The sequence below is a fragment of the Falco peregrinus genome, chromosome 12, assembly GCF_023634155.1.
Source record: "Falco peregrinus isolate bFalPer1 chromosome 12, bFalPer1.pri, whole genome shotgun sequence".
In the NCBI taxonomy this organism is placed as follows: domain Eukaryota; kingdom Metazoa; phylum Chordata; class Aves; order Falconiformes; family Falconidae; genus Falco; species Falco peregrinus.
Window position 1 is genome coordinate 29,807,275 of NC_073732.1, and position 135,272 is coordinate 29,942,546.

The 135,272-nt window shown below is 39.8% G+C and overlaps 4 protein-coding genes and 1 long non-coding RNA gene across 9 annotated transcripts; 3 read left to right on the top strand and 2 right to left on the bottom strand.

The window, feature by feature from the left end:
- Nucleotides 1-875: 875 nt before the first annotated feature.
- LOC114011153 (uncharacterized) lies at nt 876-7,237 on the bottom strand. 5 transcript variants are annotated; one of them, XR_008749344.1, is made up of 3 exons: nt 5,427-6,336; nt 4,573-4,724; nt 876-1,577 (listed from the first exon to the last, which is right to left on the bottom strand). It is a non-coding gene; the product is annotated as an uncharacterized LOC114011153 (long non-coding RNA). The 5 variants fall into 5 exon arrangements; XR_008749345.1 differs by lacking the exon at nt 876-1,577 and adding an exon at nt 7,108-7,237 and having other exon boundaries at nt 3,282-4,724; nt 5,427-5,497; XR_008749346.1 differs by lacking the exon at nt 876-1,577 and adding an exon at nt 6,871-7,010 and having other exon boundaries at nt 3,282-4,724; nt 5,427-5,497.
- WWTR1 (WW domain containing transcription regulator 1) lies at nt 6,353-84,227 on the top strand. Its single transcript, XM_055816895.1, has 6 exons — nt 6,353-7,202; nt 50,903-51,039; nt 67,702-67,901; nt 78,604-78,737; nt 79,281-79,393; nt 80,473-84,227. The coding sequence occupies exons 1-6, from the start codon at nt 6,811-6,813 to the stop codon at nt 80,655-80,657; spliced, it is 1,161 nt and encodes a 386-aa protein (XP_055672870.1). The 5' UTR covers nt 6,353-6,810; the 3' UTR covers nt 80,658-84,227.
- Nucleotides 84,228-90,586: 6,359 nt separating this feature from the next.
- TM4SF4 (transmembrane 4 L six family member 4) lies at nt 90,587-96,210 on the bottom strand. The gene is made up of 5 exons (XM_005233743.3): nt 95,779-96,210; nt 95,430-95,519; nt 93,064-93,197; nt 91,100-91,289; nt 90,587-90,807 (listed from the first exon to the last, which is right to left on the bottom strand). Exons 1-5 carry the CDS (start codon nt 95,950-95,952, stop codon nt 90,790-90,792), a joined length of 606 nt encoding a protein of 201 aa, XP_005233800.1. The 5' UTR covers nt 95,953-96,210; the 3' UTR covers nt 90,587-90,789.
- A 24,812-nt stretch (nt 96,211-121,022) lies between these two features.
- Nucleotides 121,023-134,489, top strand: LOC101912029 (transmembrane 4 L6 family member 1). Its single transcript, XM_055817143.1, has 7 exons — nt 121,023-123,627; nt 125,025-125,083; nt 126,863-126,934; nt 131,134-131,223; nt 131,313-131,461; nt 132,815-132,995; nt 133,918-134,489. Exons 1-7 carry the CDS (start codon nt 123,513-123,515, stop codon nt 133,930-133,932), a joined length of 681 nt encoding a protein of 226 aa, XP_055673118.1. The 5' UTR covers nt 121,023-123,512; the 3' UTR covers nt 133,933-134,489.
- On the top strand, nt 127,263-130,000 carry LOC129785376 (transmembrane 4 L6 family member 1-like). The gene has a single exon (XM_055817144.1). The coding sequence runs from the start codon at nt 129,211-129,213 to the stop codon at nt 129,463-129,465; it is 255 nt and encodes an 84-aa protein (XP_055673119.1). The 5' UTR covers nt 127,263-129,210; the 3' UTR covers nt 129,466-130,000.
- Nucleotides 134,490-135,272: the final 783 nt, after the last annotated feature.

Below are 135,272 nucleotides of genomic sequence, written 5' to 3' on the forward strand. Positions count from 1 at the left end.
TCTGTGATCGTAGATCTACTTTAAGATAACAGAAAATTTTCTTTTTAGGTTAGGTTTGTCTTTAGCAGAAGCCCTAAGTAAGGCCTAATTTTAGAGAAATCCCTCAGTACTTACGTTATTACTGAAACAAAACCTGTTGTAAATGCTTTTGTTCTGCATTTCAGAAATTGGTTAGTAATTTCACATGGGTGGCCTTTAAAATCACCATTGTCTATGCTTTTCTGCATCCTAATCTATCTTCCAATTTCCAATCTAAGAACTCCCCAGTTTCCCAAATACTTCCCTGTCCTCGCTGGGGATTGCAGGTTCGGATTTTGCTGACAGACCGGTACTGGTCTGAAGGGGAAAGCATGAGTGTGCCTTACCCATGTCAGTCACTGGGCAGCCACCTTGGCACGTAGCGCAGGCAAGGTTGGCTAACTTTGCATGAACCCAGACCAAGCACAGTGTTCAGATGTTCCCTTCTGCCAGCTGAGCCCTCTGGTTACAGCAGCGTCCAGGGAGCAGATGGCTGCAAAGCAGCGTGAGGGATGAGTGCAACTGGAACTGCTCCAAGCATATCTGAAGCAAAATAGTCGGTGCTTTGAGAACTGAGAATTCAAGCCCCAACAAAGCTAACGTGGAATCTTTTGAGCAACTTTGTTAGGTAAAAAAGGTGAGACTTCATTGTTTGTCTTGATTTAGTAATTATTAGAGGTTGTGTCAGTTCTTAAAAAAGGTTTTCTTTGGCGATCTTTGCTGCTTCATATGATCTGAATGCTGAGGGAATTTCCTCCTAACTGCGGCTAATCTAGGGATGTGTTACAAAATCTCTTATCGCAAAGCAGTCTAGCATACAGTCTCATAGCAGATGAAGTCAAGAATTCACAAGAAAACAAGATGCATGCCTTTTATAAATCAGTCAACAAATATCCCTAACAAGGATGCATGCATTTTGAGTACTTTTCATGTAGGTTGTTTTTATCATACAAAGTTTTCTTACTCATCAAAAAGAGTAAGTTCTATAAGCACGCCTTTTAATTTTTTAATACCTTGCTGCACCAGGTCCAGTTTTTCAGGTCTTCCTCATAAAAATCATGAAACCAAGAGAAGAAAAGCAGTGCTGTGTCTTCCACTCTTCCCAGGTATTGCCATTAGAAAAAAATGTGCCGTTTTATCTCTGTCAGACTACATCTTCACATCATGGTCTCTCAGCTAAAGGATGGAGATGTTTGCTTACTTCTGCCCACCTGAAGAACAAAGGTTCTCAGTGGTCTGCATGCCAGCACCTGCACCCTGGCTTGTCCCCATGCAGCTACACAAAAAGGGACGTGGATGAGGAAAGGTACTTTTTTTTTTCTGCTTCGCTAGGTTTTTCTTCTGTCATGTTCCATGGCAGCACCACATCTTAAGTGACTGGTTTTAGACTGGTCAGCTTTTAACATCTCCTAGAACAACTTGCCTCTTATCCCTGCTAGTTCTCCCACAAAGGTTAAAAGTTAGTATCAAGGATGATTTTCCAGGCAAAAAGAAAACACAGGATGAAAACAGGGAATACTGATCATGAATGTTCTTGTCACTTGGGGAAATAGAGGATCCTGCAATTCAAAAATACACAGAACAAGTCACATGGGCCTTATCTTCTGCAGAGAAGGGAAAAGGTGAAATACATAGCACTGAGCAACAAGTACAACCAACAACGTGTGATCAAGCTGCATTAAGAAATATATGACGCTGCCTTCTCAGGTGTTTCAATATATATACACACACTTAATATATATACACAATATAAAACACACCAGTGACAACTGGTATGTTTTACACTAACAGCAGCAGCAGGATGTTGGAATAATTAGGCTGTGTTTCAAATTGCCCTGCTGAGCTCGAGCAAGTCCTATACCCTCTGTATGAGACACAGGAAATTCAAACTGGAAGACTCACCTAAAATATTAAATCTGATTGTAATTAGACTATTAGCTTTGTTTCCTAGCAAAATCTGTCAGAGAACCATCTCTGTGTACATGCAGCTTTTATTAACAAAAAAGAAAACTGTATCTTACTGTATCTTTCTGCAAGTTAAATTAGTTATGCTAGGAAAAGTACTTTTCATGCTGGTATGAGTCTCAGCACTGTTCTGCACTACCCTGTTGCTAAAGTTTGCAAAGATATTCCGGAATGCTTTTTCTTCTGCAGCTACTCCTTTAATTTAGTCTTGTTAGCTGGGTAATTATTCTGGTATTGTCAGCAGTGTTCACACAGGGAGCCTACCAACATAACTATTCCAGAACAACTCTTGCCAGTAAGATCACACTGTGTTAAGCAATTTCTTTTTTGCTTTTTGCAATTCTGGACTTTTATCCTGAAGCACCAGAGCAGATCAGATCCCAGTTTATTTTCATATCTATTTTAGGACTTATTTACCCCACCGAATTTGGCCAAAAATCATATTTCAAATCTGTCTTGAGTAACTGAAAGTCTTAAAAGACTAGTTGTTTTTCTGTCCTGTAAGCATTACCACCACGTTCACGAAGGTGAATTTGTCTCCTAATTAATTTATGTGCATAATACATCAGCAAGCCTCATTTTCATCAGCATTAAGCTACCTGGAACAAACTGATTATGGTGTGCCTGGGTTTTTTGTTCCACTGTCTTCTTGGGAGGGGTAATCTCAGTAAAGAAGCTGAAACAAGTGGCTGTACTGTAGTGGCTTCTGATGCGGCTTCAGCTGTTTGCAAACCAGACACTGCAGCTTTTCCCAAATCACTGTTGCAAACTGTTTAAGTGTAATCTGACTTTGTATTGACGTGGATGAGCAGTGTTTGTATGTCCCATTCCGCTGGCTTTGCTGGAAGGGGAATAACCTCTGAGACACAAACATTGGTGCAATTTTTTTGGTTAGCACAGCTGTTTGTGAAATGAATGTCTGAGCAGTCATCTACTATAGATGTTCACATAGCTTTCTTGCCAGTAAAATTACATCAACTTATAAAACAACATGAACTCCGCTGACAGCAGTTGTGGGGTTTTTTTGGGGGTTTTTTTGCTAGCAGACTGTGTCCATGTTAGAGGTTTTGCTGGCTTGGAGATGTTGGCTGCAGAGGTATGTTTACACAGCTATTTTGGTGAAACTTTGTAATACGCACCAGGTCTTTGTATTAAATAAAACATATCACCATTGTCTCCAGGATATGCTTTGCGTGCATTCTGAGGTGCCAACCAGAGTGTAAAAGCTCTTAGCTACCTGAGTAACAAATAGCTGTAAAATGCACACAGGTAAAAACAGAATCTTAGGCATTGACCCCTTTGTTAAAAACCAATACGTTTACTGAAGTATACCTTCTCAGAAGTCTCTTGAAAATCAGATTAACACAGAACAATTAGCAAGATCATAACATACAAAAAAGTCTTATCAGATAATACCCAGTTGCCACAAGTGCAAATAAAACTTACTAATTTGTGTTACAGACTCTATTTTTTTAAGTGTAAATGTGTATGATGCACATGTATACCTTTCGATAATGAAACTTCATGTAACATGTTTACCATTGCATCATATTCTTTGTCCTCCATTATTTGTTTTAGAGGAATAGAAGCTTTCTTTTTATGTATGGCTTTTTTTCACTGAAGTATATGCAAGCAACTAGATGTAGTTAATGAGTGCTTAAAGTCTCTTTGCATAGTGCATACCCAAACAGAAATTGTGCGTGCTTTTACTGGTCTATACTGTGTAATTGTTACTCAGTTACTCAGAAGGCATGAGATTTTTCCAGGGAATCTAAAACGTTTTATTTTATAACAGATATCACACATGCATCTTCATCTATGTAGCCTCTCTCAGAAAAAAATTAATGTATGCAGGGCTTTGATACAAAGCAATGGATGCTTTAAAAATCACAACCAGTGGTACTGTGTCTTTAAACCATTAGATGCTCATTATCTAAGGGTACATTTGAAAGTGAGCTTATTTCTTCCGATCTGTTTGCTCAGCTTCCACTGAAGTATAGACTGATTTTGCTGCTAGAAAATGTATGACAAAGAGGGATACTCAAAGTACTGTACTTTTGTAAATCCTTCAGCTGAAAGAAAAAAAAAAAAAGTCTGCACTATTAGAAAACATTTGAATAGCAGGTGAAATTGAGATAATGTTATTGTCTTGTTTTTTATAACGTATGATCTTGTAATTAGTAGAAAGAAGTAATGATAAGGAGGCTTTCTATGTCACATTTGTGGTTGTTTCCTTTATCACTTAATCCAATCCCATTGTGATGGAAGTGTCATTGTCTTCTGAGGGCTTGAACACACCAAATAGTTTTCTGTAAAAGCTGGTGGTCATATCCTATTTTTGTATGCAAAGAAGGAAGTTTCTATTTTCTAAACAAAGAATAATAACAACAATACTATGAAAATTTATTCTCACAGTGTTAATCACTTTCAGATTGGTGGGGAAAGATGCTTAAGCTTACACCAAGTGGTACAATAGCAGCTAATTATATTACTCGGTAGAAAGTGCAGCTGAAATGCTAACATCTTGCTGAAGAAGACAGTTCTAGCTGTAATAAATACTACTTAAGTTTAGAACCAATGTGCACTTACTTATGAGATGCCACACTGTCTCATGGAAGTGGTCAAATTAATGTATATGGCACCATGAGTGAAATTATCAGAACGTTCCCTTGAATAGGCACGTCATCAGGAAAGGAATGTAATAGGTAGATGGGTGTGTCTTTACCCAAGGATGCGGAGGCCTGGAGGAAGCAAAAAAGCCCTTGTAAAGGCTGTATCAAAAATCCCTCATGCTCACATCATTATCTGTACAATGACCACGTGTGTGTGCATGCACACACACAATCATCTAACACCCAAAGGTTTTAAGCAAGGAAATTTTAGAACAAAATGATATCCAATATCTGCATAACCCTGGAGCAGGTGCTGCAATTAGCACAGCTGTGTGAACTATTAAAAATGTTAGCAAGTGAGCCAGTAAGGAAGCAGTAGAAGAACAGTACAAAAGGATGTAATGGAAAATTCTTAGGGAAGGGAAGCATAAACAAGTCTCCGGAGCACTGGTTTCCTGACCAGAAATATAGCAGATGTGGCAAAAAACCCCCACAAACCAACAAAAAAACTCAAGGAGATCTGCCTAGCCAATGGAAACATGAACAGGAAATGTAAGGAAAAATAAATGACAGGGAATGTTTGTTAAAACAAGGAAACGAGGAAATGCACAAGCAAGATTTGTTCCATAGAGCTAGCTGATCCTTGTCCAGTATTCATGTAGAGGCTTGAACTGTCAATCTCAGAATCTACATTACCATCATTAGATGTAACACCGATCAAGGGGAAAAGGTTGTTCAAGAGTTGGGTCCAAGTTCCAAGCTGAAGAAGCTAAATGAAGTTCAGAGTAGTCCATGCTTCTTAAGAAGGAAGTTCAGAAAAAGAGTACTTACCTAAGACTTTTCTAATGTAGATTCTGATTACTGAGGAGGATGTGTTCTTATCAATCAGCATAGCCTGGAGTCTGTCCAAAATGCAGAAAATGAAGAAATGCATTACTAAGATAAAGTGGTGTGTTTGTATAGACCATGTGTGATGTCTGTATGTGTGCAGTCATAAAAACACCATATGCTTCCTATCGCAAAACCAACACTAAAGCTGGAAAGTGAAGAATATTATCTTTTATAGGTGCAGCTACTGAAATTAAGCAAATTCTGGTCACATCACCGTTCAAAAGTTGTTCTAACTGCACCAAAAAAAGAGAGGCAAGATTTAAAAGAACTGTATATATTACATTCGCTTTATGGAAAGCCTCAGGAATGCATTTTGATGACAGCTCTGTCTTCCAGGACAGACTAGCAAGAGGACAAGTGACTGGGAATGCGTGGTCAGGATAGATCCACGAAGCATCACAGCTGCATTTGAAATACCACCTCCGGCTAGTGAGTTGGGAAGCTTTCTGATACACCTCTGCGCGGAGTTCGCCCCTGTCAACCAAGGGCTAACCCTGGCCCTGCCCCGCAGCGCGGCGCGGCCCCCCGCCTGCACCCCCGCTGTCACCGCTCCGCGGCGGAGCTCGTACGCCAGCTAACTCGGGAGTCGCGTTCGCTTCCAGCAGCTGGTATCACCCGCGAGCTTCCTGCACAGTGGTGTTACAGCAGAGCCAGTCAGGCTGGCAGAAATGAGGTTACATCAGGAGAGAAAACGCTCCCCGTTCCCCTGGGCACTGAATCAGCGCTGCGCGGCGGGAGGGTGCAGCCGCTCCGCCTGCTGCCGGCCGGGCCGGGGCAGCGGCGCCCGCCGCAAAACCACGGGGGCGGGCGGCGGCCAGCGGGGCCGTCGCATTCATCCGGAACGCTCCGCCCGGCCCCCACTAACTTCGTGCGGGACGCGGAGAGCGGCGGCCTGGGCGGCGGGGTGGGAGGACAGGCCCCGGCAGGCTCTGAAGGACGCCCCGGCCCGCGGCGGCCGCAAGCACCCGAAGCTTCCGCGGCAGTTGCATAACGGCCGGCGGGCGGGCGGGCCGGGGGCCGGGCGGGAGGGGCCGGCGCGTCCCCTCGTCCCGCCGCGGCCCGGCCTGGGGGAGGGCGCCGCGCTGCCCGAGGGGCTGACCCGCCCGCCCCTCTGCCGGCCGCCTGGGACACCGACGCTGCCGGCGGGGGCGCAGAGGCACTCCCCGCGCCGCCGCGCCGCCCGCCCGCTCCGGCAGAGCGGCGCCGCGCCCAGAGAGCCGCCCGGCCGGCTCCGAAGGGCACGTCCTCGGCGGCGGCCTGTGCCGGGGCCGGCCTCGACGACTGCCTGCCCCCCGGGCCGCCCGCGCCCGCTGCCGAGTGGAAAATGAACCCCGCTCCCGCGCCTCCGCCGCCGGGGCAGCAAGTGATCCACGTCACGCAGGACCTGGACACGGAGCTGGAGGCGCTTTTCAACGCGGTGATGAACCCCAAGCCCAGCTCCTGGAGGAAGAAGATCCTGCCCGAGTCCTTCTTCAAGGAGCCGGACTCGGGCTCGCACTCGCGGCAGTCGAGCACGGACTCGGGCGGCCCCCCGCCGCGGCCCCCCGCCGCGCAGCACGTCCGCTCCCACTCCTCGCCCGCCTCGCTCGTGGGCTCGGTTGCGGCGCAGCAGCACGCGCACCTCCGCCAGCGCTCCTACGACGTGACGGACGAGCTGCCGCTGCCGCCCGGCTGGGAGATGGCGCTCACGCACACGGGACAGCGGTACTTCCTCAAGTGAGTGCGGCGGCGCTGGGGAGCGCGGCTGGAGCGGCTGCGCTCGGCGGTGGCCGCGGCCCCGGGGCGAGCGGGCGCGGGGTCTTGGGCCGGAGGGCGGTTGCCGCGGCCTGGGCCGCGCCGGGGAGGGCTGTCGGCCAAGTGTCGCGCCGGGCGGCCACGGCTGGCGTAGAGGAGCGCGGGGTTGGTGGCCGGGCCGGCCGCGAGCTGCGCTGTGAGGCGAGGGCGACGGGGAGCCCGGGGCGGGCGGCAGCGCCGTGAGGCGAGGGCGCTGACGCGCTCCAAGCTTGCGGTGGCTGTCAGAGCCCGGGGAGGGAACTCGCCGCCTCACCGGCGGGCAGGGGCAGACGAGCGGGGCGCGGCGGCCGGCCGGCGAGGGCCGCAGGGCTGCTTCCAGAATCGGGGGTAGAAGCCCTGCCTGTCGGCTGTCTGTTCCTTGTTTCCCTCTTGGCCACACGTCCGAGAAACTAACTTTTAAAAAGTAAGTTTAATAGCAGTCGTTCCAGGGCGTTTTCTACACTGAGGGAAAATAGGACGCTGTGTGTCTTGCAACCCGTTGGAAGCAAAATAGGCCGTGGATGGGGGGGAAATGTGTAACCCGGGCCACCGGCTCTCCGATGTTCCTGTCGTAGGCGCCTTTTCACAGCCGGGCCGTGCTGCTGCAGTACAAGTGGTGTGGGTTATATTTATAGCATCCATATCTTTAGGGACTTGGGAGTAGGCTTCCTTATTTTGGTGACAGGTTTTTGAGAAGTGTGGTAACATAACTGCCTATCCCTTCTAGTCAATAATTTTGGTCAGGGTGTTTTATTTATGACATTCAGAATTTGATTCAAAGCAGTTTAATAAGCCTGAAAATAGGTGAAAATTGTAACATGTGGTAAGGCCACGGTGCCTTATTTTGGTCGGTTCTGTATCTCTGCTCCAGGTTCACTGCAAATCAAGTGGCACTATTAGCCCGGTAGATACACAGTGGCAGAATGTTTATGAATGAAAGAAAACATTTATTGATGAAGCATCTGCCTAAGGATATTGAGGCAGTTAAACTGCTAGGGCTACAGGAGATCATTTAATTGTGTACCCCACAGCCTTCTCAGTCAGAAGAGCAGTGTCTCGAGTTCATACTCTGTGTGCATGTGTGTGTACTCAGCTATGATAAATGGCATATAGACAATGCATGAAGGGAAAGATAGAGGATGTTAGCTGTTTAGAAAAACTAATAAATGCATAATTTCCACGATTCTACAGTGACTTCTTTGCATTGTGTCTTTGGAATCTACAAAGGAGTAATCAAGAGCCCAGCCTTTGAATTACTCAGCACATGGATGTTCTGCCAGTTGTCACACTCTGAGCTACTAGGAAAGCACGAAAACGTGTTTTGGGTTTTTTTGCCATTCTGTATGTTACTGTATCAGTTTATAATGCTGAGTGGACATGTACCAGAGTCCAAACTGAGGAGTTTTTCATTAATTTGATTTATCACTTGAATGAGAAGATCTTGTTGCTCTGCACTTTGCATGTGTGTTTCTCAGTAGAACAGGGCAGAGAAGAAGCAGCTGACTAGTAGGAGCACAGTAAGAGATAATTTTAAAATAAATACTTTACACACATTCTTGCTAGGGCTCGGCCAGCAGGTGCTTTCAGGTAGCTCTGGCTAAAAATTGCGTAACGTAATCTTTGTCTGCTGTTTGGGTTTTGACTAATACCAAAATGAGCTCATGTGGTTTCACCTTCCTGTCACACATATCTGACATAGAGGCAGAGTTTTCCAAGTTGATGGAATCTTGTTACTTAGGCAAAAAAATGCCACTCCTTTATTGAAAAGAAGTATGGATAAACCCCCAAAGTGACATCAGTGTTTTTCCAAATCCTGTCAACAGTAATAGTCTGATTATCAACATCCTTTTTTAATATAAAATAAATTTTTCACTATGTAATTTGTTACCTATGTTAGTCTTTATTTTATTTCCCCAGTTCTATTTATCCAACAGAACTTTTCTCAATTCTGTGAAAAATAATTGAAATAATGTATTTCTCTATATCTATAGCGTATTTCTTTACAGCTCGATGCTTTGGGGAGTAACAGCTATAAAATGATCACATGTAAAATATTACAATTCATAAGTGTTGTAATGCTTTTCAGGTGAAAATAGAATTGTCTGCAGAAATTTTAAGAGCACTTACGGAAGCAGCATTTAAAACTATGTGCAATAATAAATATAGGGTTCAAGTCCGATGATATGCTTGAAAATCACTATTTGGCTAAACCAGGCTTACAAGCTTACATTTTCCTGTATTTGAGGCAAAAAAAACCCCACCACACCCCCCTCCCTTCCCCTTCCAGCTTAATGAGAAATACTTGTTCATAGTTATTAGCAAAAAAACCCCCAAGAAATTGAGAAGCAAATTAAGAGTAAATAGCCAAATGGGGTCCTGTTAAAGCCTTTATTATCTCTTGAAGTTTGCAATACAATTTGTTGTATTTAAACATATTGTCAAGAATTATTAAGCAGAAGTAGTGGTGCAGTTTCAGTGAACAGTGAGCTAACCTTGTTGACAGGGAACCAGCTATAACTTGAAGCAGTTGCACTCCCTGCATGTCAGTTCCTGCAGAAATTTTCTGGCTGTGACTGGAAGAAACACAAGTACCCTTGGGGACCACTCCACCCTGTAATTAAATACCAAACTGCAGAAGTGGGGGATGGAAAACAGACTAACTAATGAACACAACAGCAGTGTTATCTGAAGCATTTTTCTGTGTGTGCGTGTGTGGAAAAAAATTTAAGTGTGATTTATTTCTGATAAAAAGGGTTTCTGGAGAGACAGGCAATCTGCTTTGCGTAGCTCTTATGTAGGTAAGTGGGAATATCAATTGTGTATTGATCCACATGCTGAGCTGTGTACACATGTTCTGTAAGAAGAATTTTTCAAGTACTACTTTCCACTGATTTGTTTTTAGGTGGTACAGCCTCATATTTCAAATGAAGACTAAGGTTTTAATGTTTTCTCAGTGTGTGTACGGTGCTGCTTGGTCAGACTCTTTGATTTAATTCCAGAAGTAAACTGATTATAGAGAGTTTGGGGTTTGCATGGAACAGATTTGTGAGACTGTTGCCTCTGTTGTCTTTATCACACTGGTTTTTAAAGCGTTACAGTGAACATTTGCCATACCAGCACATATTTGCCAGTAAATCCTGCTCAAGGGGAAAGGCGGCAAATTGCTTTCGATATTTGATTTACTCAACATGTTCAAATTTTTTCCTACTGGTTCCTGTTGGTGGAGAAGCTTGATCTAAGACATGATCAGTTTTATATTGCTAAGCATGTTCAGCAGGACAACAGGAGAAGAAAAGCAATGTAAATACTATGAATAAACTTTTTCTGAGAATGGCAAACCAAATAATACTAATACAGTTGAGGTACTCAAATGACTTCCAAATATAGCCTTTCCCTGAAAGCCATTTGTGTTAATTCTATAGTGATTGTTATTATTTTATATTGATGTTGTGCTTGGTGCTGTACAATGTTAATAACAGAGATACTTTTCTGCCTCAGGCATGTAGTTACACAACTAGGGATGGGGAGGAGGTGGACAATGCATGAGAAAGTTACTCTGTCCTGATAAAAATGTGGAAAACACTAACACCTTTTGCAGTATTCCTCAGTTATGACTGCAGTTACTCATGAACATGATGCATGTCCTGTAAGGTGGGGCTTACATTGATGTAGCTTTCTTTGGTCCTTGTGGAAAAACGGTGCAAAGCAAGAGGCCGTGCATCCTTGCTGTTCCTTGCTGGTTTTGGTGTCATGTGTTAGAAAGAGACATTTGAGGAAGCGTATAGCTTTTGGAAGCATTTAATCCACACCTGAAGGGATTTGTTTTGTTCCCTGTCTCTGGTGGTTGTTCATGTGGGACTTAAGTGCCTGAACTGCTCCCCTCACCAGTGTCCCTTTATGAAAAATAAGTTATAATGTGAGAAACAGTACTGAGATGTGTAATTATGATGATTTTTCTCTGAAATTAGTGAGTGTATTAAATAGTTCCAAACATAGGGAAACTGTGATATAATGCCAAAATTTAATCGATTGGAGTTCAACTATAACTCACCTTTGTAACTCTTCTTAGAGATGCTTGGGATGTTCTGAGGTTGGAATTTACACATCAGGGCTAAATTTGCAAGCTGTGATTATAAATTCTATTAATCATTAGGGGTCTGTCTGGTTGCTGCTTTAATTGGAGTCTAGTTCAAATGCTGTTTTAATGATGATGTTATAAATCCAGAGAACTTCCTTAACTTTTGTGCAAATGAGAGTTGGTTTTTTTATCTTCCTAGTTTCTGGAATCAACATGATGTGAATGGTGTAATTTTATCTTCTTGATTCTGAGATTGTGCCAGATCTCTTTTGGGCAAAACTTGACTGATTGGGCTTTGTCTGAGGGACCTGTAGTGTAATCAAATAGGTGAGGGGGTCAGCATGTGAACTTCCGAGACATATGCAGTTAGGTAATTTAATTCCTGCAAATAAAAATATTTTATTTGTAGGAAAAAAAAATAGGAAGAATAATTTTAGGATTGAAAGTAAACTGTTATATTTCCTTGATTTCTGTAACCTCTGGTAATATGTACAAGTAAGAAAAAAAAATGGAATTTCGAAGTTGTCTCTCCAAACAGAGAGTTAGTTCAGTTTGCTAGTTAGTTTATTGCCAGTATCAGGCCTTGATAGAATTTTTGTGTATTTGTGGACAGAATTAAGAATCTCAGAAACTGACCTTACATGTTGCTCAGTTATTTCAGTACAGAAACTTGTCTAAATTTGGAATAAGGAGGTTATCTATATAAACTTGATTATGGTCCCAAAATTCGGTGTGAGTTTTTGAAGTATAGTAGCAACAATAGAATTTATAATCACAAGAGTCTTTAATAAGTTTTATTAAAGAACTGTCGATACTGAAGGTTACTTTTGGGACATACTAATAAAAGGCACAGACACTAGGTTATCTATATTCTTGCGGTTATTTACTTTGTAGGCTGTTCTGCTTTGTTGCATGCCTATGACTGTGGTCGGAACTTGCATTTCAGTCACCACAGCTTTATAAGTTTCTCAGTTTATTATGTAGGTACAGAATGCCAACCGTATTTCAGATACATCTGTATAAGCTTAATTTAATTACTGTTTTTGACAAATATATTCAATAAACAACAAACTTTGTAATGTAATGCTAATTCTTTCATAATAATCTGCATACAAAGTTAAATTTTTTTTTTTTTTTTAATACTACATGCAGGAAATGCTGTTTCCTGGTAGTTTTGGGGTACCTTTGATTTATAATAATGTTTTCTTATCAATATGTGCTAATAAATAATGAGCAAGTTCTCATGATTGTATTTAGCTTGATATAAACATGTAACTTGATAGGAATGTTCAGACAGAGCAAACAATGAAGTTCATGTAATCACTGGAAAGCCTACACTGATTGTTTTTGAAGATGTTTGTTAATTTTGTATTTTAGATGGCTTTTCTGCAAGTGCAATTAAACAGAGTATATGTACTGCCTAAGAAGATTACATATGGTTAGCTTTTAAGTACAGCTGTGCAGTTTTCCCATTTATTTATTTTTATTTCTTTTTCTGATTGTAAAGGTTTAATAGATTAACTTCCCTATTTAGTACTACATTAGAAGTAGTGAATTGAACTACAACCAGACGTTAATGGTCTCCACTGTCACGGGGGGAGGGAGGGGAATTTGACTATAGTAATGTTATTTCTTTGTGCTTCTGTCAATGCAAAGGAGTACATGGAAGTAAAATAATGAGAAATAAAAGGCAATTAAAATGGAATGCAAAATGAATGGACAATAAATGTGATCACACTTGGATAGGTTTCAGTACTGTAAGTTACAAAGTTGATAGTGAAAGAGATGTAATTATTTTTTTCCCTTACAGTGGATTGTCTGGCTGAACTGTTTCGTGGGTTAAAATTTATGTCTTTGAAGTTCAGTTGCTTTTAATTGACGATACTTGCTAACCTATTTTTCAGGAGAAGTGGGACAGAACCATTTTTATTTTTTGGTGTTGCTGATTAAGCCAAAATTAATGTTTTGTATATGAAAAAGGTTTTGCCTATATTCTATGTTGTGTATCTTTAACTTAGTAAGGACTTATAATCATGTCTTTGGTAAAACTTACACAGCTTTGAATATAGACAACATCTTCATTCATAGCAGAATGGAGCTTATGACCTGCTGTATGCTTTTAATTTTCACTGACTTTCTACTGAATTTGGTGAACTGAATGTCCTTCCATTTAACAGGAGGTTTCAAGCTCTGTCATACAACATCTGATCCCGTGATCAAATTTTTAATTGGAAAACTTGTCTCAGGACATTATATGTGCCATACGTGTTAGATTATCTGTTCTTTGTGTTTCTCTGTAGCTTACATTTTAATAATTGTCAGACTATGATAATTACTTATCCACTTTGTATTTCTTAATATGGAAGTTAAGAGCAAGTTTATGCATTCATTTTCTGAACAATAGTTTACAAATAATATCTTCAGATTGATTTCCACAGAATCACGGAATGGTTTAGATCAGAAGAAGCCTTTAAAGCCTATCTAGGTGAACCCCCCAGCTGTGGGCAGGAACACCTTCCACTCAAGCAGATTGCCTGGAGCCCCATCCAGCCTGGCCTGGAACACTTCCAAGGATGGGACATCTACAACCTGGGCAACCTGTTCCAGTGTTCTAAAACTTCATGCTTTGAAACTAAATGCTGAAATACCAGGTGGCCTAGTAGTTTATGGAAAGAGCTTTGTCATTGAATACACTGATTTTTAAAAATCAGAATGTCAGAAATATTTTTAATTTAGCATTATAATGGACCACATTTTGGTTCATGGGTTTAAAATTTTGGTTTTGGATTAACACACCTATTTTTAGAAGTAACTGCATTTGTTGCCAAGGGCACTTGAATGTGTTAAGCATGCAGATTTACTTAAAACAGCAGCAGCCTTGTAGGAGAAATCCAGTGATATGTTAAAACCTATTTCTAGGGTCTTTGAATGGTCCTGTTCAGAGCTGGGTCACATCTTACTGACTGAGTGGTGTCTATTTTGGATCTTGACTGAAGAGAGCAGAATGTGGTGTTTTGTTATTGTATTGTAGACTGATGCTGCAGGCACAAGAGGGATTGTGCCTATTGACACTGGGTGTAAATGAGCTGTTTAACGAGGGCTGCTTTGAGTGCTAGTAGTAAGATCTGTCAGGCTTAAGCTTACAATTTACAGTGATTGAAACAAAGTTATTCATAAGTTTATTTAACTTTGTGGAAATTAAGGTTTTTCCTCCCATTGACAATTGTAAATATTTGGAATAGATTACTTCAAAATCGGACAGATTCACTGGAGGAGATTTTAACCTGGATAGACAAGGAACTTTTAATATAAATTTGTAAAGCATAGCTGAAAAGAAAAATAAAGATAATTTCTGAGTTGATGGTAGAGTCCCTCTTAAAAATCCATCAAGGGTCTATGAGCTACTTTTTTTCTTCTGGATTTGTAGTAAGAATGGCTACAGAGTTTCTGTTGAAACATATTAATTAGTCATTTTCTGGTCCAAGACGGTGTCTTTTCATGATCAACAGACTGTTTTCTCAGAATCTAAAATCATGTCATCTGTGGTCCTTAATAAAATTTGGGGGTTAATATGGTGCTTAAAATGTGGTGCTTATTAAAATCTGAGGATGAAAGCTGATCTGGAACAAAACTGCTTTGAGGACACATTTGATTTACAGGATGTGATCCAGTTCCCTCTCTCATTGGATTTTCTGAGTTAGGATACAAGCTATGTTTTTTACTTACATGTGAAGTATCAGTGAAGAAAGCTTTTAAGCAAGACTACACTTGACCCTAGAAGTGTTACCAGGAAGGATTTCCTTTGAGGAAATATATAAGAAACTTAATATAGAGGGCTGTCTGGACACAAAAATTGCACTACGTTTAGGTGTATGTGCTTATAAATGGTTTAAGGAAATCAATGACAATGCTGTTATAGGCACTACTGTGTGATATAAAATGTGATATATTGGACTGATGTACACTTCTAAGCTAATAAATGATTAATGTGCATGCAGAATTGCATTGGTTTAATGAAATCTGTCTGCAGTTAATACTTTAGTCATAGTGTTAAACCTAAAGTTCAGGAGTATTTGTGCATTAATGGATGATAACCATTGTGCATCCATCTCATGGTATGAACTGAAAATACAATTGCTTTATGCATTAATCATTACAAAAGAGTATCAGTTAGCATATTTTTAGAAGGTTTTGTATAGAATAGATACAGGCATTACGAATGCTACCATGAAAACCGGATAGTTTTTTCTGGAACCATCTGAAAGGGTATTTGCTTTACTAATGGTTTGGGTTGCTCAAAGAAAGAAAAATGAACGTAGCTTTATTTTTGTAATTTTTGTGAGCTGCTGTAGTCAACATCTAAAAGATGGTCTGCCTGACCATCTTCACTCCATAATTGGTAAATGACATTATGCAGAGCTATCTGCTCCTTAAATTGGTGAATGTGTCCAACTTTGAACAGGTTTGACAATGTAGGATCTGTAAAATCTGACCTTTCCAGATTTTTTCCAGATTTTTACTATTTGCTCATTAATCATGTTGGAAGAGTCAGTGGCCAGGCTTTGATTTGTTTCCTGTTGGGATGCTTGGGATGAAGTTGAAAATTGTTTTTACCCATAATTCCGTCTCTGTTATTAAGGAGGTTATTACAGGACAAGAGCTTCTTTGTAACAGCATGTTTAGTGCTCTGGGGTCTAGCGTGACTAGCAGATACAAATTGTATGGAAGCAATTAAATCCAAAGGAAATGTCATGTGGACTGAATTTCAACATACAAACTTGTTGGCATTTCCCCCCTTCATTTTAGTGAGAGCAAGAGAGAAGTGGGTGGGGTGTGGATGGGTTTTTTTTTTTTTAGTTTGGGATTTGTTTGATATTGATTAAATCAAAGCCCATTAGAGTGAATGCTAATGCCTGTGACTGTTGCATGAACTCTTCAAGAATGTAGAACTTGGGAACATTGCGCTGTACTGCAGTATTCCTTACTTATGAGTATTTTTAAGGCACATGTGACTGAAGCTACAGTGAAGAGACAGATACATGCTTGCTTAGAGAACTGAACAGAATGTATTGTGTTGAAACTGAAATAATGAGTGTCACTACAGATCACTGCAATATAAGGGGAGGTGTGAAGGAGGCGTTATCGACCTTGCACTTATTACCATGGGGCTAATAGGATGCATGTAGGCAGTTACAGTGTAAGCACAGCAGTAGTAGAGCTTGTAGGTCCAGACACAGCTTTTCTTGCATACTCTCAGCCCATACTGTAACAACATCTGCTGGACCCTCACTATTTTCTTGGTCAGAATGCTCCTTTTTGTTCATTGGGTGTGTATCTGTCCCTAATCCTTTTTGGGTTCAATATTCTGACAGTCTTTCAGGCTTGTGAATGGAAGGACACTTCCATGGTACATTTGAGTTTTTCCCTGTACCACAAGTAATCGTTTTTTTACTGCCTGTGATCAGTTTTCCTAATCTGTCTACTGTTGGTGGTTTTATTAAATGTTTTATGTTCTTATTTTTCAATGACTGATTGGTGAGAAATAACGTAAGCATCACAAAATGAAGTAAGTCTTCTGTCAAGAAGTTCTTAAAGGTTGTATTGAAGTGTATTGTGTTTCTGAAAGCAAAAATTGTATTTGAACTGTGAGTCTGAAATTCAATGTGGGTTTTGGTTTTTGTGTTCGTTTTTTTGGTTTTTTTTTTTTGTTTTTTTAAAGAAGCTCTCAAAACTTCTTGATTGACATGTTTTTCTTAGGCTTCACCTTCGCTGTGAAGCCCCTAAATACAGCAGCATCAGAGAAGGAAGTATGAGTCATTAGGAAGCAGACCTAGGTTGAAGGAAACAGTAGTGCGGTTCCTGTTGTGCTGCAGTGTGACTCTTAGGATATTGTGTAATCTCTGTGCCTTCATTTGTGGTATGTAGAACTGGAAGAATATGTTTTCCCACTTTCTAGTAGCTCACGTGAAATAGTGTGTTAAAGATTGAGATACTAGCACAAAACTCAGAAAGGGCATACACATTAAGAACTAATGTGTCTGTTCTTGTCCATGAAAAGCTTCTGTGTAGCACATAGCATACAGGAATAAACACTAAATATTTGCTAGGTGGAAGTTGCAATGTTAAGCTTACCTCCTTTTTCACTGTTAGTATTCTATGTGGTTACAAAGATTGCGTTCTCATGGGGTGGCTCAGACTTTAACCACCAGAATATTGTAGTGAAGTCATTGGTGATTCTTGACTGTTCCACCAGCAGCAGTTCAAAACTGCTGGAGAGCAGCCCTAAAGAACAGGTTGCTCTTTAATACCCTTATCCTGCAGGCTTGTTTACAAAATGTATCTACAGCAACACCCCAAACACAATTTGAAAAACAACATTTTTCATAGGAGCAGACTTCACAGATGTAAGAGGACACCTTGCCCAGCTGGAGTTTGTTAGATTTACAGACCATATTTTCAAAGATCTCTTTGCCTCATAAATTGTTTGCTGGATGTGACTTTGGAGTCTCCTTTTTTAAAAAGCAAGAAAGAAAAAGAACAAACTTTTATGTCATTTGTTTGCCTAAGCAGCCTTTTGTACACATTAAGGTAGAAATGTGAATGTTGTTTTCAGAATTTTCTCAAAATCCAGTGTTTTCAAAAGCTTCAGGAGTAAAAGTAATTACCACTTGAGAGAGGCTTTGGATTATTTGCTTAATTAGACAGTTTGGAGAAAAGTAGCTTTTCTAATGTTAACATCCATTCTGTGTGATTTCCACCCCACCCACCCCCCAGCGACGTGGGAAATTAACACTGTGTGGATGCACTTCTTTGCAGCCTGTTGCCAGTGCTGTTATTCACCGAGGTTAGATATCTGGGGACTCGGACAAAGCAGACTTTGCATCAGTAAATAACTACAGCCTGCACCGTGTGGTCATCACTATACAGCTTTGTGGGGACTGTAGTAAAAGGTCAACATTTTTGATCTTACAAGAGCACAGCTTAGTGTGGGAGTTCTTCACAAAAGGTGGTTTTTTATTTCACATTTGCTTTTGACACTACATTTTCTTAGTCATGTTTGCAATTTTATTCATTCTACTGCATATATTTAAACAAATGTGAATGCTCTTGCTTTGAGAGGTTAGAAAAAATATTTTTTTTTACAATGTATATGGCTTAATTATGTAGGCGCATGTCAAAAAAGAGGATTTGATGTGATGTGAAAATTGTGGACCAGATTTTAATGTGGAATAAATGTGTGTATATGTAATCTATAACTCTTCTAACTGACATGGCAGCCTTGCTAGCAGGAGGGGTGTAGTGGTGCTGCAAGTGATTCTCACCATCCCTTCATACTGCAGAGGATACACCTACTATAATTTTTTGATAGCTATTCCTTTAAATGAAGAATTTCCCAGTCATGGGATGATCATTTTACAGATGCTGCCACCACATTCTCTCAGCCCTGACATCACCCAAATGGTAGATCATAGTTTTAGACAAAAGTAATTTTTATTAGAGGTAGCAGAGTGTTCTGCTTCTTTATTCACATTCAATATTTGGGATTTTGATTTTTATGTACTACTGGAAGGCTTTATGGCAGTGGGGAATCAATGAAATTATGCCACTGCAAGTGAGTGGACAAGGTAAAATTGAATAGGGTGAAAGACTTCTAGTTAGACTATTTAAAATTACTGAAAGTGGGACATTAAATGGTTGGTATTTAGGAGAAATTTAGTGCTGAATCTTTAGCAAAAGCTTAGACAAGTCGGTAAAAGTATGTATATGGTAAAAGATACTTTGTCAAAGCTAAGAAAGATCCTGGCTTGAGATTTGTGACATTCTCAGGATTAAAAACCCATCCTTTCAAAATTCTGCCAGACTTGAAAGCAGAGAAGTGTTGAATTGGTCAGGCAGTAGCTGAAGATCACAGCACGCAATGGTGCTCAGCGTGCAGTCATGTTGTAGAGATGCTTCTGACTGCAGTGTAAAAGTTCAGCTACCTGCTTCTGTCTCTCGGGTCCCACAATGGCAAAGGTCTGGTCGGTCGGGCAGCCTGGCTGCCTGTGCCCTGTATGCAGGGGTCCCAGAATGAGAGGGCACAGTGCTGTGCAGGTGCCTGAGCTGATGGTGGCAGTGGGGCCTGTGTCAGGACTCTTCTGGTGTGTTGCAGTTTGTGCTTGGACAGTAAGTCAGTGAGAATATGTCTTTCAATGGAAGTTCAATTGAAAGAATTCCATCTCTCATCTTTCCCAAACAGAAAAGAGAGTCCCAGAACTTGAAATTTGGAATTGATGGGTTTGTTATTCTCTTGTGTCCTTACCCAAGAAGGTCTGTACGACCCGTGCCTCAAACCAAGCAGTTCCTGAATGACATGGAAAACACTAGTGACTCAGTTGTGGGATTGTGTTCGAACAGTTCCCTTCTGCACTCTGAACGGAATGGCTTGCCTCTTAGTAGTAGCCAGTGACTGTGATTTGCATTTTGGTCCCCTCTCCAAGCAGGGAGAAGACAGCATGAAAGTCAGAAATGCCCCTAGAGAATTTGCATTCCTCATTATAGTCTTTTGGTTCCCTAACAAAAGGCTGACATGATCTAGGACAGGAGACGCCACCCACAATGCATTTTACGCATTGCTTTGTCACTGGCTTGCAGGAAGTTTCTTTTGCAATCTGTGGCATTTTCTGTCTGTGTAAATGGTTTATCATGGTTACAGATCATGTGGAAATTTTTCTCCATTAGCTACAGAGGATTTATAAGTGTATTTCTTATCTTTTTTTTTAACAGTCCAAATATCGTTCCAAACTTTTATTTAAATTTCTTACTATCTGATATTGCCAGTATTCCTTACTTATCCAAGTGAGGCTCCCAACATCCTAACATGGATGGTTTTCTAATTTAGATTGTTCTTAATGTTCTGAGAGGTGTCAAACTCTCCATACCTTCTGTAGGCAAATTTGTTTTAAATGCTTAACACTTACCAAGGTAAGGCAGAAGTTTACTTTTCAAGGGTTTTCCCTTTGGAATTTCTGTTTTTAGTAGTGAAAGTAATGATTATTTTTTCCTGTAGACAGTTGAAGTAAGTGGATCTGTGTACTGACGTGTTCTGTAGCTGTCCCAGTGTGGAGACCTCTTAGCTAGGACTTTCACCAGATGTGCTTGGCTTTTGATGTTAATTAAAATAATCCTGTTGATGTGATGAGTAAGCTGATATTGTTCACTGATGTGTCCCTTTGTCCCACACAGCCACAGCATATTGGTAGGTAACTCCTTTTCAACAATGACTAGAATGCAGGGCTTTCTCCCCCGCCCCCCCCACTGGATTCTATCTTGTTATGAGAAAAAATAATTCTCTTATGCATGCTGTAATAGTTCCTGCCTCAAAATTTGACTTTTATGGGGTTTCTTATTCCTCAGGTTTCCAGTGGAGGTTTGTTGTTTTGGTGGTTTTTTTTTCCTCAGAAATGGAATGCAAACACAGAAAGTATGCACAAAAGCAACAAGTATACAAGTGACAAATGCATAGTTTAGTCTTTGGAGTATCTCTCTGTGAGAACAGCATTCTTATTTTAGGACGTGCAAAATACTTGATACGATGGAACTTTTAAAATTAATATAGTTATTTTAGGCTATTGAAAAGGGACTTTCAAAAATGCTTGGTAATTTTCCTAAATTTATTAAGTAAATAAATATCTTGTTAAGTGGTACACTGTTGGAAAACATGCTCTTAATTCTACCAGTTTTTGCTTTAAATAGAGTTAATTATTTTGAACTTCTTAGAATGTAAGGTAAAGCATAAAGAAAGAATAAAAACAGAAGGAGAAGGAGCTAAAATATGTGTAGAAGTTTTAAGTTTCAGGTTCCAGAGCAACTATCAGTCTACTGCTGATAAGTAGTGTACGGAGTGTGGGCTCCTGCCAGCCATGTCTTGAAACAGTACAGGAATGTAGAGGGGTTTATAGCTGACGATAGACTTGGAGCATGCATCTCCTTGGAAGTGCATTTGCAGGTTTTATGGGGCCAATCATCATGCTGCTGTTGGGTGAAGAAAAAATTTAAATTCTCAAAATATAGGCTGCTGTATTACTTTAATGAAAAATAATAAGAAGCAAAATGTTTCAGTAGCTAGTTACTCTGAGTAACTTGAATTGCTGGCTCCAAGATAAAATAGTCCACACTGTGACCATGTACGTATCTTAATGCTTCAAATGCTGTGTTATAAAATTACTGAACTGTAAGTGCTTTTTAGTTTAAATTCCTTTGACTAGAAAGACAACTGCTTTTGAAACAGAAATAATGAAGATGAAAAAAGCATGTAAATAGTCCATCTTTCAAATTAGCACTGTATCGTCAGAAATGATGATGTACAGCTGCATGTTGTGTTTTGGGTTTTTTTTGGGAGAGAGATTCCACCAGGCACTGAAGGCAGTGCTAGGACAAGAAGAGATTTAAAGCTGACTTTACATTAATGAGATGGAAAATATCATGCAACTTTGAGTAGTTGGGGCCCTTATAGCTTCCCCCCAAAAAGAAAGTTTAGACCAAAAGTTTGCAAAAGTGTTGGGAGATAAGTTTTTTCATGTAAGAAAATTACAGGAGAGTTTTGTCAACATTGTTTGTTTGTGAGAATATTTAAAAAACCCTCGCATTCTTGAGAATGGGAAATCTGAGTTATTGACACTGTAACAATTTTGGAAAAATTTTTTTGCCATGGGACAATGTAAATTTTGGTTTACAGTGACTATTTTGTAGAAATGTAATATGTAGTAGGAATCTAGTCCAGTCCCCTTCTATTAGAGACAGCTCTTTCATATAATCCACTTTAAATGCCTTAAAAATTTCTTAAGGTTTTTTGACCCTGCTCTTCTGTTAACACAGTTGCAGAAACCTCTCTGATAAGCAGGAATCTTGGTTTAATATCCTGCCTTTTTATGGTGTTTAATGAATGTTGTTATGTGTGTGTTAACGAGAACATTACAATAGGAATATATTTTTTTAGGCTTCTATATCCATTTGTCTACTGTAATTCAGCATACAACTTCACAAATAACTGTGCAATTCTAGTCCATAAATTGTGAAGAAGAGGATAGCTCTTGGTGTTAACCATACCAATACTTACCCAAATCTATGGGGAAACGTTATTTTAGGCAGTTGTCTGCAGTGACTGATTAACATTATTATGTTTATGGTTTTTTCCATGGTAGGCTTGCTCTGAGGACAGAGACATGATCAAACTTTGATTCCTTAAATTCTGTTTAATTGTATCAACAGCTAGGTCTACCATCTCTTGCCAATTATTTAATGGAGACAGTCTTGCCAAGACATTCCATTGCCAAATGCTCGGATGAAGTTTCGTGCTGCTGTGGCAGGTCTGTGTTTTGTGTTGCAGCATGGAAATGTAAGAACAGTCTATGGCACCAGAAGTGGTTTCAGGTGCTGTGTGTTCCAGAAGGCAACTTTTGCATGCTCTCCAATTGTACTAGATAAAAGGAGTAATCCTATTAATGTCTGATGATCTGCTTTTTAAAAAATGACTCATTTAAGAGACTTGCTAGATTATTACATGGAGGCTCGTGTGTTGATTTTCTTGTCAAATAATTGCAAAAATTTAGGCATTGTAATTAATTGCAATATTTGGTGCAGTACATCTATAGTCAAAATACTTCTCGATACATCTGTTAAATTTTGAGGCTTTGACATGCTGTTTTTTAGCAATAATCATAGATCTTGTAACAGGGTCATAAGTTAAAAGGTGAAAGAGAAGAATAAGCTTGCATATAAGATAAATGAGGATGCAATTAAGACACAGAAGCACTCTCAGTTTCCATTTTCTGGTAACTTTTCCTGTAGATACAAACATATGTTTGCATTTATTTGAGTAGCTTTGGGGTATTGTCTGGTTTGCTTTACTAAAAGTATGCATTTTGCTGAGGATATTGTCTCATGAACATTTCCTTTTTCTGTCAGGATGGCCTCTACTAGAACAATATTTTCAGTAGTCTTTTTTTTTTTTTTTTAATCTTGGAGAAACAAATGTCTGATTCCTTTTTCTAGAAAACAGGAAACTGTAAAGAAGGCAGACTGAAAAAGAAATGCATACTATTACTTCACTTTGTAAAGGTATAAAGCAAGTCGGAAGTAACTCTTTGTTAGATACTGAGGGGATATTACTGTTTTACTGTTTATCTTGTATTACTTGAACCTCATGTGAAGAACAACTTAAGATGAACTTGTTAAATAACAAAAAACCCCACCTAACAACAACAACAACAAAAACACCTATGGAGCTGGAAACCTCAAATTAAAGCAGCTTCAGCACAACATAATGTATTTTGAAAACGTCCAGTCTGCACCTTGTGACAGGTAACACAGCTCACAAATGTTCAGTACTGTTGCTGCACTGTGGATGATACTGATTCTGTCTATAACAAAGTGCTTTTCAAAGCAAGAGAAAAGACCAAATGGGGACATTTGAGTTGAAAGTTTTCTGGCCTGTATGAGTTTGAGATTTTTTTTTTTTTTTTTTGGACAGGGAATTACATGATTAATGGATAAAATGTTGCAGTTTATTTTAGTAGACTAAAATACCCTGCATATTAATAATGATATTACTAAGTATGGCTGTTTTTGCTATAGAAATAATTACTCCTAAAGCAGATTCTTCTCAAGATTTCTGTACAGATCTGTTATTCTGGGCTTTCTGTATGCTGGAAACACCCACAGACAGAATGACTGCATGCTGAAAGACAAGTGGAGTATTAAAAAACCACATACCACAGTAACTACTGCAGTAGGATGATGGTTTGAAGTATATGTAATCCCCAGCAATAACTACGTGATGAGGTGTTGATGCTTTGGTGTACCACTGGTACTAGTCTTGTACTTGCTTACCTTGCTGTGCATAATCTGGTCCTGCATTCTAGTACCTTTGCTACTATTCTTTTTCCATGGGGGAAGTGATCTTTACTGATGCAGTGTAAGTTGGCGAAAAATTACCCACTTACTACAAGCATTGTTAAAGATAAGGCCTTCATGTTTTAATACCTATGACAGTGGAAGGAAGCTTAGAAATCTAACTAGAATGCATCCCAAGAAAAAGAAAAGGCGTTAAAAAAATTTTTGTTATTCTCTTGCTTTCAGCCTCTGACAGATAAGAGATGTACTCCCTAAAAACTAATGAAATAACTGTATTGAAAATACGTGAAGTTTGGTTTTCTCTTCTGCAGATAAATGAAATTGTGGGAGGATTATCTTGGCTGTATTTAAAGAGCACTTGCAAAGTGCAGAACCATCAGAAATTAATTTGACCCTGTGTAGCTGAAGTCTCTGCCTTGGAGGTAATGCTGGGAGAAACTGTAGATTTACATCCAAATGATGAGCAGGGCCACTTGATTCACAGCCTTTGTAGATTTGTTGCACAAAACAATTTGAAAATATTTGATAGTATATAAGTGCCAACAATCTGCTTGATTGGTATCGGCTCAACTCTCAGGCATCTTGACCCCAAGATCCAAAATTGCTTTTAGGCTTTTGATTGCATAACGCAGATTTTCTCATAGTAAATAAATGTGGCTATTTCGAAGTGGTATTTTTTTCTTGATGACTGTACTAGGAACAGCAGGGAAGAAAAAAGGTTTAACTGAAGTCCTCTTGGGGCCATATAGAAAGAGCATACCACTGCAAAAATTCCACCTGATACAAACATGACACTTGTCCTGACTTTGTGCATGTCAGTGTTGCAGCTTGCTTTTTTAGATAGCATTTGAGATACCAGCAGGAGGGAAATACTTGCTAGTTGGTCAGTGTCCAGCCTTTCAACAAAAAAGCGAAGTTGCAAAGACTGCTTTTGGTGTTTTACCTTAGGGTCTTTGAGACAGAGCTATGCCAGTCTTTAAAATGTTAATTGATACATGTAATTTGACATAAACCACAGCTTAAAAAAAAAAAAAGAAAAAGTTAACAATTGCGAGATTGCAGCTTACAAATGACTCGTTCCCTTGAGTCCTTTGAATGAGTATTCCTTTGAAAGTGTAATTCCAGATGGGATATGGAAGAGTCTTGACCTGCCAGATCATATCTGCTAGACCTAAATAAATCCTGCAAACTCTTCCTTTATACTGAAATTTCATTTTAAAAAAATATTTTATTTCAAGTTAAGATCCTAGTGAGAGCACCTCAGTGTAAAGCATTTAAATATAGGTATTTCAAAATAAAGATAAAAAACTTACTGATTTGGCTTAATTCTAAGACAACTTGGATTTTACAGGGCAAAGTTTTGCTTTGTGAATATTAAAGAAACACAATGCAACTGTATGTAGATTTGTTGTATGGTGAGTTGCTTTGAAAGGAAGATCTACGCATGAGTTTTATTCCAAAAGAGGGCTTTTATGAAAAAAGTGCCTGTGTGTTTTAGTGTAGGCAATAGAAGTACCATTTTTCAGTATCTGATAGATACAAAGACTTTTGTCTTTAATTCATGTGTTGCAATTAAAAAAAAAAAGGTGAGTTGTAATGAAGCTTTAATAGCAAACATTTTAAATAAACTTAAGGAGTTGACGACAAGACTGTTTTAATATATTTTGTAATGGATTGTTAGTCCAATGTGGAAAAATTCCAAATACATTTTAGGATATTGGTTTCCAGTGGTTGAAATGGGACTGAGATCTAGCTGATCAGTGTTCCATTCCAGTTCATCCCTGCATGATGATTGAATACGTTTGGTCTCTATTTCCATACATTTTTTTCTTGGTAAGCCAGGAAATTTTTATACTAACTGGGGTCTGGAGATAGTTGAATGTGGCTGAGTCCCAGAGGTATTTAATTGGAAAGAGCTAGGTGAGTGGAATATTATTTATTGTTATAACAGACTTACAGGATCTTTGTAGAACTGTGACTGAAATGGGTGTGTATGATCCATTCTTTTTCTTTTGTAATTTTGAGAACCACCTTTAACAGATCCATTTTTTTTTTGTATTGCATGTCATCATGGTGAGATCAAAATAGCAGCTTTTTTTGTTGATGTGACAGTTGTAGTTGGTGTAATGACTAGACTGTATTGTAGTCCTTAATCCGTTAGCTTTATTAAGCTAATTCTACCTTCATTTAATGCTTATCTGCTTAAAATAGTCTAAAGCAAGGTGATGATCATTTTAAACATAAGCAAGATGTACACGCTTGTTCTCCAGTTCACACACAGCTGGTTTGGCCTTTCTTTTCTGTGTGAGGTCAAACCTCAGCTATCAGGGCTAATTATACCACAAAAAGGACTACAAATTTAGATCCAGAGTTGATAAATTACATACCTTCTGACATGATCATACGCATGTGAAGCCCAGGTTCTTCTTGCTGTAGAATAATACCGTTGTTCTAAAAATCTTCAGAATACTCTTCTTGAGGTTAGTAAAAGATGGAACTGCTAAGATACAAATAATTTCTTTTTCTGTGTCAGTGAGAAAGATTTATCCATGAAGAATATTTTAGTTTAAATGCCTTAAATGAGAGCGAGTGAAAGAAGATATCTTTTTAAAGACATCTATCCACTTATAAAAATTACTACTTGTGACCTGAATACTTTACACTACAGAGTGTTTGAATAGTTTACTCATTTCTGGCTAATATTTGTAGGAGGGCTGATTCTCAGGCCTCATTAAATGCATCTCTACTGAAATACAACGTGGTGTTTTGTAATTCTTGCAGTGTTAGAGGCTGTGCTAGTGATGTAAATGAATACAAATCCTGTAAAGACTTTTCCTGAAGAGTGAGAATGTGAGAGATTTCTCATTTGAAACACTTCTTACATTTTTACAATACCTTATGTGTATCTTTACAAGAAAATTCTGAAGAGCTCGCTAAACTTGAAACCTAGAAGATTTTTGTTGGATTGCTCATGAATGCAGTATTTAGCTATTAAACTTTTTGTTTAACTCATCTGTTGATCTTATTGTTAGGAGTCACATTACTGTTAACTAGTAGTGTTCTTTAGTGAAAGAACTGTTACTGAAGACTTAGGAAACATTTATTGAAAACTGAAAAATAATAGCCATCCTTTTAAGACTATGTAATCTAGCAGTGCACTCTCAGTGTTTGTTTAGCTATTGAGAATTGCAATATGTCTTCAGAGCTGCAGCTCCAAGTGCACTTTGAGAAGGTAGAAGCGTTAGTTCCCCAGAAGAAGAAAGTACCATCTTGGATATGCTCTGCTTTATCTTGCTGCAGATGACCACTTCTTACTTGTCCTGAGGTCAGTGGATGTTTTGTCATTCACTTAAGTAGAAATATGAAAGGCAAGTTCGGTAGAATAACCATGTCTAGATTATGTCTTTAACAAAAATATTAGGCGTTTGTTTAGTGGGTTAATTAGAGTTGTTGGATTTGGCTCTCACTAAGCAAAATACTGGCAGAAGTCAGTTGTAGTGTTGAAATAAAGTCTACAATATCTGGCACCTGAGAGGAGACAGCTGAACCCTGTCTGGAGGGATTTCTGCTTTGTAGAAGGATGGAAGAGGGAGTGTTAAGTATTCATCAGAAGTTGTTCATATAGCTGCTTGCAGACAGACAAAAGTAAGCCAGTGTTATATAATATAGGGGTTAATTGATTTCCATGACTGCTGGGGAATACTCTTCAGCTCTTGCTCTGGGGAAAGTTTTTTTTGTTGCAGGAGTTTGGCCTGGCTCCTCCTCTCCTTCCCCCTTTCTGCTGATGCCAGGTGGGGCTGTGGAAGTGAGTTTAGTCTTGATGAATTGAACAGGCATATGTTAGTATGTATGGCACAGTCTTGTTCTTAGGTACACCACAGTCACCAGAAAGAAAGGGACCTCTGTTGTACAAGATGCAGAGAGAACATCATGTGTTGTGACAGCTATGTCCCTTAGGAATATCTGTGAAAGTCACCTGTTCTGGTAATAACCATTATTTCTCTGACCACAGAGCTGTAAGTGCATGGTTGGACTGAAATTCAAAGTGTATTTCTTTCTGTGAAAGATGCCATTCTCTTGCTGGGGTTTTGTAGTTGGATGCCTCTTCCAGAATCAGCCCTTGAAGCTGATGAACCTCAGCAGGGCATATGGAGATTCCTGTCCGCTTAGTGCTTCGTGCTCTGTAGATTTAGCAAGCTAACCACCTGCTGTGAAATACAGCAGTAAATGAGTTATGCAGTCATGGCCATGTAGAACTCATTGAAAGTTAATTTTCCTTGCTGCAAGGTGTAGAGAATAACTCTTCCTGATCTTTAGCTGATTACACTGTGAAGGTGCTTGCTGGCCTTTTTTACAGGCTGGATGGCTAGCAACTCACCACTTCAGGAACAGAAGCTAGACATGCATTCTACATGAAAAAAGATCGAGGGACTTGAAAGGTGTATAGCTTGCAAGCAGTTTAGTGCCTCAACAATTACGACTTCTCAACCCATCTTTCCCCCGTCCTCCTTTGTCATGCATGTTTATAGTAGCCATGCCCATAAACCTAATTTTCTTTTATATGAAATGTGCTGCTTTATTAGGTCCGGTTTTTATTTCCCTGTGCAATCTTCATTTTGACAGCTGAAGCTGGTTTTAGTCATGCTCTTGCATATGATTTCACTGGCTTGTTGACTCATTCACTACACAGGTTGAAAAGTTCACAGTTAATAAACATGTAACTGCTTTACTAGTGCTTTACTTCATCTCCTTTTGTGTGTTCTCATACTGTACTTATAGCACACTACTGAACTTGTTCTGAAGACAGAAATACTATCTTCTCATTGGAGTTTCTGTGGTGCCCTTTGGTGAGCTGTGCCAGTCTTATGATAGCCTTGTAAACTTTTTGGTCTGTTCAGCCCTTTTCCTACGTATGAGAAATTGCCTGTGAAACAATGATTGGATCTGTAGTTTTCCTCCAGCTTTGAGGTTCCAAATATGTCTCTAGTACAATAAAAAAGGAATTAATAATCTGGCTGTCCAATTTGTGGGTGCAGTCAGGCAACTGTGTACTTAAATGTTACCTTAAATTAGGAATTTTTAATTGTGAGTGACAAAACTGTCTTGGAAATTACAGGTACAAAATGGTGAGTCTTTCAAAGCCAAGCACTGTAACTGTGTGACCTCCAGAATGTTCATTAAGTCTAGGGGTTCCCAGAAGAAACTGTTACATGTAATGTTCATTTCACGTTGAATGTGAAAAAAAAGTCTGGTTTGGGTTGTTTTTTCTTTATATGTTCAGCTTTGGTAGAAAAACACGCATTTGTCTAGTTTGAAGATGTCCCTCAGAAACAATTTGGAGTGGGGGTTTTGTCTGTGTCTAGTATGTTCATACTTTCGGAGTACTGTTGCAGTGTTTCCAGAGTATACAGAAAAGTTTTGGGGGGCAATAATCATGCAGAAATATTAAGCTGTTACTTGTAGCAGGTTATTGTTGACCTTCATGTCTTATGAATCTGGAAGGTCCAGAGAAGACTGATGGCTTCACGCTTGCCCTGGATCAGGAGTTTGTGGCAGCAGAAAGCAATTAGTTGCCATGAGGAAAAAAACGAGCAATTATGGTTCCTCTCCTGTGCTTGCCTGTATTTATGTGCTTTATGTCAACAAGTAAGTACATAAGATTGTATTATATGATGCAGTCTGTCTAACGGGAGTTAGCCTAAGTACTGACTTCAATGGAAATAACAGCACAATAATGTTCTCGGTAGTGGAAGATACTGTGACACTGGAAAATAAAAAAGAAGCATGTATGGCCAGTTGAACCCAGAAGATGAGTGGAACAAGAGTAGATTGTAAAGTGAAGTGTTGAAAACTTTTTTTCCCCTCCTTGTTGGTGGTGTAGTTGGCAGTCGCCTGCAGGCTGCCCCTCAAGTTACTTATTTTCTGCCTGTTGTTCAACAAGAGAGCTGCTCTTCTGTTAGGTTGTCATTCCTGCTGCTGGTTTCACTAATGGAGGTAATGGCCAGACGTTGAAGTGGCCTCCTGCTCCTCTTGGTCTGGTATGACCCCTGATGCAGAGGCTGGTTGATGAGACAAAGAAATAGCTCCATTTGATTCCCTGCCCTACCTTCATTATATACAAGAACAAAGATGACTTAACAAAGCTGTCTGTGTGAAGGACAGTAATGTCAGTGCCCTCTGACTTCAGTGTTGTAGTTGTGGCTTTAGGGGCACATAGCTGATGTGTACATCTGGTCACAATTCAGTTGTACCCACAGAAAAAAGACACTGTGATTTTGTTTTGGCTGATAGAAGCTGAACTGAAAACAAAAATGCAGGATTATTGCTCTTACCTCAGTCAGGTAATTGTAAATTATGGAAGTGTCAACATATGGTTAAATTTTACCAGATAAATTTTTAAATAGGACTGTTTTATTCCTGTCCTGTGAACTCAGTATGCCAATCAAACATCACAAATCTTCATTAAGATGACAGAGCTCCTTGCAGGTCATTCTTCTGTAAGATTTTTTTTTTATATATAAGAATGTCCATTCTTACAAAGTTTCTTTTGCCTTCTAGTAGTTTGTTTTTGGTCAAGGGTTTATTTTAATTTACTATTTAATTGAATTTGGATATTCCAAATTCTTGGCCTTTCTTTTAAAGACCATAAAGGACTTTAAGGCTTTAAACTCAATAAAATATAGTCTATCAATATTTACAATGTGAAATTGTACGGGAGGGCAACAAAGGTGGTAGGAGTAGAAGGCATGACTTCTGGGGAGCATCTAAGGTACTAGGTTTGTGCAGCCTGAAGATGAGGAGACTGAGGGGTGATCTCATTGCTATCCTCAGCTTCCTCATGTGTCGGGAGCAGAGAGGGAGGTGCGGATCCATTCTCCCTTGTGTCTGGTGATAGGACACAAGGGGGTGGCTTAAAGCTGTGTCAGGGGAGGTTCAGACTGGGTACTAGGAAAAAGCTCTTCACTGAGATAGTGTTCATACACTGGAATAAGCTTCCCAGGGAAGCAGTCATGGCCCCACGACCCTTGTTGTTCAAGAAGCATTTGGGCGACTCTCAGATACCTGGTTTAACTTTTAGGTTGCCCTGTGTGGAGTCAAGAGTTGGACTTGATGATCCCCATAGGTTCATTCCAACTCAAGATATTCTACGTTTCTATGAAATAATTCTGCATTTATTTAATAAGAAGTCCAACTAAAATACAGGGAGACTGTTTTCCAGGTAAGAAGCTGATCTAAAATACTTAATTCCTGCTAGATTTCAAAGACCAGAATTTAGATACCAGATTTAAAATGGTTTATTAGAAAATTTTACAGCATTCTGTGACACTGCCTTTTACATGTTTTTCCAATCAGCGTCAGCACTTCTCATAGCTATGGTGCAGCATTCTGATATTTAAAAAAGTCACATCTTTTCTGAGGATAGCAAGCCTCTTCCTCTTCCCCTCACCCTAAAATCATATTTGTTAGCCAGGTTTAATGCATAGGTTAAACATTACCTAATCAGTTGCTCTCTTCTTCATTACTAAATAAGTTCAGGGTCTGCATCTAAACTGCTAATAATGTGGTTAATACGTGCTGCTTCAATGTAACTTGAATTATTCCTTTTAAATATATGTTTATTCCTTTTAAATACAGCATAGTATATTTCTTTGAAACGTACGCAACTTCTCATACTTGTACCAGTAATCCTCAAAAAAGCATGCACTTTTACTTCTAATTGAACAGTGCACCCTGTTGCAAATATGTGACATGCACCTATGTTGTTACAAGTCTGATGTTTTTATACATTATTCTCAGCTTAAGGGAAGTGTTGCTTGTCCACATTTGTACTTAAATTTTAAAAAGGCATATTTCCTTTCAAATGGACTAAGTTTGACTGGTGTATTACTACAGTGTCAGAATTGACAACAATTCCTTATGTTCAGCTAAGTATTTTTTGAAATTCTGGCCTCAGTTTAAAGTTCTCAAATTACGTACAGTGAGCACCAATGTAAAACTGTCACACTTTCTCAACTGAGGTCAACTGTCAGCTACCAGACATTGTTTCTTTATTTTGGAAAGGTTTTGTTTGAGCAAAGGCTTGGTCTTTTAACCAGATCCTGCTTTTCATCTGTTTTTCATGGCAAATGATCGCATTTCCCAACCATTTGCAAACAGTGACTGTCTGGCAGGATTTCCTGGGTACACAGTAGTTCGAGATTGTAGAAGGCCAACTTTCTGAACTCTAGCGATTAGAATGGTTATTTGTATTGCCTTTTCTTCCATGGGAACTAATCAGCTTATCATATGGAAGGTAGAAATAGGGTCCAAGAAAAATTCATATGCTAGCTAATCACCTCTACCATGAATAATGAAGAAAAAAAAATATGATTGAAATAGGACACCTCCTGACCTTTGTGTACTAAAACTTTCTGAAGGACTCTAACCAGAGTTTTGGGAGTGAAAGCTTTTTAAGAAGCTCCTTAAAAAGTTATTTATAACCTGATCCCATTTTTGTCTAGTGGAGTGAGATACTGGGGACCTCACAGCACAAAACCCATGAGTTGTGTGAGCAGAAGGCAGTGGATAACCAGTGATGACTGTGAAAAGAACTATATTTTATTAAACCTTTTTTTTAATATATTGTAAGGTGGCCTTCAAAATCAAAAGCAAGGTGATAATAAAAACATGTAAACTCACGGATGCTATAAGAAATTTGACCAGTTTTAATTTGCTTCCTGTGAGTGAATTCACTGGAAGAAGTGCTGGGATTTTTCTTGTGTGTGCATATACCTCATAAGAGATTGAACCCTTTGAAATTTTCCAGTGTTCTGAGGGAGCCCTCTAAATGATTTACATGGAATACTAGAGAAGGTGTTACTGAGAGACAGGTTTTTGTAATGATTTTCATAGAGTCCATGAGATGTTTCTTCAGGTCCTGAGAGTGTTTTGAATATGAGGAATCCTAATGGATTTTTTCTTAATCCGAGGGAAAAGAGCTATGCTCCATTTTCTTTAGCATACATCACTTGATTTTGGTTGCTTGCTTTCCTTTTCCTCACCTTATGAGGACTTACAAAGAGGGCAATATTATGTTCTACCTTCTGTCTGTTAAAAATTATGTTTGTCCTGAATTGTCTTTTGTCCTTACTGTATTCTCAGTAGTGATAAAAATGGTCCAAATAGAAGTAGTAAGATGAAGTCCTGATCCATTCCAAGTTTACGGGTGTCTCTGTATTAGTTTAAATGAAGCAGATTTTCTCCCATTGAATTTATTTTACAGAGGAAACGTCAAAGGCATCCTAATACCCTCTTTCTCTACCCATATCATCCAGACTCTTAACTTTTTTCCACTTTCTGATAGAGATCTAAAAGTTTTGGGTTTGTAGGGTTGGGGTTGGGAGTGGGGCAAGCTGGTTAGTTGGTTGTTTTTCAACTATGTATGGAACCTCCACCCATTTGGCTATGATTGTCTGCAAGAATGTCATCTGTATGTAGTTACTACTCACTAGCGGGCTAGTTGGTGCAGGCACAAGTGCGGGAGAGCAGTTTTCTCAAACCTTGTGAAAATGCTTGGGCAACTCTGTCCAGTAACCATGTGTCCATCTCCTTACATACATATTGCACATTATAAGAGAAATTTAGAAGTGTTTGTGTATCTTCAGACACATAAGTCTGAAAGAATGCTTCTTACTCTATGCCATATAACACTGAAAGGAGAGCAGGGACCAAAAACTGGAGTTTGGTGGTTAGATAAGCAGTGTGAAGCACAGATTCTTATCCCTTTAAGGGATTCCGTACTCCTTGCAGAAGCATCGCTCCCAGTGAAATCAATATAAGATTTGCTTCCACTGGCAGCAAATGATCTTTTAATGCAACTGTGAGTTGCTCTTTTTTCAGTGTGTGCTTCTTTCATTAAATAAATCTGCAAAATAAGTGTGGTGCGTTGCATCGCTGGCAAGTTAATAAAATTTCAGCATTTACAGTGAACAGTCACAAAGTTGTTCCTGACAATTTTCCAGTGACAAAAAATACATTGTAAAACACTGAGAGATTTGAGGGACTTGAAATTTAAAATAATTCTGGCTACCTCAGAGCTGCTATTGTGGTGGATAAATATACATCCAAAGTAATTTTATTCACCTGAATAGTTAAATTTGTGATACAACGAATGAAGCTTTGTTTTTAAACATGATTTTTGCAGAAAATGCTTTTGCTGAAGTGACTTTGGCAAGCTAGTTAGTATTATTGACAAGATGTAAATTTTGACCTGAAGAATTAAGGATTTGGGGCTTTGAGGATAAACAAAAAATATATTTTAGTATTTAGTTTGGCTATGCATGTTTGTTGTGCTGTAGCCATTGTCATTCATATTAAAATACAAAGATTTCTGCCTGTAAAGTTCAGAGAGCAGAAGCTATTTTTGGCTTTTTTTGGAGCTTAGTAAATGTACTGACCTGAAAACTGAGGTTGTGAGAGTGATCTCTGAATTAGAGTTGCAGTACCAGGAACTGCTTTGCACAAATGTGCGTATTTTGAGCCAGAGTGCTTGGCTTGCAGTGAAGGAGAATCGGCTGTTTGGGAAATATATTGCTCAAGGCGATTCACGTTATTGTTTGGAAACTCTGACCAAGCAGAACTGGAAAAAGACAGCTTGTCATAGGAAAAAGAACAACTACTGTGCGTTTGTGGAAAGAAATTCTAGAGGCTGTGGTAACACCATTCTGTTTTCTTTTTACAAAATGCTGGTCCCTGTATCTTATCAAAACCAGAAGGTAGGTAGGATTGCAGATATGTCTACTTTTGGAGTAGAAAATAATTTATTTCTGCAGCAAAAACCTTTTAAAAAAAAGTGTTTGCATATATTGCAGTGATCTGAAGCTCTTGACAGTTATTCTTCAAATTACAAAGAGAAACACAAACAGAGATTTAAATTTGTCTTATGATAATGAGTTCAACCCTATTAATTCTCTGATCAAAAGGGCACTGGTACTAGAAAAATACCCCATTTTTTTATGCACATGTACAATGTACAATACTCTGGAGACATTAATGGTGATTTTTCTGTCAGACTCAGAAAGCAAAACACGAAATAAAAATATAGACTGCAGAAGAGAATTCTGGGACCATATTCTTCAGCGTCATACATATCTCTGCCTCTGGCCGGTGCAGTGGGATGCAACTTTAAAAGAGAATTTTTCTATAACTTTCTAGGGATTTTATGTCCTGTTTTGTTCTGGGTTGCTTGTCTGTCCTACTCTCTGTTCTTGCCTGGGGAAGATTTTTATTATTTCCCTGTAAGGGGATTCTGCTTAGTTGAAAGGTGTGTGTGTTGGTCTTGTTTGTTCATTTATTTTTACTGGAATGCAGAATGTGTGACAATAATATCAGCTTGTCTAGAAATGACAGCTTGGTAGTAAAACAATATGTATTAGATTTGTCTGCTGCTCCCTTTCTTGTTACAAGACAGCATAATTTTATATTTTATGTATGTAAACCCTGATTGTTCATAAATATGGGCACTGTTGACATGGCATTTATATTAGTAAATAGAGGCATTCACAACAAAACCTGATTATAGCCCCCTAGCTCAGCTGAGGGACAGTTAATTTTATTTTTCATTCTGTAACCTATTTAAGAATTTCTGTAACTTCATGAATCTGAAAATGTCTTGTGCCTCTCACAAAGGAATACTTTGTCTTCAGATTATTACATTTCCCCCCCCAAATAAAATAAAAGTGGTTTTAATAGAATCATTAATATGCCTCGTTAAATGAGTACTAGAGGCACTCATCCAGTAAACAAATGCATTAATGCAGTTATTTATTGTATACATTAAAAAATCCCATAAGAATTCTCTATACAATAGTTTCATTTAGTACCTTTTTTTCCTTTCAAGAATTGGGATTTCATCCAAATTCTAAAGGTTAAGTTATCAATAGAACTCAAAGGGTGTTTTGTTTCCATTTGTATAACTAGTTTAATGTTTTTTGAGTCCTCAGTGTATACCAACAATGGAATCAGTCAGTTACAGGGAAGCTTAGCAGGACATTCTTAAAGTTCTCTTCACAGTAGCAAATAGTGCTGAAACTAATTCAGCAAAAGGGCAACCGTTTTTACCAAGGAAGTTATTTTAATTAGTACTTAGGATAATAAATATTCAAATACTTCTGCAATGTTCCAGCTTCAAGATTTAGAAATTTTGATGAACATGCAGTAGGAGAACAAAGTCTGTGGTTCAATCACTTTAATAATTACATTGTGTCTCCTTGTTACAGCTTCATGAAATTTTCATGAAACATTATCGGCATTTGAAAAAAGCAAGTGCCATGAATTTTATTAGCTAAACCTGCAGGTTGAAATACTGTAGATGGTCACTTGAACCTACTACAGTAATGAATAGTTGAGCTATTGAATGTTAGTGATTAATTTCTGGGCTTCCAAGGGAGAAGTGATTGAGAGATACTGGGTTTTATGTTTGTCCGCTTCTAGTGATATAATGAGTGATAAAATCTTATTCCTTCCAGCTGCTGAACAGTGTAAATGACATCAATAGCATGCAGCTTTAAGCTCTTGCACCTCATAAATATTTTCTCTTCATATGTATATACTGTGCACATGACCTTTTGCAAAATATTACTAACATTTTGCTTTTGAGTAAGGCAAACTTTTTTGCTTTCCTGACTAGCAGTGAATAATGTCAGCAGATAATTAAAATGCTGAAGCTAGAAAATAGTGTTAAGCAGCTGTTCTGGCTGCCTACCACCAGTTGTTTCAAGGATATCAATAGGGGCCACCCACAGTGCTTTGCAGCAGCTGTAAGCGTGGACTAGCAACACTCTTGACTGCCAGTGAGTGCTTTGAGAGTGCCCTAAGAATAGGCAAATATCTTCCATTTAAAAGAGGAAAGCTGTAAAAGTTCTTCATACTAAAAATGAAGTAAAGCATGTGTTTGTCTATTTTTGGTATAAAATGAAAATATCACTGTAGATTTCCATTCATCTTTCCCATTCTTCCCGCGTCTGTCAGGAATCACTAGACCACAACTGAGTATGAAATAGACTGAAGCTAACCCAGCCATCACACAATTTAAGCAGTTCTGGCTGCAGGGCACTGCTGCAAGGAGTGGCCTGGCCCTGCCTTTGTATTTCCAACCCTTTTTCTTGGTTTTGTTAGCAGTCATGGGGCTGGCAGGGTCAGTCAGATCATTCTGTTAATATAACTGAAATAGTCAGCAAGGTTTATTTCTATAGGTTCAACAAGTTGACCAGCATTCATTCATTTCACCTTGCCACCACATGGCTCTCGGAACTGACACAAAGGAGGTGATGAGAGTGCCATGCCTGGTAGACCACCCCTTTCTGCAGTGCTGTGGCCATGAAACCAGAGGGATACTGTTAGCCAAGTGTAGGCTACCTGCTTATGTTTGTTTTTTTTTAATGTAATCTGCCGAGAAGGGATTGTGACCTTAAAACTGCCTTATGTGTTATTTGTAATTTAGAACCACAGAAAAATAGAACAGACTTTAAATCTATATGTTGTTTTATTTGCAACAGCCCAAGTGTCCCAGAGGCTTGGAAACGTCAAGGAGCATCAATATGTTAGTCAAGTCACCTGTGCTAAATAGCAGGAAACACACTGTAACTATCTGACTCTCCTACCTCAAAGTATTGTGCCATGAAAGGAGAATCTTAACCTATTTGTCAAGTTTACCAGCACTCTGTACCATATGCCTGCAGTGTGACCCTGGATGCAGGCCAGTGCCAGACAGATACTCTGTGTCTGTACTTAGCCAGTCATAATACACCAGTAGTCTTAACTCATCCTGTCTAGGTTCTTGTGTAGTACCATCACTGTGTTTTTTTAAAAAGAACTTGTTCTTTCTCACATATCTTCTTAGAGGAGATGATACTCATCTAAAAATAAATCCACATTCCACTTGTGTATATGGGAGAGAAGGTAAAAGCATTCTCCTTTGAGTACCTCAAAGAGAACCAGACCTATCTACTTTTCATCATATGATGTTGGAAAATGTCAGACTAATGGAGAAATGCTTGTTCTGCACATAGTATTCACTTTTCATGTGGTTGTTTCAGGTGATAAAGCTGCAAGAGAAGGATGTGATAAATGTTGTCTGTGGGGAATGCCATTTTTACCCAGTATTTGCTGAAAATATTTTTGTAAATTACTGTATCTGTACAAGATAGCCTAAAGAAAGGCTCTACTTTATCTTGTGTTCATCTGTTTTAGTGCTCGCTTTATGAAAATGGATTTTTGTCTCCATTTAACTGCATGAAAGGGTGTATGTGTTTGAAAGAAAGAACCCCCCACCAACCTACACTAATTCGGCCCCCCACTCTGTGATTTCTGAATAAGCCAGGCACAGTGATAGCTGAAGTCACCGGAGGCTGTGCTTTGAACACAAGAGCGATACCTGTTTTGTGAGGTGAGGGCTTAGATGTTTCAATGTGCTACCTGAAATTACTGGGTACTTCAAAATATGTTGAACTCCTGATCTGTAAAATGGGGAGAGCCTTGCAAAACTGAATGGAAATCTCTGAAGTTGCACTGTGATGATTTACTTGTTATTTTTCAAAGATAGGTTATTACATCTGTCATGAACTGGAGTTTCAGAATTTTGCAGTAAATACAGGATGAAGCTGCGTGCTACATAAAGAAAATGCATAATAGCACATCGGTGACTTCACCTTTGAATAGTCAAATACACTTAGTAGGTAAAGCAGGCCCTCTCTGGAAAAATAGTATGTGAGTATATAATTAACAACAGTATCACAATATACAACCATGAGAGGACCAAAAGAAGCTAATACAGAGTGTTTTATTTTGGTTCATTGTATTAAACTTTTCACATTCCTTTTTGTGTGTGTGTAATGTAAACATAAGCTGAAAGAAAAGACTAAGACAACTGCAAACCTAATGAAATTGATGCTTTGTCTGCACAGTCTGGCATGTAAACTGTCTATGTCAATCAAGATTTTTCTCCAAACATGTTCTGTGTGGGCTCATGCCAGACTGAAGCTCATTGTCTTTAACAGGATGTGATTCAGATCATAATTTAACTCAGTCCCATTTCCACTTAAGTTTGCCTTTTAGCAGAGCTGTAAAGTGACATGCCATAAAAATTGGGCTGTTGTACTGAATTTATTGTATGAACTCCAAGCTTTATGTTTTTAAGAGAAGAAACAAGACAGTCTCTTACATGTTGGGAAGATAGTTCCCATGTTGTGAGGACTGTTGCAGTCTACTTAATGAGTTATCAAATGCATGAGTGGGTCCATGATATTAGGACATGGTACTGTAGTTTCTATAAAGCCTTTTCATGTTGTGATGAGGAGCAGAACTTGGTTCTTGACATTTTCCAGTCCATGGTGAGAGAAGGGGTAAAGAAGCATGGCAAAGGAAGAGGAATCCAACTGTTTGCTACAGACGGAACAGTGTATTCTCATCCAGGTACTGAACTGTGTTCTGCCCTTCTTTTGTGTGTATAATGACCATGGAGAAGACAGAATAGACTTTTTCCAAAGAAATATAGATTATTTTTATAGTATCAATTACAATAAATTCAAGGTCAGGCTGAACGGACTGTGGGCAACATCATGTGCTTGAAGAGGTCCCCACTCACTGCAGAGTGGTTGAACTAGATTGTCTTTTAAAAGGTCCCTTTCAACCCAAACCATTTTGTGATTCTATATCCAATACTAAAGGTTCATCTTATAAAACTAAAGCTACTTGAGATTGAGAATTAATTACCCCATCAGTATTTTCTTAAAAATTAAAGAGTGCTTAATGGAGGATTCTTACAAAGAAGCATTCACAAATTCCCTTTTAATTTCCAAGGAAGCACATAGTATATGTACAGTTTTATTACTGATATGATCCAAAATGTTTCTTACTTTTTAAAATGAGCAGTTAATTCTTCCTCCTTTCAGTATGAGAAAGATGACGGCAATAAGTGAAGTGTGTCCCCAGGTCTGTAGAACCAACGGTTGTTAGTATGAGGTGACCTTGGTAAGACGAGGGGCAGGGACAGTGCTGAGGGTGACAGGCGGCGTATGGTCTGGTGAGGAAGAATTTTGCTAGCTGTTGTGGCACCCCCCAGGCAGTCCTCCCACCAGTTCCAACAGCTGCCATAAGCTGCTGTAAAATATCGCTTACTTATAGAACTTCCTTAATCCTCTTCACCCCCTTCAGAGATTCCTGGCCCAACCCTTGATCAAACTAACCACCTTAAGACAAGGCATTCATGGTGGTATTATAGCAGGCCCGCTGCTGCGATCCTTAGGGAGCTGTTGGTGTTTCTGTAGTGAACAGTGGGTTTGGAGGTTTCTAAACACACTGATAATGTAACTGCTGTTGGTAAGCATTTAAAAATACTGATTTGTGAGTTAATTTTTTACCCCAAACAATATTTTAATTTTTCTGTTAACAGTGCGTCTCACCCTTTTCCTTTTGAAGCTTCCTAGGAACAGACTAGGCCTGGAAAGCATTTTGAAGTGTGTGAGGGAAATAAGATCAAAAGTTTTCATAAGGAAAAAAAATATACTTCCATATGCACAGTAATTTTTTTTCATCCTAATTGTTACATGGGACTCAGTATTTGTGTACTTTTTTTTTCCATTTACCTTGGAGGGTTAAAGTCGTACTTCTGAAAGTCACTTCATATGTGTTTTTGGGGGTGAATTGGAATCCTGTAACTTAATGTTTTTTTCATAAATTAAGACTGTACTAAGTAGATTTTATTTCTTCAAATTCTGGTGATGGTTTCTGAATTCCCTGTTTAATGACAAAGGATATTAGTTCTTTGATATTTGCTTCAGTGCTTATTATTCACTTGCATGATGTCAAAATCCAGTATAGTGAAAGACCTTTATGCTATTATTTTTTTTAGCACAGTACGATAAGTATATTGTGTATATATACACATAAATTCCATTAATTTCTGTGGGAATTGGACATGTGCACATAGGGTAATTGTTTCTAAAGCTAAAAATAATTTCCATTTGATTCATGTCTTAAGTTTTGCTCACCTGTGACTGCAAGACATGAAGGCCACAAAGAACAGAGCTAAGATTTTTAAGTTGTTGATGATACTAGCCTTTTACCAATTAACAAGATTGTGAGGCTAGTGAAGCAGTTCTCAAGAAATACATTTAAAAAAATCATGACTTCATACTCCAGCTAATTAATTTAACATTTGAAAATCTCAAAGTACTATGTAGTTTTAACCGGTAGAATGAGTAGATCGGCTTTTCAAAATGTTGATCCCTGATTCTGTCTACATTACTGTGAGAAATGACTGAGTTAATTTGGGTACCTTTACACTTTCTTTTTTATTACTATGTAACTCCACCTGGCAAGGAGTAACTGAAGTGAAAAAATCGCATGGCTAAAAACAAATTTCACTTGAACTGTAGGTTGAAAACAAACTTTTAAAGTATGTTTAACAGCACCATATTTAGAAAAAAAGGCTCTAAAATTTACACTGCATGAAGCCTGGAAGAAGTATTTTTTGAAATACTCAACATTTAGTAAAACCCAGGGAGCAGAAAGAAAATTTATTGTAAATCGCTTTTATGTCAAAACAGTTTTGGAACTAGAAACGTACTTATGTATCTGATGTTCTCTAACAGTAAGTGAAAACCAAACGAGACTCTTCCAAACTCATTATCTGTGAACAACCTGGATCAACTGTTCCCCAGCTCGCTCAAATACAACAACGGTTGTGAAAAGCTACCCAGAGTTTATAGTCAAAGAAAAAGGATCTTCATTCTCACCACTGAGAATACAAGAGATGCTGCTTTTTTTTAACCTTTTTGAAGTAAATTATCAGGAAGCTGAGATTTTTGTTTGTTTGTTTATTTCTGCTTCTTGGTAAGTCTGTTTCCTTTCCCTCCAGTCTACTGCACAGCTCACCAAACTCCCTCATCTGTTTGACTGTTTCCCTTTTAGTAGGCAGGATCTTTAAAACAATCTGCACTAAATGCCATCTAAAGCTGATTTGGTGCAGTTGTGAAGTCAAACCCTAGTGAAAGGGACTAGAGTGTGAAATAAGTTTAAAAGTAGAGCAAAGGAGAAAACATTTAAGAACATTTAAGAATTCTGAGGGAACTCACAAGGCAGAGCCGTAGAGAATGTAAAACCAGTGACCTGTTTGCAGATGCAGCTGATGTGGTAAAAGATACTGTTGTATAAAAGGTACTGGGAAGGATAAAAGCAAGCTACTCTATTTGAATACTCTTCCATAGGAGAGGAAATGAGGGACTGTCTTAGTGGTGGGTTGCTGTCTACCTTCCGGGAGTTGACAAGTTTTTTTAGAGATATATGAACCATGGCTGATGAGTACAGTAAACAATTGGCATTTATTGTTTGGTGCAAGTGAAGGTGTGGCTAGTAGGTACCGCTGTAATTAATGAGTATGATAATGCACGTTACTTCTCAGTTGGTGTATGCAAGATGAAGTCTTGATTTGCTCTTGATACTATTAATTTTTTTTAATGTGAATGTACCATATGAATCTTTTCCCAGACCATCAGTTGTTGAATATTTGAATTAGACTGAAGTTTTTAAATAAATTTAATTTATAAAATAATTGGAAATAGTTTACTCTTGATTCCTTTTTACACAGAAACAGGTTTATGTGAATTCAGGAGTAAATAAAAATGCAGTTCTATTTAGCAATTGCCTGTTGTGTTGTGAGGTTAGTCCTCTAAGCTCCTTTTGGGCAACAAGCAAGTGCCTGAAGGTATGAGGGGTTGCAGTATACTGAACAGGCCATGGCTCGTCTTGTAAAGGAAACAACAGTAATGGTAATAGTACAGGTTTCTTTCATCTCTGCTGTAAGTCACCCTATTAGATTATAAAAGATAGTTGCTGAAAAGTAGGTGAGGGGACTTCGTGTGTGTAAAGGGTAGCAAATGCAACTGCTTGAGCTTACAGTTACCTCCTTATACAGGGTTCTTTCTAACCCACTTGACTTTGTGAACCTGGATTATAGTGCAGCTCCACAAAACTGTAGCACAGCTGAAGGGTGGAAGCAGCAAATGGCATTGGAAGTGCGGGGATGACTCTCCAGGGATAGCGAGCTCTGCAGTCAGAATAGCTGTTGGGGAGGAAGTGGCATGCAGGTCTCTGCTGAAGGTCTTTATCTCTGGAAAGCTGATATTTTATCTACCCCAGTGTGACAGCCCGCAGGGAAATGTGTGAAGAGTTCCTGCCTTGACCAGTTACTCACTGTAATTTTTGTAGCAGCCCTTAATTTGTGCTAAGTTGATCCATTTTATTAATAATTATTAGGTCTCTTTTCAGTCTGGATGACTTTGCTGATTTGAGTTGCTGTCCATGGCCTAAACCAGTGGTACCAGCTGAACTGAGGAGGTAGCAGAAGGTGGGAATGAGCAAGGTGCAGAACTGACTGTGATGTTGTGTTTGGTCCCATGAAGTGTATCGCAAGGCAGGCAGTAACTTTAAACTCTGCTGAACCTTTTATGTTTTGAAGGGCTGAATGCTTAGCACCCTTGTGGGTGGTGCCCCTACACAGAGGAAGGTGTTGATGAAAATGAATGTGAATTTTATTTCGTTATTTCCACTGTCTTCAGGCTGTCCTGGGGCCATGCTGAACTGGTGGTGACAGTGAAGGTTGGCTGCTCATGTGGGTTGTGGTGTCTCAGGAATCCTGGGTCACCTGACTTGTACCAATGGTGGTTTCCATCAGGATCAGAGAGGGGGGCCAAAATTACTAGCCCCTGCTCAGGGGAGAAAACCCACTTTGCCCTGTGATAGGGAGCCCTGTCTGAGTGTGTGGCTGAAGCCAGCGGCAGGGCAGGAGGGGGAAGCTCTTCCTGTCGTTACTGGGAGCATCTCTGGTGTATGCGTCAATAGATTTTTTTAGGTTTTATAGCAGCATGTTTTAAAGTAAGTTTCTAAGGCACTGAAAGCTTACACACAGTTTCTCTTTCGCTGCTAGATCCTGTATAATGGTTACTGTAATACTGTATGGCTTGGCTCTGCCTGTAGTTTTACCAGAAATTACGCTGCAGTACCATGACCAAGCTTACACAATAGACTGGGATGTTGTGGGCCCAAGGGAATTTTCTTAAATTTAAAAGATTTTCCATCTGTATAAAAGTGTATCTGCCACATCACACAGTGTCACAGCGCTGCGAGTGGACTCTTACTTGAGACAAGCTTCCTTTTTGTCCCTTTTTTGTTTACAAGGAACAGAGAGACAGAGAGAAGAGGTTGGGCAATGACTTGGCTCTGCTTGCAGAGAGGTAAACAGATTTCCCAACGTTGAGCCATGGTTGGGTAGCCGGAAGCGGATGGCTGGCCGTGCTCCAGCAGCCTGAGCCATGGGCCTGTTTGGAGCTGTTCATGAGTCAGAGCATGAGGGCTGGTGGTGCTGATGAGTCATCAGTTTCCCACTTCCCCTGAAGCAGCTTTACTTTGATGTGGCTCAGTTACAAAATCCAGTCTCTCAGTCAGTGTGACAAAGCCCTGACAAAGGGACCCATATGAATACTACAGCATTAGCCAAACTCTTAAGTTTGTGTTATTTCAGGTGAGAGCTTGCTTACAGAATAATGTACTTTGAATCGATCCTTTCTCCTCAATTCCCCTTCAACCTTTTTAGATTAGTAGGTCTGAATTTCCTAATACAAGAAAAAAAAAGTCTGAAAATAGAACCCGCTGAGATATGTTTGTTGTTGGAGTTAATACAAGCAGAAAGAATTAGTACGCTTCATGTTGCTGCTTGCTAGTTTAAGCTAACTGAGCTGTGTTGGCAAGGGTGCAGTGGAAGTCGGGGATTAAAGCCTGGCAGTTAAAAAGTGCAGTATCCTGCAGTAGCACAAATTCTGAAGAACGTTGGTATTTCAGAGTGGGAAGCAGAGATCCAAACAGGAACCATTTCACATAAGCCTGAGGTAGAACAGTTGGAGCACAATGAAAAAGTCCTAGTAAAATAACTGAGTTGTTTAGATCCGAGCTTTGCTTTAATCCCCCTCTGATGAGGGGCCACTGTTATGATACAGTTTACCACGTACTGATAGGACTTACTGGATGTGAATGCCATGATTGGGGTGGTGTTTGTAGTGGCATGTTCTGTGTCGTGTTTGACAGAAACTTGGGTGTATCTCGTTTGAGTTGGAACTACTTAACTTTCCCTGATTTCAGTGGGAACACTGAAACTTCTTGTTTGTCTATGAAGACCCCCCCCGTCAGTCTCATCTGTGATGCAGGAATAGGACTTAAAATTAATGTCTCTTTCCTACCCTGCTTATTTGCAAATGAAGACCTTGTTGAGAAAAGGCCTGCTTTGGTACTGGGATTTACAATAATAAAAAATGCAAAGATTGTTTCTGAAAAACTTGAAAGTAAGAATTTGAACATGTATTTTGGAGCTACTTTATCATGTGTTTGAATATTCCTGAAATAAGAATCTTATAAAAACCAGTCTTAACAGTTCGTTACATTCTGTCATAGCAGTTTCTACTTCATAGTGAATCTTCAATATTATAGATTAGGCAAGGTATCTTTTAAGTTTGAGGGTCCTCCTCTTTGGATTCATACACATGTAATGGAGGCAGTTATCTTCAAAATCTACAGCTAAGAACTGTTTCACTAATTCTCTCCCAAACTCTTCTTAGACTGTCTCTTTAGATAATGTGTGTAGATGATGAACAGAAAATGTCATGCAGTAAGAGGTAATAAAAATATATATAATAATAGTAAAATATATTAATAATAAAAGAGCAAATAATTAGCGATTTAGAGCACTCACAAAGTTAGCATTTATCAGAATTGTTCGACATTGAGTTTCAGCTTCATTTTTGGTTGAGCAATCAGTATAGTAATACTTGTTACAGAAAGTATATTTAAATGTGATCAGCACTTTTTATTTGTATACATTTATAAAGAAAAATCATGTTACTGTTCCATCTCCTATTTTCTTCTCCCCCTTTTAGGGGAAAAAGAAAAGCAAAAATTATAAGTGAAATTAAATAACATTATTTGCATAACTTTTGAGCTATTTTATGAAAGACTTTTGAAAATGTTATCATTTGCAGGGAACTGCAAAAATTAAAAGCATAAACTGGTGGTAATAGAAAGATGCTTTTTTCTTAAGGGAAGTGGAAACTTCTTACCACTTAAAGAAACAGAATATAACTGTTAGGACTGAGTGAAGACATTTTTATGGTATTTATTAAGTATTAATTTAGATAGATGTAGTGTAATGGGTTATCTTTCTGTATAGATGCTACTACACCAGAATTACGTGTGTGAAGTGATTTATAACCATATAATTCCATTGATAAAGCAGGTAAAACTATTGTACAAGTCAGTGCCTTAGGCAGCAGTTAGACCAGGGGTGTAACACAGTGATACCTCGTTATCTCTGTGATCCTGGAAATTAAATGCTTAGTCTTTGTCCAGTACCAGTGTAAAGCTCAGATGTTGGGAGAAGTAAAAATTTTACTGTCTTCCAAGTGGGTCGCCCATGTACTACAGTTTAACAGTGCAGGCAAGATTTCTCACCCATGTTACTTTTTGTCTGAAGCTTTGTTTTCTGTCTCGTTGTAGGCTGTGATGTATGCCAAGAAGAAAATCCTTCTGGGGGGGGAAAAAAAAAGTAGTTCTGGAAATAATAAAACAAGGAACAGATGAATTGATACAATCCCAGACAAGGATATTTAAAAGGGGATTTCTCCATAGTGTTTTTCTTCCTTCTGTACAGATACACATTTCAGAGCTGAATAAATAGTCTGCATTACAATGAAACTTCACACATATGAGCAAAATTATTTTTTCCTGGGGTTGAAAGAAACAGTGGTAAAAGGGTGTGATTTCACAATCAGAAATGCTGCTGTTCTACCACTGAGGCTCCAAATCGACTTTTCCTTCCTCATGCAACTGTACAGCTGGTTGGATGATAGTGCAGCAACAACAGAATCAGCAAAACAGAAAAAATAAGAAATTAGTATTAGCCACAAGGGCTTGCTTAGCCTGATCTGGTGGACAGCACAACTGCAGGATTACTGCTGTCAGTCCAAGAGAAGGGATGAGAACGTGTGGGCTAGGGATATGAGACTTCCCCTCTCAGCAGCAGCATGGACTTGGCTTGTCCTCAGCCAGTCATGAAAGCACAGCTTCAGTGCAACTCACTCTATCACTGGACTGTATTGTAATTTGCTTTTTAAAAAATCCTAGTCCTATGGACAGTCCAGAGCTAAATCCTGCTCTTATGCCTGCTCCTGGCGACTGACTCTGATCTGGCTGCTCAATACCCTATGCATTACCAAACGTAATGGGGTCAGGGATGGGAGCCCACCTGCCTGCCATTTGGTTGTAGACCGGTAAATGCCATTTAATTGGTTTTAATGATGAAGGTCATGAATTTTAGGACAGTATTCTGTATTTTAGTGTTTGAAATCCACCTGTAATGTTTAATGTTTCACCTGTTGGCCTTTAAGAAAAAAAGAGGCTGTTCTGAATTGAACTTTGTCAGTTCTGATGCCCAGGAGGCTGTAAGAATCTAAAAAAGGCTAATTTCTGACACTGCTACATTTTCTTTTATTCTCCTGTATAAATAAAAAGATACTGGGCCAAAATCTGTTATCCCAATATAAATCCAGTACATTCCAAGTGGAATGAACCAGTACTGCGTTCTGCAAAGGTTTAACGTAACCTTTTCAATACCTATGCAGAAATAAAGGCGTAAAGGGAGTGGGGGCATAGGATTTTACATAAACAATGGAAACGGGCTGGGAGGAGGCTTCTCTGGCCTGAAACCATGCCCTTTATTTTAGAGTCTGTCTGATTTTAGGGAATTGTTGGGGTTTCAATTCCACTATATTAAGATGTTAAATAAGCTTTGTCTAATGTTTAACAGTCTTTTCTTTAATAACTGGATAAAACCAAATCAGTTTAGTGGTCATAGTAATAAATTCTAGTAACAACCAACTATCACTTGATCTTGAATCATAGTGTTAATGCCATGTTCGAGGGTTCTGTTTCAGATGCTCTGTCAGCACGTTTTTTAATGAAGAAGGTATGTTTGTATGCTGCCAGGATGACACCAAGAAGGGTAAGCAAGGCCACTCGTGAATCCTGGCTGTGGCTGCTGAGAAGTTACCAGGCTTACAAAGAAAATTCCAGTGTGTTGTGTTTTTTTTAATTTATTTTGGTGTGATTTGTTTTTTGTTTTGTTTTAACTGCAGTTGGATTCTTTAAGATCTATGATCCTTAGGCTTTTTGGTCAATTTTTCAGTTCTGTAAGTTAAAAAGCATTGCTGAATGGTTGTCATTGCCCTGCTTCTCACATGTATAATTGAAGTACAGATTGTTTTCTCTATAAAAAGGATAAAAGGGGTTTTGAACAAAAGCATATTAGTTTTCAGGTACGGTTTCTTGACTGGTTGCTTTGCATAGCAATTTGCAGAACGTTTTTATCTTTTCTTATAAGCAGTTTTATGTGAGAAGAAGCTTTATGAATTTATTAAAACTTGATTGAATATTTTAAATTTACAGGTCTTATTTCAAATGAAATAGGAGGAAATCTGCAAGGCAGTAAAGTTACATCCTAGAAAGGTGCTAATTTACACAATACACCTTCGTTTATTGATTCTGGATTATGTGTTTCTTCATGTTTTGTGCTGACTTAATGCTCACTGCCTTGGATTAGTGCTGACTGCCTCACTATGTCAGTAATCAAGAAAAGACATGTAACTCCAAGGAGAATAAATGGCACAGCTGCTCTTTGTAATCCTTTGTAGGCAGGACATTTTAAGCAGGCATACTTTAAAACAAGAAAGGGATGGAGAACTATCGCATGGTACAATGTGGAAAGAAGCTTCTTCACAGAACTACAGCTCATTTCATCCTAATTCAGTGATCAGGAATCAGGTGTTTCAACAGGAAGTGTTTATGCCAAATGTGTTTCTGAAAGAGTAATTACTGTTTGGCTTTTAAAATATATTGAGGATAATTTTAACATAGTAGTGTTCTTAAGAAGTTTTTTTCAAAGTCATTAATTGGACAAGATTTTGCTGGGCTGATGATAATGTTTACTGTCAGCACTATATAAACTCTATTACTGAAGAATATTTTTAATGACTTCTGTTACCTAAGCCCGATATGATTTGAAATTTTTTACAGTTTCAGTAAACCCAATGATGCTGTATTAAAAGTGCAAGACAAAAAAAAATCATAGTTACTGTCATAGACTGCTACCAAGCATTCCTGCTATTGTGTTCTTTCCTAAATATCTACAATGCTGTGAATCTGTGCACAAGACCCACATATAGCAAGTCATGTTATTTTTGCCAATACCAGAGACTTACTGTAAAGAGTTTGGACGTGGTAACATCACAAGAGATGGAAGCTTGCTTGTGAAATAGTACTGGTGATCAGCTGAGTCTGAAAGTGTGGAGTAGTCACAGCAGTAATGGCAATGCTAATAATGTAGGTGAAAGTTACAATGATGAGTTGATGAGTTCAGTAGATGAACTCAATGATGAGTTCAGTAAAAATGATGTTAGACTGTGCTTTTACGAAAGGTGTATTGGAATGATTTTCCAGACAGAGAATATTTAAATTTTTATCCTTCTTAAAATATTCTTCTTAAAATCTTGCCTCTTGTAAAGTTTTCTAACAAAAAACTAGTAGAGGAAAACCCATGCAAGTCCAGCCAGTAATCAAGAGCCTAGTTAGTCAGTTGGGTGAAAGCTGGACACAGAACCAGGTAATCCTTAGATACATACCAGACAATAGATTGCTTTAAGATAGTTCCTTTTTCTTTTCTTGTTTCAAAATAGAATTACATGCTGATGCTTTTAAAATCCTTGTCCTGGTAAGTTTCTTTCAAAACTGATACATTCAGTGAAAACCTTCAGTTGCAACAAAATCACAGTTCCTTCACCACTGTATTCTGTGGCAAAAATATTGTACAGAGGTCACACTTTATAGTTACCTCACTGCAAAATCTGACGCAGATTTGTGCACTACTCCGTTGTTTTCAGGGTAATACAGGTACACGAGTGTTTACATACTAGAGCAGTAGATACGTCGTTGACCTACATTGCAATAAAAACTGGTAGTGCCTTTACAGAGAAATTGGTGATGACACATAAGTCAGGAGGACATAATCTGTCCCTTTTTGTAATGAGCATATATTCTGATATCCTTGGAGGCATAGAGACAGACTAGTTTCCATGGTGTGGTAAGGAACAAAGCAGCTGGATTTGGCAAGACAAACACTTGTCTTTTCAGAACTCAGCAGAATGACGTTACATTGCTGAGTGAAGAACAGTCATATATTTGAGTGTGTAGAAAAAGACTGGTAGGATAAGAGTAAATAACTTTTGTAAAATTAAATAATTTTGAAGATGTGCATGTATTACAGATTTTCAATATTGTCATAGAATTCACCAGTTGTTCAAGTAAAAGTAATTATTCAGCAGTGTTGCATAAAAGTTAGAATAGCAGGGGCAGAAGATCAAGAAAAAATAAATGACAAGATGATAGATAATTTCAAATGGGTTAGGGTGAGATGAGGAGGGTAGAAAAATGTGGGATGAGAAAAGCAAATGGAATTTTGATGACATTATTGCTAACCATGTGTATAATATACTCGGATATTTTGTGTTAATATTGTGTTTTATCTTTTCTTTCTCAGTCACATAGAAAAAATTACAACATGGCAAGATCCTCGAAAAACTATGAACCAACCACTGAATCACATGAGCCAACATCCTGCAGCTGCTTCCACACCAGTACCACAGAGATCTATGGCAATGTCTCAGCCGAATCTCGGTGAGTACTGGATGTCATCTCTCTGATGAAAATACAAAGGAGAGAGGAGAGCCACCTTTGACTAATCTGTTTGCCACAGTAATTTTTGCTTCAAGATGGGTACCTCTGTTCTGCTATCAGGCCTAATGTTCTCCACTTCCTTTTCTTGTTTTTCCCTTTGTAGATTTTGCAGCAAGTGAATTTGTACTGTTTGAGGTGAAGTTCTAACATCTCATGCGTTTTATTTTAGAGCTTCTGTGACAAAATTTTGATGCAGTATTGAACATAGAAAAATAAGGTCTTTCTGTGCTTTTTCATTCAGAGGTAGTGTAAATCTCTACAAGCCTACCATATAATTTCCAAAGCTTACTATGCAGAGTGCTTTTAAGTGATCAGTCTGCAGTCTTTGCTGTGTTTCCTCAGGTCAGAGATTGTACCTAGTTTGCTTATTTGTTTGTTTATGGTGTGGGGTGGTGGTTTGCATAGCTAGGTTCTGCACTGGAAATTACTTGCAAAATACTAAGAAGCCTGTTTTGCAGTATGAATTACCTAAAGACTTTCTATAAATGGTGTGGTTTCATTGCTGGTCCTCCGTAGCAGTTCAGGCTTAAGTTTAAGCATGATCTACATTCCTCTGATTTTGCCAGACAGGAGCCTTAGTGAAAATAAAGCAGTGAAAACTCTGAAAATTTTAAAGAGAAAATGTAAATGGAAGAAAACATTTTCATGTGTAATTGAGAATTACAAATAATCCCTAATATTTCCCTGCTGCAGCTTTAACTTTTCTACCACTCAAGAAACTGAGGAACAGATAGGTCAGCTTACAGGCTAAAGATCACAAAACTATGTCAAACAGGTAGTCTTAAAAACACAGACCAGATTCTTGTTCAGGTTAATTTTTGATAAGTTGGTCTCATGATTTCATGATTATTCATTTGCAGTGTGGTTCGTCAGGGCTGTGTCTTTACCATTTTCTTGGAACGTGAACATTTGACTGCCAATAGTCACCAATAGCAGTAATGCAATATACAATATTTTTGTCTTAAATTGCTAATAAACACCTTAGGCTGTCCCCTGAGGTAACAAACTTCATTTCTTTCTGATACCTTTCTCTCAACAACTGTCCTGCTTGAATATATTCAGTAAAAGGTGTGGGCTATGCTGTGTGATTTAGCAGACAGTAGCAGATTGTATCAGGAGAGCATATATGTGAAGAAGGAACCTGAGTAAAATCTGGAAGGTTAGGGTGTACTGCAGTGTGTCATACTACATTGTAAAGCTAACAACTGCTCTGCACATGTTGCTTCAAACCACAGCTGCGTTTAGGTCAATCTGTTTATAGCAATTCCAAAATGGCCAAGAGGTAAGAATAGGACAGTGGGGGTTTTTGTTCATACCAGCTCCTCAGCTTGTGTTGACATCTGTTACATTCTCTCCAATTAAAAAACAAAGGAGGTACCATAAATCAGGACAGTGTACAGCAAGCTTTTTCCCTCAGTGTGTCAGTGCAAGTGAATCAAAACCAAATCCTGTACTGAAATACGTGTATACTGAATTTTAGAGAATGGTCTTTCATGGGATACAAAGGATTAAAATAAAAGCATACTCAATTAACAGTCTGTTCTTGAAGGGACTTCAGGTGCCCAACAGGGGCATTTCCACAAACTTCAAAATCTGTCATATCAAACACAGACTATTTCATTCAGTGCCCTTCACATTTATAGATGAGCTTCTACTTTTGGTAGGTATTTATACAATGCTTGGCTTAATGGTTCAGATCTGTGATTGAATTTCCTAAACTTTAGCCCACTAGAAGCAGTGTGTAAAAATTTCCACAATGTCCGTATTTATTTAATCAAGAAAATATTTTGTCAGCGTGTTTTGGTGTCCTTTTTCACATTCTGGTGGCTTTCAAAAGACATGCTGTGACACTTTGAGAGCAAGCAAATCTGTTCGCACAGCTGAGTAGCACTTTCAGCACTTATTACTAAATTCAGCATCACAGTCCCTGATTTCCCAATCCACCTGTTCGAACACATCGTGTGACACTATTTTGTTTAAAAATGCATTTTAAAAGATTTAATGTAGAAACTCTGTGTGTGTGTAGATATGTATATCCACACACACAAACTGCGAGATAGCAATAATCTGAACAGAATACAGTAGCCTCTGAATATTTGTGTGACAGTTTAAAATACCTGTGAGTGCAGTTTCCAGTACTGAAGTAAAACATCTCTTGTTTTGAAATTACCTTGGCCAAAAGGGAGGTCTTCCTGCTCTTTTGTGATGCTAGCAGTGCTACTGCTAAAGCTGCTTTCTGGAGTCTTGCTCAGACATAGAAGTGTGCAATTTGTTGGTCTGTCAGTCAGACCTCTAAGCCAGAACTGATTGTGCCAACATCTTACAGACATCAGAGGAGAAATGGAAATTGTATTCCAAGTTAAGATACTCTTCTGGCCATAATTTTGTAACTTTTTAGCAAATTAAGTCTATGCATCTGTCTTTTGCCTTAGCATTTTTTGGTACTGTAGGAATTAACAGAAAGTTTTCTTTTGAAGACGTGCCACTTGAAAGAAAAGGATCTAAGTGTTCCAGGTCTACGTACTGGTCTGCACTTCTGTTTACTAACACGTGTTTTCCTTGCTGTGCTGCTTATGAAGAAAAGGAAAATATGGTGGTCTCTTCTGTACAGCTTGTTACTTTTATGAACTCCTTTCAGCAATATGTGCTTGGAAGTGTACAAAGGCAGTTGTAAACATTCTGTCAAAAGCACAGTGTGACTATGTGATACCAAATCATAGTATGCCTATGCCTGAGACACAGAGAAATGTATAGTGAAAACTGATTGAAATTAGTAGACATACTGCTGTATTTTTGAACCTTTTTTTCTGGCTATGGTTTTTATGTTGTCTGTTTTTGAGCTACACTTACTGGTTTTCTTTAACTTTAGCAGTGTTAGTTTTCTCACTAATGTTTAAAGTATTGCTTTTAAAATGTTACATAACAAAGGCATTTGAAGATATTTCTTCCTTTGATACACCTTAAAATTTATGGAAGACTTACACATGCTAGGCTCATTTCTATGCTCATTTACACGCCACCACTAAATTCAGCGAAGCTTTATGAATGAAGAGAGAAACTTGCCCCAGAGACTAAAAGCATGTTATTGCAGGCTAGCGTATATTCAAACTTGTTCAGTTTTCTTTTTCTAATTATTTTACCTTTGTTGTTCTTCTAAGACAGTCTGTGGATGGATATACTAAGGAAAGGATGACATTGACAGGAATCTTGTAACTATGTATTAACTGTCTATTGCCAATCAACTCCATTACTATGGTAGAATCAAAGACTGTATGTGGAAGGAGAGGTATCTGTACACCCTTATTTTAGGCATCTAACCTAGGTCCCTCAATTAGGAGATGGAGCTCCATGGTCTTACTGTGAATGAAAGGAAGGAGAGAGCAGTTGCAGTGCACCTAAGCTAATGGTCAAACTACTGCCTGACTTAAATAACTAAATTGTTTTCTGGAAGTGCCTAAGTCCAAGCTAGGGAAGGTGTTCTGCCTTAATGGAAGTCACTGGTGTAAGAGGATTGGGGAGGATAGTTTTTCCCTATGTGTAGCAAGTTCTAGGGGGAAAAACCCAGATCCTTTTAAAAGTTTCTTTTGCAACAATTTTTAATGAAATGCTACTTGTTTTGTAATCCTTCTCTATTTTACATTATGCAACACTCAAACCCATTGTTATTTTCATCCTGCTTGCTTTGAACTCTTTAAAAAGAGATTTCTTTTGTGGTTGTACTCTTCATCCAGTTGGTGAGCACAATCTGGTCTTCATTTAAATGTTTCTCAAGTTTAACAGTTTGCAACTTATTGTGACATAAAATAATAAAACCCTCTGATAGTGTTTATGTTTTCTCTATAAATTAGCTTGAATTTATATGTGCGAGTTCTTTTCCTACAAGCTTTTTAAGGAACAGACTCTATCTGCAGAAAAACCTCAGAAGATCTTCGGGCCAAAGTGGCATTATGGTACAGTTAGTTGTAGAATTTAGGCCTCACAACAAATAACAGCTGTAGACTGCAAGGCACAGTTATTCTAGGTCCTGTATGAGTGATTAAGCTGTATGTTAAGTAGTGCCCAGAGTTTGGTGGTTTGAGAGTTTTGGGGCACGCTGTCACTTCACAAAATGCCTTTGAGTTTATTTGGGCATGGTTAGGGGCTTTCAATTTCTCTAACTAGAAACTGTGGTTAAAAAGTGTGTTTGGTCTAACTAAACTCACCAAAGTCCTGGCTGGATGTCCCTGATGCTCCCTGGTGCCAGGCTACCACTGTCATCTCTGTGTCTCACTTCACAGTGGACCATCCAGCATCAGCAATAACAGAAGTGCGTGCCTGGTTTTACCACTTTGCATTTTCCACTTCTGGTATACAAGAGAACTTGTGTGACTCATCACACTTTTTACAGAGATAGGACTGATGGGTAGAAAGGCTTTTAAAAGCTGCAATCATGTATCAGCTGGCTCAGGGAAGAAGTGACAAGGACTGAAGCACAGAGACGAGCAGAGCTATCTATGTTTGTGTAGAACCCTTAAGCATTAGAGCTGAACCATCTTCCCTTACCCTGTCTGTTTTTTCCCCTTATAATCTATTATTTTCCACGTAAGTTTGGACAAGATAATTTTTCAAGGTCCCTTCCAACCTGGGCTATTCTATGATGATGATTGATAATGTGATAATTTCATGACTTGTAAAGTATCATCTTGATGCATAGTGTCTATTGGCCCAGCTAACCCTGCCTTCACAAAATGTACCCAGATCACTCTTAATTCTGAACTCTTACATAATACCTCATAACTATATGTTCTCTCAGGTTCTGTCAAGGTGAATTCATTAATGTGTAAATTCGCAGGAAAAAAGATAATAAAGATGTGAGCATGTTAATGTTATGTCATTATGTTACAGTTCCTGAGGTTTCCAGTGTTCCCATGCTGTGTATGTATCAGGAGCAGATTGTTTTAATTTATCTCTGTACTGCTGTTTTTTTATCAGTTGTCTGCTAGTGGCATCCTCAAAGGGGTATTATAAGAAACTGTACTCATTCAGATGTCCTGAATTGAGGGACAGCTGCTGGAAGATAATTAATGATGTTATGAACTTGCAACAGTAAGGATGCCTATTCTGAAGTAAGGAAAGAAGCTGGATAAGTTTCCACATGTGGCTGAGTGTTGGGGCTTTGCAAAATTTAAGGTTGTAGCCATCACAGAATAATTCAGGTGGGAAGGGGCCTTGGGAGGTCTCTAACCCAACCTCCTGCTCAAAGCAGTCTACTATGAGATCAAACCAGGTGCTGAGGGCTTTATGCAGTCAGCTGTCAAAAACCTTTGCGGCAAATCAGAGTCTCCCGGTGCAGTTCTCACGCTTTTGTGAGGTGAGAGGCTGGCACCATAAACAGAACTGTTACTGTGTGGTCAGCACCAAGTGGTGGAGTTTCAGCACATGTAATAACGCACTTAAGAGTGGCAAGTAATTTCTGGCAGAGGGAGCAGGGTACTACATAGACTTTCATTTGCACTCAACACCTGCACTTTCACCTGATCAGATCATGTGTAGATATAGAGTACAAAAAAAGAAAACAGCATATCACATCTGTGGTAGAGGCAGGTAATATTTATCTCCATTTTATACATGAAGCATTTCAGGCATAAAACATTGGAAAGCCCAACGTTAATTTGTTTACGGTCAGTGTATGCACTGATCCTGTGAGTTCAACCATATGAACTTACTGTGTCAAACTTTAGATGAACTATTTGCTTATTCCCCACCACTGAAAAAGAGAAAGCTCCATACCTTAGAAACTTAATTTATCAAGATCCAACAGCAGGCGTGACCCAACTGATGCAAGCAGGATGGTTTTAACTGTTAAAAATACTGGTTGTCTAAGGTGAAAGACATTATGTATTATGCAGTAGAATTTAACATGAAGAGCCTCTTGCATTGACAACTGTTTGTTACAGAAATTCATCTGTGGATCTAAAAAGTTTAACTTTCAGCTGTATTGCTAAGGGTAATTTAATTGAGTCTGGATATAACTGGGAGTTATGGCACTTTGCCCTCTGCTTTCATTTTTTTTTTTTTTTAATCAGCCAGGAAATCCAACCAATAAAATAATGCAATAATCCTGTCTAAGAGTAATAAACACATGAACCAAAGTTTCCATATCCTGCCACGATAAAAGAGGTGTAGCTACTATTGTTTGAGGATGATAAAATGCTGTTTTGGTTACTGTGTCAAAGTGAGCCTCTGGAGATAATAAAACAGAAACTCCCAAAGTGTTTAAGAACAGGTGGTACGTGTTTTAGTGATAACTAACATACCTTAAATGGTCTATATTTTGCAAGACTTGGTTTGCATTGGCTGGAAGTTTGGCTGCAAATATGTAACACTGAGAGGAACCTGTTTTTCCCTCTGTGTAGCCCATACCCTCACACCACCTGCACAGTGGAAAGGCTTCCTGTTCCAGGTCATTTTTAATTACTGGATATCCTGAAAGAAGTGGACACAATTCATTTGTGGTCAGTGTGAATAATTTTGGCATCTGCTTTTGGTTAATGAAATAATACATACAGGAGAGCTGAAAGCATTGTAGAAGACCTGTATGTTCTGTGGAAATGAGAGTTTTATGACACAGCTCTGGAAAAGAATGTTTGGGGGTTTTTTTTTGTTATTTGCAATTAAAAACTCTGAGAAGTAATTTATCAGGCATATTTCAAATGGAGTAATTTATTTATGTTTTAAGGACAATGGCTAATGGTTCCAGAGACTAATGAGAATCAACTTCAGTGTCAAATAGATTAAATCCAAGTATCTCAAAGGACACATGCCTTTAAAGCGGCAGCTGACTATCTAGTAAATCTGATATTTATGTTATGTTAAAGGTTGATGTGTTCAAATGAGATGTTGGTATTGTTTCAAAATCTAGTAATTTTTACTTTTATTTTAACAAAGAAATTCCTGTTGTTGTAAGCATTTCCCTTCGATGCAAGCAGTAATCCAAACGTGCCACTACAGGAGTGCAGTGTCATTTTCATAGTTCCAAAGTGAATGAAATGCAAAAGCTGAAGATTGCATGAAACAAAAGTAAAAATAATTTAATAAATACTTTAAATAATAGTAGTCATCAGTAATTGATCATTAGCATTAAAGCTGTCTCTCCAGTCAAGCAGCCCCTGCCTTATTTGTTGTTATTGATGTATTGTTAGAAGTGCTTACAGAGTAAATCTCTAATCTTTTAAATAACTTCCTGCTAGATCATAGCTTTGATGCTGCACCTGCAGGTGGTTTGTTTGGTGTTTTTTTTAAGCTTGAATCATCGAAGACAGGAAAGATCAGTTAAATATGAATATCACAGAACTAACAGTTGAAACTGTTGAGAAATTTCTGTATAGCTATTTTCAGCCCAGAAATCTGAATAAAGGAGTCTCTGTGCACTGGGATAGTACAACTTCTTGGTTTAATACTTTACAGATTTTTGGAACAAAATGCACCAGAACTGAAAAGCAGTATTTTTTGCTGACCTTGTTGGAAGGCTAATGCTGTTTCTGGGAAATAAGTGAAACAAGCAGTTCTTTGTTGGCAGAAGCAGAGAGAGAAAAGGAGGGGAGCCTAGTCTTTTTTTTCTTCACAATGTCGTGACTAAAGTCAAAACTGTAATATGGCTGGGTTCGTACTTTTTTTTTTTTTTTAAAAAAAAGAACAAACCTCTGTAGACATTTTTTTTTTCATCAGTGTGTGTTGCGTGACACCTGATGTTGGCCAGTTCATATGAATTAGGCTCTGGGCTGCCTGTAAAGGGCGTAGAGAAAAAAGATCCACAGTTGCATCCAGACACTTATGATAGTAAAATAATAAAAATTGGTACAATCAGTTCAACGCATATGTCGGAAGCAATTTATGCTTGCATGTTTTGGCTTCTGCAACTTGCAGAGTCTCTTGCCCGCAAAGTATGTAAGCCCTTGCTTAGTATGTATCCAATAAAGTGACGAACAAAAAGGTCTCCTACAATGTCATAAGACCTAATTCACTAGAATATCATTATTAATTTAGAAGTAAAAAAAAGCAATAAAAGGGTATTTTTTTCTATTTTCCATTAACTGGAAAAAGAAAATTACATAGGTCTGACTTGAGATGTGAACTAAATAGCTGTAATTCCATGGACTGCAATTAAACTGTGGCCACATAGTCCAGGTTTGGATCTTAGCTCCATATTTTTTCTTGTTCTTATCTGAGCTGGTGAATTGTGTAATAGCTGTTTATTGAAGAGACTTCTTAATTTTGTGCAAAGTAAGTTTGGTTTTCCCCAAGAGAACTGAATTCAAGGCCATCCTGAGTGCGTCTGCTAGAATGGTGAATACTTTTCACCTGCTGTATTATATGCAGTCTCCTTTATCATAGAGTGGTAGATTTGAGCTTTTTATATTTTTCCTTTGTTTGCAGAACTGTAGAAATGTTAATGCTGTTAGTGCCAAACTCTGCCTAGTGAATTTAAGCTTACTGAAGACCAGTTGATTTTTCCATAGTTACCTTTTGACCTCTCAAAAGAGGTCCTAAAGCTCCCCAGACCACAGGCTGAAAAGAGTTGTTAAAGTGTCAATGATGTGTTAGATGAGTGTCATTGTACTGAAATCAGTATTCATATTGAGTAGTCTAGTTGGAGCATGAACTGCAATGTTTTCTTTTTTGAACCCAAACTCCATTATGTTCCTATAGCATTCAAATACAAATTCAGAACTCAAATGTAAATAATAGCAGGCATTTATAAAATTGCATAAATATCATAACAAATGTGCCATATGGTTATTTCATAAGGAACAAAGATTTGTAGATTGTCATATTCTTAAGTTGCTCACTGGAGTTGACACAAGACTTTCCTTTGGCTTCACTGGGCTCATTCAGACCTTTAGTGACAAAGAGTTATCAGCTATATTCAAAAAGGATGTTACTGAACTATTCAGTACAGGAGTTCAGCTCTGGTTTGGTTGACTAGTTCCAGGAAAAGAAGTTAGGTAGAAGACTTCCCTCAAACTAAGCTTATGTAGATACCTGTCATGGTTTAACCCTGGCTGGTGACTTAAGCCCTAGGCAGCTGCTGGCTCACTTCCCTCACAGAGGGATTAGAAGAGTAAAAGTAAGAAAACTCATGGGCTGGGATGAAGACAGTTCAGTAGGTAAAGCAAAACCCACATGTGCAAGCAAAGCAAAGCAAGACATTCAATCACCATTCCTATGGGCAGGCAAGTGCTCAGCCATCCCGAGGACAAGGACAGCAGGGCTCCATCCCGCATAACAGTGACTTGGGAAGACAAAGGCCATAATGCGACCGTCCCCTTCTTCCTTCTTCTTCCTCCAGTTTATATACTCAGCATGATGTCATATGGTATGGGATATACCTCCAGCCTGTTCGGGTCAGCTGTCCCGGTTGTGTCGCCCCAGTTTCCCATGCCTCTCCAGCCCTCTCGCTGGCAGGGCCTGAGAAACCAAAAAATCCTTGACTTAGTACAAACATCACCCAGCAAAACCCAAAACCATCCCAGTGCCATCAGCATTGTTCTCCCACCAAATCCAAACACAGCGCTGTACCAGCTGCTGAGAAGAAAATTGACTCGCTCCCAGCGGAAACTGGGAGTAGATACCATAGGGATCGTTTTTACATTGTTGGGATTCTTTTCGTTCCAACTAGTATATTTAAGATTCACGATTAATTGAAATCTAGGCAATATCAGATGTGCTTAAAGGTGTTCCAAGTACTATATTTTTCTCTTTTCCCCATGCGTATCATTGTAGAAAAGCAAATTACTGTTTATTCCAGGTTTTTTTCTTGTTGTTTGAAGAACTCACACAGTGGACAATACAAAAGCAGTGAAAAGTCTTGGTCCTGTAATAACTATATCCTTCAGTATATCATAGTTTTCCACAGTTCTTTTGAAGAGACTGGAGTTCTGCCTGGATGCTGATTTTTGCCCAAGTGGATAGCATTGCAGGATAAAACCTACCTGACATTACGCATAGCATGCTGCATAGAAAATACACAGTGGGGAAGGAAATAGAGAAAAAAGAGGAAAATTGTTCGTTTGCTGTGTTTTGGACTTGTGATTAAACCAGTGTTGATAACACACCAGTGTTTTGGCTATGCCTGAGCAGAGCTTGCAGAGTATTGAGGCTTTCTGTTTTTCCCACTGGTTCCCCTCCAGACTGCCTGTAGGCTGAAGATTCACAAGAAATGGGGAGGTAACACTGCTGAGACAGCTGATCTGAATTGCCTAAGGGGATATTCCATACCATATGATGCTATGCTCAGCAATAAAAGGCCGAGGAAAGGAGGAGCAGGGGGACATGTTTGTGGATACAGCATTTGCTTTCCCAAGTAACCCTTACATGTCCTGAGTACCCGCTTTCTAGAAAGCGGCCAACATCTGCCTGCTGATGGGAATTCATGATTAAATTATTTTATTTTACTTGTGTGCATAGCTTTGCCTCACTTACTAAACTGTCTTTACCTCAGTCCACAAGTTTTTCTCACTTTTGCTTTTCCAGTTCTCTCCCCGATCCTGCTAGTGGGGGGAGGAATTGAGTGACTGCCGCTGTGGGGGCCCAATCCACCATAGCAGGGCAACTGCAGTTTTCAAAAACTGTGGATGGACTTACTGCACATTTGCACTATATTGAACCACTTGTGGCCAGTAAGTCCCAAATTGTTGGATTTGCTTTGTGTACTTGTGCACACTGTACAGCACGTGCAGATTTCTGCTAAACATCTCAAAGTCTTGTAGCCAGCTGTTTTCCTAGTGGAATTGTTCTGTTCACAGAGTCCCTTTCCCCTGACTGTCAGAACTCCAATGGCAAATGCTTTTGGTTGCAGCTTGTGCAGCACTACTGCAGTAGGTTTTCTGAAGCATCATTCAGTAGCTTTAACTGCTCTGCCAAACTGCAGGATTTTTGGACCGATAGTTTGTTTAGGAGGATTATGGATGCTGTGCATTTCGTGTTACTACTGCCAGTGCCTGTCTTTGTGCCTCTGGCTTTGTGTGTAGCATCAACACATTTCCTTCTTGTGTGTCATTTCTCTCAAGTTCCAGCTGCCACTAGGTTTGCAGGGAACATGGAAAGATCATTTATCATTGATAGACTTTATGTTCTTTGACCTGGAGAGTTCTGTAGGTCTTCTGATTTTCTTGGGTCAGAATTCCTCAGAATAGCTGTTGATGTAGGAAGCTGTAGTTTTCAGTATAAGCCTGTCTGCATTCTGGTAGTATAGTCATCTTTATTTTGAGAGCATTATGCAGAGAATCCCAGATCTGAAATTGTACGAAGACCTAGCCCGGGTCTGACAGTGAGCCTCTCGAGGCTGGTGGATACACTTCCATAAAATGAAGTGGGTGCCTCTGCACTGCACTCTGTGGCTTCCAGAATAGAATGTGCACTGCACTCTGTGGCTTGGGAATAGAATGACATCTGTGTGCCTCTGGAGAAGTCACATTCGATGACATGCTAGCATCTCTGTACTATGCTCTCCAGAACACCCGAGTCTGGAAGCATGTTGCAAAGATGGTTTAGATATGCCTGCACAGCTTTGCACAAGGTCCAGAATGATTTATCAGTGTGGGCTTTGCACCACCTACAGGTAGTAAAGCTGCCTTTAGACCCAGGCTCGCCCAGGATACAGTGCAGCACTAACCTGTTCCTGATCAGAGCATCTAGTACTGATCTGCATTAAGTCATAAAACTAATCTGCACTCTGACCAAACCATATTGTTAATTCTTTGAAAATGTACTGTTTCACTCCTGGCTTATGTGGAGGATATCAACGCTGGATGCTATTCCTGGCATCATGATCAGGAAGAACTTTTGTCTTGGATAGATCAGGAGCCCATACAGTGTCTTTGAATTGCTGAATATCAGAAGAACTGGACTTGCTTTGTGCAATTGCAGACTTCTCCACTGAAAACGACTGACACCGACAATCGCTATATTTACACAACAGTATGGGATGCCCAAGGGTATCTCTGGCACCAAAAAATTTTAAAGTGGTTCTGTTCCTCACAGTCTTCTGACTGTTGTGTACAATCTGGGAATTTTCATCACTACCTTCCTGTGCTTAGCAGACTACTGTCTCAGCCTGTCTCTTTCTTAATGATGGCTCCTTTAGCTGGAACTGATATACTTGTTTACCACTCCTGGCTGTTACTGTTTTCTTTGTTTTCCTGGATATTTCAGCTGGGTTTTCCCTGGAACTTGAAGACATTTTGCCATCATTTATATTCTTTTCCTGAGAGCCACAGTCATACTTTCTATAAACGCTTCCTGTCTTGGATCAAGAACTTCTAATTTATGTAAGATTATCCATAAGTAACCATTTCTATATTACTTTTGGGGATTATTCCTGGTAATACTGTCCATTTTGTTCTTTTACACTTTCCCCAGTGAGATTATAAAATCTTTCCACCGTTTTCTCATCTTTATCTTCCATGATCAGTTCTGTATAGAAAGTGAGATCTTTATACTGCTGATTCTGCATTTGCAGAGTATTGTCTAGCACAGCTGCAGCAGCAGTGCTCTTCTGCAGGTGTGCTAGATGGTACTCTGCAAACACAGAATCAGCAATATGAAGATAAAGCTTTTTGAACTTTTCTCTTGTACTCTGCCTCCTCGGGACTACATCCTGTACCCCTCTCTTGTCCTGGAAAATGTGTTGCTCAATGTGACACCCCAGTTGCAAGCGTGTGTGCATGTTCACACACAGCTTCAAGCTCAAGAATTTCTGTTAGTATGGAGCCAGTGAGTCAGATGGTTTCCTGCACAAGCACGAGGATGACAGGGAACTGAGCAAGCAGGGAAACATGACACATATGAAGGATTTATGTGCTGCCTATGGGTATTTGCACAAACTGGAGTTTTCTAGTGCCCAGATCGCCTAATATAGGCCAAGAACTGCTGAGGAAAGTGGCAGTGGCAGCTGTTGTCTGAGGGGAAGATGAATAAGCACTTCATCTTCCATGCACAGCATGTCTTGGGCCTTGTGGTTTAGCCTGTGGGAGTGTTTCAAACTGGAGTTTATATGCTGCATTTCATATGGCCCAGGCTATGGTAGCCCCCAGGAAGGTGACGGGCAGTGCTTGCCAAAAGTCTGGAGGACCATTTGGACAGGCTGTTTTGCAAAGGACACATTCCGTGTGCCTTCACTTGTGAATGGCTGGTATAGAAAAGCCCTAAACGTTAATACATTAACTGAAGGCTTGCTCATGATGATTTCAGGGCCTTTCAGTGGAAGCAATGCAAAAGAGTACTTGCAAATCTGCCGTGATTTAATTACTTTTCAGCCAGTTCCCAGAATCAGCTGTTTTATTACTGTACATGTAACATTTTGACCCTTAGGGTATATTTTTAGGGCAGCTGAATGATGCAGTTGTTGTGGGAAGTGCTACAGAATGTCCCCGTTTTTGGTTTCATTTTGTTTTCTGTAATAGATGTAAAAAAGGAATTGCCTAACAGTCTTGTGTTTCATAGTGTTTTTATTTCCGGTTAGTATTTGTTTTAGATTAAGCTAATCTAAATTAACTTAATCTTAATTTCTAGTGACTATTTGGTTAGATTAACTTTATGTGCATTACATGTATGCATGCACATGCCCAAAATCTGGATTTGACGTCACAAAAGTAGACCACATATGTCCTAGATTTGCTTATGGGACATTATTGTGATTGCACTCAAGGATAATTCAAGTGGAACAATGCTGTTATGCAGTTGGTAGGATCAAAACCTGGGCCTTAGCATCTGTGTATTCATGAACAGGTTTTGAATGATATTAAAAAAAAAATATTGATTTTATCACCATATCAATTTAATGCTCCATTTTAAGTTAGACTTTATCATAAACATCCTCTATCCAGATACCTTGACAAAACTATCTGTACTTGTTTGAAAGCACAGATTCATGACTCCTCTACACTTAATGTTTCTGAGTCTATCCAGTTTGGGCTGCTATGAAGATAGGTGTCTGGTATTCAAGCAGTATGGAGAGTTACCTGAATCCCATTTTTTCTTGAAGCAGTTTATGCTGGAGAAAAATGTGGTGGTCAGCAGGTTCAAATGACCTTCAGTAAGTTTCTCACTATGACCCAAAGCAATGGTTCTTGAAAAGCCATTCCAGGGAGTGGTAATTTTGAACAGATCTGGTTTTTTGTGGACCATTGTCCAGAGGTTTAGACCCAAGAACCTCTCAGGGGAAAGGCACTGGCTGAAAGAGAAGCAGAGCCAAATAATGCAGGTGGTGAAATTGGCTGAGGATGGCTCCTACCTACTCCTTTGCCTGTGCTGAAACTTGTAAAACCTTGCCATAGCTATAGCTTTATCAGACTTAGATGATGTAAATAAATTTTCGGAAGTAGAATGGATTTTTGTTGTTTCTTAGAAATATGATCACATATGGCATAATTGACTTGTGGAAGATTCATTGTGATGTAATTTCTGTACTCTTAATGTCAAGGTGTGGGAATGCTTACTTTATTTGTTGTACTGAGCTTCCTATAGTTTCTTGATAGTATGTAACAATGGATAGTATTACTTGAAAGAAATGTACTCCAAGAAACACTAAAATATTCTGTCTGTCTCCATGAGAAGAAATGACTTGGAGGGTTATTGGGGACCATAGCTCAGGGAGAAGTATTCCTCAGCATTTTTATGCTGTCTTGTTCTTTGCCTTCTTGCATGTATAATTTCAGCTGTGATGCAATGTGGGTACAGATCAGCTGAGGGAGAAGGGAGTATTTTATATAGCAAAGGCAACAAATAGCCATGACAAATAGTACTACAACTCATGCCCTACCCCTGAGCCTATCCCAGACACACCGTACAGGCTATTAATCTTTACTTAACTTTGCCTGGTTCTATCATTTGCATGTGCTGCTTAGATGAAAGCAATTTTCATATGGAGAACTTGGTATGTTGTGATAATCCTTCAGCCAGCCTGCATTCTTGGCCTGGTTGTTCTCTTCACTCTACCATCAACATGCCAAAAATGTAAGCACGTGCTTACGCATATGAGAAGAGTTAAATTCCTGCCTAAGTGCTTATGGTCCTGCAATTTAACAGCAGGTTTACACTGGTATAATTTGAATAATTGTACTTACAATATTTCTTACTTATTTTAATGTGAATAAGGCTAGATTCACTGCATCTTAAAATGTGGTTTCATATATTGTTTTCCCATTAGGAAAGTGGTTTGATTTCAGCACCCAGCTCCCATTCCTGCCTTTCCCCTCTCAGCACTGCAGCTTGCTAGCCTTTTTGTTTTTTTACCACTGAAACATTACTGTTCAGTGCTGGCTTTAGTCCACCTTTCCTGCAACTAGCTTGTTTTTCCCACCTGGGCTCCTACGTTGGTCGCACATAAGCAGTTTCATGGCTACCCAGTTACTTTTGCTGGGAACTGATCTAGACAGGAAATACCCTCTTTTTATCCTCAGGCAATTTTTAGTTTGTTGTGTGGCCACAAAAATGCTTTTGCCAGCTTAGTGAAGGGGTAGCATGTGGGCAGGAACAAGCAGCTGGGTATGGAAGAAGTGATAAACAGCAACACTCTGGTTTCATGTGGAAGCATGATGTCATTTGTGTGGATACAGCTGTTTGTCCGTGAAAAGGTTATATTGCTGCAGGACTGTTTTTAACCTGAATTATTGCTTGAGCTGGATTTGCCACTGAAGCTAAAATACCATGCAGCTGGACTCTTAAATGGTTCCACACTCTACATGCTGGACCTGTGTGATATGGGATCACCCAGAAGGAAAAATTTGATTCAGATTTGATGTGTAAATATTTCTGTCAAATGAAGCAGGGCAAAGTTTATGCTGGCTTAATGCCTGTGTACCTGCGTTATTCCAGTTGAAGAATGACAAGACAAGACCTGATTTGGCAGAGAGGTGGCTAGCGTAAAGTCAACTTTTCAAAAATTTTTTTAACTTGGAACTGGCAGAGTGAGTTAAATTCAGCATTTTGCATTGTATGTGTATCATACATTTGATTCAGGCTGTGAAATCATCAGCCCATTTCTTTCAATGCACACTTCTAACAGTGGCTGCTGTACTGTATCCTTCAAGGTCAGACACATGGCACAGCATAAATACGTTCAGGTCTGAGAAGTGTAGAACTGAGTTGAGATTTCTGTTCTTATGGTAAGAACAAGGAGTGAAAGATAAAAAGGAAGGTAAAAATCATAGTCCTTTGGACAGAAAAATGTTGTAGATCTGTCAATAAAGAAAATGTTAAGATTGAAAATAATTTTACTACCTTACTGCATGTTACAAGCACACATTTGTAGACAAATTTTCAGTTTAAAAAATTACATGTCATTTACTACATATTATTAGGTAAATAGTTGAACATACTAGAATGACTATAAATACTTGCTGTATTATAAGTATTCATGTTTTATACACATATGAAATATTAAACATAATTTATCAAGCAGTTACTAGTACCAAATCTTGCCAGATGGAGTAGTTCTCAGCCATTTGAAATACAGTAATTCTAATAACTCTATACTGTAAGCAAGCAACAGTGTCCTAGGCCCTCTGTTATCTTAAAGTATGATTCTCTTTAACCAGCCATGATTTGTTTTCTTTCCCACAGTCATGAATCACCAGCACCAAATAACACCCAACACAGCCATGTCACAGCAGAGTCGTCCTCCCCAGACTCCACAGCCAGGGCTGTTGAATTTGCCCAGTGCGCTGACCACACAGCAACAGCAGCAGCAGAAGCTGAGGCTCCAGAGAATCCAGATGGAGAGGGAGCGAATTAGGATGCGTCAGGAGGAGTTACTGAGACAGGTAACACCAAGGATACTCTTGCTTTGTTTAAGAGCCTTTAGTTCAATACATCCAGATTTTTACCAGGTGCAGTTAAGTAGCTCTGTTACTTTATGTCAAGATTAACAACTGTTTTACGTGAGGGCAACCAAAATGCTAATATAAATAGAGTATTTCATTTTGTTCTCTAAACTAGCATTGAACAGAACACAAAATGGCCATCTGTCAGGAGTTACAGATTTGGTGTTTTCCTTACCAGCTATAATAGTAGCATAAGGACCAAATTTTGTTCTGTGTCTGTTTCTGAATCTAGAGTAACTGTCACTGATGTATTCTCAGTTTAATTTGGCTTGCATAGTTGACCATGTTCATGCTTCACTTAAGATAAAGACAGAACATATGGAGTTGTCCTTGACTCTAATTCTGACTCTGTAATTTGCACCCTTTTGCCTTTGAGTTAAAATAAAATCACATTCGTGTCTTACATGAATAACTCTGATTTGAAGACTTCCCAGAGACGGTTCTTTGTGGATGTTCTGTTTACTGTTCTATTTCTTAAGTTTCAGCTCTTTATAATGACTTATATTGGATAAAATACTTACGTAACTTCCTTTACATACCTTAAGGAAATCAGTTTTAACAACTGTGTTTTTTCTATTATGGACCATGCCACTGGTGATACTGTGTTTTGCTTGGCATATTAATCAGCTTCCTTAGAGAAAACAAATAATCTGTTTCTCTCAGGAACAGAGTGAACAAAATACATTTTATCAAGAATAACACCATTATTGGTGGCCTTGTAAATGCTGCAGTTACAGTTCTAAGTATCTTTAAAAATGGTAACTTTCACAAAGCCACAGAATCACAGACTGGCTGAGGTTGGAAGGGAGCTCTGGAGGTCATCATCTCCAGCCCCCTGCTCACCCAGGGCCACCCAGAGCCCGTTGCCCAGGACCACGTCCAGATGGCTTCTGAATGCCCCCAAGGAGGGAGACTCCATCCCCTCCCCGGGCAGCCCGTGCCAGGGCTCGGGCACCCGCACAGTGATGATGACAAAGTGTTCCCTGATGTTCGCAGGGAACCTCGTGTGTGTCAGTTTGTGCCCGTCGCCTCTGGTCCTGGCACTGGGCGCTGCTGGGAAGAGCCTGGCCCCGTCTTCGGTGCACCCTCCCTGCAGGTGGTTATATACAGGGATGAGATCCCCCCGAGCCTTTTCTTCCCCAGGCTGAACAGTCCCAGCTCTCTCAGCCTTTCCTTATAGGAAAAGCAGTGGGCCCACACTTTCCCTAGCCTTCCTGTGGTTGCCCAGGTACTTACAGAAGCCCTTCTTGTTGTCTTTGACTCCTCTGGCCAGATGCAATTCCAGCTGGCCTTTAGCTTCGCTAACCTCATCCCTGTGTGCTCAGACAATGTCTCTGCTGGGTTACCATCCTTGCTTCCATCTTCTGTGGAAATAATAATTTTGTGGAATTATTATTTCATGCCTTCGGACCTTTTGCCTTTGAGATTGGACCATAATTTGCAGTTGTTTTAGGGTGACATTTGTTTATACTGTATTTAGAAATACACTATGACATTTCTTTGCAGTGGGTAGAAGCATGGTTGTTACTGGGCTAATGACACCAATTGGCTGGACTTTTCTGATGATTTATTAGAGAACCATAACTTGCTGTAAAGTTTCAAAATGTTAGTGACTTGGGTAATATGCAAAAATAAGCCTAAGAAAAATCCTCACACACCTCCCTGTGAGGAGGAGTAGCAGAGTACGTGTCATAGGTTGACTAGCCGCAAGTAAGTGAGGAGTGATGCACGTTTTCTTCCAAGTCTGGAGGAGAATGACTGAGAGAACACATTAGTGATGAAACCAGACTGGAGCATCCCAACGACCTCTGGAAGACTTTGTAGGTAGTAAAGAAAGGGACACATAAATCTTTAAAACCTTTAGGTCTGAAATAGAGATCTGGATGGTCACAGCAGATTTACCAGAAGGGAGATGTGCTCACAAAGATTTTTCATCTTTTAGAGGCAGCAGTCATGCATGAAAACCTAAAATTGATGGCCAGCTTTTTGGTTTTCTCTCTGCAGCCTTTGAATGATGGTTTGGCTAAATATGTTGGGTTTTGGCTTTTGTTTTTTTTTTTAAACATACTACGTCAGTAAAATTAATGGAAGAAGAGTTTTTTAATGTCTGTAATGATTGAGAATGTGAGGTGTTCTTTTCCCATGCTTTTATTTCAGAACAAACAACTTTTAATTGCATTTTACAGAAACATCACTTTTCAAAAAGTAATAACAGACATTATTACAATCAGTCATCAAATTAAAGGTTATTAGAATTATTAGAATTTTCTTCAGAGTGATTTTTTTTCCTCATATACAGAAAATGCAGTTTGATATGGGGCTTTATACTAATACAGACTTCCAACAACAAGAATATGATTGTACTTTTCTTCCCATCTACAGACTATATGTAAGTCAAATTTCTCTTCAGTTACACGCTTGGAACCTTAGTAACATCATCTTTGCAGACTGAAAGACAAAATGTAAGATGAATGTGCACAGTATCATATAGTAGGCTTTTGTAAAAGAGAGATTGATAACAAAATGAAGATGGATGTCTGGCGAGTAGAATCACAAAAACATTACTGAGAATATTTGTAAAAACACTCTACAATATATTTGCTTAATTTATATTTTTTACTCTTTTCCCTCCTTCCTCTAAATATATAAGAACTTTAAAAAAATTACTTAACAAAAGTAATGACAAAAAATTCATTAATACATTTTGAAACTGTACAGCACCGTCTAGCTGCATTTGGAGAAAAATAAAAGAGCATTAAAATTACGTGCTTTTATAGTTCCTGCAACAACACTTGGCTATCTTTGCATGTGATTATTCCTGTCATCTTTAGTGCATATATATATACATGTTCAAAGTTAGGCAAATGCTCAGTGCCCTTGCTGAAGAAGGGTGAAAGGCAGGTACAATTTCACTGAGGTTTCTGAATTTTTTTACCTGCTTCTGTCAGGATGGAATTGAACTTCCATAGTTCAGACCTGAGTCTGGAAACCGTACAGGCACCAACATCTTGTGCCCATGTTCAATTTCCATTACCCTTAGGTTTTGGGAGTTACATTATACATTATACATTACCTGTATGTGCAGAACTGTGTTCAGGGTGGTGCTCTTTGACATGAGCAGTGATCTCAAGTCTTTTGAATTCTCCTTTACCATCAAGATGTCAGAACATAATAGAGATGACTGTGGGAAAAGAGTGGGGATATCTGATATGAGCTTGGTTATAATTGTCATTGTGCTAATATAACGTGTTTAGCTATTTTTACTCTCTTTGGCTCTGCTCTTCCTTCAGGACAAGAGCAAATGAAGCTTCAAAACAGTTGTGCCATTAACACAAGGGCTGGTTTCACTACTCTGCTGGCTGTGTTTTACTTTGAAACTAACACACACACTGCAGCTGTGTCATACTTAATCAAGACTCCAACTTACTATGCCCAGTACCACCCTGCATCTATCGTGTTTATTGTGTTTGTTTGAGCTCCACATTATATAAAGCAGGACAGTATCACTTTGCATTACTGAAGTTTTCAAAACTGGTGTAGCTCCTGGGGAACAACGTATTCCCCACCGAAGGAAAGCGAGATGCAAAATGCATCCATCCTAACAGAACTTTGTGAACTTCCTGCCAGTCACCTGAGCGCCTCTCAACCCTGGCAGCTGAGAAGAGTGTGACAAATCCCTCTGGACTCCTCAGTGTTAACATAGTTACTCCTGCCCTGACCCTTCACTGCTGCTTGTGCTTTTCTAGTGTAACGTATCTAAGGGAAGAATGCTGACTAAGTGTGCATGCTGCTGCTAGCAACTGTGAGGAGTTGAGTGAGAGGGGAGGAATTCTTGTGGAGGGTCACAAACCTCCCTTCAGCCTGGAAGCAGCTGCTGCCTCCCCACAGACATTCTGGGCTGCAGCTGCTCGGGTGGAGCAGCACACCCAGCTGGGAGGAATACACAGTTCTGGAAGCTCTGCTTGAGGAATTTGTTTCCTTCTTTGTCCTCCTCTTCATTTAGTTGGTAAAGCCTCTAGAACTGGAGACTTGAGTACATGCAAAAATGGCAGCATTTCAGAAAACCAGTATGACAGCTTCTATTTAAATGTTTCCTTACTCCGGTTTGTCATTCTGGAAAGAGTTAATTCCCTTTCTTACTGATTTGTTTTTGTCATCTTTCCAAAGGAAAAGGGAGAATCTGCTTGCTGCTCAAGAGCTTCTTGGAAATGGAAGTAGTTAGAGGCGATGTCAAAAAGAAATCTCTGCAAGGGTCTTGCAGGGAAGATGTGCCAGCACTTCTCTGTGTGCACAAGTGCCATCTTCCACCTTATTGTGAAGGTTACAGTCACAAAAAGGCAAGACTTCTCACAGGTTCCTTTCTTATCCCTGATCCCATTCCTTAAATTTGTGCATAGAAAGATAGAGGACCTCAAAAGAGGCTGTAGAAGGATCAGCGTATGGGAATGCAGAGGAACATTTATCATTGCTTTGTCCTTGCAGAGTAGAACCATACCGGCCTGCTGCAACCTGAACAGCGAAGTGCCCTGCTGTGCTCTTCCACCTGTGCAGACTGGCCCACAGTCATGTTTACTGATGGCATGGGCAATGTCTAGATGTCTTACTTGCCACGCTAAGTATGACTGGCAGAAAAGGAATTGCACTGACTAGCAATGTAAACTCACCATAAAAATGCCCTTGCTCATCTCCCCCAGCTGGAAATGGCTGTTTGGCCACTAAGCATGGAACTCAGTTCAGTTCTGCCAAGGAGGGTTCCAGGAAATGTGACAACAAATTTCTGGATTTATCTGGCATACAGCTAAAAAGGACTCCACATCAGAATTGTGTTCAGAGGCAGTGAATAATTCAGCTCACTGCAATGCTTTGAAGCTTTTAAATATTTTTTATATTCAGCAAATAACCACTGCTGAAGCTTTTTGACATGCCTTTGTCATAATCAGAGTACTGTGGTTTTTTTTTTTTAATTTATTTTGTTTTGTTACTGATTTTGAGAATCCATTTGAGTTTTTAAAATCACATATGCTTCAGTGCCAAGCGGATCATCACAGGCATTTTGTCCTTTTTGAACTAAATGCTAAGGGTTGTATCTACTGGCCAACAGAAGCCACTCCTGCATTTGAGAGCTGCCAGCTAAGAGCTAATTAGAATAGTTAAGGCTATTATTGTAGCTTCCAACTATAATATTGCCATTCGCAGGGCTGCAAGAGGTCTCTGGCATTTTTTGCTGCACTTTTTAACCTAGGGTAGGAGATTCTTGAATATTCTTCTTAAGAACCTTGTAGTCACAGTTACAGTAGAGAACAGGACATTAAGAGGCTGCCACGCAGCTTTTGTGATTGTGTAATTCCTCTGTTACTTTTGACCACTGCTGTAATAGTATCAAAGAAGCAAAGAAGTCTAACATTTGTAGCAGTATGAAGATTGTAATGTGACTTCTGAACCAGTATCTGCATCAGGCAGCATCAGAGGAGAAGCATACTTCAATGTATGGTAGAGCCAGTACTCTGCTTCCCAGTATGCAGGAGTCTATTGTTCAGTATTATAAAGTACTATTGAGTTAATATTACAAGCAATGCGCAGTATGTTGAAATAAAGACAGGGGAGATGCCACACCATTCCCCAGACGAGAGCAGATGAAGTAACTGTATAATAAATGCAGTGTTTCTTGCAACAAAGAAGAGACGGGAACTTAGATTTTGTAGATGCCAGTGTGGGTCTTCCTGTAGAGTGCTGGAGGCTTTTCAGCTCACAAATTGTCCTGCTTTGTAAGGTCTGTCTAAATCATGTAGTAGATTAAACATTCCTGGAATTAATTGTTGGCCCTGCTGCACTTAGCAGTTAGGAGAGCCAATTACTCTATCCGGGGACATGATTAATAAATCTGGGTATGAATTTCTCCTTGTGGGACCAACCAGCAGTTGGCACTGGGTTTTCCAAAGAGACCACTATCTGGATTCCCTGATTGCATAGGTCAGCTGCAGGATGGAAAATAGCCACCCAGCACTTTGTGCAGGACCAGTAAGTCCAGTGCCATGGAAAGAATGGACATTTTGCAATGCTTTCGTATTTGTGGAAGGCAGTTCAATGAAAAAGCTTCAAGTTTAACAAAAATCCTTCTCAAATGGCTGACTCTTCATCTTACTGGCCATAGGATAAGCAGCCTGATGTGTAGAAGTAATGTAGTCTCTGAGCCCTTGTTCTTACTTTGTTAGCAGTCTATTCTAAGCTTCTTTTGGAAATTAAATTACCATGGAAATGGGGTAAGTTACAGAAGCTAACCAGTGATTCAAGTTTTTCTCCTTCACAACATGATACAGAAAAATCTTTGTGTCTTTCTGGAGGAAGGCAGTGCCTGTGTCTATTCTGTAAAAAGGTGTGGCTGGAGGAAGTATAGGCTAACCTGAGTCTGGCAGCTTGGTAGCAGTGACATTTCAGCTGGGCCTATGCAGGCTTGCCTGTGGCACTTGCTTGGGCATCTAGCCCACAATAAAACCTGTTCTGTTGTCACTTTACACCTGTTAGCTACAATTAGTCGTTTCGAGTACAGTTACAGCTCTTTATTGGAGTGGCACAGACATTGCATTATCAGAAATCTGTTCTTCTAGCATAACATGAAACAACCAGAGCTTAGAACCAGACTTGCTAAGTGTGCTCAGAGCAGTTATACTGTGTATGCAATTAAAAAGTTAGCACATTGTGCCCAGGGCTTTCAGCATGCAAAAAAACATACTGACCTATGATAAACCTCATCTTGGAACTTCAGCTGTTTTGGTAGGAGTGTCCTTAAACACAGCCTGTGTATCTATATTAACCTAAATTTAGGTAATACAGGTGCAGCTTTTGGTTGGTTGTTTTTGGCAGACAGAACAAGCCAGCAGTGGTAGATGTAAGAAATTATCTTCTTCTTTCAGTGTTGTTTATTTGGTGGACATTTTTTGTGTCAGTCTGTAAGGGAAATAAAAAAACTGTAAGGGAATACTTGCCTATTTCTGTGCAGTTCAGTGTGAGAGGAATAATATGTATTTCATGGAGATTTAAACATATAAAACTCCCTTTGTGAACAACACTTCTTTTGCAATGTACTTTTTGTGTGCAACTGAATTTTTTAAGTATTTGGAGATTCAGAGATCTCTACTAGTTCTTTGTGTTTTGCTGTTTTGGAAAGCTATGGGAGGAATCATAGATTTAAGAGAGGAAAGAGGTGTGTTTGTGCTCAAAGGAGGAAGGCACGACATGAAGAATGAGAAAAGCCTTATGTTACCTTTTTCCAGCTACTGTTTTCAATACAAGTCTTTTAAAGTGATGGAATTTACTAGTCTCAGAAATAATTATGCCATCTTTGCCTGTATATGAGAACAATTATGTAAAAGTAATTACTCAGATAGAACTTTAGGCTGTCGATACATCATTACCTGTTGTAGAAACACAAGGCACTAGAATATTATCCCTGCTAGGCATCTGGCATTTTTTATCAGAAGAGTTTCAAAACTCTTGCTGTGAATCCACCTACTAATTGTCAACAAATACACCCTTAAATAACGGCCTTTCTTCTCTACAGGTGCATGTCTTTACCTCCATAGTTTTTCTTCAGCAGTGCTTTCTGGTAGAAGTGGGTTGTTAGCCTTTGTCATCTCTGGTTAATTGCTGCTACCAACTTTTCAGCTTTAGTATTTTTTCTCTTTCATGAGCAGGAAGCTTGTCAAGCTGTCCCCTACCCACCCAACACACACAGACACAGTCCCCAACAAGTTGAGACACTGGTTTGTACTATATGATGCATTGAGAAGTTGCAGGATACAGAAAACATTTTCCATCGCTTTCTACAGGCAACACATTTTCAGCCGTATGTTTGATACAGTGCAATTGTATTGAGCAATACAATTGAATTTCTGTCTGATAGTTGAAAAAAAAAAAAATGGCATGACAACTGGCAAGAAATTATTAAGAAGATTGTCCCAAACAGAAAAGCAAAATGTTGTACAGGAAGATGTATGTATGCATATGGTCATTCTTTGATTCATGGAGCCACAAGATAGTTGAGGTTGGAAGGGACCTCTAGAGATTGTCCAGTCCAGCTGTCCAGCTCAAAGCAAGGTCAGCTCCAGCAGGTTGCTCAGAGCCGCATCCCATCAGGTTTCAAATATCTGCAAGGATGGAGACTCTGTAGCCTCTCTGGGAAACCTGTTACAATGTCTGTCACCCTTACAGTAAAAAAGAGTGGTATTGGGGCAGTATTTTCTGTGCACTAACGTGTTAGCAAGGTAGCAAAGAGAAGTAATTTCCATCGAATTAGGACTTAGTCACAATATTCTGAAAGAGGCAAATACTTGGATCTTGAACAGGATATTTTCAGTTATTTTATTTTTAGTATTTGATTTTTAGAATGATGGCAACCAGAACATGATTTGAATGGCATGAACATGAACCAAAATGACAGCAAAATGTATTTTACATGTTAGCAAACTAGGGGAAAGGCTTTTTTTTTCTCTCCTTTTTTTTTTTTCTTTCTCTTTTTTTCCCCTTCTTTAATTTTTCTGTTCTGATCTTACCTTTATTAGTGTGAAAAAATGTCCAGTGAGATTTGAAAATGCACAGCCTAAGTATCAAAGACATGAACTTCATTACTGGATTGTACTTTAATTAAAAAAACATCCTAGCTAAGTATATCCAGCCTCATTTTATCTCTTCCTTTTCTTCTCTTTATCTTTCTGTTATTTCTTTCTTGCTGTTTTTCTAGTACTAGCCTTTCTTGTGTTGCTGCACTTGCTATTATATTTTAAAAAAACACTTTCAGTACCTTCTTGTAGACAGTTAAAAAAGACGGTCTGCCTGTTTTCTGAAGTTCGCACATTTTCACAGACTCCAGCTGATTTATTCATAAACATAAACATCACCATTAGAATTGTCACTTGACAAATGTACCGACATACATAAGCTGTTAAGGCTCTTCAGACTGTTTATTCTCAACACTTACGAACTAACCAAATATTACTAAATCTAATCAATCTAATCTTACTAAATCTAATGCAAATTATTACTTATCAGTGAATATATTGATAATTTGGGTATGAAGGAAATACTGCATTAATGGGCACCAATATATTTTAATTCCCAATGAATAATTGTTACATTATTCGTGAAGAGCCCACACCGGTCCTTCTCAATGAAGAAATCAATTGAAAACATAGTAAAACATATTACAGCCTCAAAACCATGTTAATCTCTGTACTTGGGAGAATGAATGACTGATTAAATGGAAAAAATTCTCTACTGTGATTTAAATGAAATGCTGCCTCTGCTTATTCCATTTTTTAAAAAAAGGTGAGTAAACTAGGGAAAAAACAGGTACAGGTTTCTTATTTTAAGGTCTTAGGATATTTGTTTGGAACATCCCCGTGGAGCCAAACAACCTTTGTCTAAACCTTTGTACCACTAGATGTCATGGTGGTTTTGCAGAGATAATGCTAGAAGAATTTATTCTTTCTGAAGGAATTTTGAAACAAGTTTCCTTTGGCTCTAATTGCTAATTTTTCATCCTAAAGACAGTGTGCATGAGACAGGTCATTAGTCATATGCTTATCGTTAGGCAGAGGGTTCATTCTAAAGATTATTGGGTCAAAGTCTTGGTTCTAGTGGTTTTCTTCTAACATGTTAAGTACTGTATGGTTGCAAGTGATATTCTTTGTAATTTGGTATATAGCAAATTATGTCATCTAGTAGCAACTCACATAGTTTCAGTGCCTGATTTTACTCTCTTTTGCACCAGTTTAAACTGAGGGCAATTTCACTTAAGGTAAGCTGTTAGAAACAGATACATGGGAGGTTAAATTTGAATCTGTAGGTTTTAAACTAGTTTATTATTTCTGCTTCAGCTCTCAAAGAACTTGGTCTCACTGAACAGTAAAATGAAATTGTGATTTGAGTATAGCACAGTTCAAGTATGCGTGTAAAAACTCTCAAGTGGAATTAGCTGGCCCATGAAGCATGGGTTAGGCTGTCAATAATCAGTTGTAATGTGCAGTTTTATGATGAGGCGATGCACAAGGTGTCTGAAGTTATAGGTGATTTATTTTGTAGGGATTCTCTCTGCAGGCAGCAGGGCTATAGAAGTGCAGTCATTCTACAGGTAGTTGCCCTTGTTCAAGGTTTGACTCGACCTGGCTGTCTGCCACTACCCCTCATGAGAGGCTGTCAGTGTGACAGCTCTGCCAGTAAAGCCATTTATATGAGCATTTCATGATCTGCAACACGCAAAATGAGAGAGGGTAGTTTAAACAGGCAAACGGGCTCCCTGGTTTGGTGTGAAGCTGATTAGAAAGTCCTCAAGCACACCTGTCTCCTGGCTGAACTATGGGACTGGCATCCAGCCGAGCTAGGAACTGAAGGGTAGGTTCTGCTGTGTTTAAGCCAGCACAGGTGGGTATGGAAAACACTCTCTGTCTACCTTATGATTTTCTTCACATCAGTGTAAACCAACAGTCATCAGTTACATTGTCTAGAATTACTTTCCTGAATATATATGTATATGAAAAAATAGCCGTCTATATATAATGTGTATATATTACATTTTCACTTGTTACAAGACTGCAGTACTTCTGAGCTGTTGGAATAACCCTCCCCTTGTATTTATTTGCTTTTTCAGGAAGCTGCTCTGTGCAGACAACTTCCCATGGACTCAGAGAACATGGTCCCAGTTCAGACAGCTGTGAATACGCCTGCCATGACACAAGACATGAGGCCTATTACAAGTAATGGATCTGATCCTTTCTTGAACAGGCAAGTTCATGTCCTCTTCATTAGGCAATTGGTTCTGTTGCCTTCTCTACACTTTTAAAGCTGTATCTCTGAAGTAGTTTCCTTTATCATCTTCTTCCGTACTTACTGTGAACAGGGAGTATGGCTGAGTGGCTGACCTGAAATCTTTCAGTTTGTACTTCAAGAAGTAATCTTAGCAAAATCAAACAAATGGTAACAGGTGGATTTAATTGCACTGTAGGTGTATGTAGAAGACTCTAGGTAGAATAGGTACATTACCTAAGCATAAATAAACTCAATTCGTTTAGGCTGTCAGAACTGTTTTTGTCTAGAGAGTCATATATGCATGTGTGTATTTTAGAATTTTAAGAGTGGCCTCACTTCAGTTGCTTTATATTTGGGCTGATGTAACATGACCACATTAATGGCCAACAGTTCAGAATGAGGCTTATTTAGTGTTTAACTTGAATATCTAACCTATGATAGCTTTTTTCAAACACTATGATCAGGGACTATGTCTACCTGAACATCTTTACTGACGCTTTTTCACGTTTCAATTTATAGTGGGCCATACCATTCCAGGGAGCAGAGTACAGACAGTGGCTTGGGATTAGGATGCTACAGTATACCAACAACACCTGAAGATTTCCTCAGCAACGTAGATGAGATGGATACAGGTAGAATACTCTAATTTAGCTTACAGTATAATGATACTAATAACATTGTGTTATACCCAGTAATGTTTTATAATTGTGTAACAACGATAACTTCTCACTTCCCTATGCAGGAGAACAGGCTGAGACTGGGGTGTGTGTGGAAATGCCTACAAGGTACTTAGCGCCTAGAAAAGCTACTTAGTGCGTAGAAGGTTCTCATCTTCAACTTAGGTCCAGATTCTACCCTTTTACCTTAGACTGATACTAAACAAGTCAAAGTTGGAAAATGTGAGCCTTGATTTGTGTTTTCATACATAGTAAAAATGTGGTCTTGGGTTACAATCTTGGGACAAATCACTGCATTTTCTAACTTTGGGAAATCAGTCTCATTAATAAGTCTCTTACAATGGCAAAGCTGGATTTCTCTTCAGACAGAATGTAGTTACCTAGTTTAGGTTTTGCAATGTATTTATTTCTGTATGAGTGTCCTCATGCTGTTTAAAATACTGAAATAAGTTACTAGGAAATCCGGGTTTTTTCAGACAGTGAAATTCTCAGCCTTTCCTCACGTAAACTTCCTTCTGAAGTCATCAGAGGTTGTAGATGATGCAAAGAGTGAATGGTTTCTCTATTAAATATTATAATGCTTGTTATTACTAATTGATGAAAAAATAATATATTACTGCAGAGCTGAATTGCTGTAAAACACTTTCTTCAGTTATGCCCTATGGACAGAATTCAGCCTTGTGCAGAGAGCATGATAGAGGGTTTACGTAAAACTCGATTGTATGGCTCGCTGTGCAGACAGTAAACTTTGAACTGTTGTGCTTCCCAAGTGGAAGGTCAGAGGATGATTACTTTGAACACTGCTGGAAGGGGCCTTTTGTGCTTTTGAGAGCAAAGCAAGGACATGACATTAACTCTTAGAAGAATATGCGTTCTGCAAGCAAATACGGTTTTGAGATAACTTTTGTAGAGGATAGGAATGCTGACAAGTGCTTACTGGAAAGGAGGAATATAATTTTTGTATCAATTGTGTTGTGTTAAATTACCCACAATAAGAGTTTGGTATTTCAAAAGTTCTTCTTTACTTTTCCTAGGAGATACCATAGCACAGACAACAATGAACATAAATCCACAACAAACACGTTTCCCTGATTTCCTCGACTGCCTTCCAGGAACAAATGTTGATCTTGGGACTCTAGAGTCAGAAGACTTCATCCCCATTCTCAACGATGTGGAGTCAGTACTTAACAAAAATGAGCCCTTCCTTACTTGGCTGTAATTACTCAGTGCTGATTTGGCCTACGATGCAATTCAACATTTCTTTTTCCTCTCGAGGTAGAGGTAGAATATCTGAAAATCCTCAAGCGATACAACTTACTGCCTTAATGACTTTTATTACATCATCTTTATGGTCAATTTATTCTCTGCCTGGGTTTGATTGACACTAATTTAAATACAGAATACATATATATATATAAAAATACATATATGCATATATATTTTTTCCTCTTAAAAATGAAAGCACACTTCTTCACATATCTGTATACTTCTTTACCTTTTCAGACCAGGCAGAAATGTTTGACTTTTAAGGACAGAAAGTGGGTAGTGTTTGTGCATGTCCTTGACTGATCTCCTAGGTATTGATTAACATCACAAACCCTTCATGAATCACAAAAGCTAACTACTAGGTCACTTGATTCAAAAAAATGTGCACAGCATCAGACCACGAGGGCAGTTTTATTACTATGTTTATGACAATAATACCAGAGGCTTTTTTTATCAAGTTACTTAAGCTTTAAAAATCTTTTTTTTTTCATTCTTTGTAACTAACTGTACTATATGGAATACAGATTAAATCTGATCCATATCAGCCATAATAATTCTCCTTATATATTTCTAAAGGCACAAACAGTACTGTTGCAGTTTCTTTTTTCAGTATATTACTGTATAGTTTTCAGAAAATAAATACTTCCAATCTGAAAGTACCAGAACTGTTTAGCAACAATTTTACACTACAATATTGTTGCAAAATAAACCAGACTGGTACTGACTGCTGCCTTATAAAAACAAAACAATGTATTATAAACAAACATCTTTTTAAAAGGTCTTAGATTTTGATGTTTATTATATTAAGCACTACAATTTTGTAACTTAACATATGAACAAACAATTTTTTATATAGATAAAATCTGTGGCAAATAAATGCAAAACCATGCTTTTAAAATGAGGTCTGAAAAATGTGGCACAACTGGTTAGTGTTGTATGTAGTGGGAAAAAAACCCTTGCTTATACAGTTTTTGGTAATATTTTTAACTGACAATGTCAAAATTACATGTAGTTGTATACATGAAAAAAGATGGTAACTTTATCAAGGCAGTGGTAAAGCAGTATTGCAACCTGTCTGGTAAAGTTGCTTAGTTCTTAGGTCTTTCACTTACTGTAATTGTTGTACAGGACACAAGGCATGTTCTGTGTATTTCTACTTATTGTATATCATACAAATACTTCTTTATCAGAGGTTTGGGACTGAGAAGGCATCAAGGACACTAAGCTTGCAGTTCCCCTGAAATGCAAATGAAGTCCTAAAATTCTTAAATATTTTGAAATTATATTATTTATAATCTATGAATTTAAGCTTTTTATATTGAGAAATATGTCTTTTAATTAAAGGCATTAAAACTTTTCTTTCAGCTTAATCCAGGCTGTGTAGAGAGAGGAAGAGATGTAGCACTCAGTGTAAATGTGCATTTGCCAGGTCTATTAACACTTAACAAGGTCTTACTGATGCACCACAATATTGGTCACTAAAGACGTTTTTCCCTCAGGTTGGGTGAAGGTAGGTGAAAAGTTCAGAGATGAAGTGATGGGAACATGGAGTAGGTGTGGAAGACAAATGATTGTGTAACAAACCTAGATCCTTGCCAGGAAGGGTGGCCGCGGATAGGGATGCACAGAAAACAAATCACCGGTGTTAAGTAAAGAACATAAAGAAGAACTTGATATGATAAATTGTCATGTTGATGATGAACTTGTGGGTGTATGTGATATCAGAAGATGGAAAACAAAAAGCACACACAACAAAATTCTGAAAAAAAGAGATGGAAGGCAAAGACCTTCAGTCATGAAGTTTTATTACATAGAGAAAAGTAGCTTTTTTTATGTTGTGGGGTCTTTTTAGTAGAAAATGAGATGTGACAGCAGAGTTGTGTCTGCACAGAATTTAATTACTGTATGGGCATTGTGTTTCTTTTATTCTTTTAGAGGAGTTACTTGGTTTTTTGGTGTTTTTTTTTAATTATTATTTTTGCTAGCGCTAACTGTTGAGATAACAGAAATTTCTTTCAACAAACAGGGGACCGGGCAGGGCTGACCAATGTTACTGTAATTATGATTAGTCTCTCTCTTTTAAGGATTTCTTCAGGTTTTCAGCCTAAATGAAAACCAGATGGTCCTAAGGCTTTGTTCTTTAATGAAGTGACTGACTTTGGTAAAAGACTTGGAGATTTTTGTGGTGTCTGGTTGTGATGCCAGTTTGTAAGGCCAACTCATCAGCACTGCATAATTGGCCTAACAAACTGAAACCCATTGGTGCTAGAACCATTTACAGTAGCTGCAGATCTGAGCTCTAGTATGATTCAGTTGATATTGCTCATCATTAGATGATGTTTAGAAAATGCAGTTTGTTCACTTGCTAGTAAGTCTGTACTATTGTAAATTTAAATTTTGTCATAATAAAAGATTTTCCAAGCAAATCAGGTTCTCAGCTGGTATGAATTAGCTAACCTGTGTTGACTTCAGTTTGGCTACACTGATTTTCATTGGCTGAAGGTTGTACTTCTTACAGTGGTTTCCTAGTAAAGGCACCCAAAATGTTTATCTGAATGGTGGAACTACAAAATTGATTTCTCTTTTATTGGTGTTTCAGGTGGTTAAAGTCTCTTGGTCCAAAGACCTTAAAAAGGTAACACACACCCCCCTCAACTATATTTCCATATTACTTCCATAACAAACCAACAGCATGTGAAACAGTACTTAAGTGTAAAAGAACTGCCAAGATCTTTGATCAGATTTTTACTGTCATGAACCAAATTGTGGTTAAAAGTGATGCTTTATGCTGTGAGCTTTTAATTTTTGTAATGGAGAGAATGTATCAAATGAAGTACAGCAACAACAAAATCTACTTTTTAAAGTTTTCTTTTTTTTTAAAGTTTCTGGCTTTAAACAGGCTTATGGCAGAACTTTTAAAGTATGCAAAACGTATATAATTCTTACAAAACTAGATTTATTGGTGACAGTGTTTCACTGTACTATTTCAGGTTTTGAACATTTATTTTACTAAACGTACACTGCCTACTTGTAGTATAAATACAATAAATGTTCCAGCTGGACGGTTTTATTGTTGACCATCGGTGAGGGTGGCAGATCTAAGTCTTGGTGATACAGAAGTAACGGGATGCTGTTAATTACAGTTTGTATTCTGGTATTACTGTTAAAATGTAACCTGGGGAGGGATTGGGTTTGACTTTTTGACAACAAATGCTCTTTAGGGGAAGGGAAGGATTCAAATGTCTGTTTTAAATACAGAAAAATGTGGGTGTTCAAATAAACTTGTTTCCTAATACATCCATGTACATGCTAGTACTTTAGCTTTTCTATTTACTTATTTTTTTGTTTTATTATATGGCATGTGTGAGCATTTGTTTTTAATTTTGAGTACCTTGCAACAGATTCTATGTATCTAAAGCGATCAGATCAAACTGTTGTATCCAGGGTTTGATTCTGTTTTTTGGGGGTTTTTTTATTTCTTCCATCTTGTATGTGAAAAACAAATATAAATGAACTTAAAAGATTTTGGATGCATATTGGCTTATTATATTGTTTCTTTTTTTTTTTTTTCTCTGGAGGATTTTAGTACGTGCTTCCTAGGGAGCTGTGTAACACTGCTTGGAATAAAGGTACAGACGTACTATTGTGTGCAAAAGGCATACATTTTGAATTAATTAATTAGCACTTAGCAAGTGAAATGGGTTATTTTACCGTTACGTTTCGGTTTCATTAGTAGTTGCCATGGCCGTTAGTGGCGGTTACAGCGTGCGCCCCGGTGCCATCGTTTTTTCTTTTAGTGGCACCCGGTAACTCATACCGCGCACACGCAGGCGGGGCGCCCCGCCTGACCGCCGCCGCCGGGGAGCTGGAGGCCGCGGGGGGGAGCGGCTCTGTCCGCTCCCGGGGCTGCAACAGCCGGTGCAACTAGTACTGTGGATTTTAATAGTCTTCCTTGAGTCATGCCCTTACAGAATTATTCTAATTAACTGTTAGAATACTGCTGCCAGGATCTCGCGTTTACCCGAAGAGGCGCACCGGCGTGCGGCGGCGCGTGGGCTCGGTTCGCTCAGGTTTGGTTCGGCGGGGAGGCCGAGCGCGTGCCGCCGGGGGTCGCCCGGTATGCGGCTGATGCAGCCCCCCACGGCTTGCGGGCTCTCCGCGCCCCACATTACCGGGGGGCCGACAGCGGGCCGTTTCGGGGGGGGGGGGGGGAGAGGTGGGCTTTCCCGGGGCCGCGGTGCGCCGAGACCCCCGCTCGTTTGGAGGAGGCGTTTCGATGGCCTGGCTTTCCCACCCGACAAGGCAACGGAACGGCCGCGCCGGCGGGCCCCCACCCCGCCCTACTGGGCCCGGGGCTCCGCTCAGGCCGCGCTAGCCGGGGCGCTCCGCTGGCGGGGATGGCGGGACGGCTCCAGGCAGCGCCGCTGCCGGCGAGCAACCGCCCTGGGGCGGCGCCCACCGCTAGCACCTCGTCTTCCAGTGCGGCGACCGGAGCCGCGTGCAGTGTTGCAGACAGGCTGCCGCTTGTGTTGGGGCGGGGGTTGTGCCGCGCTGCTCCGCTACCGCAGCTGTGCCGCCGCACTGCTCTCCTTTCCGAAACCACGTCCCTTGCAAGCCGGCGCGCGGAGCGAGGGCGCGCGCATCACGCGCGAAGGCGGGAAGCGGCGGCGCTGAGGTGAGGAGCGGGCGCCCCGCCGCGCCCAGCCCGCTCCGCCCGTGCGTTCGGGGCCCCGCCGCCGTCTCAGGGGGCCGCTCCCGCGGCGCCTCTGGCCACGGCCCCCGGCGGAGGGTGATACGAATTGGGGCCCGGGGGCCGTCGATCTCCGCCCGGAGCCGCGCAAGGGGCTGCGGCTCCCGCCGTCCCAGAAGCGAGTCGGCCCGGCGGAGGCAGCGGGAGCCAGGCCGGCAGCAGGTCGGAGGGGGCGGCAGGGGGCAGCCGGGACACGACCCCGGCCTGTGCGGCCGGCCCGGAGGCGCGGACCGTGGCTCGGCCGGCGGGAGCTGCTGCGCTAGGGTCGTGCCGGGCGGCGCGGGGCCGGCGCTCAGCGCTCGCCTCGGCGAGCTGGGCCGGGGGGGACCTCTCCCGCCAGCCGCGGCCGCGGGCGGGCCCCAGAGGCAACGCTGGAGGCCGGGACAGCGGGCGCTGGCGCCGGGCCTGCGCCTTGGGCCGGCCGAGAGCTGTGGCGGCAGGAAGCGCTTGCACGCGCAGGGGCCGTGGAGACCTTCCACTGGGCGGTTTTCTGTACGTACCGTTCTCGAAATAATGCCGAAAGCCACTCTTACCTAGCACGGTTCGGTAGCTCGATTGCGTATTTTTCAGTGCCCACCGGTGACTTTTTTTCGGTTTGGAGTCTTTGGATCCGCAGCTGGGAGCAGTTTCTATTTCAGCAAAGGGTCCCGCAGCGAATTAGCAGTGACAGGTGGAGGTTGTCAGTGATGCTTCTCAGGTGAAGATGTCTGTAAGAAAGCCCCTTTGTATTGGGAGAGCTTTTGTGCTTTCTGTTAAACAGTGTGCCCTGTCCTAGTGAAAAAGTAATTTGGCAAGAAAAAAAACTTTAGGTGTTCTATCTGGGGTTTTATTCACATCCATCACTGTGGTACCACGTCTGTTCTCTGGGGTAAAGACTCCCCATATACATGTCACAGAACAAGTTGTTCTCCCCATCTCCTCAGGTGGCAGATGTTCTGGAGTTTGCCGTCATTTACCTTGTCGCTGGTTACACCACCAGCAGTGTAGGAGCTGCAAAGGAGGAGCTGAAGTTGAACTGTGGACAGGCAATGAACACAGAACAGTGTTAGAAGACATTTGCTCAGCTGAGAGCAAAAGATGTCTTTTAACTTTTTGTGTATGTTACTTACTAATTTTAGAAACAAAATTTTTTGCAAAGAGTTGCCAGGTAAATAATGCATTGTTTCCTGACAGGTGACACTGTACGGTGTTTAATGTATCATCCTGTTGCAATCTGTTTATTGGAGACAGGTGAGAGAGCGCTCCCAACTTTGTGTAGTTCAGGTGTGCAGGGGCACCAGTTTTGTCAGGCTAAGTTGAAATGTGTAGGCTCAAATCACATGCACACACTCCACATGTTGTAAGCTGAGTTGTTAAATAACCTGTGTATTTCTTTTTATGTAAATGCTTAGCTGAAACAATGCAACGCAATGTCAAAATCGCCATGCTTTCAGCACCCGAGTCAATCAGTCACTGAGCAGCCAGTTTATGTGAGTGAATAATGAAGCTTCAGATAACATGTGCATCTCTGAGATTTTGCAAACCATACTAATGTTTTTTCTTTAGGCTACTAGGATTTCCGCATCTGTGTAAGCGTATATATGTTAACATTTGTACACACTAAAATTGAGTGTGGTGTTCCAAGTTGGTCAGGGCTACTGTGATCTGTTCTAACACTTTCAGATCTCCCAGTTTGTGGTTTCTCTCTTGCCATCATCTTTCTGTCCCTGTCCAGCATTGTACTTTCTTTACCTGTGGGGAGTACCGCGGGCCCATTGTACCTTCTTTCTCTGTTATAACCATCTATGATCGGTCCTTCTCCTTGACGTTACTGAACGCCTTGTTCAGTAAAAACAGAGAGCAATCTTCAGTTACTCCAGAACAATGGAGGAAAGCATGATTCCCTTTAAATTAAATGCTAGTGGAGAGCCCCAGATATTAACCATAACTGAACAGATTTAGGAATGCTGTTGTTGGCGCTTTAAAATGCTAGGTCAGCTGAGCTGCTGGTTCCAGTTCATTGATACTTGTTCAATACACTGCAAGGCCGAGGTGCAAATGCAGTCCAGATCGCAAGATGAAACGTGTGTGCCTTGTCTTGGTGTCTGCAGTGTATTATTTCATGTTAGAAAACCAGCATGTATTTGGGCATCTCAGAAGCACTTACTCATAAAGCACCTATTGCTTTTGGTTTTAGGTATCATAGCTTCCTATCTGTGATTATCCCAAGTGTCCCAAAAAGATTTATGTATTCTGTTTGTTAATACATCAAAATTTTGTACACTGTGCAGCTTCCTGTCCTTTTGTTGAATGCTGACGAGAAGCATTCCATGTTCCTAAAGGTGTCGCATAAATAAGACAAATGGGAGATGAGGTGCAGGACAGCTGCTAACCACAGATTAAAGAATAGATAGATGTAAGATGGTTGCATCAGTGGGTGGTGATATAAAGAGTACTCTCAAGTTCCCTAGCAATGCAGTGGAACAGGTGGGAGACACAGCTGTTTCTAAAGAGATTTTTTATTATTTCTGTTATTATCTTGCATGATGTATCACTGAGGCTGCTTTACTTTGATTAACATAACTCATAGTACCTGAATCTAGCTATTTAACATTTTTGTATATTGCTCACCAGCTTTTAGTGCTTCTGAATACTTTTAAGTTCTTCACATATCTCTAGAGTAGGTGCAGAGTACATAAGTTTTCTGAAAGCACAGGCCATGGAATCATTATTTCAGGAGGAAAATTTTAGGGAAGAGATGAGGCAAATACATTGATGAACTAGAAGACTTGAGACATTCAGTCTGGCAAGCTGGTTTGTGAAAGTTTGTTTTAGGAATTTCTTAAGAAGCGTATCTGTTGATCTGAATCCCTCAAACTTCTATAGTCCTTCTTGTTTCATCCTTGATTTCTTTGGGAAATAGTTTATTCTTAACTTTTAAAAGACTAGTTGTTTCTAAAAAGTATTTTTGCATTTCAGCTCTCTTGCCTTTCCTGTCTCTTGCAGGCACAGCTAAATTGAACTACAAAAAGATGAATAAATAACATTTGCACTTATGTATAGATTGGAAGCTTTAAGAAGAGGAGTTATGAGCTACTCAACTCCGCTGAATGGAAATTGTGACTTCAACACAAGTCCAGCGTTCAGCTTCTAGAAAAGTTGCAGAATGAGCTTGCAGGAGCGCAACATGAATACTGAATTGTGAAGGAACATCAGTTGTGATGAAAGAGTGACAATTTTTTGTTTTGTCACAGGTGAGGATCCAAAACATGGTAGGACTCTCCAAATATGTAAAGATTTTCTGTGAAGAGGAAGACTTTTCCATAAGCCCATCAGGACGATAACAGCTTTGTACCAGGAGGTTGCATGTTCATGTATGAAGAAAGTCTTTCTAACTTCCAGAACAGTGTCACAAAATGCTGAAGGTGTGTGTAGAACAGGTTACACAGATGTCTTGGAAATTCTTTAAGTGTCGTTTGCACTGTCTTTGCATACAAAGGTAGGCCTCAAAGATGCCTCCCAGACCTGTTTATCTGTGACTCTTAAGCCACTGCATAGCCTTTGTTAGACAAGGGATTGTGGTTAGTTAGTGCCACGAATAGGGGGTTAAAAGCCTTTCACAAATAGTAATAGGTTTGGTTACTTACTGTGAATATTTCTACATTATTAGATTACACAGGCTGTGCAGTTTCTGTACAGGAGAGATTCAAGACAAGGAATACATGTATTTTAGCATGTAAATAGATACATGTGTTGAAGTTTTAATGGGGCTTTCTCATTACGTACCTGGGTTTAAATAGGGTATGTTCCTGTCCTTTCCATGGGTACTGATTTTATATTGTGTCAGAGATGTGGAAAGTTACTTGATTTTCTAGAAATGAGGCTTCGTTTACCATTTGTTTGGAGCCAGTGTTTGAAGTTGATGTTCCACATGAGAAATTGGCTTGTCTTCTAACAAGACAGGACCTGTGGCATTCACAGCAGTAACCGATCAGGTTGTGGTTCACCCTTGTCTTTGTGGCTAATGAACTTTGCTGTTGGAGTAAGTCACTAGGGCAGTGTTCCTGTACTCTGGAACACTGCTACTGTGTCCCTCCCATCTGAGAGTGTAGTGGGGAAGGTTGAAAACTTCAAATAAAGGTGAAACAACTTCTGCATGAGGAATGGCTAAATATACTAATGCTCTTTGTGGCTAAAAAAAGAGACAACTGAGAGGAAATGTGAGAGAACCTATGAAATGAAGTATCGTGGGGAAGAGGGGAGAGGACTGTCTGTGTACACCTTCTTGGGGGCAAGAACTAAGAGACATCGAATGGAAGGAACAGGTGTCAGGGTCAGAACAAAGGAGGTCTTCCCACAGCATGAAGTTAGATTATGGAAGGGATATTGTGATCCAAGAAACAGCTGGACAGCTTTCTGGAGAAGGAATCTCTCAAGAAGAGTAAAACGCAGAGATGGAACCTTTGTCTCGGGAGGTCCCTGGCATAATTGTAGGCTGGGAAGGTCTCTCTACAAGCCTCCTGTATTCTTATACTTTCTGTTTTCAGTTTCACCTTCTTCAGCCATATTGTGTTGTCACGTTCCCTCTGGTAAGGGTGACTGGAGGAAAATCAATTACAGATTAGTGAAGATCCCCATCATGCTGAGAAATGGCTGTGAATTGGCCTTTCTCACAATGTTCCTGGGGTGAAGCAGGGTATTGTGGTGTTGAAGATGACTTGTAACACCTCAGACTAGCACTCTTCTTTTGCCTGTTACTTTGACCCTACATTTACCTGCACAGCAGTGCTGCTGCTTACAGCCATGTGTCAGTCACAGTCAAGAAAAGAGACCTCATCGTGAGATTCACGATTCTCTTTTGTAACAACAGACTCTCTTTATAGAGAGAATTTTAACATAGCAGGTCTGGAAGAGAGAAGTACTTGCCCTTCCGCGTAACATAAACATACTCAAGAAAAGGTAAGACTTAGGATATTTCCATCTGATAAACCTGAAAAGAAAATAAGAGACAACTGCATTACAACTGAGCTCTTGTACCAGCAGCATTTGGTTGCCCAGTTGGAAAGCTGACTCTGGAGAGGAAACATTTTGCCTGAGGATACCCTATTTTTTAAATGGAAGCTTTTTTATGAAAATAAATATGAATGCGAGAGTTGAATTTCACATACTTTATTCCATGGTGAGGGGTTTCAGGAAGGCTGGAAAGGGAGTCAGGGCTTCATAATTTTAGTGGGGGGAAGTGCCCTTCATTCTCATCTTCTTATTCATCTTCCATGCATCTGAGGGCTGCTTTACGGAATGGTTGCAAAAGGGAGTCTCCCAAGATAAGGAAGGTTGTCTGCAATATTCATATTCTTTAGACAGTTCCATCTCCCTGGAAGAATAAAAATGAGGAGGTGATTTAGCGGCCTCTGTTCCTGTGGCTTTCAACGGTTTTTATTATTTCCTAGCGGTTATGGGAAACTGTCAGATAAACATGTAAATGTGGACTGACATCATGTTTTCAGCACCTGGCAACACTGTAGGGTTTCAGCTGGACTTCAGGAAACACGATCATGGCCCTGAATGAAGGCTTGTTTAGTTTTTCAGATTGTCAGCTAGCCAGGCGTCTACATGTAACTATTATCAGTACACAAAATAATGTTAGAAAACTGTCAGTTGCTCACCCCACAACATCCGCAACATTTGCAGTCCCCACAGATTGTCCCAAGCAGGCCATTCACCACCTGAATGCCGCAGAGCACTGCCTGGATCCCGCTCATGACAAGCAACAAGGAGAAGAGGGTCAGGTTCCATGGAACGATGTTTTCGGGTGACTGACACGCATTCCACAATGTCTGGTTAGAGAGGTAATTCCTTGGAGGAGGGAACAAAACATTATGAAGAAGGTGATGTTAGCTCACAGAGGGGGCTCTGTCACAGCCGAGTTGCCACTGTTGGGATATGGCTGAGGTTCTGTGAGCTTCAGTACTGCCAGAAAGAATTTCCATTATCACACTGGTGCTGTGCTGGCTATCTAGAACACGATTTTGTTTTGGTTTCTAGATCAATTGCAGTAATTCATTTGAAAAGGCAAGGCATCAGATGGGAGCAATCAGAGACAAGTTATGTGTTTGCTACAATTAAATTGTTTCTGGTGTTTTGGGAAGCAGAGATCTTAGCCAGGCATGTGTCAAAGGGGTGTTTGTCTGCCAGTGTCTTCGCCAAAGGTGGTTTTGCTGCGGGTGTTGCAGTTCCAGGCAGGATGAGGCAGTGCCAACAGCTGGCACTACATAATACACCTGGGAAGCGTGCCCCCAGGGGTGTGGGACTTGCAGGGTCTCCTTGGGAGTATGGCACCTTTTGTAACTCCTCCTTGGCAGAAACCCCAGGCCTTTATTTGATTACAGTATTAGATATTTTGTTTGTGTGTGTCTAAGGTGTGATGCTGGATCAGGGCATTCAATCCAGTACCCCAAAATACAGTTAGGAACAAGGAAGCAATGTTGCATTCTACAACTAAATGTTTGTCGTTATTTACGGTATTACATTGTAATAAAAACAAAAAAAGTGAATTATCAAAACGATATGATAAAAAAAGAATAAACTCAGTTTTCCTATCAAAACATCAAATGCTACAAGACCAGTTGCCTCTTGCCCACTCAGCAGAAAACAACAACCTTTGCTGTTCTAGATGCCTTGTCTAAAGAACTGCAGTATTAGGTGAAAGTATTTTCTGTATTTTTTACCTTCATATTTTGATTTAATTGTGAACTGCTTAACCACTTCCTATATTCTTAATGCTGTGTTGTTTCCTGTGTTCTTGTCAAGTGATTCCTTGACTGCAACCAACGTTATGTTTGAAATAGAGCATATTTTTCCAGAGACTCCCAGAATTAGACCAAGACAGTTGGTTTCCAGCCCTCACTGACCCATGAACAAATAATGGGTAACATACAACTTCCTTTTTTTCTTTTAAACTTGAACTGTAATTTTGTGGTGTATCATGCAGGAAAAGCTGCTAGGTCTTTCTTGACTTAGGAAGGTTGCATTACAAATTCTCAGGTGATGAGTGGTTTACTGCACCCCTTGTTGATCTGTTCTGATTGCACCTGCTCTCCTTGGTAACACACTGTACCCTTGGACCTTTGCTGACTTCAGCCCTGAGCAGCTGGATCTCTAGGGTTTCATGTTCTTCACTACACCTCTCTGAAAGTGGTAAATGTCCATGACAGCAAACATGCTTGAGTTGCAAAGTATGAGGAATGGACAGCTTCCAAATTCCGTAACCAAGGTAAAATGACATATAGATTCTAATTATTTGAGTGCCATTGGATTTCAATATAAGATGTCGCTGCTATTCATGTAGATAGAATTTAGCAATGTGTACTGCTTATCATCCCAAGGATAACCTAAAAGGCTGTGCATTTCTCTTTATGGGCTCCTTTGAAACTCAGTGGTTTTGATTGTACTTGCTATTCTTTACATCTGTGCTCTTGAACCTTATGTAGTATTGCTGTGCATTGCTGGCTCTTCTATGAGCTTCTGTGTTTTAGACAAACAGTATAATTCCCATTTTCATACAAGGGATTTGGAAGTTAAATCATATCACAAACTTAAACACGTATAACTTCTGATTGTCTTGTCTTACCCATCCTGGAAAGGATAGGTCCACTCTGTTCCAGTGAAACATTTAGGGCCTCTGTTTAGGGCTACTGCTGACAAAACAAAGCAGTATCCAGCTCCCAGAACTCCAACTGTAGCAAATATTATAGAAGAAAACATCTGATGAAGAGAAAAATAATGTTATTCTTGTTCTTATTCAAACAATGAAATGTACCCTATTCATGGGAATGTACATTCCCTAAATTCATCTCTTAACGGTCAAAATAGTCAACTCCTGAACAGCTAAAATATACTAGTTTGCAATTACATAGTGAATGTGTAATGTGTACCTGCAATTCTATTCAAAAGCTTTAAAAGAATTAGCAGCGTTTGCCTGAAGACAGCAGGGTGTGGGTACTGACACAATAGATGGCACTCCTCCCCTTTCCACAGCGCTTTTCCAGCAGGCCTACTTCTTCAAGGTCCTGTGTTCACCGAAGCAGGTGACTTTTGAGAATCTCAAGAGATTATAAGCAAAACTGAAGTCTTGGACCACTCAAGGCATTAAGAAAAAACAAATCTACAGTACCCTTTACAAGCTAGCTTTGGTATTTGTTCATATTTGGATGAAGTAATTCTGGTTTTCCTTCCTGAGTCTTCCCTTCGGGTTTCATATTAGTATACTTTACCTCCTCGCAGGTACTTGTCATCGTTAGCCCTAACAGTGCAATTGGAATGGATTGGGAAGGATGTCTTTATTTTTCCTGAATTTCAATTACAGCATTTTCATGTATACTAATATGTAAGTAAATTATGGAAAAACTAATGCCCTGCTTCATTTCTGAAGCACTTGCAACCGTAAGAGTTTGTAGGTAGAAGTAGTGTCTTTTACTGGATCAAAGTGATATAGGTGGAGCAAAAAAAGAAATGTGCTTTCAGGTCTGTGAGCTTTTATTCAGACCTCATCAGGAGGCACTCGCCTTGGGTGTTGGCATGCATTTTTATGTTGATGTATATGATGGGGCTAACTTAAACATTATGTTTATGTGGTAGACATGATAGTGGTGTTTGTGCTAACATACAGGAACAAACTAAGTTCTCAGTCATGCTGTGGTAAGACCACCAGGACTCTTTTAGCATGGGGTACTTAGTACTTGTGACTGTATTAATAGGCACAGTTTCTCGGTCAGCTGCACTCTAACATGTGTTGTCAACAAGGCACTGCACTGCATAACATTGGTTGCTGTATGGCAGCACCATGTGTGCAGGGTTCAGCTGACCCTGAGGCAGTGGGAGCACAGGCAGCAAGGGCTCCCAGCTCGTCACCCCCATGTACAACCGTACACCCTGCTCAGCTGCATGGCAGAGGTGCGACTGGCAGCTGAGCAGCACGGCCTTAGGAGTTTGGTAGTTGCCAAGTTGTATGTGGCCTTCAGAGCTGAACTAAGGTATGTTCACTGCTAGCAGAAAATTGGTAGTGCAGTGTGGTGAAGAGAAATACGTGGCTCCAATTCTCTCTCCCCCTACCCCAGAAGTTCCACCTGCTTTGTTGGGATTGCATGAAGACAGTGTCGAAGATGGGATTTATGGAAGGCTCCTTGTTAACCTCGCAGTCATGATTCTTTTCCTACTTGTTTTTTCCTCACCACCACCCCACCACTCCGTCCCCAACTGAAACCCTGGTGCGTTATTAAAAAAAAAAGTGTAATGATCTTCTTGAGCCAAACAATTTATTTCAAAAAACCAGATTTTCCTAGTAAAAATACATGCATTTGTTCTCTAATCTTACTTCTAAACTAAAATGCTTGAAATGTTTACTAGTGTCTGAAGGTGTCCATTTGAAAGTTTTCATTTCTAGTGCGAAAGGAAGCTATAAGTTCAAAGCAGAGCCTGGTCTACCCAGCTTTAAGCAGGAGGTTGAATTAGATGACCTCCTGTGGTCTCTTCCAACCTTAAGTTTGCTATGAACCTAATGAGGTACTTGCAGCCCGTTGCTGGGTCTGCAGTGAGTTGGGAATGTAGTGCCCAGCTGTCAGAATAATTTTTAAAACCACCCACAAAAATTGACTAAAATGAGAACTGTTATGCTCTGCAAATCAGAGTGCATGTCTTTCAGAAATTAGTTTTAATTGTAACAGCAACTGTAAGTATCTTGTGATAGCAAAATACAACAAGTCTAGAGTTGTGGTACCTGTGGCACAACAACACACTAAACAACAACAACTAAAGGTATAATACAATTTTTGAGAGGCTGCTGTTTCTACTTTCAAGCATGCAAACAAATGACAGGGATTTGTGTCTCACACTGGACAGCATGTCTAGTCTCGCAATGACTGTGAGCAGCAGAAGATACATATATCGTATCAGTTACAATTTAGCTTTTACTTTTTTGCCATGTTTCCTCTCACTTACCGCAAACCTCTTTCCACAGCTCTCGTTACCACAGCACCCACAGCAATCATTATTCTTAAGGCCCAAAAATACCAAGGCAGGAAAGATCATCTACCAATAACAGAAATACAGTTTGAATTGGTATGAATTCAAGTGACATTTGCCTTTAAATATAATAATCCTATGTCTTTTTCTTCTTAACACTAAATTAAGTTATTTATTGCAAAACTTGGTTGACTTGTAACTTGTTTATCACAGAAGAATTTGCAGTGTTGTAGTCTGCATTTGAGGTACTGAGGAAATCCAACGATGCAAAGTCATGGTGTGGGTGGGGGAAGAAAGATGGGAATGTCTAAATTTATATACTCACCAACACACCAGATCCCAAGATCCCTCCGAAGTACCAGACCTCAATTGTAATGTGTAGATTATTTTCAACCACTTTTCCTCCAGGGAAAAACAACAAAATGTTTGCGAGGGTACACAGCACAGCCAGGGGGATGAGAGTGGTCCCCAGACACTTAGCACAACTTCCCATGCACATGATTTTTTTAAAGAAATGGCAGACACAAAGGCAGAGGAAAAATCTCTCGGATGTTCTTACAACTGTTTTATAAATGGAGCTTCTTGGTGTACTTTACAAAATCCAGTTTCTGCTGTGCCTTTAGGGGAGCTGAGCCTGTAGAATGCTCCTTTCAGAGATGTTGCTGCAGTCAATCAGAAATGTAGCATGCTGGTTATTTATATGTTCTTGCAGCTGTGATGTCAATTTTCTGAACGTCTGTAGATGAAATTACGTTCAGTGTAGCCTCTCATTTTACTATGACAACCACTAACCTCTGTTAATATTTTACTTATATGGATGAAACACTTCATTATCTGGGCTCAGGTCATTGGTAGATTTCCTTCTTAGTTCTGGATCATAATTTTTACAACACACGGACCTTCTTCACACACAAAATACTTCTATGTAAACACTGACATGAAAACACATAATGCATCAGCTGATGTTAGTAACAGCTCTGCAATGGAAAAAGTTCTAGTGACGTTTCTTTGGGAAAGCTGAGCTAGTCATTTGTCATTTTGAAGCACTCGGATTTGCAATAGGTAATCCATTATTATGGAGGCAGTGCTTTGCAGCTGGTATCTCAGAATAAAGGCTAATGATCAAAAAGTGTTTCTGTGAAATTGCTCCTTACATTGTGTTGTGTTCTCTAAGGGTAATGCGTTCCCTCAAAGCCCAGCATTTCATCTGTGCTCAGGCAAAATTTCCACTTAAAATTACGTTGCATGTGGCAGGCAGTCTGCTGAGGTAAAGCAGAGCCTCATGGCTTAGCATGCAGTATTTGATTCAAATAAGCATCTCTCTTAAAGCAGGCTCTGCGGCTCTTTAACATATACGGGGTACCTTTTCTTTCATATTTAGACTTTGTATATTTTCCTGTAGAACTTGTGTTAGGATGATTTTCCCACCGATCTTCATTCCTAGCAAACAGTGTTAGATGCACTTCCATTGCCATTTCTATGTGGACACAGGAATTCCATGTATTTTGAGATGGACAACAGTTTCCACTTTGCTCAGAGGGCATAAAGCTCAGGAAATTTTCATTCAAATTTGAAATAAGCCTTCTCTTAAAGGTATTTGAGGGTTTGTTTTGATCCATATAGTGGATCTCCGCTGAATCTTCAAAGACAGGCAACCCAGAAACATCTAAGATTTTACCTTGTACGACCACAAAATCCCAAGAAGTACATGATAGTGAACTGTCCAAAGCTTGTCTTGAACACTCCAGAGCTATTGCTTCAGGTTAAGTAGCAGTGCTGAGTAAGCTGGTTTTCACAGCACCATCCTTATACAGATGACAGCTGAAAGAAACCCAAGTCACTGTTGATCTAGACTAATTCCCTCATCTGGTTCATCACAAGCCACACCGATAATTGTGCAGATACAAGGAAGCTGGGAGAGCCGGCACAAGGGATGTCTTGAGCCACCGCTGATGCTGAAGAAATGTATTTGCAATCAGAGCCTGCTGGGCCTGTCAGCTTTAGGCTTCTTTGCAGAAACAAAAGGGTATAAAGTAGTTTTATCAGCTGGGAGGGCCAGACCTGTAGTGTCATCAATGCTTCACCTGATATGGTTAACAGACTGCCCTGATTTCAGCTGGGATGGAGTTTATCTTCTTAGTAGCTAGTACGGTGCTGTATTTTGGTTTGATGTGAGACTTTTGAGGTCCTCAGGCCTTGCTAGCAAAAAGGCTGGAGGAATTGGGCACAAGAGATTGGCAGGGGACACAGCCAGACCAACTGACCCAAACTACCTAAAGAGGTATTCCATACCATGGGTTGTCATGCCTGGTATATATACCTGGGGGGCTGGCTGGGGCAGGCAGGTCATTGCTCCGGGACTGGCTGGGCATTGATCAGCAGGTGGTGAGCAGTTACATTGTGCGCCACATGCTCCTTTCTTCCCTCTGGATGTTATTCTTTCCCTTCCCCTTTTCATTGTAACTGTTATTGTCATCATTGTTATTATTGTTCTTTCATTTTTATTTTGTTTCAACTATTAAATTGGTCTTATCTCAACCCTTGCTTTACATTCCTTTCCAACTCTCCTCCCCATCCCTCTGAGTGGGGAGTGAGCAAGTGGCTGCATGGTACTTAATTACCAGCCAGGGTTAAACCACAACATAGACTTTCATGATATACCCAGTGTGTAGAGAGCATCTGTAATTTGGCTCCCAGTTGTAGTATAGTGACTCCATAACAGGCATAGAGAAAATATTTGCTGTAGCTTAAACACAAATCTTACTTTGTTTTTTTTTCCTTCGTTCTCTCTCAGACTAGCATGTGACTTTCTTGCAGTTGCAAATTGGCTTGCAGTACGGAGGGAAAGGTTTAAATTGTAGTGCATTCAGCACCCTGCCGTCCTGTTTTACTGCAGGTGGCTCAAATGCAGATGCTTCTTGCCCTTGCCAGGCTTTCAAGCTGAGTTTCACAACAGTCCTGCTCTTTCCTTCTTACTCCACTTACCAACATTGTCAGTACCACTGAAGGTTAGCCAGACCCCCCCCTGTTCAGCTGTATTTTTATTTATGCATGGTCTTTTTAAACTACTGCCAACCTTTATGTGAGGGTTTAAGTTACACTTACTTGTCAACAGGGATGGCTTAAGGGGCAGTGGCATCCAGCCTGAGCTGGAAAACAAAACTCAGATTGACTCAAGTCTTTTTCCAGGGAGAAACTGAGTGACCTGCATGCTCAGTTCCTCTCAAATGGTTTCTTCCCTTACGTTCTAGCCCACATTTTCCAACTCCAGCCATCTATCTGGGAGGAGGACCAGTGAGCCCATTGTCAAGCATTAGCCAGAACTGCTGGTCCTGGAATAAATACTCCATTGTGGAGACTCTGAGGGCTGGTAACTGTGGTGGAGCTGGTCTTTGAATATTGTGTCATCCTGTCCCCACTAGTGTTTTCCTAGCAATTGTGGAGTCAATGGAAGGCACTCCTTTCTGGTATGCTATGAGGGTGTTTCCTCCTCTCCCCACCTCCTGAGTCATGCAGAGTCCATGCTGTGCAAAGAAAGATTAAATGACATGTTTTCCTATGGAAAAATAGTCGGAATGGAAGGCCACTTGGGTAGTTTTGGTAGTTTCAGGAGGATGTAAGCAGTGATGATACCTTATCAGTTCTTCACCCGGTTTCTTAAAACACAGACAGGCAATGATCTGCAAACTATGTGGAGACTGAGGAATGACAGGAACAGGTAATTTGATAGATATAAATAATAAATACAAATACAGCTACATGCCCTGTGGCTACATATAAACCTGTAGAGTGCATGGTAGCTGGTAGCTGCAAATGAGAAAATTCAATAATTGGAAACAGTGATCCTGAAACAGAACCAGATGTAGCATAGATGGTAACCTGAAAAGTAGAGCAAATTAGCCTGGATGCAGCACACACTATAGTTAACCATCCTTTTCTCAGTACCTGGGCTGGGCCCCTGAGATATCACTAGTACTATCATCACAAGAAATTCCATTTTTTTTGTTGGCCAGATTTCTAGGTAATCTTGGTAATCAGATTTTGATCTTGTTCAGATAGATGAATGCGGCTTAACATGTATTTTGATGTATCTATTAATTTTTAATTGTAGATAGGTGTCTCTTGAACAGTTCTTGTGTCAGTGACTGAACTCATTAGGCAGTTATGACCCAAGGTCATGAGTTCTTGCTCTTGTGATTGCAGCTGCTTCCATGCTCTAAATGTAGTTTGGATATCTGGAGCTTCATAAGCTTCTGTGAGAAGTACTGATCCTGGATTTTACTATGAATTTATGGGTAGGATTGGATTTAGAGTAGCATAGCTGAAACCATGCCGGTTCAAGCCTCTGCTGCAGCAAGTAAATTTGCTGCATGTGTGTTTATATATATCTTTTGTATATGTGTATGGTGGCACACTGATCTCAAGTAAGAAATACAGAAGGAAGTTCCTACATAAAGTCACTCTGAACCCACAACATGGTGTTGTATATGCTTTTGTGTTGTGCCATTCCATTGATGGACTGGAAAGAGGCTAGTCCTGTGGACCAAGCTGCTTTTCTTTGAAGAGAGAACAAAGAAGAGTGAATTGATAAATGTCTCCCTTCATGTTACCCCAGGCTTCACTGCAGTGAAGGATGGCATTAGTACAGGCTCTCCTTTCCAGAACACAGGAAAGCCACCCAGCTGTGACACCAGTGTAATGAACCCAGGTAGACATACAGAGGGGACAGACCCCACTCCCTTTTGCTAGCAGTTGAGACAAGCCACTCCTCTCTGAAATGCATGGATACAGCATGTGTATCAGTGAGATGCTGGAAGAGCAGGGCTGCGTGAATGGAGCTGTGTTATGTGCAAAGTAAAAGCCATCATCACACCCTTTTTCACAGCTTTGACACAGGAGACATTCATTCCCTTTTCTGTTCACAGACTCCTCTGTCAAACCTGGGGGATAGCTGCCTGATGAGGCATGAGAAAGCAGAAAAGGGAAAAATGTCTGAGAAAACTTGGTATTGTGGGCTTTCCTGTGATGGTGTTTTCCTGTCCCAGCCCCAGCTGCTGGACTTCCCCTGGGTTCTGAGGACAGACTGGTGAAATGCAGTTTCCTTTGTATCTTGTTTGACCTTTGTTCTCTTCCTGACGTTTTTGTTCAGATAAGAGCCTTTGACAAATGCAGCTTGACCTGGGTGGTACTTTAAGTTGCACGTAGGTATCATTGTGAATACAGAAAAGCAAAGTATGCTAATGAAAAGTATTTAAGAGAAGTGGGCTGGAAGGCGTGTTAGAACTAAAACAAACCTGGATTCATGTCCTGTGTCGGCAGGTCTGCTATCAATAGTCACAATTTAGATACAATTTCAGCTTCCAAGGAAGATCAAATTAGTTAGGTCCTAGACTATCTACTATAGGTGGATAATGGCCAGCTCAGAGTGGGAGATTCCTCTGCCTCTCTTGAGAATGGAAATAGGTCAGATGAGTTTTTATGTCCTATTCCAAGTAAAGTTTTTACTCCATGACATCACTCTTGATATCTGATAGTCTAGTCCTTTCTGTTAGCAAAAAATATTTGAAAATAATTTTTATTTCCATTGGTGTCAGTCATATGTTTAAGTTACTGACTTTTTCATTTAAAGTGAAATTACATAGAAAATTATTGTACTGATTGGACTTTTCCAGCTTTATGGTTAACTCAGCTTTATACTTCCTTGCTCTTTTACTGTTCTGTAGTCATGTTCTGTCACTTCCCATTTTATCCACCTTTGCTGCCCGTTTAACTTAACCACAAATGCCCTTTTCTGTGTGGAACATCTTCTGTGAAGGTTTTAATAATCCCATTCCCTCATTCTCCTCAAGGCATACTCGTAACCATGGGGCCAAAAGTAACTGACAACCAGTAGCAAATAAACATGTGGCCCCTTAAGCAACTTCTGACACGTCTCTGATTTATATTACTTTCAAGTAAGCAAAAATTAGGTAACTGTGTATGTAATGCCTCTCTTTGCTGCTGTTGTGTTTGTTGAGTCTTCTGATATTTATTTTTTTTTCCTTTTGCAGAGAAGGTGTTTTGTTACATATTAATCAACATTGCTTTTTTGTAAATAACAATGCCTGTAGCAGAAAACAAAGAAACAAAGGGCCATCTAAGCACCACTGAAAGACTTTTAATAGTTAGCATTGAAAACTGAAATTGCACCTGAGGTGTTTTCCAAAATGGGAGAACAAAAGAACCATTTCTTTTAGAGTTATCTGTTAATTATTTCGTGGGGTGGTGGTGGTGTTTTTTATAGTTTTGCTATGATTTTTTGTCACATCCCACAAATTATAAAGATCAGAATTATTTACAGAGGTTATGCAGAGTTTAGTTACATGTTCTTCCTATCACTATGAGTGCTGAAGAGCATAACTGTCTATCAGGCGGTCATTCTCTTGCTGAGTATAATTTAGGTTTTCTTCTTACTCTTGACCTTACAGAAGTAGGCAGACGGGCAAGCGATGCCTGGGGAACCATGCCAGTTTCTTCAAGTTTGAGAAAGAGATGAATCTGCCTCATGTTCTTAGCAGATGCTTTTGTTCTTCCAGTGGATGAACTGGTTCTCCTGCCTTGCAGGGGAGGCATCACTGGATGCTGTCACTGCTCATGGCTTTCCTTAATTTCTTTCTCAGAGTGACTATTCGTCACTCATCATCTGTCTTCAGAGCCCAGAAGCATTCATCCTGACTTGGTATGTTTCTGAAGAATGGAGTGATATACAGTGTGCCTCCATGTGTGTTACCCCCAAAAAGCTGTGTTTTTTAATGCTTTGATGTGCTTCTGTTTTTTTTTTCTAGCAGTCAGTGCACCTGATGTTTTGCAAGAAAATTTCAGTTGTAAAGTAACATTTCTAGAAGTTCTGTAAAGCTTTGAAAACAGGAGAATTTGAAATTACTGTTGCTTGAGTGAAATCTTAGCTAAACCATGAAGTACATAGTTCCCACCAGTTTCAGTGAGGGCAGATTTTAATCCCTGTATTGTTGTTTCTGACAGGTTTAATGTCTGCCTCTTCAAATTATCATACTTCTGTGTGTTCTGCAACAGCAAACATCTTTTAAATAAGAAGTTTTCACATCTTATGTCTCTGAACCTGTAATTTCCTTCTTTGCATCTGTAAGCGCTCAGATCCTTATTATCTGGTCAGGTAGTGGCTGGACAGTTTTGCTGGGTTTTTTTCTCTCCCACCCTCCTTTTAAGTGGACTTTCAGACTGCTGAGATTTTGATTGGCTTCTCTGGTGCCGATAACTGAAAGAATGGTAGCAACGCTACTACGGGTGCTGCAGTGGCTGCAGCTGCTGCCCCAGCCAGTGCTGCACCTGTCAGTGCTGATGCAGTGGGGATTGCTTCTGTCTTTACTGGGATGCAAACATCAAGTGCATGCATAGTCTTAAAGGAAGGTAGGTTCCAGAGATAAAGTCTGGGCTTTCTTATCCCTCACTAGATACCAGTGCAATTGAGAGGAAAATACGCCTGTGAATTCATTAATTCATCTTACCTAGGAACAAATTGTGGCCTAAGTGGCCCCAAGTGTAAAGCAGGAATAATCCAGCAAATTTATGTGGAGTTGCTTTGCTTTTACCCTGGAAGAGAATACTTGCCTCTCTTTCCCATCATTCTTTCTGGACTTGGAGGAAATAGGAGCAAAGGAGAAGTAGCTCTTAATTTCTGCTGCTTGTTTGTGTTGCTAATAAACAACATTGCCCATATGCTCTTCAACACCATGTGGGCTCCTGTGGTAGAGAGGAGGTGTGTGAGCTGCACATCAGGTGAACTGATGTTATCTCTCCCCAATTGCATCCCTGCTGCTTGGCTTTGTATCCTCCATTTGTGTTGTCCAGGTGAATTGTTCCCATGCTCCACAGAAATGGCACAGTTGTGGCCCATTGGCTCCTTTCATTCTCCCACCCATCTTTCTGTAAGAGATGTGTCTGCTTTAAAGACATCTTTGGTCTAAAATCCCTTATATAGAAATGGTTCATATGTCACAGAGGAAAATAATGGACCCTGGTTTGCAGGAAAGAATTTCTATGATGTAAAAGATGTTAATCTTATGTTACGATATTGATACTTGGAATGTCTGATTGGTATAGGTAGGTTCAGTTTTACTTCCAGATCACCTGTCTGAAATGAGGGCACTTCTCATTACAGATCATAAATTGCTGATTGAGTAGGGAGGCAGACTGAAGAAAGGCAGGAAGGCTGTCTTTTCTGTGGAACTGGATAATTCCCATTTCCATTTTGGATCAAATTTGAAAGACTGTTATGGTTTTGCATTTGTTCAAATTTAAGAATTGCCATGGATCCCATCTCCCAAGCTGTATCTCCCATGTACTTGGATACAATTCTGTACAGCTTTTGATTGATGATAAGAATGCTATTATGCACTGCATTCTTTTTAATCCATTTGGTGTGAAACTGGGATGCTTTATGTCTCTCATTTATCTTACTCATAACTACAAACATGCTTCCAGCTGGCTAGTCCTTCTCCCCTGCTGATTTCACTGGGGACATTTGATAAGAATGGGGTCAGAGTCCATGTTTACACTTCATTTCCTCTTCAGTTGTTTGTTTTAACTATCCTCTGCTTGAATCCTGTTCAAAAGAGAGATTTTCATGACCGAATAGTATTTTCTTCCACACTGAGCTCCTCTGCTAGCAAGAATCAAGAAGTTTTTAAAGGAAGCGGCCAGCTGGGTTTTTAGCTTTGGGGTGCCTAGTTTTTTTCTTTGTTTTTCCAGAACAAATAAAATGTTTGAATTTTGGTTATACATTAAGGGTCTGGTTACATACCCTGTATGTATCCATGGTTCCCACTGATGTCCGTGGGAAGCCTTGTTGGAGAAGAAATGCAGAACTGGGTTGTCTTACCAAAATCTTTCTTCAAACAGCACAATTAAGACGGTGCATCATTTTACCCAACGTGTCTCAAATTGCTGGTGGCTTGACCTTGCAGTCTCTGCACTTCCTATTGTCAGCATTAGGCTCCACAGACTCTTGGAGCACTCATCCTTGTGGGCAACATACAGCATGTTAGTGGCCTTACCTGCAGTGGATTTATCCCGTAGTTGCTGCTGTAGTGGAGAGCAGAACCTGAGCAGTTTGCCTTTGCACTGTTACAGTTGCTCATCAATTTCTCAGTTAACAAATATATTAAAAAATGACAGAGATCATGCAATGGCAAGTCTTAATTTCTCACTCATTCTCTGAAAGTTTGTATTCTTCCTTTTATGAACCAGTTGAAAAAGTATAAAATCTTGAGTGTTTTGCAAATTGTATGCTGTTTGTTGACAGCCCCATGCCACCCAGAGAAGAGCCCATGGAGGCAAGGACATGACATGCTATCGCTGTTACTAGTCTATTACTACTTTTTTTTTAGCTTGGATTTCTCGAATAGAGCTTTGGAGGGAGGGTGGGAGATCCTTTACACCTTCACCCGATGTCTTCACCCCTTCAGTTCTTCCTTTGCTGTTGCAGCTTTGAGAAGCTTACCCTGTTCCTCCTTTCAGAACATTCACATGAGGGGTAGTGTGTTTTTCATACTCCACTTTCACCCTCCACCAAATCACCTTGCAATCATGAAATTTGCATTAGGTACAGCAACAAATTGGTTGCTCTGTAAATAGACATCCAGATGGTCTAAGGTGCATGAACTGTTTTGTATTATGTACTGTTCGTGGTTAGTGATTATTGATTTGTTGTTACCAAATTTGCCAGGCTAGGGGTAGAATGATACTGCTGGTAAAAACATCCACATTAAACTTCAAATGATCCTTGGCACTAAAAATTTGGCCTCTGGATATGCTCTGTCCTTCCTTAGAGCATAGTTCTTGTCATTATCACTATGCAGTATCTGTTTAGACAGGGCTCTGTTGCTGAATTGTTGCTAAACAGAAGGATATTCGAGCTGTTCCTTCATTTAGTTCTACCTTCCTGTTTTTTGTAGGCAAAGTTTGTCCCAGCTTGAAACTGAATTAGCTGTTACCCCCTCATTGAAAGCCCATATGGTTTTCAGGTATAGTGTACTAGTATCCTGTCAAGAGTAGAGTTGGAATATGTTAACTATTTCAAAAATCTATCTTTTATTATACTTTAAACTTTGAAGTTTCTTTTTATTTCCTGAGATTTGACATGGACCATTTCATTTTGTCAACATAGTTATTGAAAACATTGAAACATGTATTGAATACATTTTTCTGAAAGAATTTGATAGTCTGGATTTCGGAAATGAAAACTATTTTTAAACTTACATTCTAAATCAAATTTTTTTGTTTCAAAACAAGCAAGACAAGTTTTTACTGCTTTTTTCAGGAGCAAATTATATGCAGTTTTATAGATGGACCTTCACACATGTGCTCAAAGTCAACACAAATCGTGAATTCCTTTTCACCACTTCAGTTTAAACACTATGATGAAGTATAAAAAAATGGTGCAAGACTGTGTGCTGATGCATTTCTCACTAAAGGATGGAATATACAAGAAGTGACGAGCTGCTGTGGTTTTGTTGTTGTGTCATTGAAATGATACCAACTACGTTTAATGAGAGGACAAATGGCTTTACCATAAATTGGTTAATTAATGGAGGTTTTGCAGCAATCTCTGTTAAATCGGTTTTATTTCCATGACAACTCTTTCTGCTTCCTGGGTAACTTTGTTTCAGTAAATGTAAGACTGAAGTGAGTGGAAGAAAGGTTTTTCTGTGTAGTAATAAGTGGGCAACTACAATAAATTTCCGTATCATGAACAGATAAATATTGGCATTTAACCATGTTGTGTAGGGAATGTAATGTTACACGTTGCTGAGAACCAAATGTCAGCAAAAATAAATAGGTAATTGAGAGTAAGAGCCTATTGATAGTGCTAGTTCATCCATACTAAAAGCACGTACAGGATCTCAGCTGTAGGAAACATAATGCTTTTTTGTTTTCTTTCTTTCTGCCGTGAAATTTTATTGTGTTTACTAGTGTGACTAGAGCTAGGTAACTGTTAATCTATTCTATAAAAAACCCTCTTGCTCCTGTTTCTGCTTCAAGTTTGAAGTCAGCTACCATGCAATTAGAAGGCCTAGAGAGAAGTTTACCAGGACACTGTTTATTTCAGAGGTATATCACGTATGGGTTTAGGGTTTTGTTTTGTTTTTCTGAAAGCCTGGAAGTAATCCGGTTTGAATGCAAAAGACTGGGTCTTTCCATGAAACTGTTAGGACTGCAGGCTCAGGGATGGTTGTAAAACACCTGTTGGTGTTTTTTTTTCCCAACAGCAAAATAACATTCTGATCTTTTTCAGATGCATCTTTGCTCTCAAAACTATAATGTAGCATGGCCTTACAATAATTTATGTGCTTAGACTTGATTTGTTAAACTTCCTTTTTTGCAAATAGTTAAAACTGTGGTCAGAGTTGACTCACCTTGAGTAGATCAGTTATCACTTGTGTTAATATTTAATGATATGGTACCAGGCTGTACCCTGTTACCTTCAGAACACTCATATTGTTTTGAGAGATAATGCATCTCCTGTTTTAATACCAAGTATCTGGGACAGAGCATGCTGTGTGGCCTCAAAGGCTCAATGCTTCTGTTACATTTGTCTTTATGTGAAGGCTGTGGTGGATCCTAACAGTGCAAACATGATGATGCTGGGAGCCTATTTCTGGTCTTGTTCATAGTGATTAGAAAAAAATGTTAGAAATAAATTAGAAATAATTCTAGTTAGTTATCTGTATGTCATGGTGAAAAATATGCTGACCCTTGTGAAGCTGGCCTGAGGTCAAGGGACTAGCAGCCCTTAGATTTAATATTTCAATTTTTTTCATGTCTGTCTCTCTTAAGCTGTCTTTTTCCTACATCTCATTCTGTCACAAGTGCCTGAGATCAGCTATGCCTCTGAGATGGGCTGCTTCCTGCTGCTGCTTGCCCACCTCTGGTCACTGCTCTGCCTCATGGGCCACTTCCCTGGCTGTCACCAATGTCCGTACTTGCTCAACACACCATCATCTTTTTATGAGTGAGAGACATTGATAAGAGAAACACTCATGAGGGCACCTCTGCTGCAGAAACAGGTATCTGAAAAAATACCACAATAGTTTATAGACTCTTATCCTCTTTGACAGTTAGATAAGCTTCTTTGATTTTTTCTCCCTTCTCCCTTTGTTATGTTTTTAATACTTTAAGAAGAGGACAGAACATGCATTCCCTGTTGAGAGGAGTGCCACGGCTGCTGCAGCTGAATGCCAGCCTCCAGGGCTGGCATTGTGGTGGCCTGGGCAGCAAAGCTCAACCTCCTTGCTGTGCCTGGGACCACAGCATGGCAGCTGGCTCCTGTTCATCTGGGCTTCCACCACCACCAAGAGCAAGATACATGGCACTGGCTGGCTTCTGGCAGCAATGCTCGTTCATCTGTACAGATGAACTCATCTGAACAGATGAGGGACTGGTCTGGCTGAAAATAAGCTGTTTGTTCACTGTTTTTTAATTTCCACCACAGGGCTAGTTTTCATCCAGGTTAGTTCTCTGATCTGGTCCAAGCAAGGCTGCAGGGATGCCAGGATCAGTATTGGGGACTAAGCAGGAATATATAGCTGCAAGTAGAGAACGGAACTGAATCTCCAGCAACAATTTGCAGTTAGATCAGGTTAAGTCAGCTGTTAAATTGCGCCTTGAGACTGTAAAGCTAACTGTTGTGGTATTGGGCCTCTCCAGGCAGTAACATTGGTCAGTAGTCAGTAACACTGAACTTTTATGGATGGCTATTTTCATTAAGATAACTGTCTCCAATCATATTCACTTAGTCCCTGTGAGTTTAAGATAAAATGAGGCCGTGCTGGGTGCAGCTTGTTCTGCACAGGAGGTCTGAATTTGCCCTAATTAACAAGATGCTTCCTCAGGAGGATGTGGCTGACCTTGGAGAAATTCAGCTCCTTTAAAATGAGTGTGAGTGACAGCTGGCTGGATGTATGATGTTTACTGTTGGTCTGTGTGCTGAGGTGCTCCTACCTGCATGCAGGACCTGGTACTTGGCCTTGGGCCTTGTTGAACTTCATGAGATTTGCATGGGCCCACCTCTTGAGCCTGCCCAGGCTCCTCTATACCAGGTAGAGGTGTTGTGTGTGTGTGTGGGGGGGGGGGGGGGGTTTGCATGGTTTTTTTTTTTTTTAAGTATGTTTCTGTTTTCCCTTTTGGACTGCTGGCAGTCTGGGGTGATTTTTAGGCACCAAGAATAGACTTAATGTATATGCTACTAAGGGTTTCTTTTAATAGTTTCAAGTTTGATGTGTGTGAATTGATTTCATTGTTGTATGTTTATTAACTTGTTTGCAGCTAATTTTTACATCATTTGGAGCATCTGGGAATAACTGTTTTCAAAATTTAACCAGTATCTTACTCCTTTTTTCTTTAGGGGGGAGGGAATTATTTTTTATTTTTTTTAAACGGTGATTATATTTTAAAACCTCAGTAAATCTTATGGCTTGGTTGTAGCAAAGTAGGTTCTTCTAGATCATCACCAGTATGTGTCATAATACCATGCCAAGTTGTGTTTCATTGACCTGACAGGGGATTCTGCTCAGCTCCTCTGACTGTCATTACTGTATGACCTCATGCAAGTGCTTCAGCTGTTGTCACACCCTTGCCTGTTTGAGCAAAAGTTTTGTATACTTCTTGCAATATAATTATCTATAGTGACTCAAAGCTACATGACATGTCATCTTATTCCAGTGAGGTCTTTATACTCACCTGCATCTTTGTATTCTGATGTTTTTACTGTCTTACCAGTCTCTTTAATTTGAGTACAGAGCTCATCCTGTAAATTTGACAACAGCATTGAAATGTGCTAAGCCATTTTGTATGTACATGGAATGAAATTGCGCTTTCTCCAGAATTTGAGAGCAGGAGAAGCTCTCGTTGTATAGAAGTTTCATCTTTTGCTCACATGCTCAGAGCCACACTTACACTTGCAGGTAGAATGGGTGCTTCCAGGCACAGCAGATCTGCACTTTGTCAAAACTCTTGCTTTATAACAGCATGCTTTTCTTAGCTTTTTGTCTGTCTTTAAATGGAAGTAACTAATATGTATGATATTTTCCTTAAGTGCTTTAATAAACCATTCCACTTCATTTGTCAAAGCATCACAGACTAGTGTAAATGTGTCGTGGTTTAACCCCGGCCAGCAACCAAGCACCACACAGCTGCTTGCTCACTCCCCCTCAGCCAGAGGGCTGGGGGGGAGGATTGGAAAGGAGTGTAAAACTTGAGGGTTGAGAGAAGAACAATTTAATAGGTAAAGCAAAAGCTGCGCATGCAGGCAAAGCAAGGAATTCATTCACTGCTTTCCATCGGCAGGCAGGTGTTCGGCCATCCCCAGGAAAGGAGGTCTCCATCACATTTAGCGGTTACTCATGAAGACAAATGCCATAACGCCAAATGTCCCTACTTCCTTCTTCTTCCCCCAGTTCATACACTCAGCATGCGTATATATATGGTATGGAATACCTCTTTGGCTAGTTTAGGTCAGTGGTTCTGGCTGTGTCCCCTTCCAATTTCCTGTGCCACTCCAGCCGCTCACTGGCAGGGCCCAGGAACCGAAAAGTCCTTTATTTAGTATAAACATCAGTGTCATATCAACATTGTTCTCACACCAAATCCAAAACACAGTGCTGCACCAGCTACTAAGATGAAAATTAACTCTAATCCAGCTGAAACCAGGACAAAATGTTGAATCTCCTCAGCTTTCTGTGATATAGATTGCATTCCTTCTTTATGACCAGGTACAATTTAAGGACAATGCTGTCAAACTTGGATTTCTAAACTTAGTCACCTATAATTTCTATTTAGGCAACAGAGTAAGTGACCTAAATTTCAAGGTGCTTAATATCCCAGTACACCAGTTGAAATCTTTGGGGTTTAGTATGTGAACTGCAACCAACTTTCAGTATGAACAGCAGCTGGATTAGTTGCACTTTTTTCAAGAAACACTTGTAGCCCTCATGCAGAAATCTTTGTTGTGTCTCAGCTATCTCTGCCATTAGGTATGTTGGTAACTTCTTGGTACTTAGTCTGGCTCCATATTCCTCCGCTATACTGTGCTGCTCACACAAGAGTGTTCTGTTTCCTTCTGAAAACACTGCTGTTTTCACCTGATTAAAACACTGTCATTTTCACCTGATGGTGAAGAGCCACCTTCCTCAAAGCTAAGTGAGAATTTATGTGCAGCTCATCTGAGGAAGCCTACTGCTCTTTAGAGCAAGCTCCCTTGATGACTTCCTGTCTGAACCTGTAGCATGCCAGATGATGTTGCATATCTGCCCTGACTTTTGCATTGTGGAGGCCAGAGGATTCACCAAAGGGGTTCACATGCTTGTTCCACCACGTTATGCTGAAAGCAGTCATTAAGAATGTAGTGGGGTTTGGTTTATAGATTCAAATGATGAGAAATCTGCTGCCAGTCTTGATGCTCTGTACTCAGTGGTTATTTTCCCCCTGTGCCACTTGAAAATGAGATCTTTTTAATACTGCTGATAGACCCTAGAAATGGTACTTCCTTAGTGGTGGCACATTTTGGTGATATCTGTGATGATGTGGAGATAGATGTTTTCAGAACTGTTGTTAGTCTTTAAAAAGTAACAAATATGAAAGATTTAAGACAAAGACTTCTTTAAAAGTGATCTCTCTTTTCTTGACTGTCCCAGTTGTTATCCCTGACAACATGCATTGCTGTCACATGTACAGCAAGTGTTACAACGTAGTAACAATAATGGAAAATAGCCCCAAAATAAGACAATAATATGTTCAGTTCTACATAATGTTCTAGGGCATATGATACAAAGGGTTTGCTTCTAAGTTATTTTTCAGTTGAAGTGCCCCTTCACAAAAGTGTAGATACAATCATATGTATTGGTATACCTTGTAAGTATTATGCATAGAAAAAAAAGTAGCATTTTTAATTTCTTGCTGATTAGTTATTTGAGCTTTGCCTAGTTGTACTTCCTAATATTCCTCATAGTTCCGAAAACTTGCGTAGTTCTGTTTTATACTGTGGCTATGTAACTAAATGATAGCTGGCTTGAAAAATATGTGGAAAAAGGGAAGGTTTGTATTTTTGTCATAGAAGAAGTTACTGCTTTCATTGTCTTGGCAGGTAGGTTGGCACACTCTGCACACCCACCTGTTAGATGCAGTATCTTGTAATACCATAATGCTTCTTGTTTCCAAGAGCAAGCATTCCCTCTAATCCTTATTAGGGCTTATAGGAAAAAGTTATTAGTCATTCATTCAGTGGCACACCCACTGTCTATTGAGACATATTTTTAGAAAGAAGCAGAAGTCCACAGCATGGCTCACAGAGGCTATTTTGAAATACTCAGCTGCATGCACACCCATGCTTGTAGCCTTTAATCGAGGAAACTTTTGAATTACATCAGTGGGAGTAGTGTCCAAGTTGAGCAACAGAGGACAGACTCTTAGGACTAATGGGCTACCTGTTGGGCTGGTGGATTTCCTATTTTCAAAGCAGGAAAATCTGTGTGCTGAGTAATACTGAAACCAAAACATCCAGATACACAGCAGCTTTGAAAGCAGACATAAAACTGTACATTTTTGTAGGCTTAGAAAGATAATTTGGGTTAGTTCAGTGTTAAAGGTGTTTGCTTTAATGCTCAGCAGGTGTGTGTAGCATCTGAAACTTTGGATGTGTTTGTATGTGTGCTGTGTGGAGCCAGGGCATGGCTTGCTGGGATGGCATACACTGGAAGAGGAACAGGGAGTGCTTGATCTGTCTTGACATGGTCTATGGCTAGACCTGCAAAGGCACCTCAGAACTGGCACTGACTTCCAATGGGTGTTAGGAAGCCTGGGCTGGAGCTGTGGCTGCCTAGCAGTAGGGGGAGAGGGAATTCCTTCCATGGGGCTAGATTTTGCAGTAGCAGGTGGCTGCAAAGCTGGCTGCTGGATTACATTGTTGGTCAGGAGGAGGAGGAGTGGGTCATGCCTTGGTCCTGTCAAAGGGAAGAGGGAATTTTGGAGGTTGTGGCAAATCAGTGTGCAGAAGCACATTTTAAAATGAGCAAAAATTGCTGCGTTTGGAGCAGAGCTGTAGAAGTTGGGGTGCCCAGTTCTTAACAACAGATCATTAAAATGCTTCCCCAGCATGAGGGAAGTCACAGGCCTTCCTCAGCCTGAGGACACTTTAAACCACATCTCTTACTCCATGTGAAACCCCATATGAGTAGGCTGGTCTTGCTTGGAGTGCCATCTTCTTCGGTGCAACCTCAAGTAACAGTAGTGTTGGCGAGATGCAAGGCAGCAGCGGAGCAGTAGCTAGCCCAGGGAGCAGTGTCTGGTGATCATGACTGTGGTAAGAGTTGTCTGACAAAGAAGTTTAGCGACATGCGTATTTGGCAGGATTTACAGGGCATCTTACTTCTACTGATGTCCTCCTATGAGCACGCAGACTTACAGTCAAAGCTTTTATTCTTTGACAGGTAGTTTACAGAGCTTGTGCTGAAGGCAGAAGAAGGATTTTTGTAATTTTATGTGCTTCTCAGAAACAGTTTTGACTGATGGGTTTCTGCTGCGGACAGGTTCTGAGTTTTTTCAGCTCTAGGGAGTATTAGGCAAAAAAAAAAGGCCACAATATGACCCTTTATGAGTCATATTGTGTCAAATGAATATTTATGAGTCATGTTGTGTCAAATGAGTATTAGGTAACCTTCAAGTGCATTATGAAAAACGCTTATCTGTAACTAATCTGCAGTTGAAAATCTATTCTGTGTGAAGGCTCAAGATTTCCCCCCATGTAGCAATAATGATAGTGTTACCACTTTCTTATGCTGGATTGGACAGAAGATTGGGTTACTGCGATAGAACACTGTGCTAATTTATAACGCTTATATCTTTTTCTACAAAACTGAGTTGAAGAAGTGGGGAAAGCCACTTGCTCTTGTCAGTTTGTGTTATGAAGAAATAGCTTTACGCTGGTTTTAGTATAATTTTTAATAATGCTCTTTTTTTTGTTTTTTAAAGTGGGGTGGTGGGGGTGGTGTTGGGGGAGGGAGAGCTTTTTTTCTCCTTGTAGTGTGTGAATGTTTGGGAAGTACCTCCAAGTGGAGAAGGAAACACAGCTTTGACCCTAAACATTTTGGAGAATTCTGATGTTAAAGGTATGGTTTTTATATCCAATAAGAGATTTGAGAGGCATGCGTTTGTTTTTCAAGTCTGGCCAACTCTGAAAGTGTGATTCAGCCACAGAAGAATGATTCTGCAAAAGTTTTTAGCCGTTTACAGTTCAAGGCAAGTCTCCATTGAAGCCCAGTCAGAAGGCATGATTTCAAGTAAACTGTACGATGAATAGTCTTCTACTACTAAATAAAATGTAATTTTATGGGAGAGAGGTTCTTAGTATGAAAGTGTTTCATTTTTGTGTTGAAAATACTGTTTTGCAAGCTACAATATAAAGTTCAAAGAAAATCTCCAGTATGATTTAAATGATTTTTCTAAACAATTTTATACCATTTCAGAATTCCTCATTGTGATCTACTGTGCAATGCTGTGAACAATATAATTAAATTAATAATACCTTAAATAAATTATGTGAATAATATCTGAATACACAGTGCTTTTTATTATGCAGTAACAATGGACATTTTAAAATGTGTGGTAAATCTAATGTGATTGTACTTTTTTTGTTGCCACTTTCAGTTATGGGTCACAATAGAGTTGACTGTGCATGTGCTGACTGAGGTCATGAAACTCTGCTTCACTGATGCATTCTCAATCTGTGCTGACCCCAACAAAGTTCTGGTACTTAGAAAAAAAAGCCTGTCCAGAGCCAATGCTGAGGAGCGTTCTCAACTAATTACCTTTAAAAAGTATTTTTTCTTTTCATGCGTTTGGATCAGGCAAGTACAAGAATACTCTGTAGTATGAGGAGAAACTCTCGTACTGGAGATTTTAATCTGCTTCTGTACATATGATGGTCATAAGACTTCCCTCAGAATTACTTAGTTTGAAGTATGTCTGTCTCTGTTAAATAATTTGGCTCAGAAAATTCTTTGGTTTTAGAGCATTGGTTCGTGTATACCATTGTACTGCTTAAAACATGAAAGGAGTAGGAAAAGAGTAAATAACAATTGATAAATTGCAGTAAAGACTTACTAGAAACAATTAGTCTGCAGATTTTAAATAAACTAAAAAGTATAGAAATAGAAGAGGTGCACTGATCAGAGAACCAAATACTACAGCACGCCCCAGAGTTTTGAAGTCTTAGTGTATCTATAGGTGTCTGTGCCTCTTGACAACTGGTTTCTTCAGTACTGACTGTCGCACAAGGCAGTAAATGCAGTGTCAGCAGCATCCTTCCGTTAGGCAGAGGAGAGGGGAGAGCACCTACCTTCAGTCAGAGATGACTGCAGCTCTCATAAGAGCTTTGCTGCTTTCTGTGGCAAATGTTCAGGCCCTGAATTTCTGCCCCCAACCAAGCATTCAGCATGGCAGGAACTGCACCCACATGCGCAGAGCAGAACGTGGAAGAACACTGCAGCAGAGCTCTCCAAACATGCTCCATGTGGCTCTGCTTCCCTACCAGCCAGCCTTCAGCACTATCCTTTCTGTTTAATGATTTTGCTCCATTAGTGTTTTTGAAGGGCAGAAATGAAATACTGGAGGCTGATGGGGATTGCCGTCTGGTCAAATTCAGTAAGGTGTGTGCTTAGCAAGATCTTGTAGCTGAAAGTCATAATCTTTTGTACAATGCCAGCCTTACTGAAGGAAAATGAAGAAAGTCCGATGAGCACAATGGTTACTCTTGTACAGGTGGAAATTCCCATGTGTTTAAGTACCAGGCTGTGTTAGTCTGTTTTTGTGTACTTTAGATAGGTCTGTTTACTTTAATTCATTGGCAGGATTGTGTTTGAACTTAACCAAATATTAGTTATAAAGTTGAAATGCCTTATTGATATAGGCATTGCATGGCTATGAGAGGACTTTGGCTCCGTCCAGTACTTTGTCTTTCATATGATAACATCTGTCATTTTGAAGTGTCTGTCTGAAACTTGGTGTGTCACGTTTGTTTCAGATTATCTTTTATATTACCAGTTTGGAGTTATTCTCCTTAAACTTTCTCCAGTTCTGTACTAACGTGAGGAGTCTAGACTATCCAGCTAATCCAGCCCTTTGCTTTAATAAGGCAAGTATGGGTTAAGATTGTATTTTTGTCATTTACCTGTATTAATATGTCCTCTGGTTCCAGTAGGACAGTTCACAAGATGGGGTGAGTTATGTCTTGTAGCTATACAGTGGTTTATTTTTAGCTGAGCCAGAATTTTTATTTATGTTAAACTTTATTGTTTTCTGCATTTCAGAGTAGAAATATAGTTCTGAATATGTCTTGACATTAGAACTGAGTCAGTTTACTTCCCTGTGGTGGTTCAAGGCAATGCCTGCTCTTTCATTAAGTGCAACTGCATGGGCTTTGGCACAGGGGTTGTTCCAGGTGGCTGAGAATTTATGCTGCAAGTGAGAAGATCTTTCCCAATATAACAGGTTCTAGTGTGTGTGAAGACTCTCTGAGAGGATAATCGGAGTCCAAACTGTACTATTCTTACAGGACAGGACAGCTAATATTCAGATTTTTTAAATACGTATTTCCTGTTCTTGTTAAGTTCTGTCTGACTGATTGTTGTTTTATGCCAAGCCACCTTTGTGCAACTGGAGAACAGGGGTGGAGTTTCAGCCTTTTCTGCCTGTGTTCTCATTCTGCATCGCAGATGTGAAATTCCAGGAGAGGACTGACTGACGTGTGTTGGCCAAGTCCAGGAGGTGAAGTTGTCTCACTCCTTCACTAGCCTCAGCAGGTCAGCCCTGTTTCCATGCAGAGCTATGCAAATACAGTCTTGATGAAGTTACGTTTGGGGTGCTGTGGCCACAGTTAAACCTTTTTATATTTAAGGCAAAGAAAGATAGAAATGTTTTCCATGACTTATAAGATACTTGAAAGTGATTCCTTTAGTGCTGCGAGATTATACTGCCCCAACAACTTGTGTACCCTGTAACCCGTATGTATAGAACTCTTGTTTTTACCAGTGGCAATAATTTCTTTTTTCCTTTTTTTCTTTTTTTCTTTTTTTTTTTCTTTTTGTAAACATAATTTAGAAGGTTAAGGAAGTTTTTATGAGTTCTTTGCAACATGTGCTTGTAAATTCTAGATCTTCATTTTATTTTGAGAGAAAAGTAGAAATGTCGTATGTTTCTTGGATTACTGTTTTATAGTCTTTGCACCAGTTAAGCACCCAGATGGGAGTGGGATTTGCTCTGTTACTTGTTTTTCACAATGGGGAAATTCTTGTACTTGCTCTGTTTCTGTGCATATTTCTTTGGATGGATTCTGTTGCTATATGTATTTCCACACTCCCCACACACCCCTTTTCTTTCCTTGTTTGCTCCCCTTTTACTCAGCTAAAGGGGTGGCCCAAAAACTTTAAGTGTAGCAGGTTGTATGATTCTCTCTTCATCAGATATAGTTAAGTAGTAGAGTTTATTTTTAAATATCAAATGCAGCAGAAATTTAATCATTGTTAAAGATCAATAACAATACAGGTTTGGCATAGACAGTAAGTTCTCAAACTTTGTACTTGAGGGGAAAAAGTAAGTAATCCAAATTCTGCCCTGGCAACATTTATTCATTCAGAATCCTGAAATGCCAAGACTGACGTACTAATGATAAACTTTAATAGCATCATATCGTGTATGTTACTTAGCAATATACTGTTTAGACATTTGTCATAGTTTAACCCCAGCCAGTAACAAAGCACCACTCAGCTGCTTGTTCACATCTCAGTGCGGTAGGGGAGAGAACTGAAAGAGCAGAAGTGAGAAAACTCATGGAATGAGGTAAGAACAGTTTAATAATTGAAATAAAATAATAATAATAAATTGTAATGAAAAGGAAAATAACAAAAAGAGAAAGAAATAAACCCCAAGAAAAACCAGTGATGCAAATGATAAACCATACCTCACCACCAACTGACCAATGCCCAGCCTGTTCCCAAGCAGCAGGCAGCCAGCCCCTGGCCAAATACCACTGCCTCCCACCCCTCCTCCCCATTTATATGCTGAGCATGATGACGTATGGTGTGGAATATCCCCTGGTCAGCTGTCCCAGTGGTGTCCCCTCCCGGCTTCTTGTGCCCCCCAGGATGCTTGCTGGCAGGGCATGAGAAGCTGAAAAGCCCTTGACTTAGTGTAAGCACTGCTCAGCAATGACTAAAACATCAGTGTGTTAGCAACATCATTCTCATCCTAAATCCAAACCACAGCACTGTACCAGCTGTGAGGAAGGAAATTAACTCTGTGGCAGCTAAAACCAAAACAGCATTTTTGTTTGCATCAGTGTAATTTTTTTAAACTGAATTAATGGGTCTCATTCTGTGGCAAAATTGTGTCCTTTTGTAAAGAAAATTGCTTCCTGCCAAAAGGAAAATGGCAATATGTAGTTCTTTGGTTTTGTCTGTTAGCTAGCTAATTTCCATTGATACTTGTAAAAGCCATCATATCTTGTGGACCATACAATTGTTCTTATTTCCCAAAGAATTTCTGCAGTTTATGTATTACACATACATTTTCACTTAAACTTTGACATTTACTAATCACAAATATGCACATCTGTATTTGGGAGACTTAACACTGACACAAGTCTGCAATTTTTTAACTCTACTTGTACAGTTAAATAGTATAAATAGTACTAAATGTTTGGGGTTTTTTTAATAGCTAAAATTGCTTTTACCACTCAATAAATATAATGTATCTGATCTTGTGTAGGAGAGAGCATATAGGACAGCAATCCACAAGGATTTACATGTATACCTACTGTCCAATGGCAGGATATTTCACTCCAGATTTATGTTGACTGTGACATTTCTGTTATGTAACTTTGAGAAGGAGCAGAAAGCATCAGCTTTTGATTCTCTGTGAAAAATTTAACTTGTGTCTTAGCCAAAGAAATTACAGATGCTACACATCGAAAGTCATGGTTTATTGTATGATGAAGAAATCTTGAGGCAGTTCATTTAGCAGCTTGCAAGTCAGTTTCTATGAATGTTTTTACACTGGTAGCCTATGGCAGGTAAAAAAGATAGGCATAGCTATTCAGATCCGAAGGCTGAAAGTAACCACTCTGAAGAATTCCTCTATGCTTATTGGAATGCTAGAATTGTAGCTTCCTCAGATCAAAAAAATGTTTAAGACTATTCCTGACTACTGCACTGTAGTTGAGGGACCTAGATTCTAGTGTGCACAGTGTTTCCTCGGCATAGGTCTGCCATGTTTTGTGCATGCAGCAGTTGCCATACACACTGACAAGGTATTTTTCTGTATGTCTGAACTCAGGCAGCAGCTGAGAGAGAGAAACTCCTGAATGCACATTTCAGTAATGCCACAATAGGCTGTAAGTGGCAGGCTTAGAAACAGCATCATGCAGATGCGTTCAGGGGCTGGTACATTCCTGATGCTCACTATGCTGAGCAGACAGGCTGGCTTCTCCACTCCCAAATATTTTGCAGATGTTAAAATGGCAATATAGGTGTTACAGAAATCCCTCAGTGGGGCTGCTGTCTGCTTTTCATTGTTTTCCCCTTCCATCTTCAGCTGAATACATAAGTGACTATTACAAGGGCAAAACTGACAGCATATGAAGTTAAGACTTTTTAACATCAGTTACTTTATTTTGGCCACAGCTGTATTTTATATAGGTGTTTATTCTGTGTATCACTTTGTAGAAAACATCAAACTGTATAAATACTGTGAGTGTGATGTCATTTTCTGGGATTTCTTTTTTTCCTGCTGATGTTAACAGAGACATGCAGCTGAAAGTGGACTCCTGCAGAGATACAAGTGGCTACAGTAGTCATTGGCATGTCTGCCTTGATAGTCTCCTTTTAACCGTTGGTACCTACTGATGTGTATGCTGAGCATCCTCTGGTGAATGTTTCACAGGCTGCCACCAGTCCTGCCCACTTCTCTACAGTCAGGGTCACTACGTACCCTCTCAGATGTTATAATCACAGGCTTGCTGATCAGATCGGTTTTAGTGGCTGACATGCACGATTACTGTGACTTGGTTGTTCTTTCAACGATGTAGTCAAGTATAATCTATCTTTCGTTTGCTTATATAAGGTATATTATGTTTATGCTCTTTCAGACTAGAGGAGGTAACCTCTCCCTCTCTAGCAGCCACTGAAAATGCCTCATGGCAGGGACACGTCCATGTCACATCATCAGTCCCACCCTAGCAACTGCTGCAGACAGTCATGAATGTCTGAGCTCTGTCAGCGTGATGGAAGAATTCATGCAGACACAAGGGCAGGTGCAGGTAACACTTGCTTTTTGGTGGTGTACTGACAGATGGAAGGCTTCACTGCTTTTTGCTCGGGAGAGGCAGGATGTAGAAACCCACAGTCACACGAAGCCCTCCTACCTTGATGTTTGTATGTTATCGCTTAGCCTGCTGACCTGTGTTTGTAGGTTTATTTACTTATTTTCTGTTGTTATAAAAGAGCTTCTGAATCTCCTAATTGGAAAATGCTACAAAGAAGATGCAAAATACTTGTGAAAGCAGCTTTCACATTCAGAGATCTAATAGTTGTGCTCTCCCAAAGAGAAATGTGAGGACAAAAGTCCTTTCTAGTGATCTGTGCATGTTTTTATTCTGTTTGTTCACTGCTGTGGAATGTGCTAGAGATAAATGGAAAGTGTAAGTGAGAGGATGATGAGCCAGAGCTTCCTCACAAACTGTATTCCTTCCTCAGATTGCAAGATGGAGTCTATAACCACTTCTGTCACTGGTTTTATGCTTTTCTTAGATGTTGCATGTCTCTCTTTAGTTTAGTAAGCCTATTGGTTGTCCCTGGTGATGGAGGATGAGAGCTAACACAGGCTTGCAAACAGTTTTAAAAAAATGTGTAGCCAAAGCAGATATGGTGAAGAGCTGGATTAAACTTAGTCTGCTTTGTATACATCTGTTTTATTCACTACAGTTATCCTCTTCCTGTTTCCTCCCTTTGTGATGCTCCTAAGAGCTGCAGGTACACCCTTTTTCTTCTGTAGCTCGTGTCACACATGAGCCCATACCTTTCTTGTAGAGTCTAGAGCTATGTTTTCATTAGAACACAGAGGCTCAAGAATAGGGCAATATAGGACATGCGAGTGAATTTCTGCTTCTTCAGCCTCTGTTCCCAGTTATCAGTAAGCCTTTGACTTTGCTAGCATGAGGTGTCTGCATTAAACTTCCACAAGGACAAATATCAGGCCTCTGAAGTTGAATTTAAAATATTTTTTGCAAAGGCAGCTTCTGGGCAAAAGAGCAGTCTTTCTGTGAAGTGTCAGAAGATGTTTTGTGAGATTTATTGCATTGTGTACGCTCTACCTCATTGTAGAACTTTGCTTAATCTTTTTAAAGGTGCTACTAAATATCCTAGAGTGTGGGATGAATCCTCAACAAGCCTTAGCTGCTGCCTGGATTTGCTTGAACTCGTCCGAAAGAGGTATGATCTCAATTCAGTGCTTGAAAAGTGAACAGTTAGGCCAGGAACTTCCAATTGTACCACAGACACAGTAGCCGAAGCAACTGCGAGGACCATGTTGCCAGCAGTTCTCACCATTTTCTATACGTAGCAGAGAAGGGGTGATGTAGTACTGTCGCACTTGCTGTTCTCAGGCCTGTTGGTAAAGGAGTATTTTGCTTGCTTAGCGCATAATCGGAAATAAAATAAACTTCTTGCTATGAGGTGGCATGGAAACATCCTTGTTATGATAGTCTTTTTGAATTTCTTGTGGATTAATCAGCGACCCACTTAGAAAGTCTGCATATGAAGAACTGTGTAATGGCTTTAAAACTATAGTGGTTCCACAGGATGCATCGTAATTTTCCTTCAGCGTTTTGTATGCCCCTGATTTGCACTCAGTTAGTAAGCCCTATGACTTCAACTTAGGGCAGAGTGTAATTGATCAAAATCTTGGAAGTTGATGGAGTATAACACAAAAATACCTCAAGGTGTTTTGCTTGACAGGCAGGTGCTATTGTTGACATGGCTGCAGTTTCCTCAAAGACAGTGCCTGCCTTTTTGGATGAAAGTGTTACTTGACGCAGCTCAGATACTAGGGAAGGACTGTGATATTTATTTTTATTTTTTTTTGTCCTCAACTTTAGTGGAGACTTCCAGTATTTTTGTTTTGTTTCCCTTGTCTTTGTGCTTCTGGAGAGCTATAAGTGGGACTACTTGTCTGCTGTGTGAAGATCTGTAAAAGAAAAAATATGGTTTACTTCCTTTTTTAACTTAACATATAGTAGTAGTGCTCTTCCTGGAAGAGGTCTCATTTGGAACTGGCTGATGAACCACATCTGGTGCTACTGAAGCCTTCAGGATTTGACTTAGTGGGTATGATGCCTTAGTTCAGTTCCTGTTATTTCAGAGTGCATTGTGCCTGACTCCTGTGCCACCAGTAGCTGTTACTGAGCATTGTCATCTTACACAGAAGGCAGATGGTGTCTGTAACTTGAAGATGGTATTTCATGAGCTGTTGTAGAAGACTTGAGAGCCAGAGGTCACTGGAGCTGGTGGCCCATGAGTTGGTGCAAGAGAGCCTGTGTGGTCATGGCCTGATTATCACTAGAGGGAGCTGGTGGAAGTCGTGGGGCTTTCTGTCTTCCAAGCACTTGCAGAAAGTCCTGTGGGCAGGATCTGACCACTAAGGAGATGGCTATGGAATGGATGTGTGTGTAATTCTGCGGCATTAACTTCCATGTTTAGGTGCACTGGTGGCATGAATACTTTTAGCTGTAATTATAGTTCAAAGGAATATAAAACTCCTAATTCATGAACTTAGGTCTTGCCCCACCCTCCAAACCAAGCTGCAGTTCATGAGAATGGCAACCACATACATGATTTAGAAGGACCTTGCAAAAGCAGCAGCCACAGCAAAGCATTGTATGTCATACACGCACCATCTGGCAGACAGGTATCTTGTATGTCTACACAGAATACGGTCTCAGTTGTATTGTTCCAGTGCGTTTCCTTAAAAAAAGGCTAACAATTAACTAGAACGTGATCAGTGTTAAATGATATTTTTCTCCTGCTTTTCTCTATTAAATGTTGCTCAGATTAAAAGGGATCTTCTGTAGTCTGATTTATTCTTTAACTGTAGTTTTTAATTTTTTTTTTTTGTAATTAACATTCTGCTATTAAAAACATGTGCTACATTTATATAACATTTTTGAGGTCTTGATGTGCCTGGTGGAGGAACATGACCATGAAATAGTTGGCTATATGATTGACAGCCATGTTAAGGACCAAATGGTAGCAAAATTTCAGTGCACTGAGTGTATATTGTTAAATGAATTTCAGAGTTCCAATTTAAATGATGATAACAGACGTTGATGGAAGGGTGGGAGTGTGGTTTAGGAAATCATCTTTCAAGACTTTCGTGGTCATGTCTGATTTTCTCTTCGGATTGTGATATATGTGAAACAGTTACTACTGATACTGAAAGATTTGCAAGCAAATACAGTGTGCTGCAATATCAGTCATGATGGCACGGAAGACACATTAATTTTAAACACTAAATTTCACATTTTACTGCTATGGAATCAATACATGGACTGTTCCTAGCCAAGCAGTAGTTGTGAGATCATTCAGCAAGAATGATTTTAAAAGTTTTTAACTGGCATGAACTTACTAATGGCTAATTCCAGAGACAAGACGGCATGAACAATGCATGAGGCATATGCTAGTGAAACAAAATGGGCAATGAAATTTGTTCCTTTCCTTTTCTTTCCTTTCCTTCTTCTTGACCCTACAGATCTAAAATATATATGGTATGATAGAGGTAAATTTTTTTTTCCCCCTCTAGATTAGAGGTAAGTAGAAAACTACTCACGGGATCACTATGAGAAACACAAAGAGGTATGATGGTTGGCTTTTGCTGCACAAGAGCCGAAGACATAACCATGATAATTTTTATTGCATGTTTTATTCTCTGAAGTGTCAGAATTAGATGTCTTCTACTGAATGTCTGTTTTATGCATATTGCTACAGGGGAGAGGAGCCACAAGAGTGGCATTTCAAGCCTCAAGACAGTCTGTTCATCATACAGTGCTACACAGAGATAGGTATGCTAAGCTAATCCTGATTCTCTGATTCATACAGCCATTACATATGCACAGTATAAAACAAGAGTATGCTTATAGTACAGTAATAGTAATACTTCATGCTTGTTTAACTTTTGCAAGGATGTCACGGTTTTGGAGTTAAACTAGAAATACAGAATGCAAAGCTGTGTGTAAATACTACAGTCCAAGGGAAACAAACTTTTGTTGGCCATTTTGCGTGACCCGGGTTTCACCCACAGGCTGTGGCAGGGGTAGAGGTAGAATTTGTTTGTCTTGTGTCCTACTTTTATTGTAATAACATTGTTGCAAGAAGTGATGAATGCAGCTACATCATGGTTTTTAGATGTCACCAGAAAACAGGTTTTTTTGAAGTGGTTAATCTGATTGTGGAATGATGTTACAGTAGCATTGCAAGTCTAGGGTCAGTAATAGTTGTTCTAAGTTGGATTTATGGGTTCCCCTTTAAAGAGGGGAATTTCTATCTGCTTGTTTAGTGGTAGCTCTGCCCTGCTTGTAAGCTTTTGAATCTCCAAGCTGGTTGGTCAAGTGTCAAAACTACTTTTGTTGCATCATTGCTGACTCCTCCTTAGGTCAGCAATATTGCTAATACATTAAATCTGTATGTGTCAGTGTGTGTTGTTGCATTAAAGTGTGAGTGCTCAGTTCAAGCTGACTTCTGCTACAGTTCAGATCAGTCTTCTGTCTCAAAGTGATGGCAGAGATAGCAAGTGAGCATATGCATGTGTGCTATAGCTGGGTAAGGAGTGATTGCTTTTATGTTCAGTGATAGGTCTCATGGCAACAGGTGGTTGCTGCTTCTCAGAAGCAGCTCATTAGTTCATCCAAGGAACTGTCATATAATTAATAAAGGTCACCCAGAAACTTTCTTCTGGCAGTGGCCAGGAGACCATAGACCCCAAGGACTTCAAGGGAGCAGTTTCCTTTCTTGACTGTCCATGTGGGGTTTGCCGATTGATGCGCACTTGTGAGGTGGCGTGTCTGAGAACAATTATAGCTATGGCATAGTGTTTTTGTGGACAGTGGCTAGAAAACATGAGCAATGCATCATTTGGACATTGAGAAATGGATGGTCTCATGGATGGCTGTTTCTCCATTTGATTAAAGGGAAGTCCTAGGTGTTCCTGAGGTCACTGGGAGCTCTGTCTGGACAGCTGGCCAAGGGGCTTCCCTTAGTTTATATACCAGGTGACTGCATATTCATCATACATTCCCAGCAGCTGTCTGAGCTAGTGTTTGCCTCTGTGAGCAGTAACCTACTAGGCAGTAAGAGAAGAACAAGTGAGGATATCTTATAAGGGAATATGAGTGTGAATTCATAACCTGTGTCAATACAAATATGCTGGGTTGTCCAGTCTTTTCTTGCTATTGTTTCCTAGGCTGTGTCTCACCAAAGATGTCATGCAGTTACCACACCCTGCTAGTGCTTCCACAAGAGGTACTCCCTCCCATTAACCTTTTTTCAATGGTAGATAGACCAGCAGTTTTGCAGGAAAAGTTACAGTGAGAAACTCCCTGGTAAAAGTTGTAGTGTAGGGTGTCCAAATGGCAATGATGTTATAGTAAAGCTCCCTCAATTCGCATCTGACCAGTTATAAAGTAAAAAATGTTTATTTGTTTCAAGGCCCTTTGTTATTTTTTCTTTAGAAAAAATAAGTCAGGGTAATTGGAAGACGTGTCATGTCTGTTTCAGCTGTGTCTCTTGATCACTGTTGTGTCTTTTAGCAAGCCATGTCTAGGGGTGGCTATAAGACAGCGTAAAGCAGTAGGACTGACCGTTTGGAGTATTACAAGAAACTATTGGGAAGAAGCACCTTATGTTTTTCAGTAGAGCAGCATCTTTCTTTCCATTTTTCTGGCATCTTTAAATCTTTAAATAAATATAATTGCTTCTATTTGCTCAGAAATCACTGATGGCAGAAATGTTTATTGCAGGTGTTTCATTATTTGGTTATAAGGCATGAGAAAGTCTTTAGTTGCTAAAATAGTTTGGGGAAAAAAGAAAAAAAAAAAAAAGGCAACATTCAGTGGGAGGATTAACAAGATTAACACTGGGGATTTGGGATAGCTGAGCTATAAAAATCTTATGTCCATGAAGGGAATAGCAGCCAGACTGCCCTGACCATGTGCCAGAGAGGTAAGGAAAAAGGGATTTGGTTTTGTATGGCAATTCTCTTTGCTGTTTCTTCTGTTGATCATGATGAATCACTTTGGGAATCCAGCTTAAGGCGGAGATGCTAGATGTGGTTGTAGTTGAAGTAATTTGCTTTTTTTAGGATAAATGTGATACTTCATGGTTTTCTTTTTCTTGATAGAATCCTGTGGTTTGGGAGGTTTAGGGTTTGGGTTTTTTCCACTCTCTGCAGGCATTTGTTAACTTCACAAATTGTGGTAACTTTGACAGTCTTTGATAAACTGCTCCTCTCTACAATAGATAAACTTAGGACTTGTCAAAAAATATAGTAAGGGTTTCCAATACACCACTGAGCCTGAGAAAGTAATTTCTGTTACTCATATCGTACTGGTTGAGGAGCAGGTACAGAAGGCTGGAGAATGCTCTGCTTTTCAGAGCTTGAATGTGGAGAGCTCTTCTACTGTTTATGAGATCACTCACTTTTTGGCATCAGGAAACACTAGTCCCTTTCTAATATCTTTATTTTGTGAAAGAAGCAGGCTTTTGTCCTTCTGCCACAATGGAAGAACCAAACCAACAGTGACTATTAAGGTAGGGTTTTTTTGTTTTATAGAGGGGCTGCTGGATCCTTGGACCACATGTGAAATTAGTCTTGGTATTAGATATCTCAGTAATTGGAGAAGGCATCTAATTTTAGCCACTTCTCTGGCATGTGTCCTGCCCCGTGTAAGCACTGTTCTGCTGACAAACTTTATTCTGCAGAACTGGTGATAAGGGGATACAAGCCAGTGCCAGTTGCAGTAATTGTTTATAAACCAGCCCCCTTCTGCCAGGAGAGGATAATGGAAGTCTTTCACAATGGTTGTACCTGCGGGACCTTAGAGTCTGTGATCAAAATTGCTTCACTGCCCCTTTGATTGCCTTATCCTTCCTATACCACACTGCAGTAGGTGCTCCTCAGCCAGAGTTCAGGACTAGACCTACAGTCTAAAGTTAGGCTTTAGCCTAGAATTAGACTTTTTTTGTCTCTAATAACACTGGGTGATTGAGCGCGTTCTAATATCTATTCTTTTTCCGTGACAGGCATCAGAGCTACAGGAACAGTCCTGTGAGAGAGAAATAGTGGAGTTTCCCATGGGTGATGGGAAAGCACCTGTGAGTGAGTAAGCAATTATCTTACAATTTTAAGTGCAAGCACTGTGGTTCTTGTATAAGAGACTCAAAACCTGATTCTGGTTTTGTTTACACTAGTGTAAACTCTGCCATCTCATGGTGCTGGAGCATGTCACAAGCTGCAGGTTGGGCCCTGCTGTTCCTTGGGTTGTTGAGAAGCTCATGTTTGGCTACTGCTCGTGTGTGGGTCAGCTTCATCATTTAAAACTCAACCTGCCCACAATGCATTCCAAAAATCCACTGCTGCTCACTTTGTCAAGCAGTAAAATGAAGATTTATGAAACAAACAGACACAAGAAGTAAATAAGATTTCTGTAACCTATATGATAACATAAAAGAATGGTCTGAACTACTATTGTATTGTTTGGGGGATGAGGCAGGGGGTTAATAGTAACTGTAGACTGCAATGCTTGTGTGATGCCCACATGTTTGATAATGCACAGAATTTATTTTAAATATAGGAAGTTCTTGATTATGTGAAATTTTTTTTCAGATCAAATGTTTAGAAAAAAAATTATTCAGGTTACAAATAGAACAGATTTTAAATCTGCTTCCCGTTGGTCATGTGTATGGTGTGGTGTTTTTCTTGGGGGAGTTGTTTGGTTTTTTTAGCATAAACACAATAAAGGGAGTCTTCAGCTGAGCAGCTGTCTCCCTTCTGCAGAGGAAACTTGCAGGATGATGATAATGCTTGTTTTAGTCATCAGAGGTGAAGTGCACAATAATGGCAAGTCTATGTTTCTACAATTGGAGGATATTTCTCATAATGAAGGAAGTCTCTAAGGTCAACAGCCACAATACCCTGAGAAGTTACATCACAAAACCACATTTGCACAAGACAGCTGTCTGCCCCGCACCCCCTTTTTCTGTGTGCGCTCTCTCTCTCTCTCTCTCTCTCAGCTTCAGTGTTGCTCACATCTCTTGCAAGAATACCATGGATTTGGTTTGGACTTCTGTTCACAGTGTTATTTAGCTGTTAAAAAAAATAATACAACACCCACACCCCTTCCAAAAAAAACCAAAAAAAACCCAAACAAAAACCACGACCCACACTGAATATTTCTCCCCCTAAATAACTGAAAAAGTCTCACTATAGTCTTCTTATGTCCTGTACATTCCCAAACTCAGTTTGTCTAGCTGCTGGTTTTTGCAATGAGAATTACATAGTGTGATGATAATGGCAGCAGCAGCAGCACCACCTCCCAGATCTAGTCTGGGCCTCTGCATTTCTTAGTTATCTTCTGTCATGTGATGGTAGTGGATATGGCAGCTTATGCCTCTGTGCTGTACTGTATGTATGTGAAGAAGAAAGCTTTTGGCTATTTCAGCAAAATTTGCATGAGGGAAAAGAGCGAAGGCTAGATCTTAATTTTTTGGGATCACTTTGTATCACCATTTACTATGAAAACTGATGTTACTGGTACATGTAACTCAGTTTGGAAACCCCTGATATAACACATTTCTCTTTGTTAGGGTTTTTTCTTTTTTTTGTGCTTCTATACATGAAATTTCAATACAAGGACTATTTTATAATCTTCCTTTTGAAGCAGGTTTTCTCACCAGTGTTTGCTTGGTTTAGCTTTACAAATGGCTGTTAATCTAAATTCAGCTTGCCTTGTAATGGTAAGAATAAGGACACACCTTAGAAGGCTACCTGTCCGTTTTATTTGTTTTCCAGCCTCCTGATGAGGTTTTCTCTTATTCCGTCAGCAGGATAGAAAAGCAAGAGGTTGCTCTACATACTCCTCATTGCTGTAGACTTTATTCTATTTATACCCAAATCTCTGACTCAATACTGTTGAAGTCAGCTGAGTCTTTCCTTGGCTTCGGGTTGTTCTGAATCAGTCCATAAACCTAAAAGTCAAAGCTGCTTCTAACAAAGTAAGCAAACCCTTTTTCCTTTAGTTCCTAACAGAACTTGTGTTGTGGTTTAAGCCTGTTGTTCATGTCTAATCATGTTCACTGGTGATCATTCCAAGCACCATATATTAGAGTGAAATTACCCAGTATTCAGTATTTCCTTGATTGCATTTGGTTTGTCAACAATTATTGCATTTTAAAAGGGTGGTGTTTTTCTGCCATCCCTCACTCTGCAGCTGGGAATGGTAGTTATGAAGAGCTGTAAACGTCATCCAGGTCGCTAGGTAACCCTGAGTATTTAAGGAGGTGAGAATAAAGGCTGATCTTCTTTTAGGCGTGGACAGGTATGAGATAGGTTGGACTGGACTAGTTGAAGAAGGATTTGCAAAGCTGAGGACATGAGTTTTGTGAAGTGTGCTAGGTGTATTGGTTATAAGTTGCTCATCCTTGCATTGCTCAGCATTGTAGCCAACATCTTACTTTATTTTCCCAATGGCGAAACAAGATTTGCTTCAGAGCATCATCTCGGCAAATATGTGGAGTGCCTTCATGGCATTCTAGGTGGAGGCTTTTTGGTAAGTAATGAGCCAGTGGTTTTTTCAAGTTTATTTTGGAGCTACTTGGTATTACTGTTTCTTTACCAGTTACATTAATTTATTGATCAAATACCTCATCAACAGGTATGTCTGGAGTTGTATCAAAAGAAATTAAGTATATTACCCCATAGGTATTATTAGTTACTACTTGTTATCTTATCTGCAACATTATGTCACTGTAATGCTGAGAAAATCATAGGGTCTAGGTTGTGGAATCCAAATGCAAAACTGGAACCGAGCCTCTCAGTGGGTCATGGTTTGGATAAAGGGTTAAATCTTAATTTTTTTTGTTATATTATTGAACTATTCTCCTTTTAAATGTCCCTAGATAACTAGCATTTAGTTACAGATCATTAATTTCTGTTGTCTGAGATGTTGATGGTTATTTCTCTGCCTTAGCTCTTTATTCAGAGGAATTGAGTGGCAGTTATCAAAGCTTTGCATTTGAGTAACAGCAAAGCATGAAGAACTGAGTATGTTTATTATAGGACATTTTTAATCTGAAGATGCTGTTTTCTGCCTTTTCAGTTTTGTGGGCTACATTGTAGCATATTTAAGTTCCCTGACTCCAGGCTTCCTTTTTTCATTTGCTTTTAAAAGTTCTCTTAGGAATGTGCTACAGATCTCAAGGTGTCTACAAAGCACAAGCTGAAAAAGAGGGCCTTATCGTGCAGTCGATCTTGTGAGAGGCTGTGTTACAGCCCCGTTGGAACCTAGACTGGGATTTGCAAAGAACTGGCCTTTACACACAGAATAATACAAGTGAAATCAATGGAACTGCTCCTGGAACACACTTGTACAACTTCTTTCAGACCTGCAGCACTGGGGCTCAGCAATAGGTTTAAGTAAGGGCTGACAAGTATGTGACTGTTTAACTGGATAGTTTTTATGTTAGTGTCTTGTTAAATAAATCTGTGCAGTTTGCAGGTAATACTTTGCTCCTTCTTTATGGTTTTTCAAGGTACTCCTGGGTGTAGAGTCTGTAAGTGCACACTATTATTCAGTCCTGTTAGTGCTGGTGAGGAGGATGCTCTGTCTAATCAGCTCTGCTCCTTGATTTTATGCTAAAAGCTCTGGAGTATGGATGATTTATGTTTCTTACAGATAGCTTCTGCTTTATTACTTCGCATTTCTGTCACTGGAAACTGGTTGTGAAAACCTAGAGAAAGCTATATGTCTGTAATGAGATGTTTGCCTCAACTGGGCAAAATATTCCTAGGCTTTCTACTCTAGTCAGACTGATTTGTCACACAGACAGTGACGACTACTCTTCAGTAACTCACATGTTGGTAGTAGTTGGATTTTTTTTTTAACAAATAATTGTGAGAGGCTTATCTTGAAGTCCTCATTTGACAGGAAGTGAATGTATTTTTTTGCAAAGCTTGTATTTGCAGGATATAGCCTTTAATGTCAAACAAAAACTTTTAAAGTTGAAGTACTTTACAATGCAGCAATACCATGACCACGACAGGCTGTTCACACTCTTAAGTGCTGTGTATACACAGGGTGGAAACAGAAATATACCTTTCCTGGTATTGGTACTACTGATATTAACAGGAGATGCCCAGTGTGTTAAATAGGAGTAAAATTGAATAATCTATACAGACTGCCCCTCCCAACCCCTGCCAAGAAGCAATACAAATGAATGCAGTGGGAGGACTGTGTTTTATCTGCCCTGTCTGTGCAACAAAATAGAACAATGTGGTTGATTTGCTCTGTACCTAGGTGCTCATTCCAGCTGCAGTATTCATTGGGCTTCACAATGACAACTGCTGTGGGTGCTTTGGCCATGAGGACTGTGGGAAAAGCTGTGTGGTGAGTGAGCCTTTATGCTCCAGTCCCAGATAATGCCAAAGACAAAGTGGTGGATGTGTTAAAAGTTCATGTCTATGTTTGGTGTGCAGATGCTCTCCTCAGTTTTGGCAGCCTTTGTTGGGATCCTTGGTTCTGGATACTGCATAATCATTTCAGCACTGGGATTGTCTCATGGACCATATTGTTTTACTCACCTAGAAAGAAACTGGATCTATCCTTTCACTGAGTCTTCTGGAGGGTAAGTTGTCTGTTCATGAGGATGTTATATCTTCCCCCATGTACACATGGGCATTATTGCAGTACCTTTCAGCAATATCCGGTAACCATATACCAAGGTCCATTCATAAATGTATGCTTCTTGCTCACTAAGAAGTGAACAGATATCATCAATTACCCACACTGCTGTAGTTTAAAACCAAAGCAATATACCATCCTACAAAAAGGCATCTGACCATATATGTATGTACTGTTCATGTCCATGAACATCTATCTCTAACATAAAGTTTTAGGGCTTTGAGGGATTTACAAACTATGAATAGCAGTTGTTATGAATTTTTTCTTATCATTTGTGAGGTTTGCTTCTGAAGTTGCTTCGCCTCGGTGTAAACTGGCATAATACCTTCATTAATGACAATGGCATAGAAACTTTGTAAATGAAACTAGAAAAGGTTTATAAGAATCTTAGTACACCGCAGGGTGGAGAGGGTCAGAAGCACTTAATTATCCCTAATTAGGGTTCTCCAGGAAAACAAGCCTATGCAGCTGAGTTGTATGCTATTCGCCATTAATCCCCACAAATCCTGTAGGTTGGAAGAGGATTTGGTTTGCATCATGACATCCTGACATGCTTTTACAGTATCTGTGTGGTTAGCAACCTTGGGGCTGTTTCTAGTAAGTTTGTGGCTGATGCCACCCTAGAAACAGTACTAAGAAGCCACATAAAGCTCCTTTGCAGCAGAGTTTAAATTTTACGTTTCAGTTGCATCTCTCCCAAGAGAGGGCATTCTTCCTCCCCTACCCCCCACAACTATGGCTGAATATAGAACTGAGTTAAGTCTTTGCTGAAGGCTCATCAGTGCTGGTGTTCTGAAGACATGGGTGAGCAGTAACACCTGGAATACTGCAGTACCCGTCTGAATTTGCTGTTTGGCTCTTCCAGAGTGGGCATGAGCAGGCCCAAAGACAGCAGCAGCACAAGAGAGGAAGTGACACATTTGCTTCAGATCAGTAATTGCTGCTTTTAGAACAAAGGCCCAGTCCTGAAAAACTCTGTAGCTGTTTTGAGAAACAGCTTAACTCTTTCAGCTTTCTTGAGCATATGTCTTCCTTTAATCAGTAACAGAAGATTCTGCCTCTATAGCTTAGATTATTTTTTAAAAAAGAAATTAAGACTCAACAAAAATGTATGGTTATTATTTCAACATGTACTTAAACAGAGCAAACATTGCATGGAATAAACCATTGCATTTTCTGTTCCTACTTAGAGTGATTATCCTCGATGCAGTTACAAACTAGATGTAATTTGTTTCTGGTGTATGGTAAGCATCCTACTCTGTCACAATGTTAATATGCTTTTAATTGCTGTCTACAGGTACTTGTTTGAGTATAAAAAGTGGGCTGACTGTCTAGAACCTCAAAACATTGTGCAGTGGAACGTCACCCTCTTTTCCATCCTTCTTGTCTTGGGAGGAATAGAGTTCATTCTGTGCTTCATACAGATTATCAATGCCATTCTTGGAGGACTATGTGGGTTGTGCTGCAGTCATGAGGAGGTAAGCCATTAGTAATGGTAACAATGCTTCTCAGATGAACATGAAACACTATTGTTACTGATGCTGATGTGGACTCTTACTCAGCAGCTATTTTTTTAGGTGTTCTTAAGCAACAGTTCAGTGTAAAACTTTTTTTTTATTGCGCTGTTGTGTGTAGCATTTTCATGGAAGTATGTGACCACATGCTTTCAGCTGATTCCTCAGCTGTCACAGTGAAGTTAGTCTGTATAGGAGCTGGAAGGCTTTTTCCCCCTCCATGGCACATGTGGTCATGAACACTGTAAAGGTGATATAGCTGAAATACCAATCTCCTAGTGGTGGTCGTCTTTGCCATAGCCTAAACCATTGTTGTGTGGTGCAGTTTTGTGCTTGTTGTGACTATATTGCTTTAGCTTTGTATTTTGCTTGCAGCAGCTGGTGGAGGATGTGCCATATGTAATGAAAACTGCAGCATCCTGGCCTTACTTAGTAGAAGTAAGATAGGAGAAGGAATTAAATTGAGCATAGCTAACAAAACCTGCAGACAGATCTGAAGGGTTTTTTGAAGGAAGGGGTTTTTTTTCAGTGAAGAAGTGGAATTTCCTCCAAATTTCTTTAGAAATTTGAGTTTGATTCAAAGAGTTTGAGCATGTTGTTAACATCAGTATCGTAGTAGTAGTGTTGGGATTGCAATGGTTTAAGATACAAACCAGATGTCATTTGTATCACACACACACATTATGGCTAAGAATGTGTTTTACATTTTTAATTGCCATAGTTGAATGTTGGGGCTCTTTCAAAGCTATTACTGTCTTCTCATTCCTGTCTTCTATGCTGTAACTGCAGTATAAGAGAGCCATGCAGGTTAATTTTAGCTGTTATAGTTGGATCCAATATTAGTGTTCTTCCCCTTAATATGTGTTTCTTTTTGTTCCCCCTACAGACATACGTTTGCTAGAAACCTGGCAATTCATTGACATCGGTGTATGTGTGGTATATTGATTATTCTGTGGTTGGTTGGTTTCTGGTTGGTTTTCTATTATTATTCCATGCATACTAAAACGCACAGTTTGCTGTCAAACTGTGCTGTTGACATCAATTTAACTGACTTGGGGCCAGCCTTTGTCTCAGTCATACACAGGTTTTCTACTAACCTGCCTGTATCTAAAGGTAAAATGTATCCTGAATTTCTTTGGTTCATCTTAGTATAGGCAACTGCCTAAACACATCACTAAAGATGCTTTTTTTTTTTTTTTTTTTAACTTTCTACTGACACAACACATTACAGCTCGGTATTTTATGCTGCTTTCCCTATGAAGCTGCACTTTCATTCTGATGTTGGAATGAGCACAAACCCATTCTAATCTGGCCCTGATATAAATGAATACTCTGCTACAGCAAAAACAAAGCAGCAGTAAAATGTGGATGATCAAGGGCAGATACATGTACTTCACCTTTTCAGGATTTTTCTGAGCCTCTCCTGTATTTCACAAATAAAGATTTGTATTAAAAATACCCAGCAGATGTTGGTGATTCCTTCCCTGCCTCGTTGAGACACTGCTTTCCTGGTTTTAAAGTAAAGGACAGTGGTCGCATGAGAACATGAATATAAAGGAGTCAGGTTATAACCTGCTTTTCCTCTCCAGCAGGCTCTGCCAAAGTGGGAACTGCTTCACTGTTTGGTTTAGATCATTTAGCTGAACCAGGCAATGGTGCATCAACAAGGGTATGATAGTTCAATGACAGCTTTGTAGATACAGATACAACTGTGTACATGGAGCCTTAGTTCTGGGTATGGGCTGGCAGTTCATTGCTGATGGCCATTCCAAGGACTGGAGGGGAGGTCGCACACAGTTGAGCCACAGCTCTGTGTCCCTTCTGCTACTCTCCCAAGGAGGGCTTACCTCCCCTGGCTGCTTAGAGTCTAGAGACAAAACAAAATGTGGGTCTGGGTCCTGTTTTTTACATTATTCAGCAACCCCCCAGGCACAGCAGTGTTTGGAAAATACAGTGCAAATTCAGGTCAGCACTGATAGATTATTCTGAAATACTTGACTTCACCAGTAAGCAGCCTGGAGGCAGCATTCTGAGATCCTGTGCAAGAACCTCTGAAGCGTAGTTTGTAGCATATTACAGTGAATGTTTTATCAGAAGGTAAGGTAAATCTGAATTATATGCTTCCAACAGCATTGCTGGCAAGGTCACTATGCTACTGGCAATGGCATTTTTTAAGTGAAAAACAAAATGTGACATGTCATTTATCTCAAAGAAATGAGGCGCATTACTGTTATTGCTCAG

Excerpts from the sequence above, each read along its gene's own strand:
- LOC101912029 (XM_055817143.1), top strand. The coding sequence starts at position 123,513 with ATGTCTTCTACTGAATGTCTGTTTTATGCATATTGCTACAGGGGAGAG. Across the intron at positions 126,935-131,133 it reads TGGGTGATGGGAAAGCACCT|GTGCTCATTCCAGCTGCAGT; the intron begins GTGAGTGAGTAA and ends CTCTGTACCTAG. Across the intron at positions 131,224-131,312 it reads ACTGTGGGAAAAGCTGTGTG|ATGCTCTCCTCAGTTTTGGC; the intron begins GTGAGTGAGCCT and ends TTTGGTGTGCAG.
- TM4SF4 (XM_005233743.3), bottom strand. The coding sequence starts at position 95,952 with ATGTGCATGGGAAGTTGTGCTAAGTGTCTGGGGACCACTCTCATCCCC. Across the intron at positions 93,198-95,429 it reads GCTGTGGAAAGAGGTTTGCG|ATGTTTTCTTCTATAATATT; the intron begins GTAAGTGAGAGG and ends TCTCTTCATCAG. Across the intron at positions 91,290-93,063 it reads ACCTATCCTTTCCAGGATGG|GAATTACCTCTCTAACCAGA; the intron begins GTAAGACAAGAC and ends CCCTCCTCCAAG.
- WWTR1 (XM_055816895.1), top strand. The coding sequence starts at position 6,811 with ATGAACCCCGCTCCCGCGCCTCCGCCGCCGGGGCAGCAAGTGATCCAC. Across the intron at positions 67,902-78,603 it reads AGGAGGAGTTACTGAGACAG|GAAGCTGCTCTGTGCAGACA; the intron begins GTAACACCAAGG and ends TTGCTTTTTCAG. Across the intron at positions 78,738-79,280 it reads TCTGATCCTTTCTTGAACAG|TGGGCCATACCATTCCAGGG; the intron begins GCAAGTTCATGT and ends TTCAATTTATAG.
- LOC129785376 (XM_055817144.1), top strand. The coding sequence starts at position 129,211 with ATGAGTTTTGTGAAGTGTGCTAGGTGTATTGGTTATAAGTTGCTCATC.